This window comes from Coregonus clupeaformis, unplaced genomic scaffold (assembly GCF_020615455.1).
Source record: "Coregonus clupeaformis isolate EN_2021a unplaced genomic scaffold, ASM2061545v1 scaf0253, whole genome shotgun sequence".
NCBI lineage: Eukaryota > Metazoa > Chordata > Actinopteri > Salmoniformes > Salmonidae > Coregonus > Coregonus clupeaformis.
Window position 1 is genome coordinate 379,324 of NW_025533708.1, and position 104,682 is coordinate 484,005.

Below are 104,682 nucleotides of genomic sequence, written 5' to 3' on the forward strand. Positions count from 1 at the left end.
ACTACAATCCACCCTTTGGTTTTGGTAGTCACTGCCAACAAACACAAATGTTAGCATTTTCAGACAAAACATGTTACTTCTACTACTTTCAGCATACTACTACAACAGTGTGACTGTTTTGGAATAAATGTTCAGTATATTTCCTTTAACATCCTCTGTGTTGTGTGCTTATTGTTTAACCATTGATATGTTCTAGGTCATTTTGAGACCTTAAGGAGCATCAGGTACTGCTGGAATGTCTGCCAATGGCATGTCCATCTTTTTGTGAGAAATTACACTGGTCACTCAAAACATTTATAAAGTACTAATAAAGCATGATGAGTCTTCACTTTAGATTAGGAACTGCAAAAATACTTTACTAATGATTTGTAAATGGTTTATAAGGACATTTATTAAACATCTTATGAATAATCTTAAAAAGTTATTTAGAAATGTGAGAATACCTAGATTGCTAAATTTAACAAGTGTGGGAGTAATGACTAGTAAATTGTGAGCAAACTGTAAATGCCTTATAAATGGTTTATTACTGAACGTTATTATTAAGTTTTACACATAATTGCATATTCTTACATTTTACCATCAACTATTAAAATACACCATTGAGTGAGACTTGGACGTTATCCGTTATCTTGCAGTATTGTACATTTCAACTTTACCACAAAGGCGTTGTGTCCCAATTGAGCCACTAGAGGGTAATGTTAAACAACATATAGAATGATCCATGACGTCCTCAATATGTACTTTTAGAATAATTACATACTATTTATAATTACATTTCATAGAATAACCACAGACTTTGGTATTTGGAATATACAACCCTAAATGACTACAATGTATTTTATAAAACAAGCTTATGCCTTCATATGCCTTCTCCAAGTCATCCCATTCCAATCCATCCAAATCATTCTGTATCACCACCAGATGTATCTATGATGACAACACTGAGATGAGTAATGTCAGTGTATTGTTACATGAACGAAGCAATTACAAAAAAAAAAGATTAACATAACTATTTCAAACTAGGGAATAAAAACATAGGAACTATGAACGTCTTAACTTCAGAGTTAAAATATGTTTAGCTGTTACTTTGAACCATGGATAAAAGAAAGCATAAATTATTGGATTAATTAAGGAATTAACAAGTGGCAGAAAGCTGATGATAAATGATGATAGATTATCAATTAAAAGAAAAAATAAATACAAATGAAATGGAATCCAACAAATGAGATAGTTGAAAACAACAATAGCTAGAGTTTTTGCTGCTTTTCTCTCAGACTTATTTGCCTGTACAGTTTTAACACCAGACACACTGGCAGCCTCTTTTGAAAATACCTTTCTGGCCTGTGATCTGGCCACCACAAATATTTTCAAATAAAGTGTTATAATAATAGAGCATGGGACAACCATTGTAATTACAAAGTCAATTATATTACCCCAGACTGACCCTTCTACAGTAAAACATTCTTTCAAACACCTACTGGGTACCTGTACATTTACAAAGATTTTTGCAATAGCAGCATCGTATATGATACAACAACACCAGGTAATGGATATACAATACATCATTCTTGTTATTGTTATTTTAGAGTGGTACAATAAGGGATCACACACAGCAACATAACGGTCAATAGATATCAAGACCAAATTGCCCAGAGATAATGAAACGCATAAACAAGTGATGTAGAAATAAAACACACAGAAATATTTCCCAAAATCCCAGCATGGTTCCATTATTGCTACAGTCGTTACTGGTATCACAATCAGTCCCACCAGGAGATCTGACACAGCCAGAGAGAGGATGAGCAGGTTGGTTGGAGTGTGGAGATGCTTGAAGTGAGAGATGGAGATGATCACCAGTATGTTCAGAAATACTGTAACTGCTGAAATCAATGAGAAGAAGATGTACAGTGTTATGTAGATAGATGTCGATAGCAAAGCCTTTCTGCAAGAAGAGTTTCTGTCTTGAAAACAGTATTGAACATCTTCATGTGTCTCCATTTGTAATAAAGGGTCGAAATGCTGAGGTCCTGCTCCTGCTTGATCCTGTGTGTGACCCAGTCAGGTCTGCCTTCTGACAAACTCTGAGCTCTGCCTCTCTATTTATCCCTGAATGACTGACAGACACTCCCCTCCCCGGAGTCTCTCTGCACACACACACACACACACACACACACACACACACACACACACACACACACACACACACACACACACACACACACACACACACACACAAAAGCGAGCACAGAAATGAACAAACGGTGTGATAAACAAATCATTTGTGAAAGCATGATGTAATGTATGACAGGATTGGATGTTGCTATGGCCACCTAGTTTGTCCATTCTTACTGATAGTTAGACATGAGAGAAAATGTACATTTTCTCAACTGAGCATGTTAATGGAGAAAATATAGTATGGTTGATGTTTTGGGCACTCAAAGGCTATTTTACATGGGAAACAGGATAACTGTTCAAGACTAACTGTTTTGGGTGATGTCAGTGCTCAGTTTGGACCATAATCCACAACCTCAGGAGACATGACAGCACACCACATGTCAGCTAGTCAGTGTGGAGGAAAGCTGACAGTAAGGAAGTTGATGAGAGGGTATAACTTCATGGTGTACCCGCTTATAGCACATGCAATCAAAATGAATTGTGCCATTCCATAGGAACATCCCGTAGACTTGTAAAAATGTCCATCTGAACTGAATTATGAACCATACTTCTTATAGTTGAGGGAGACTTTGTCTCAGTTACATCATGGGGACAAATACTATTTGTCAGACATCAGAACAACCACACTATATTCTGACCCAATCACCCCTTGATGTTTTATTTTCAATTTCTTGTGGGTTTTCTGATTTTTCTCTGATAAAAGTGACTATGAAATGTGATTTCCAGTTCAGTTCAGTTGTATCGATCAATGATCTCAAAAGCACCTTAAGTAATTAGGGACAATTCAAAATGTACTGGGAATATTTTCACATGACCCTCAATCAATCAATCAATCAATCAATTTTATTTTATATAGCCCTTCATACATCAGCTGATATCTCGAAGTGCTGTACAGAAACCCAGCCTAAAACCCCAAACAGCTAGTGATGCAGGTGTAGAAGCACGGTGGCTCCCCTTGTACTGTAAAAAGAAAGTACACACCCTCCCCCCTCATAGAATTACCTCTAAATAATGCTTGCGACCATAAATAATAACATTGTTTAAAAACGTGGATATCGACTTTGCCACTTCGGCATGCTTTTGTGGCACAGTCGATGCCACGCAGGGCTACGGGCCATGAGAAACAAGATTCTCTGGTCTGATGAAACCAAGATTGAACTCTTTGGCCTGAATGCGAAGCATCACGTCTGGAGGAAAACTGGCACCATCCCTACGGTGAAACATGGTGGTGGCAGCATCATGCTGTGGGGATGTTGATCAGCGGCAGGCACTAGGAGACTATTCAGGATCGAGGGAAAGATGAACAGAGCAAAGTACAGAGTGATGAAAACCTGTTTTAGAGCTCTCAGGACCTAAGACTGGGGCGAAGGTTCACCTTCCAACAGGACAACGACCCTAAGCACACAGCCAACGACAACGCAGGAGTGGCTTCTGGACAAGTCTCTGAGTTGCCCAGCCAGAGCCTCGACTTGAACCTGATCGAACATCTCTGGAGAGACCTGAAAATAGCTGTGCAGCGACGCTCCCCATCAAACCTGACAGCGCTTGAGAGGATCTGCAGAGAAGAATGGGAGAAACTTCCAAAATAAAGGTGTGCCAAGCTTGTAGCGTCATATCCAAGAATACTCAAGGCTGTAATTGCTGCCAAATGTGCTTTAACAAAGTACTGAGTAAAGCGTCTGAATACTTATGTAAATGTGATATTTCCGGGGAATTTTTTATACATTTGCTAACATTTCTAAAAACCTGTTTTTGCTTTGTCATTATGGGGTATTGTGTGTAGATTGATGAGGAAATGGTTTTATTTAAACCATTTTAGAGTAACGCTGTAACGTAACAAAATGTGGAAAAAGTCAAGGGGTCTGAATATTTTCAGAATGCACTCAGTAAAAAGTATGGTGGAATAAGAATAAGGTATATCTATTTTGTATAAAAATATACTTATTTTGGTGAAAACTATGATTTCATTGTTGACAAGACACTACATTTGTGATGAGTGTGATAGAAGGAGGCAGGCGCAGGAGGGTATTCACCAGTCATCAGTTTATTCCGTCTTACACAAATAGCGCTGGATAGCGACAAGCGAAACAGGCACAGGGGAAAATCTACCCTGGAAATACAAGGTAACGGTAGCTCCAACAATAACAGGCACAGGGGAAATATCTACCCCGGCAATAATAAGGTACGAGTAGCTCTACCGAGCTACAATACTCTCACAAATAAACAATTACCCACAAAGACAAGGGGGGCAGAGGGAACACTTATACACAGACTAATGAGGGGATAAGAACCAGGTGTGTGTGATTGACAAGACAAGACAAATGGAATGATGAATAATGGAGCGGCAGTGGCTAGTAAGCCAGTGACGATGAACGCCGAAGCCTGCCCGAACAAGGAGGGGAGGTAGCCTCGGCGGAAGTCGTGACAGTACCCTCCCCTTGACGTGCAGCTCCAGCAGCGCGCAGACCCCGGCCTCGGGGACGGACAGGAGGTCGTGGAGCAGGGCGAGCCGGATGGCGACGGTGGAAATCCCGCAACAGGGAGAGATCGAGGATATCCCTCACTGGGACCCAGCACCATTCCTCCGGACCGTACCCCTCCCACTCCACAAGGTACTGAAGGCCCCCCACCCGACACCTCGAATCCAGGATGGAACAGACAGAGTACGACGGGGCCCCCTCGATGTCCAGAGGAGGTGGAGGAACCACCCGCACCTCAGACTCCTGGAGCGGACCAACCACCACCGGCCTGAGGAGAGACACATGAAACGAGGGGTTAATACGGTAATCAGGGGGAAGTAATAACCTATAAGTGACGTCGTTGATTCTCCTCAGGACTTTGAACGGCCCCACAAACCGCGGGCTCAGCTTCCGACAGGGCAGGTGGAGGGGCAGATTCTGGGTCGAGAGCCAGACCCGATCCCCCGGTACGAAGACCGGGGCCTCACTGCGGTGACGGTCAGCGTTGGCCTTCTGACGACGTATGGTGCGCTGGAGGTGAACGTGGGCAGCGTCCCATGTCTCCTCCACGCGCCGAAACCAGTCATCCACCTCAGGAGCCTCGGTCTGGCTCTGGTGCCACGGTGCCAGAAACGGTTGGTAACCTAAAACACATTGGAATGGCGTTAGGTTAGTAGAGGAGTGGCGGAGAGAGTTCTGGGCATATTCTGCCCAAGGCAAGAACACCGACCACTCCCTCGGCCGGTCCTGGCAGTAGGACCGCAGGAACCTACCCACATCCTGATTTACCCGTTCCACCTGCCCTCAGGGTGGAACCCAGAGGTCAGGCTGACCGAGACCCCCAGACGTTCCATGATGCCTTCCAAACCTTGGACATGAACTGGGGACCTCGGTCGGACACTATATCCTCTGGCACCCGTTATGCCGGAAGACGTGAGTAAACAGGGCCTCCGCAGTCTGCAGGGCCGTGGGGAGACCGGGCAGAGGAAGGAGGCGGCAGGACTTGGAAAAGCGGTCCACCACGACCAGGATGGTGGTGTTTCCTTGGGAGAGGGGAAGATCAGTCAAGAAATCAACACTAAGGTGAGACCATGGTCGTTGTGGAACTGGTAAAGGTTGTAACTTACCCGCTGGGAGGTGTCTAGGTGCGTTACTCTGGCCGCACACCGAGCAGGAGGAGACGTACACCCTCATGTCCTTAGCCAAGGTAAGCCACCAGTACTTTCCGATCAGGCAGCGCATTGATACCTGTGTGACCAGAGGAGGGTGACTTGTGTGCCCAGAAGATCAGACGATCACGGATAAGAGCAGGCACGTACCGCATTCCAGCTGGACACTGAGGTGGAGATGGATCTGTGCATAATGTCTGCGCTATATCCGCGTCCATCGCCCATACTACCGGCGCCACAATGCAGGAGGCCGGGAGTATGGAAGTGTTGTCTCTGGGCCTCTCCTCTGTGTCATACAGCCGGGACAGTGCGTCTGCCTTCACGTTCTTCATACCCGGAATGTATGACAGTGTAAAATCAAACCGGGTGAAGAATAGGGCCCACCTGGCCTGGCGAGGATTCAGCCTCCTCGCTGCCCGGATGTACTCCAGGTTACGGTGGTCCGTCCAGACGAGGAAAGGGTGTTTCGCATCTTCGAGCCAATGCCTCCACACGGTCAAAGCTCGGACAACAGCCAACAGCTCCCGATCACCAACGTCGTAGTTCTGCACCGCTGGGCTGAGCTTCTTAGAGAAGAAGGCACAGGGGCGGAGCTTGGGTGGCATGCCCGAGCGTTGATATTGGACAGTGCCTATCCCTACCTCGGACGCATCCACCTCTACGAATGGTAGTGATGGATCGGGGTGGGCCAGTACCGGGGCTGAGGTAAACAGACCCCGCAGTTTGCTGAAGGCCAGGTCAGCCTCAGCAGACCAGCGGAGCCGGGACGGCCCACCCTTCAACAGGGATGTAATGGGAGCTGCGACCTTGCCAAAGCCCCGGATAAACCTCCGATAGTAGTTGGCGAAGCCAAGGAAGCGTTGACTAACCTTAACCGTGGTTGGAGTCGGCCAATTACGCACAGCTGAAATGCCATCTCCCTCCATCTCCACACCTGAGGTGGTAATGCGGTATCCGTGAAAGGAGACGGACTGCTGGCAAAACATACACTTCTCTGCCTTGGCATAAAGGTCATTTTCCATTAGTTGGGCCAGCACTTTGTGAACCAGGGACAAATGTTCGGCGCACGTAGCAGAATACACCAGGATGTCATCGATGTAGAACACCACACCGCGACCAAGCATGTCCCGAAACACCTCGTTCACAAAGGACTGGAAGATGGATGGAGCATTCATCAAACCGTAGGGCATCACCAGGTATTCATAATGCTGTCTTCCACTCATCCCCCTCCCAAACACGCACCAGGTTGTATGCAAGATGGCGTAGCAGTGCGGTCGTGTTTTCTGTCGTGTCCTCGTGTAAATAGCCAGTTTTGTAGTTATTTGTCTATTTTGTATATATTTCTAAATTTTACTTTTTTACTTTTCATTCTTAAACTAAATATACTTTCCTGCAACCCGCCTCACCCAACGTGGAAAGGATTATATTATTTATTTATAACTTTCATCAAGAACCTTAAACTGAAACTAGTCTAGCTGCAACCGAATGGATGTGGTAGACCGAATGGCCAGAGCATATCGGATTTTCTGCCGGAATCACTGGACCTCTAACACCGGATCATCGCAACTAGCTAGCTGCAACCGAATGGCTGTTGTAGCCAGCTAGCTAGCTACTTGCTATTAGCCGCCGTTAGTGGTCTAAACCATTGTCCGTGGCCTGCACTACCCACCAGCCAGCTCTAGCTCTAGCCTGGACAATTTGTAGGCCAGTCTGCACAGCGTGCAATCGACCCAGAGCATATCGGATCATCGCAACTAGCTAGAGAAAACCGAATGGCTGTTGTCGTTGGCTAATTACAGCTGCCCCTTAGCAAGCACCAGTTAGCCTTGAGCTAGCCTCGAGCCAGGCCCATCTCCCGGCTATCTACCTCTCTGTCAACCGGACGGGACCTCCTAGTGTTGACACGGAGCCCTGCCGATCCAACACGACTGGTCTGCCCACGAAATCGTCTGATGTGGTTTCAACAGGCTTCCCGTTACGACGTCGACCACGAAGAGCCATCTTCTAGCCCCGGCCTGCCAGCACACGCAAGCCGTGCCTCTTGCTCGCCAGTGCTGTAGCAGCCCCCGAACTACCTCCAAACTCTCCTATTGCTGTTCACTGGACCTTCTGATAACTCAGCTATACAGCTGATCAAATCAAATCAAATCAAATTGTGTTGGCCACATGCGCCGAATACAACATGTGCAGACATTACAGTGAAATGCTTACTTACAGCCCTTAACCAACAGTGCATTTATTTTTAACAAAAAAGTAAAAATAAAACAACAACAAAAAAAGTGTTGAGAAAAAAAGAGCAGAAGTAAAATAAAATAACAGTAGGGAGGCTATATATACAGGGGGAACTGCTGGACTGTTACTTTATACAGTACCGCATCCTGTTTATGTTTAGCCTCAGCCCAAACTTTGTCGCCATTACCAGCTGTTGTCTTAGCTCTCTCGAATAACACCTGTGATTGCTTTATGCCTCTCTCCCATGTCAATATGCCTTGCTTATTGCTGTTTTGGTTATTTCTTATTGTACTATTTCACTGTAGAGCCCCCAGTCTAGCTCAACCTGCCTTAGATAGCTCCTTTGTCCCATCACAATACACGCGGAGACCGACTCAATCGGTGCCTCCAGTGATGCTATCTCTTTCATCGTTACCCAACGCTTAGGTTTAACTCCACTGTACTCATATCCTTCCATATCCTTGTCTGTACATAATGCATTGAATCTATTCTACAACGCCCGGAAATCTGCCTCTTTTATTCTCTGTACCCAACGCACTAGAAGACCAGTTTTTAAAGCCTTTAGCCGTATCCGAATTCTACTCCTCCTTTGTTCCTCTGGTGATGTAGAGGTTAACCCAGGCCCTGTAGCCCCCAGTATCACTCCTACTCCCCAGGCGTTATCATTTGTTGACTTCTGTAACCTTAAAAGCCTTGGTTTCTTGCACGTTAACATCAGAAGCCTCCTTTCCGTCTAGATAGAACTGCCAAAGGGGGTGGGGTTGCAATCTACTGTAGAGATAGCCTGCAGAGTTCTATCATACTATCCATGTCTGTGCCCAAACAGTTTGAGCTTCTACTTCTAAAAATCGACCTTTCCAGAAATAAGTCTCTCACTGTTGCCGCTTGTTACAGACCCCCCTCAGCCCCCAGCTGTGCCCTGGACACCATATGTGAACTGATTGCCCCCCATCTATCGTCAGAGTTCGTACTACTTGGTGACCTAAACTGGGATATGCTTAACACCCCGGCCAACCTACAATCTAAACTAGATGCCCTCAATCTCACACAAATTATCAAGGAACCTACCAGGTACAACCCTTAATCTGTAAACATGGGCACCCTCATAGATATCATCCTGACAAATGTATCCTCTACATACACCTCCGCTGTCTTCAACCAGGATCTCAGCGATCACTGTCTTATTGCCTGCATCCGTAATGGGTCCGCGGTCAAACGACCACCCCTCATCACTGTCAAACGCTCCCTAAAACACTTTAACGAGCAGGCCTTTCTAATTGACCTGACCCGGGGATCCTGGATGGATATTGACCTCATTCCGTCAGTAGTGGATGCCTGGTTGTTCTTTAAAAGTGCTTTCCTCTCAATCTTAAAAAATAATGCCCCATTCAAAAAAATTCAGAACTAAGAACATATAGCATCTGGTTTTCCTCGGACTTGACTGCCCTTGACCAGCACAAAAACATCCTGTGGCATACTGCATTAGCATCGAACAGCCCCCGCGATATGCACGTTTTCAGGGAAGTCAGGAGCCAATATACACAATCAGTTAGGAAAGCAAAGGCTAGCTTTTTCAAACAGAAATGTGCATCCTGTAGCACTACATCCAAAAAGGTTTGGGACACTGTAAAGTCCATAGAGAATAAGAGCACCTCCTCCCAACTGCCCACTGCACTGAGGCTAGGAAACACTGTCACCATCAAGAATTTCAACAAGCATTTTGCTACGGCTGGCCATGCTTTCCACCTGGCTACCACTACCCCTGGCCACCAGCTCTGCACCCTCTGCTGCAACCACCGCACTCTTATTGGCAGACTAAATAGCCTTGGTTTCTCAAATGACTGCCTTGCCTGGTTCACCAACTACTTCTCAGATAGAGTTCAATGTGTCAAATCGGAGGGCCTCTTGTCTGGACCTCTGGCAGTCTCTATGGGGGTGCCACAGGGTTCAATTCTCTGGCCGACTCTATTCTCTGTGTATATCAATGATGTCGCTATTGCTGCTGGTGATGCTCGGATCCACCTCTATGCGCACGACACCATTTTGTATACATCTGGCCCTTCATTGGACACTGTGTTAACAAACCTCCAAACGAGCTTCAACGCCATACAACACTTCTTCCGTAGCCTCCAACTGCTCTTAAACACTAGTAAAACTAAATGCATGCTCTTCAACCGAACGCTGCTTGCACCCGCCCACCCGACTAGAATCACTACTCTCGGCGGGTCTGACCTAGAGTATGTAGACAACTACAAATACCTAGGTGTCTGGTTAGACTGTAAACTCTCCTTCCAGACTCACATTAAGCATCTCCAATAAAAAGTTAGATCTAGAATCGGCTTCCTATTTCGCAACAAAGCCTCCTTCACTCATGCTGCCAAACATGCTCTCGTAAAACGGACTATCCTACCGATCCTTGACTTCGGCGATGTCATTTACAAATTAGCCTCCAACACTCTACTCTGAATATTTGATGTAGTCTATCACAGTGCCATCCGTTTTGTCACCAAAGCCCCATATACTACTCACCATTGTGACCTGTACGCTCTTGTTGGCTGGCCCTCACTACATATTCGTTGCCAAACCCACTGACTCCAGGTCATCTATAAATCACTGCTAGGCAAATCCCGCCTCATCTTAGCTCACTGGTAACCATAGCAACACCCACCCAGAGTCTGCGCTCCAGCAGGTATATCTCACTGGTCATCCCCAAAGCAAACCTCTCCTTTGGCCGCCATTCCTTCCAGTTCTCTGCTGCCAATGACTGGAAGGAACTGCAAAAATCCGTAGCCTCTTATCTCCCTCACTAACTTTAAGCATCAGTTGTCAGAGCAGCTTACCGATCACTGCACCTGTACACAGCCTTTCTGAAATTAGCCCACCCAACTACCTCTTCCCCATATCGTTATTTATTTTGCTAATTTGCACCCCAGTATCCCTATTTGCACATCATCTTTTGCACATCTATCATTAAAGTATTAATATGAAATTGTAACTATTTTGCACTATGGCCTATTAATCATGGCTACCCGGACTATTTGCACTTCCCCCCATCCCATCCTTTTACGCTGCTGCTACTCTGTTAATTATTTATGCATAGTCACTTTAACTCTACCCACATGTACATATTACTTCAACTACCTCAACTAGCCGGTGCCCCCGCATATTGACTCTGCACCGGTACCCCCCTGTATATATAGCCTCCCTACTGTTATTTTATTTTACTTCTGCTCTTTTTTTCTCAACACTTTTTTTGTTGCTGTTTTATTTTTACTTTTTTGTTAATAATAAATGCACTGTTGGTTAAGGGCTGTAAGTAAGCATTTCACTGTAATGTCTGCACCTGTTGTATTCGGCGCATGTGGTCAATACAATTTGATTTGATTTGATTTGATATTGCTTTGAATGGTCATCCAACTCGTAATTACAACTCGGGAACTCTGGCCTATTTCTAGAGCCCCGACTTTCCGACCTGAAGATCACTGACGTCATGATTTGACCTCAGTATTTTTCCAAGTTCCCAGTTTTCATTAAAGCACCATTAGGTTCATTGTTTAGCTAGCTAACTAGCTACATGTCTAAACAAAAGATTCCACTTCGCCAGATGATTACATGACCCATCAAGTTAGCCAGGTGTGTCTGGGGGTGATTACGGTCATCTATTGTATTTCATGAACATGACCCATCCACTTAGCTAGATGTGGCTGGGGGGTGGTTAGATCATTTATTTCGCATAACCCATCAATTTAGACAAGTGTGTCTAGGTAAGAATCATCTAATAATTATATAATATTTAAACAATATTTATCTGGACACATTCTATTTTTGATTTTGCTACTATGCAAATATGCAAGTAACCATTTCACTGTACCGTTTACACCTTCTGTATCCTGTGCATGTGACAAATAAACTTTTTTTTTTGAGAGACGGTAATGTGAAGAAAAAAGTGAGCTACACCAAAGTCAGATTAGGATATAGGCCAAAGACTAGATTAAGTGTATTTTTGCCACTACTTTCACCACTTTTAGTCTTGAAATCTTTGGTTGCTTACTACCCTACCTTACTCTGTTTAGCACATGGCCTCACGTGAATTGTTAAAGAGATGGGTAGGGCTTAATTAAGAGGGTGTGAAAGATGCTGGGTGTAGACAAAGAAGAGCTCTCCAGTAGGTGTACAAAAACATTCAAGGGCCATTTTCTCAAAAGTGGGGTTACAAGTTTATCAACCTTTAAAGCAGAATTACTTTCCCATTGTTTCTCAACTGCAGTGCATGACATCCCATTTTTTTACTCACTACCTTTATCCAATGTAAAAAAGACTATTTCAAATTTTACTACATAGGACCGAATCGAGCCGGTAGGTCACATTTGTAAATGTTAGTAAGCTAGCTAGTTATTCAAACATTTATAAACCACTTTTATAGTATGTAATAATTATTCATCTGCATTGCTTATGGTTTGGGGTTTTAGGCTGGGTATCTGTATAGCACTTTGTGACATCTGCTGATGTAAAAAAGGCTTTACAAATAAATTTGATTGATTGATTAATTCATAAGATCATAAGATGTTTAATAAATATCCTTATAAACCATTTACTAATCATTTGTAAAGTAGTTTTGCAGACCCTAATCTAAAGTGAGGACTATTCATACTTTCTTAATACTTAAATATAAATGTTTTGAGTGACCAGTGTAATTTCGCACAAAAAGATGGACATGCTATTGGTAGACATTCCAGCAGTACCTGATGCTCCTTAAGGTCTCAAAATGACCTAGAACATATTCATAGTTAAACAACAAGCATACAACACAGAGGATGTTAAAGGAAATATACTGAACGTTTTATTCCAAAACAGTCACACTGTTGTAGTGTATTTACATTTATATTTTAGTCATTTAGCAGAGTGACTTAAAGTTAGTGAGTTATTATTATATTATTATATATTATATTATTATATATAACATGATTATTATTATATATATATTTTTTTTTTTTCATACTGGCCCCCCGTGGGAATCGAACCCACAACCCTAGCGTTGCAAACGCAGTGCTCTACATCCCTGATCCCCTAGTGTGATGTGTAACTTCAGACTCTCTATACTGAGTAAAGTAATGTTTTTAGTCCGAAAATGCTAATGTTAACGTTTCTTGGCAGTACTTTTCTACCAAAAACTAAAGTGTGGATTGCTGTCACTCGTTGGAGCAGTCCATAGACTGCTTACGAAATAAGGAAACAATTATCTGAATAGATCATTTTGCTTTACTATCTGTCAGAAGGCGTGGATGTGGTGTAGGAATCAATCGCAGGACACAGAGGCTTAGTCCAAAAGTCTTTAGTCAAGACAAAATGACACGGCTACAAAACAGAGCCGGAGGCACGAGAAAATTACGCACACTGCGTAAACGAGCTAAATGCACCAAACGCGCACAACAAGTGCGGACTCTCTATAAACAAAACAAATAGAGAAAAATGCACTGACTGCTCCAGCTGACAATAGAACAACTACACACAAACACATGACAGAAACAACGAGAACTTAAAGGACACATAATCAACACTAAACGAGAACAGGTGTACCAAACAGACCAAACCAAACAAACATCGAAAACAAAGAATGGTGGCAGCTAGTACTCCGGAGACGACGACCGCCGAAGCCTGCCCGAACAAGGAGAAGGAGCAGCCTCGGCCAAAACCGTGACAGTACCCCCTTGACGCCAGCGGCTCCAGCCGTGCGCCGACCCGGCCTCGGGGACGACCAGGAGGATGCGGAGCAGGGGAGCGTGGGATGACCACGATGGAACTCAGTCAGAAGAGACGGGTCTAAGATGTCTCTCCTCGGCACCCAGCACCGCTCCTCCGAACCGTACCCCCTCCCACTCCACAAGATATTGGAGACCCCATCCGATGTCTCAAATCCAGGATGGACCGAACTGTGTACGCCGGAGCCCCTCAATGTCCAGCGGGGCGGAGGAGTCTCTCCTATCTCACAGTCCTGGAGTGGACCAGCTACCACCGGCCTGAGGAGAGACACATGGAACGAGGGGTTAATATTCTTATAATCAATAGGTAGTTGTAACCTGTAACACACCTCGTTCAACCTCCTCAGGACTTTAAAAGGCCCCACAAACCGCCGACCCAGCTTCCCGGCAGGGCAGGCGGAGGGGCAGGTTTCTGGTCGAGAGCCAGACTCGATCTCCCGGTGCGTACACCGGTCCCTCAATGCGGTGGGAGATCGGCGCTCGCCTTGTGTCGACGGATGGCCCGCTGCAGATGGACGTGTGCAGCGTTCCACGTCTCCTCCGAGCGCCGCACCCACTCATCCACCGCAGGGGCCTCGATCTGGCTCTGATGCCAAGGTGCCAGAGCCGGTTGGTACCCTTATACACATTGGAAAGGAGTTAGTTTGGTGGAGGAGTGGCGAAGAGAGTTCTGTGCCATCTTGGCCCAGGGAACATACCTCGCCCACTCCTCCGGCCGGCCCTGGCAATACGACCTCAGAAACCTACCCACATCCTGGTTTACCCGTTCGACCTGCCCATTGCTCTCCGGGTGGTACCCCGAGGTAAGGCTCACCGAGACCCCCAAGCGCTCCATAAACGCTCTCCAGACTCGAGAGGTAAACTGGGGGGCCTCGATCAGACACTATATCCTCGGGTACCCCGTAATGCCGGAAGACGTGAGTGAATAGAGCCTCAGCGGTCTGTAGGGCAGTAGGGAGACCCGGCATGGGAAGGAGACGACAGGCCTTCGAGAACTGATCCACAACGACCAGGATGGTGGTATTCCCCTGGGAGGGGGGAAGGTCTGTAACAAAATCCACCGAGAGGTGAGACCAGGGTCGTTGTGGAACGGGCAGGGGTTGTAACTTACCCCGGGGCAGGTGTCTGGATGCCTTACACTGGGCACACACCGAGCAGGAGGAAACATAAACCCTCACATCCCTGGCTAACGTTGGCCACCAGTATTTAGTGCTAAGGCAGTGCACTGTCCGGCCAATACCTGGATTTCCAGAGGAGGGTGATGTTTGAGCCCAATAAATAAGTCGATCCCGAACCTTGAACGGAACGTACGTCCGACCCACAGGACACTGGGGAGGACTAGGATCGGTACGCAACGCCCGCTCGATTTCGGAATCGACTTCCCACACCACCGGTGCCACCAGACAAGACTGCGGTAGTATGGGTGTGGGCTCAACGGACCTCTCCTCCGTGTCATACCGCCGGGACAGGGCGTCTGCCTTACCGTTCTGGGACCCAGGGATGTACGTGATCTTAAATACGAACCGGGCCAGAAACATGTTCCACCGAGCCTGGCGAGGGTTCAGTCTCCTAGCTGCCCGGATGTACTCAGGTTCCGGTGGTCAGTCAAAATGAGGAAAGGGTGTTGAGCCCCCTCAAGCCAATGCCTCCACACCTTTAGGGCCTGTACCACGGCTAGCAGCTCCCTGTCCCCCTACGTCATAATTTCGCTCCGCCGGGCTGAGCTTTTTAGAATAAACAGCACAGGGACGGAGTTTGGGTGGCGTGCCAGACCGTTGCAGAGCACGGCCCCTATACCGGCCTCAGACGATCCACCTCGACCTGGAATGGTAGCGCGGGATCCGGATGCGCCAGCACCGGAGCCGAAGTAAACAGGTCCTTCGGTCTCCCCAAAAGCCCTATCAGCCTCAGCAGACCACTGCAAGCGCACCGGACCCCCTTAAGAAGGGACGTTATGGGAGCTGCCACCTGTCCAAAACCCCGGATAAACCTCCTGTAGTAATTCGCAAAGCCCAAGAACCGCTGCACCTCTTTAACGGTGGTTGGGGTTTGCCAATCACACGGCAGACACACGGTCAACCTCCATCTTCACCCCTGATGCAGACAACTGATAACCCAAAAAGGAGACAGACTCCTGGAAAAACAGACATTTCTCTGCCTTGACATATAGGTCATGCTCAACAACCTCCTCAACACTCGGCGCACCAGGGCTACATGCTCGGCTCGGGTAGAAGAGTACACCAGAATGTCGTCAATGTACACGACCACTCCTTGCCCCTGCATATCCCGGAAGATCTCATCTACGAAGGATTGGAAGACTGAAGGAGCATTCATTAACCCGTATGGCATGACGAGATACTCGTACTGACCCGAGGTGGTACTAAATGCTGTCTTCCATTCGTCTCCCTCCCTAATGCGCACCAAGTTGAAGGCGCTCCTGAGGTCCAACTTTGTGAAGAACCGCGCTCCGTGTAATGACTCCGTCATAGTCGCAATCAGAGGGAGTGGATAACTGTATTTCACAGTAATCTGATTGAGACTGCGGTAATCAATACACGGGCGCAAACCCCCATCTTTTTTCTTCACAAAAAATAAGCTTGAGGACGCAGGGGAAGTGGAGGGCTGTATGTATCCCTGTCTCAGAGACTCGGCTATATAAGTCTCCATAGCTCTCCTCTCCTCTTGAGACAAAGGATACACATGGCTCCGCGGAAGCGCAGCTCCTACCCGGAGGTCTATCGCACAATCCCCCTGTCTATGTGGTGGCAATTGCGTCGCCCTCGCCTTGCTAAACACAAGTGCTAAATCCTAATACTCGGGGGGAACGTGCATTGCGGGCACTTGGTTTGGACTCTCCACCGAGGTCGCCCCCACGGAAACACCCAGACATCGCCCCACACACTGGGCAGACCACTCCTTAAGAGCCCTCTGTTGCCACGAAATAGAGGGATTATGGGTCATCAACCAGGGAAGCCCCAGCACCACCGGATACGCAGGAGAGTCGATAAGATATAGCTGAATAGTCTCCTCATGACCCTCCTGCGTCCCCATCCTAAGTGGCGCTGTGACCTCCCTAATCAACCCCGATCCCAACGGACGGCTATCTAGAGCATGTACAGGGAAAGGATTGTTGACAGGAAGGAGAGGAATCCCTAACTCTACACAAAATTTCCGATCGACAAAATTCCCGGCTGCGCCAGAATCTACTAGCGCCTTATGCTGGGAACGAGGTGCAACCTGTGGAGAACAAACAGGTATGGTTAGGTGCACAACAGAGAGCTCTGGGTAAGTGGGAAGGACTCCCCAGTGCGTGGCCTGCCGTCTCGTCCCCTTGGAGACCCCCCCCTAGCACCTAGCAGCAGTGTGTCCTCCACGGCCACAGTTGGTACAGGGGGTGGCCCCCTTCAGACTCCTTCTCCTCTCCTCTCTTGCCCAGCACCCCCGAGCTCCATAGGACTCGGCTCGGAGGTGCTGGAGGGTTGAATGGACGACCCCCACTCAGGACGTCTGCGGGTAGCCAGCAGGGTGTCGAGACAAATGGCCATGTCCACCAACTGGTCAAACGTAAGGGTGGTGTCCCTGCAAGCCAACTCACGACGGACGTCCTCCCGTAGGCTGCATCGGAAGTGGTCTATGAGGGCCCGCTCATTCCACCCTGCATCTGCCGCTAGAGTCCGGAACTCCAGTGCAAACTCCTGGGCGCTAGAATAGACGCTCTCCTGCCGCTTTCCCCTCAGGTGGATGGTCGAACACAACCCTGAAGCGACGGGAGAACTCCGCATAGGTGATCGTCGCGGCGTCTATCCTCCTCCATTCGGGCGTTGGCCCATTCCAACGCCTTGCCGGTGAGACAGGAGATGAGGGCGAAACGCTCTCGTGTCCCAAGGGCGCCGGGTGTGCGGTGGCTAGGTAGAGTTCTACTTGTAGGAGAAAACCCTGACACCCGGCAGCGGTGCCATCATACGCCCTCGGGAGCGAGAGCCGAATCCCACTGGGTTCCGGAGCTTGGACGAACGGACTGACCGGTGATGGTGGTAAGGTAGGTGGAGGCGCGGGTACCCAACTGGTCTCCAGTCGATGCAGGGTATTCATCACTCCCTGCAGAGCGGTTGTGATTTGGGCTATCCTGTCATTCTGTCCGCGGACGCGCTCCTCCCATGACTCGGTCGCTGCTGCTGCTCCTGCTGATTCCATGAAAGGTGTGTAGTTCTGTCAGAAGGCGTGGATGTGGTGTAGGAATCAATCGCAGGACACAGAGGCTTAGTCCAAAAGTCTTTAGTCAAGACAAAATGACACGGCTACAAAACAGAGCCGGAGGCACGAGAAAATTACGCACACTGCGTAAACGAGCTAAATGCACCAAACGCGCACAACAAGTGAGGACTCTCTATAAACAAAACAAATAGAAAAAATGCACTGACTGCTCCAGCTGACAATAGAACAACTACACACAAACACATGACAGAAACAACGAGAACTTAAAGGACACATAATCAACACTAAACGAGAACAGGTGTACCAAACAGACCAAACCAAACAAACATCGAAAACAAAGAACGGTGGCAGCTAGTACTCCAGAGACGACGACCGGCGAAGCCTGCCCGAACAAGGAGAAGGAGCAGCCTCGGCCGAAACCGTGACACTATCCCATTACGTTTCAAGAGTTACTACCTTTAAAACCACGCACCGGTGCGTCAATTAAAGTTACATAACAAAAAAATCCCCATCAATCCTTCAGTTTAAGCTAGAGATATCTGTTCAATCCACCACTTCCGCCAGTGTCGCACTTCCGCATCTACGGTGTAAGGTTGCAGAGCTAAAGCGAGTTTGTCAGACCATGAGACATCCCGAAAACCGGTCTTCTCACGGAAACGTCTGTAGCGTTCGAACCATTTGGGCTACAAACTAATGTGACCCCACAAGACGGCGGTTCATAAGAACAAGGTCAAGCAGCAGACATTGGGGACAACAAAGCTACAGACCGGCAGAGGGCGAAAACGACTCTCTACTGACCGGGATGACCGCCAACTCATTCGAATGTCACTCAACAACTGTAGGATGACATCAAGTGACCTACAAAAAGAATGGCAAATGGCAGCTGGTGTGAAGTGCACAGCGAGGACGGTTCAAAACAGGCTCCATGGGGCAGGGCTGAAGTCGTGCAAAGCAAGAAAAAAGCCCTTCATCAATGAGAAGCAAAGAAGAGCCAGGTAGAGGTTTGCAAAAGACCATTAGGATTGGACCGTAGAGGACTGGAGTAAGGTTATCTTCTCTGATTAGTCAAATTTTCAGCTTTGCCCAACACCTGGTCGTCTAATGGTTAGACGGAGACCTGGAGAGGCCTACAAGCCACAGTGTCTCGCACCCACTGTGAAATTTGGTGGAGGATCGGTGATGATCTGGGGGTCCTTCAGCAATGCTGGAATCGGGCAGATTTGTCTTTGTGAAGGACGCATTAATCAACATTTACATTTTAGTCATTTACCAGACGCTCTTATCCAGTGCGACTTACAGTTAGTGAGGGCATACATTATTATTTTATTTTTTAAATATTTGTTTTTGTTTTTTCATACCCCTCGTGGGAATCGAACCCACAACCCTGGCGTTGCAAACGCCATGCTCTACCAACTGAGCTACATCCCTGCCGGCCATTCCCTCCCCTACCCAAGACGACGCTGGGCCAATTGTGCGCCACCCCATGGGGTCTCCCGGTCGTGGCCAGTTACGACAGAGCCTGGATTCGAACCAGGATCTCTAGTGGCACAGGTACCACTGCGATGCAGTGCCTTAGATCACTGCGCCACTCGGGAGGCAGCCACGTACAAGGTTGTCCTGGAAGAAAACTTGCTTCCTTTTGCTCTGACATTGTTCCCCAACTCTGAGTATTTGTTTTTCCAGCAGGACAATACGCCATGCCACACATCCAGGTCAATCAAGGTGTGGATGGAGGACCACCAGATCAAGACCCTGTCATGGCCAGTCCAATCTCCAGACCTGAACCCCATTGAAAACTTCTGTAATGTGATCAAGAGGAAGATGGATGGTCACAAGCCATCAAACAAAGCCGAGCTGCTTGATTTTTTGTGCCAGGAGTGGCATTAAGTCACCCAACATCAATGTGAAAGACTGGTGGAGAGCATGCCAAGACGCATGAAAGCTGTGATTGAAAATCAGGGTTATTCCACCAAATATTGATTTCTCAACTCTTCCTTAGTTAAAACATTGGTATTGTGTTGTTTAAAAATGAACATTAACTTATGTTCTTTGCATTATTCGAGGTCTGACAAGTCTGCATCTTTTTTGTTATTTTGACCAGTTGTCATTTTCTGCAAATAAATGCTCTAAATGACAATATTTTTATTTGGAATTTGGGAGAAATGTTGTCAGTAGTTTATAGAATAAAACAAAAATGTTAATTTCACCTAAACACATCCCTATAAATAGTAAAACCAGAGAAACGTATATTTTTGCAGTGGTCTCTTAATTTTTTCCAGAGCTGTATATACAGTTCCAGTCAACATATTGGACACACCTACTCATTAATACAGGACACACTTCAAAACCTTGTTTCTTTATCTTTAAAAAATGGTCAGATTATAACCCTCCCTGCCCCTTACCCACTGTCACCCCGAACGTCTTAGACTCCAGATAATTTATTTTAAGGCAGAGTAAAAAGTGCGGCACAGCGAAGCAAAGTGTGAAAATAGTCCATAGGTTATATATGTCAACCTGAATTTCAGTAGTAATGAAGGAATAGAAATCCACAGGAGAAAAACTGGTCGGTTCATCAGATGGTGTGTAGGCTACATCTCCCTGTTTTATGATTAGTTTGTGTTTGCAAGGTTGACAAAATTAGCAAAACATTTACATTACTGTAAGAAAATTGAATTAGCACAATTTAAAAAATACCCATACAAATATGTCTGTTTAAGCGAGAGATATCTGTTTTTCTTGCATGGGCTGCATCCCAATCCACCACATCCGCCGATATCGGCATCTGCCAAAAATTGGTCTGTAGCATCCGAACGGTCTCATGAACACAAATATGTCAGTGATTTTGCTCTACGACCCCCACAAGCATCACTGGACTTCTGTCTGTAATGTCCGAACAGTTTGGGCTACACACTAATATGACCCCCCTGTGGAAAGGTGAGTATGTTTTGCTCTAGGACGCCCACAAGCCTCACAAGCCACACCTGAAGGTAGCCCGGTACCAGCTTAAAACATTTATGGAAGTATATATGGAAGTAGTTTAGTGCCCCAAAAAAAAGGGGTGAAATATGTGTAAAAGAAATACAATCGTAATTATATCTCACAGATATAGGAAAGCCTTTTTACTATGTGTTTAACCATGTACTAATCTGTTATTCAATGTGTTTCTATGGGCTAATAGCAGTAAGACCAAATTCAATGTTTTTATAAATGTTTTTGATACCTAAAGGGGTCCTAAAATTCTAAATCAAAGATAAATTATCCTTGGTATGACGATCTTAAAACAATTCCATGTGGAGCGGAGAAGTTGAGCCTCATGCTTCCACGCTCTTAGTTGTTGCAGATATTGACCCACTATGCTGTTTACTTTCTGCATCTACGTCAAATTGCTGAGTCTACCTTTAAGGAGCATCAGGTACTGCTGGAATGTCTACCAATGGAATGTCTGTCTTTTTGTGAGAAATTACACTGGTCACTCAAAACATTTATAAAGTAGTAAGAAAGTATTTGGGACTGCAAAAATATTTTACTAATGATTTGTAATTGGTTTATAAGTACCTATATTAAAGATATACTATTAAAGATGCACTCCGCCATTTCCCGGTTGCAAATATTCTGATAGTTCCCATAATTTCAGTTTATGTGACAAAACAAGTAAGTTAAGTGTAGAGAATCATTGTACCATCTAAACCACTGTGAAACACATGTTCCATATCAGAAAATATTGTATTTTCGGCTGTTTGAAGCTGGTTTACCAAACCAAAAGTAAAAGACTCAAAAACTAAACTTAAGAACGGGAAGCATAGACATATGCACATAGAACAAATCTAACGCTTCTTAGACTTGCTTCCAATGAGAATGACAGAGCTATAAGTCACATTTCTATGTGAATTTGGTTGGGTCGCCAAGAAAGTTACTTATTGCAGCTTTAAAAAACGTATTAATTATCTTATGAATCATTATTAAATACTTTAAAAGTTGTTTATAAATTTGTGAATAACTAGCTTATTAAAATGTACAAATGTTGGAGTAATTATATAGAAATGATGAATAAACTATTTACTAATCCATTATAAATGCTTTATTACAAGGTGCAATTATAAAGTCTTACCCAATCTCTATATTCATTCAGACTCAACAGCATCTGAGAGCTGCTCTGGCATGACCCCTGACCTGGCAGCACTCTGACATTAATGTAGTGAGAGTAGTGGTAGTGTTCATACCCAGTACGTTGAGGTTGAAGTGTCTGCTGCGGTCTCCTGTGCTGCTGTGTTTCCATCGTTCAGCCAGGTGATAGCAGGAGGAGGGATGCCAGAGGCCTCACAGGTTAGAGACACAGGGTTGTTCACCACCACACTCACATTTTCTGGGACCTGGTTCTGACCACAGATCCTGGGGGAGACTGGAGGGACAAAACACACATATACAAACACATCACGTACAGAATGTGGACCCAAATGGCAGATAAACATGAAGGCATGAAGACATCATACTATACAACTCGGGGAAAAAACAAAGTCGAATCATGATGACGTCAGTGATCCCAGTTGTCTTGAACTCACTGAAGTCAGATTTCCCAGTTCCGAGTTAACAGGTGTTTTGAGCGCGGCAGAAATCCTTCTGGATTGACAACATGGCCAATGCTGAATGTATCATTTTAAGCTTGGAAAGGAGACCCTTAAACTCAGACTTGGGACCACACCCCCACTCCACTGAATAACAGGCTAGTGATTGCTTTGCAATGCTTGCAGTTAGCCTTTGATTCCTTCCAAACCACTCATAGTTGAATTTGCGATTTCCAACTTGTTGTGTAATGTTTATGTCCAATGGCCAATGAGCACCGATGCGTTTTATCAATCATTTCTCTTCATATGACAAGGATTGAAAAGGATTTGCCAGTAGATTGTCAGCTTGATTCAAGATGATGACTGCTTGTCTAGCTAGCTAGCTTGCTAGCTAAGATTTCGAAAGTATGATGTTGACATGATCAGTCCAATCAAAGCTACGGTAGATATGAAGTGATTTTATCTGTGGCCAATGACCTTGAACACTTCTAATATAAATCTATGGCAACACCCCAGGAGGCTTGAACTGCCTAGCTCTCCCTGTAGATTCTGCAATGACGTAGTGTCTCAATCAGTGACAGAACACTGAGCCAATCACGCCGCAACTAGAGAAAATGACCAACGCCTACGCTCTGTGCTTTCGCTGGCTGCCCCTCCACCACAGAAACACTGAGCTAGGCTGAAACATCTGCATTTTGGAGCTTTCTTACTCAAGAGACCATGTTTGTATGCGGCTTTATTAATGCAAGTTTTTTTTTTTACATTGTTTGGAAACTGATATGTAACACAAATTAATGCCAAAATAACATGTAAAACAGGCCAATTATTTAATCTGTAGTTTTTTATTTATTTATTTTTAGCTAAACAGGTAGGGCTCAAAACAGGTGGGGCTCCCCACCTGCCCTGAATGACGGGTCGCCACTGACTGTATGACAGAGTCCATGGACAGCCACATCATATTTAGCTTATGTTGATTGTGTCACGGATCCCCCCTGTACTGCTGCTCATTCCGTTCACCAGCTCCGGAGGTCTACGTCACCGGCCTTCTAGGCGTCACTGACATGGATCATTACCACCAACCCCGGACTGCCTGGTTCCCATTCCCCCTGATTAGTTTGTGTATATATATGTGCCCTCTGTTCCCCATTGTCCTTGACGATTAATGTCCGATGTCCGTTGGTCTCGTGAGTACCATGTATTGTGCTCTGGTTATTATGGGTCTTGTCTCGTTTATTTGTTTGGAGGTTTACACCTAACTCTTTTGTTTGGGTTACATCCCAGTGTTATATATATATGTTTTTGTTTTGGGCTTCATACCCGTTGTTTTTCATGACGTACCTTGTGTTGGGTGGAGTAATTAAAAGCCCTACGTATTCCTGCGCCTGTCTTCAAATCATTATACAACGTGACAGATTGGACTAAATTGTTTTTGGTATATTTCAGTTGTCAATGTATTAGACTAAGCATAGGTGATTTGATGATGTGAAATGTTAAAGTTGAAATGGTGCTGGAATAGTGGAGGCAGCTCCTGTTTTCGTTGAGACTTGCAGTAACTCTCCGTGGTTCTACACTGAACAAAAATATAAACTCAACATGTAAAGTGTTGGTCCCATGTTTCATGAGCTGAAATTAGAAATCCTAGAAATCTTACTACGCACAAAAAGCTTATTTCTCTCAAATTTTGTGCACACATTCCTTTACATCCCTGTTAGTGAGCATTTCTCCTTCGCAAAGATAATCCATCCACCTGACAAGTGTGGCATATCAAGAAGCTGATTAAACAGCATGATCATTACACAGGTGCACGTTGTGCTAGGGACAATAAAATACCACTTTAAAATGTGCTGTTTTGTCACACAATGCCACACAGATGTCTGATATTTTGAGGGAGCGTGGAATTGGCATGCTGACTGCAGAAATGTCCACTAGAGCTGTTGCCAGAGAATTTAATGTTAATTTTTCTACCATAAGCTGCCTACATCGTTGTTTTAGAGAATTTGGCAGTACGTCCAACCGGCCTCACAACTGCAGACCACATTTATCCATGTCAGCCCAGGACCTCCACATCTGGCTTCTTCACCTGCGGGATCGTCTAAGGGGGGATGGGGGGTGGGGTGGTGCTGATGAGTATTTCTGTCTGTAATATACCGCTTTTGTGGAGAAAAACTCATTCTGATTGGCTGTGCCTGGCTCCCCAGTGGGTGGGCCTATGCCCTCCCAGGCCCACCCATGGCTGCACCACTGCCCATTCATGTAAAATCCATAGACTAGGGCCTAATGAATTTATTTAAATTGACTTATTTCCTTATATGAACTGTAACTCAGTAAAACCTTTGAAATTGTTGCATGTTGCGTTTATATTTCTGTTCAGTATGAATCAATAGTTGTTTAGTAGTCCGAAAATGTCGGAAACATTAACTTGCTTGACAATACTGTAGGTCATAACTCCGGAGCCAGAGCAGTCCGCTCCACCGGGGTCTAGTCCAGATCCGGTCAGCGGCTCCAGTCCGGAGCCTGTGCAGTCCGCTCCACCGGTGCCCGGTCCAGCTCCGGTCAGCGGCTCCACTCCGGAGCCAGAGCAGTCCGCTCCACCGGTGCCTAGTCCAGCTCCGGTCAGCGGCTCCACTCCGGAGCCAGAGCAGTCCGCTCCACCGGTGCCTAGTCAGCTCGGTCAGCGGCTCCACTCGGAGCCAGAGCAGTCCGCTCCACCGGTGCCTAGTCCAGCTCCGGTCAGCGGCTCCAGTCCGTAGCCTGTGCAGTCCGCTCCAGCGGTGCCCGGTCCAGCTCCGGTCCGCGGCTCCAGTCCAGACCCAGACATCAGCCCCTCTCCAGGTTCGTTGTCTCCACACCAGGGTCCAGACAGGGCTTGGTACTTCGTGGGAGGAAGGAGAGGGAAGCAGCGCACCGAGGTCCAGACCAGACCAGGGGTGCAACAGGGAGGTGGAGAGTAAGTGGTCGTCACGCCTGAGCTGGATCCGCCTCGAGGCGGAATGCCCACCCGGCCCCTACCCTGTTATGTTTATATTGTGCGGTCGGAGTCTGCACCTTTGGGGAGGTACTGTCACGCCTGACTCAGAGGACGCTTGTATGTTGAGTCAGGGTGTGTATTTTCCATGTTGTACAGTCTAGTGTGTATATTCTATGTTGTGTAGTTCTATGTTTTATATCTAGTATGGGTATTTCTATGTTGGCCGGTGTGGTTCCCAATCAGAGGCAGCTGTCGCTCGTTGTCTCTGATTGGGGACCATACTTAGGCAGCCTATTGGCACGATTGAGCTGTGGGATCTTGTTCCATGTAAGATATGTTGTTTGTGTCTACCTTGGACTTCACGTTTCGTTTAATGTTTTGTCAAGTGTTTATTAAGTTTAAATAAACATGTATGCATATCACTCTGCGCCTTGGTCTGACCCGTCTATGAACGAACGTGACACAGGCAGAAATCTGTCCGGTATGACCTAGCACTGTGATAAAGTCGCTCTCACTACACTGGAAGTTAATAGGAATACTACTTTAAGATCGCGACAATGTCTCATACATATCAGATTTCAATATTGGCCGATGTCATAACTCGGGAGGATGTCTTCTCTCGAATGAGCCATTGATCATATTTTAGTGATATTCCTACCTCGAGAAATTTGTAATTTAACGGAGGGTCTAGCACATTTTTCCTATCAGTCTGCCTCTTTAGTCCAGGGTGCATTGCATGGTGCTGTTGCCAGAGATATTATAGAAAGGAGATAGGAATCCAATGAATGAAGGAACGTATACCGCCCCACCCAGCCGACTGTCAACCAATCGCGTTCACATTGTCTTGCTGCGTCATGCGGTTGCTGAGCTAATCGTCACTTAACCCTTTCTCTGTATGTCGAGAAATGTGCCTATTCTCCTCAAAAGTACGTAATGTCACGATTCCAAAGCTACACGATATTACAGATAGCGAGGTCATTAAAGATTTGTAATGTTGTACTTCCTGTTGACGAAATACTTGCTAATGTTGGGTTTTTAAGATAGCGCACAATAGACTCCCATTCACTCCATGAAGGAGGGCGCTCCTTGTCCCAGAATCACCCAGAATGCACCGCGCAGCCCATTGACATTATATGGACAACGTTTCCCATCTCCTCACAAGTATATCTGCGTTGTGAATGTTAGACTCCAGTCTCTGAGGCACATCGATCTGCAGGTTGAACATGGTGAAATTGTAGACTCCTAAATTGATAGTGCAGTTTGCTTAGGCGATTTTAAAGCGAACTAGCTACTTTACATGCTATTGATATGTTTGTACAGGCAAATAAATCTGTACAGGCAAATACGTCTGAGAGAAAAGCAGCAAAAACTCTAGCTATTGTTGTTTTCACCTATCTAAGTTGTTGGATTTCTGTTTTCTTTTTTTCTTTATCAAATTTAGATTCATCATCACTTTTCATCAGCTTTCTGCCACTTGTTAATTCTTTTATCAATCCAATAATTTATGCTTTCTTTTATCCATGGTTCAAAGTAACAGCTAAACATATTTTAACTCTGAAGTTAAGGTTGTATAGTTCCTATGTTTTTATTCCCTAGTTTGACATAGTTATGTTGTACTGTTTTGTTGTAATTGCTTCTTTCATGTAACAATACACTGACATTACTCATCTCAGTGTTGTCATCATAGATACATGTGGTGTTGATACAGAATGATTTGGATGGATCGGAATGGAATGACTTGGAGAAGGCATAAGAAGGCATAAGCTTGTTTTATAAAAAGACATTGTAGTCATTTAGGGTTGTATATTCCAAATACTAAAGTCTGTGGTTGTTCCATGTTATTTAATGATAAAAAATAAGTATTTTAAATTGTACATTTTGAGTACGTCATGGATCATTCTGTATGTTGTTTAACATTTCCCTCTAGTGACTCAATTGGGACACAACGTCTTCAACAAGTGAAGTGAAGTTGAAATGTACAATAATGCATGATATCAGATAACTTCCAGGTCTAACTCAATGGTGTATTGTAGTAGTTCATGGTAAAATGTAAGAATATGTAATTATGGATAAAACTTTAACATTCAGTAATAAACTATTTGTAAGGCATTTACAGTTTGCTCACCATTTATTAAATCATAACTGACAGATTTGTTAAATGTTAGTCAGCTAGGTAATTTCACATTCATAAATAACTACTATATGCATTAATGATTCATAGTGTCAGATTGCTGCCAGGTCAGGGGTCATGCCAGAGCAGCTCTCAGATGCTGTTGAGTCAGAATGAATATAGAAATATGGTACCACTTTATAATAACACCTTGTAATAAAGAATATGTAATAGATTAAGAAATAGTTTATTTATTCATTTATAATTACTCCCACATTTGTGTTACTAAGCTAGTTGTTCACACATTTATAATAACTTTTATAGTATGTAATACTAAGATGTTTAATAAATGTCCTTGTAACCCATTTACCAATCATTGGTAATGTTGTGTTGCAGTCCCTAAAGCGAGGACTATTCATCCTTAATAAACGTTGAGTGACCAGTGTAATTTTCTCACAAAAAGATGGACATGCCATTGGTAGACATTCCAGCAGTACCTGATGCTCCTTAAGGTCTCAAAATGACCTAGAACATATCAATGGTTAAACAATAAGCACACAACACAGAGGATGTTAAAGGAAATATATGAACATTTTATTCCAAAACAGTCACACTGTTGTAGTAGTATGCTGAAAGTAGTAGAAGTAACATGTTTTGTCTGAAAATGCTAACATTCGTGTTTGTTGGCAGTGAGTGTGGATTGTAGTCACTCATTAGAGCAGTTCATTAAATACATTATGTTTAAAGGGTTACTCCCTTCAATACACCACAAGTGAAGTTGTCCAAATACTTATGACTTCTTCAAATGGGGGGACTAGATACATAAGGTGTTCTAATTTATGTATGAATATAACCTCAAATAAAAGGTGGCATTCTATAATGTCGCCTCATATTAAACATTTGATGTCAAATCCAAAAATGATTTGTACATGGTACAGGCTCTAAAGAAGTTAACTCAGCCATCTACACAGCCGTCGGCAACACAGCCAAGGAGTACAAAACTAAACTTAATAATTGGAAACATGGTAATAGCTTACATAGAACAGATCTACCGCTTCTTAGACCTGCTTTCAATGAGAATGACAGCTCTATAACTCATATTTCTATGTGAATTTGGACGGGTCACCCAAAAAGTTACATATTGAAGCTTTAAATATTTTCTTCATCATTTATCATTACACACACATAGGTTTTAGTTAGTTATTCACACATTTATAAACAACTTTTGTAGTGTTCATACCCAGTATGTTGAGGTTGAAGTGTCAGCTGCGGTCTCCTGCGCTGTTGTGTTTTATCATTAATGCATATGGTAGTTATATATCAATGTGAAAATACCTAGCTTACTAACATTTAACAAATGTGGGAGTAATGATTAATAAATGGTGAGCAAACTGTAAATGCCTTACAAATGGTTTATTACTGAACACTATAAAGTGTTACCCATGATTGCATATTCTTGCATTTTACTTACACAATAGACCATTGAGATAGACTTGGACGTTATCTGATATCATGCATTATTGTACATTTCAACTTTACCACACTTGATGAAGGCATTGTGTCCCAATTGAGCCACTAGAGGGAGATGTTAAACAACATATAGAATGAATCTTGACGTCCTCGGAATGTACTATTAGAATACTTACTTTTTATCATTAAATAACATGGAACAACCACAGACTTTGGTATTTGGAATTTACAACCCTAAATGACTACAATGTCTTTTATAAAACAAGCTTATGCCCTCTTATGCCTTCTCCAAGTCATTCCATTCCAATCCATCCAAATCATTCTGCATCAACACCACATATATCTATGATGACAACACTGAGATGAATAATGTCAGTGTATTGTTACATGAAAGAAGCAATTACAACAAATGTATTACAAAACATATCAAACCTATGTGTGTCATATTTAGGAATAAAAACATAGGAACTATGAACGTCTTAACTTCTGAGTTAAAATAAGTTTAGCTGTTACTTTGAACCATGGATAAAAGAAAGCATAAATTATTGGATTAATTAAGGAATTAGCAAGTGGCAGACAGCTGATGATAAATGATACAAATTGGTCAATTAAAAATAAAAGTGCATAAAAATAAAATGGAATCCAACAACTTAAATAGGTGAAAACAACAATAGCTAGAGTTTTTGCTGCTTTTCTCTCTGACTTATTTGCCTGTACAGTTTTAACACCAGACACACTGGCAGCCTCTTTTGAAAATACCTTTCTGGCCTGTGATCTGGCCACCACAAATATTTTCAAATAAAGTGTTATAATAATAGAGCACGGGAAAAACATTGTAATTACAAAGTCAATTCTATTACCCCAGACTGACCCTTCTACAGTAAAACATTATTTCAAACACCTGCTGGGTACCTGTACATTTATAAAGATTTTTGCAATAGCAGCATTGTATATGATATAAAAACACCAGGTAATGGATATACAACACATCATTCTTGTTATTGTTATTTTAGAGTGGTACAATAAGGGATCACACACAGCAACATAACGGTCAATAGATATCAAGACCAAACTGCCCACAGATAAAGAAGAACACAAAAAACTGATATAGAAATAAAACCCACAGAAATATTCCCCAAAATCCCAGCATGGTTCCATTAATGCTACAGTCGTTACTGGTATCACAATCAGTCCCACCAGGAGATCTGCCACAGCCAGAGAGAGGATGAGCAGGTTGGTTGGAGTGTGGAGCTGCTTGAAGTGAGAGATGGAGATGATCACCAGTATGTTCAAAAATACTGTGACTGCTGAAATCAATGAGAAGAAGATGTACAGTGTTATGTAGATAGATGTCGATAGCGAAGACTTTCTGCAAGAAGAGTTTCTGTCTTGAAAACAGTATTGAACATCTTCCTGTGTCTCCATTTGTAATAAAGGGTCCAAATGCTGAGGTCCTGCTCCTGCTTGGTCCTGTGTGTGACCCTGTCAGGTCAGCCTTCTGACAAACTCTGAGCTCTGCCTCTCTATTTATCCCTGAATGACTGACACACACTCCCCTCCCCAGCGTCTCTCTGCACACACACACACACACACACACACACACACACACACACACACACACACACACACACACACACACACACACACACACACACACACACAAGTGAGCACAGAAATGAACAAATAATTTGTGAAAGCATGATGTAATGTAAAACAAGATTGTATGTTGCTATGGCCACCTAGCCTGTCATTCATTCTTACTGATACAGTGGGGAAAAAAAGTATTTAGTCAGCCAACAATTGTGCAAGTTCTCCCACTTAAAAAGATTAGAGAGGCCTGTAATTTTGATTTGTATAACAGTTTTCTGGTTACTACATGATTCCAAATGTTTTCTTCCATAGTTTAGATGTCTTCACTATTATACTACAATGTAGAAATTAGTAAAAATAAAGAAAACCCTTGAATGAGTAGGTGTTCTAAAACATTTGACTGGTAGTATTTATGGGGCGGCAGGTAGCTTAGTGGTTAAGAGCATTGTGCCAGTAACCGAAAGGTCACTGGTTCTAATCCCCAAGCCGACCAGGTGAAAAATCTGTCGATGTGCCCTTGCACTTAACCCTAATTGCTCCTTTAAGTCGCTCTGGATAGGAGTGTCTACTAAGTGACTAAAATGTCAACAAACAAAAAAATCTATATATACAGTGGGGAAAAAAAGTATTTAGTCAGCTGCCAATTGTGCAAGTTCTCCCACTTGAAAAGATGAGAGAGGCCTGTAATTTCCATCATGGGTACACGTCAACTATGACAGACAAAATTAGAAGAAAAAAATCCAGAAATTCACATTGTATGATTTTATTTGCAAATTATGGTGGAAAATAAGTATTTGGTCAATAACAAAAGTTTCTCAATACTTTGTTATATACCCTTTGTTGGCAATGACACAGGTCAAACGTTTTCTGTAAGTCTTCACAAGGTTTTCACACACTGTTGCTGGTATTTTGGCCCATTCCTCCATGCAGATCTCCTCTAAAGCAGTGATGTTTTGGGGCTGTCGCTGGGCAACACGGACTTTCAACTCCCTCCAAAGATTGTCTATGGGGTTGAGATCTGGAGACTGGCTAGGCCACTCCAGGACCTTGAAATGCTTCTTACGAAGCCACTCCTTTGTTGCCCGGGCGGTGTGTTTGGGATCATTGTCATGCTGAAAGACCCAGCCACATTTCATCTTCAATGCCCTTGCTGATGGAAGGAGGTTTTCACTCAAAATCTCACGATACATGGCCCCATTCATTCTTTCCTTTACACGGATCAGTCGTCCTGGTCCCTTTGCAGAAAAACAGCCCCAAAGCATGATGTTTCCACCCCCATGCTTCAAAAAGTTCTATTTTGGTTTCATCTGACCATATGACATTCTCCCAATCCTCTTCTGGATCATCCAAATGCACTCTAGCAAACTTCAGACGGGCCTGGACATGTACTGGCTTAAGCAGGGGGACACGTCTGGCACTGCAGGATTTGAGTCCCTGGCGGCGTAGTGTGTTACTGATGGTAGGCTTTGTTACTTTGGTCCCAGCTCTCTGCAGGTCATTCACTAGGTCCCCCGTGTGGTTCTGGGATTTTTGCTCACCGTTCTTGTGATCATTTTGACCCCACAGGGTGAGATCTTGCGTGGAGCCCCAGATCGAGGGAGATTATCAGTGGTCTTGTATGTCTTCCATTTCCTAATAATTGCTCCCACAGTTGATTTCTTCAAACCAAGCTGCTTACCTATTGCAGATTCAGTCTTCCCAGCCTGGTGCAGGTCTACACTTTTGTTTCTGGTGTCCTTTGACAGCTCTTTGGTCTTGGCCATAGTGGAGTTTGACTGTTTGAGGTTGTGGACAGGTGTCTTTTATACTGATAACAAGTTCAAACAGGTGCCATTAATACAGGTAACGAGTGGAGGACAGAGGAGCCTCTTAAAGAAGAAGTTACAGGTCTGTGAGAGCCAGAAATCTTGCTTGTTTGTAGGTGACCAAATACTTATTTTCCACCATAATTTGCAAATAAATTCATAAAAAATCCTACAATGTGATTTTCTGGATTTTTTTCCCCTCAATTTGTCTGTCATAGTTGACGTGTACCTAGGATGAAAATTACAGGCCTCTCTCATCTTTTTAAGTGGGAGAACTTGCACAATTGGTGGCTGACTAAATACTTTTTTCCCCCACTGTAGTTAGACATCAGAGAAAAGGTACATTTTCTCAACTGAGCATTTAAATGGAGAAAATATAGTATGGTTTATGTTTTGGTCACTCAAAGGCTATTTTACATGGGAAACAGGATAACTGTTCAAGACTAACTGTTTTGGGTGATGTCAGTGCTCAGATTGGACCATAATCCACAACCTCAGGAGACATAGCCTCGGAAGCCGAGACTCCAAACAGAGGTTGTGTTTCTGATAAATGTTCTGACTTGCAACAAGCTAGTTATCATAAGACTACAAAACTAACGGTGAGTGTAAGCAGCCAGCCAGCACCTCCCCTTCAAACCCCATCCTTAAACTCCTCCATCCTTCCAGTCGAGAGAAGCAGAAACAAGATTTGGAAGGAAGGCCTTGAGAAACTACAGGACAGATCACAGCATATGTCATTTGGACAGTGCATAAGAAAATTGAAAGTCAGGCAGTTGATGAGATAAGTATTTAGGGACAATTCAAAAATATTCTGGGAATATTTTCACATGACCCTCCCCTTGTACTGTAAAAAAGAAAGTACACACCCTTCCCCCTCATAGAATTAACTCTAAATAATGCTTATGACTATAAATAATAACTGTGTTTAAAAACGTGGGTATCGACTTTGCCACGTCGGCATGCTTTTGTGGCACAGTCGATGCCACGCAGGGCTACAGGCCAGAAGGTTGAGGGCTCGCCGACCACCACAGTCGATGCCACGCAGGGCTACGGGCCAGAAGGTTGAGGGCTCGCCGACCACCACAGTCGATGCCACGCAGGGCTACGGTCCAGAAGGTTGAGGGCTCGCCGACCACCACGGATGAGCTCAATCTCCCTGCATGTTTCATTAGACCTACAATACGATCAGAGCCGGCTGCAGACAATGATCAGCTAGGGGGATATCAGATTTCCAACATTTACATTTACATTTACATCATTTAGCAGATGCTCTTATCCAGAGCGACTTACAAATTAGTGCATTCAACTTATGATAGCCAGTGGGACGATGACCTTATTTTCTTTCTTTTTTTAAAAATTTTTTATGGGGGGTGGGGGAAGAAGGATTACTAAGAGCCTTCTAATGCTTCGAAGTCTTGAGTTTTGAAAGGATCATACAGCACTAATCATTTTGTGTTTTCTTACGGATTGTTCCACTGCTTGGCATAAGTCTTGTTTCTCCAAAACAACGGATATACAAAGGGTGGATTCAAGTGTAAGTTTCCATCTAGAAATGTTGGGCCACTTGTAAAATACCAACTAATGCAACATTGTGGCTATACAATTCCATTGGTTCTATGTTTCTGCTAATATATGGCTTCAATTGTCTTGCCACTAATACCAGGAATCCAGTGGAGAAGAAACCTGTACATCTGATGAGGAGTACGTGCTAGACTACACTAATGATATTGAAGACTCAGAAAATGTGATTTTTTAAAGATCTGAATTTTGAATTTCTGATGAAGTTCAGGAATCAGATGAAGGTCAAGAAGACACAATACAAACAAAATAGTCTACAATTCAAGTAGACTGTGAACCGTCGCAATCCCAGGCCTACCTAAATACAGAATCTTCACTGTCGAAAGAAAACAAGCACAACTTCTGTTTTGTTTTGCGACAAGCCACAGCAAAAAATCACAAGGCATTTCAAAAAGCATGAAAAAAGACAACTCAGAAATAGAAATAGACCCCTCCAGGTTCGAAGACAGCTTGAACAACTTCGGAATAAAGGAAAGTTTCTTCACAACAATAAAGTTCTCAACGGTGGAACATGGGCCCTAAAGGTGAAAAGACTATTAAAGAAAGGGGAAACAGGAAAATATTAATATTTCCCTCATTGCAAAAAGCATGGTTGTCTGCTTGGAGCTATGGAGGCATATGAAAAGATGTATCACCAAATCAGATGGTCCATTAGGTGAGGAGCCATTTTGGAGGCAAAGAGCTTTGGCCATGGCTGATTTGGCTCATCTCCCAAAAGAGACACCTGAAGGACTTGTCAAGATGTTCATCACAATGAGACCTTGGAGTATGCAAAGTTCTCATTCAAGAGGCTTGGATACGATAAGACACAGCACCAATATATTTCACAAAAAATCTGGGAACTTGGGGTGGTTGTTGGTCACCTTGAGAAAGTCAATGTCACTCATCACTGTATTAGAATCCATCAAGCCAGACAATTTTTATGAAGTTATTGAAGCTGTCAAAGAAACTGGTAAGTTCAACGAAAGTGAAAATACCTATGGATTTCCTACACTTGTTGTGAAGTTAGGCAGTTCCCTAAAAGACGAGGCAGAAATGTTGGAATGTCTGGCAATAATGGCTGATGATAATGAGTTGATAAAGAATGCCAAGGGCTTTGTGAAGCTCTATACTAAGGCATGGTCTGGAAGTGTCTCACATGCTGCACGTTGCACAATCAGTGATGCCAAGCACAATAAACCAACAGCATTAGCCAAAAGAGAAGATGTGAACCTCCATGGGATCGGTATCCCGTCTACAGGACGGTTGAGCTAACGTGCGCTAATGTGATTATTATGACTGTTGTAAGTAACAGCAAACTTTCCAGGACATAGACATGTTTTATATGTGCAGAAAGCTTAAAGTCTTGTTAATCTAACAAAACTCTCCAATTTACAGTAGCTATTACAGTGAAAGAGTACCATGCTATTGTTTGAGGAGAGTGCACAACAACAACAAAAACTTATCATGGCAAATGCTTTGATACATTCACCTCTGAAGGTAAATATTGTACATACATTCAGTAATCTTGCTCTGATTTGTAATCCTAAGGGTCCCAGAGATAAAATGTAGTATATTTTTGTTTGATAAAATCAGTTTGAACCCCTGCTGTCTCTGGCTCCACACCCACCCCACCCGGCCATCTAGATGTGTGAAAGTTAGTGTATAAGCTAATGATCCATCATGTATGACATTCTTGGGAGTGTGTAAACTTACATTTTGAATTACCATATCATTTTTGTATGTTCTCTATAGTTATGTACTTGAAAATGTAAAGTGCCTTGCAAAAGCATTCATCCCCCTTCGTGTTTTTCCAATTTTGTTGAATTACAATCTGTAATTTAAATTGATTTTTTATTTGGATGTCATGTAATGGACATACACAAAACAGTTCAAATTGGTGAAGTCAAATGAAAAAAATCAATAAAGAAAAAGTGGTGTGTATTCACCCCCTTTTCTCTGAAGCCCCTAAATAAGTTCTGGTGCAACCAATTACCTTCAGAAGTCAAATAATTAGTTAAATAAAGTCCACCTGTGTGCAATCTAAGTGTCACATGATCTGTCACATGATCTCAGTATATATACACCTGTTCTGAATGGCCCCAGAGTCTGCAACACCACTAAGCAAGGGGCACCACCAAGCAAGCGGCACCATGAAGACCAAGGAGCTCTCCAAACAGGTCAGGGACAAGTTGTTGAGAAGTACAGATCAGGGTTGGGTTATAAAAAAATATCCGAAACTTTGAACATCCCACGGAGCATTATTTAAAAATTGAAAGAATATGGCAGCACAACAAACCTGCCAAGAGAGGGCCGCCCACCAAAACTCACGGACCAGGCAAGGAGGGCATTAATTAGAGAGGCAACAAAGGGACCAAAGATAACCCTGAAGGAGCTGCAAAGCTCCACAGCGGAGATGGGAGTATCTGTCCATAAGACCACTTTAAGCTGTACACTCCACAGAGCTGGGCTTTACGGAAGAATGGCCATAAAAAAAGCCATTGCTTTAATAAAAAAAAAGCTAACACGTTTGGTGTTTGCCAAAGGGCATGTGGGAGACTCCCCAAACATATGGAAGATGGTACTCTGGTCAGATGGGACTAAAATTGGGCTTTTTGGCCATCAAGGAAAACGCTATGTCTGGCGCAAACCCAACAACTCTCATCACCCTGAGAACACCATCCCCACAGTGAAGCATGGTGGTGGCCGCATCATGCTGTGGGGATGTTTCTCATCGGCAGGGACGGGGAAACTGGTCAGAATTGAAGGAATGATGGATGGTGCTAAATACATGGAAATTCTTGAAGGAAACCTATTTCAGCCTTCCAGAGATTTGAGACTGGGACGGAGGTTCACCTTCGAGCAGGATTGTTTTGATCACGCGGACTGGGATATGTTCCGGGTAGCTTCTGAAAATAATTGAGACGAATACACTGAAACAGGGACTGAGTTTATCAGGAAGTGAATAGGTGATGTTGTGCCCACTGTGACTATTAAAACCTACCGTAACCAGAAACCGTGGATAGACGGCAGCATTCGCGCAAATCTAAAAGCGCGAACCACCGCATTCAACCATGGCAAGATGACTGGGAATATGGCAGAATACAAAACAGTGTAGCTACTCACTCCGCAAGGCAATTAAACTGGCAAAACATCAGTATAGAGACAAAGTGGAGTCGCAATTCAACGGCTCAGACACGAGACATATGTGGCAGGGTCTACAGACAATCACGGACTACAAAAGGAAAACCAGCCGACACCGACGTCTCGCTTCCAGACAAGCGAAACACCTTCTTCGCCGCTTTGAGGATAACACAGTGCCACTGACGAGGCCCACTACCAAGGACTGTGGCCTCTCCTTCTCCATGACCGACGTGATTAAGACATTTAAGCATGTTAACCCCCGCAGGGCTGCCGGCCCAGACGGCATCCCTAGCCGCGTCCTCAGAGCATGCATATTAATTATAATCTCTTCCTTTCCCAGTGTGCTGTTCCCACATTCTTCAAGATGGCCACCATTGTTCCTGTACCCAAGAAAGCAAAGGTAACTGAACTAAATGACTCGCCCTGTAGCACTCACCTCTGTCATCATGAAGTGCTTTGAGAGACTAGTCAAGTATCATATCACCTCTACCTTACCTGTCACCCTAGACCCACTTCAATTTGCTTACCGCCCAAATAGATCCACAGACGATGCAATCGCCATCACACTGCACACTGCCCTATCCCATCTGGACAAGAGGAATACCTATGTAAGAATGCTGTTCATTGATTATAGCTCAGCATGCAACAACATAGTACCCTCCAAGCTCATCATTAAGCTCGAGGCCCTGGGTCTGAACCCCGCCCTGTGCAACTGATTCCTGGACTTCCTGACGGGCCACCCCCAGGTGGTGAAGGTAGGAAACAACATCTCCACTTCGCTGATCCTCAACACTGGGGCCCCACAAGGGTGCGTGCTCAGCCCCCTCCTGTACTCCCTGTTCACCCATGACTGCGTGACAAGCACGCTCCAACTCAATCATCAAGTTTGCTGACGACACAACAGTAGTAGGCTTGATTACCAACAATGATGAGACCGCCTACAGGGAGGAGGTGAGGGCTCTGGGAGTGTAGTTCCAGGAAGATAACCTCTCACTCAACGTCAACAAAACAAAGGAGATGATCGTGGACTTCAGGAAACAGCAGAGGGTGCACCCACCCTATCCACATTAAAGGGACTGCAGGGGAGAAGTTGGAAAGCTTCAAGTTCCTTGGCGTACACATCACAGACAAACTGAAATGGTGCACCCACGCAGACAGTGTGGTGAAGAAGGCGCAACAGAGCCTCTTCAACCTCAGGAGGCTGAAGAAATTCGGCTTAACACCTAAAACCCTCACAAACTTTTACAGATGCACAATTGAGAGCATCCTGTTGGGCTGTATCACCGCCTGGTACGGCAACTGCACCGCCCACAACCGCAGGGCTCTCCAGAGGGTGGTGCGGTCTGCCGAACGCATTAGCTGGGGTAAACTACCCGCCCTCCAAGACACATACAACACCCGATGTCACAGGAAGGCCAAAAAGATCATCAAGGACCTCAACCACCCTAGCCACTGCCTGTTCACCCCGCTATCATCCAGAAGGCGAGGTCAGTACAGGTGCATCAAAGCTGGGACCGAGAGAATGAAAAACAGCTTCTATCTCAAGGCCATCAGACTCTCATAGCCATCACTAGCACATTAGAGGCGGCTGCTGCCTATTGAAATCACTGGCCACTTTAAGAAATGGAACACTAGTCACTTTAATAATGTTTACATATCTTGCACTACTCATCTCATATGTATATACTGTATCTTAGTCCATGCCGCTCTGTCATTGGTTGTCCATATATGTATATATTCTTAAATTCCATTCCTTACTAGTTTTGTGTGTATTGGGTATATGTTGTGAAATTGTTAGATATTAATGCACTGTCGGAGCTAGAAGCACAAGCATTTCGCTACACCCGCTATAACATCTGCTAAACACATGTATGTGACAGATAACATTTGATTTGATTTGACAATGACCCTAAGCATACTGCTAAAGCAACACTTGAGTGGTTTAAGGGGAAACATTTAAATGTCTTGGGATGGCCTAGTCAAAGCCCAGACCTCAATCCAATTGAGAATGTGTGGTATGACTTTAAGATTGCTGTGCACCAGCGGAACCCAACCAACTTGAAGGAGCTGGAGCAGTTTTGCCTTGAAGAATGGGCAAAAATCCCAGTGGCTAGACGTGCCAATCTTATAGAGACATACCCCAAGAGACTTACATTTTACATTTACATTTTAGTCATTTAGCAGACGCTCTTATCCAGAGCGACTTACAGTTAGTGAGTGCATACATATTTTTTTTTAATGTTCATACCCCCCGTGGGAATCGAACCCACAACCCTGGCGTTGCAAACGCCATGCTCTACATCCCTTGCAGCTGTAATTGCTGCAAAACATGGCTCTACAAAGTATTGACTTTGGGGGGGGTGAATAGTTATGCTACCTGAAGTTTTCAGTTTTTTTGTCTTATTTCTTGTTTGTTTCACAAGATAAAATATTTTGCATCTTCAAAGTGGTAGGCATGTTGTGTAAATCAAATGATACAAACCCCCCAAAAATCCATTTAAATTCCATGTTGTAAGGCAACAAAATGGGAAAAATGCCAAGGGGGGTGAATACTTTCGCAAGCCACTGTAAGTGGATGGGTCATGTTCATGAAATACAATAGATGACCATAATCACCCCCAGACACACCTGGCTACCTTAAAGGGTCATGTAATCATCTGGCGAAGTGGAATCTTTTGTTTAGACATGTAGCTAGTTAGCTAGCTAAACAATGAACCTAATGGTGCTTTCAAGACAACTGAGAACTTGGAAAATACTGAGGTCAAATCATGACGTCAGTGATCTTCAGGTCGGAAAGTTGGGGCTCTAGAAATAGGCCCGAGTTCCCGAGTTGTAATTACAAGTTGGATGACCGTTCAAATTGATTTTTGTCGAGTGTTGAGTGTTGTTGTTTTATGAGTTCCCCGTTTTCTTGAACACACTGAAGTCGGCGATTTCATAGTTCCGAGTTCCCAGTTGTTTTGAATGCGGCAATAATCCCAACCCATACTACTAGCAATACAAACTGATTGTCATAGCTAGCCACCATGCATGACTCTGCAGGAAGCTAAAGCTAACCAACTAGCAATGCAATTGGCTTTCTGAGATACAAACAATATTACTACACAGATCATACATGTAACGTTAGCTAGTGAGCCAGCCAGCTAACATTAGCTAGCTAGCTAACAGTATGCTTTAACTTGCAATGGAAATGACTTTCTGACAAAATTAGAAATGTATAATAACTGAAAATGTAACTAGCTAGACTCTCTTACCCGCATACATGGATGAACCCTTCTCCCTCTCTGTCACGGATGCCATGGTTGCCCTTAGTTTGAAGATGTAATCCAGAGACAGGTGTTTTATACAACAGCCTTCTGAGTGTTCTCTTTTCGACTCCCTCTGCATTTATGCAATCAAACGCCAGAATTTTCTCCATCTCCTTAGATATCAAACTCTGCTTCCACCGGGAATTCCACTGATTTCTAAACTCGGTCAACTTCTTACTTGACAACAACAATCTTGATCGTCGTTTCAGAAGACTCTACAATGTCTGGTTCAATGAAAATGTTTTGACCTAAATAAGGGATTTCCTCAACGTCTGATTCATTTTCAGAGTCAGAGAGAGTCAGCATGGCATGATCGTCCTCCAGAAAGTGGAGAGCATTAGCAACACTTTTGCAGTTCTTCAAGATATCTGTTAAAAAAGCCGCTGTCGAAAGGATTACCTACTCATACTGAGCAGCTCATGTTATAGACAGAAGCATGCTACATGTCAGACCAATCTCTCAGCATGTCCAGCCCATCCTTTATCTCTGCCAATCATGGCTAGCGGGAAGTTCCTGTCTTTTTCCTTGGCTAAACAAACTAGGCTCGTAATTTAACCATTTAATTCGTATTTACAGATGGCATACACATTTGTTATTATGGCACATGAAAGTTCACATGTTCCTAAAGGCGTTTCTGCCAAAAAACGCATTTCGATAAAAAATCTCCTGTGAAGTAGTGACTTGCGACATACGCCTAGTTTCCTGAAACAAGTCACAAATGTGGGAGCAATGATTAATAAGTGATACATAAACGATTTACTAACCAATTATAAATGCTTTATTACAATGTGTTATTATCAAGTGCTCCCAGTTAGGGTTACACTATGAAGGTTGTAACATCTCAAAAAGCTAATTAATGGCTACTTTGAGTTCACAGCTTGGGAAGGCCTTATCAGATGCCTGATTCAAGTCGTGAAATCAGTGCTTCATTTGTGAAAGAAGCATTTAGCATGTAAGATGTGTCTATATTGATCCTGGATCATATTATATCTGTGCTGATCCTTGATCATTATTTAGTTGTGTTAACACTGGATCATATTAAATCTGTGTTGATCCTAGATCATATTATGTATGTGTTGATCCTGGATTGTCATATAACAGTGTTGATCCTGGATTGTTGTTTAGATGTATTAATCCTGGATCATGCCCCATGAAATCAGGATGTTCCACTCAGAGAGGCCATATAAAAAACTGTATTTGTAAAATGATTTGTTATTTGTCAAAAACACTAAAGAGAGGGGTGTAGCATTGAGACTTTAGTGAGGTTAGGGGGAGGTGTAGTCTGAAAACCTACTTCTTCATGAGTGTCTTGATTAATGCCATTTCATTATTCCAGAGCCTTGCATACAGGTGATAACAGGACCCTCTGATGTGAGAAACTTTAAACAAGTCAAACTAGCATCATTAAAGAGTTGTTCACTTACCCAGTAGAGACACTATAGTCCCAGTGACATCAGTCACAAAGCACAGGTTGAGTTTTGCTGATGTAATATGCTTTTTGAGAATCATGTGTGTGTGTGTGTGTGTGTGTGTGTGTGTGTGTGTGTGTGTGTGTGTGTGTGTGTGTGTTTGTGTGACTGACTGACTGTGTGTGTGTGTGTGTTTGTGTGACTGACTGACTGTGTGTGTGTGTGTGTGTGTGTGTGTGTGTGTGTGTTTGTGTGACTGACTGTGTGTGTGTGTGTGTGTGTGTGTGTGTGTGTGTGTGTGTGTGTGTGTGTGTGTGTGTGTGTGTGTGTGTGTGTGTGTGTGTGTGTTGTTTGACACCTTTAATTGGTAGAGTGATGTATGTGTCGTTATTACAGAGCCTTGCATGTTAGTGCTAACAGGTCCCTCTGGAATCTGAGAGAACAACAAACCAGACAAAAAATATGATTGGGTCAGAATACTGCAAGGTGATGTCTGGCAAATATGTTTCCCAATGATGTAACTGTCTCCCTCAACTTGAATAATTGTTTCATAATTCAGTTCAGATGGACATTTTTACAAGTCTATGTAATGTTCCTATGGAATGCCATTAGTGCATCCACCATAAAGATTTGCCATCTTATCAACTGCCTGACTGTCAATTTTCTCATGCACTGGCCAAATGACATATGCCGTGATCTGTCCTGTAGTTTATCAAGGCCTTCCTTCCAAATCTAATTTCATTGTCTTGAGTATTGGAAGTCTAAAGAACTTCAGTATGAGATTTAGCATTTGAATCGCAGGGCTGGCATCTAACGCTCACCGTTAGTTTTGTATCTAATGATCGGAGCTCCATCTATGCAAAATATTTGATGGGTTTGATAAGTGGCAACCTGTCACTAGTTCCCAGAACCTTTATAGAAACTTATGAAAGGGTTCTTTAAAGCACCATAAAGGTTTCAATTATCTCTTTAACTGTCTCTTCTAGAAAAACATGTAGAAACAGTTATTTCATCTTAAATTCCTATTACTAACAACTCAAATAGGAATTTCCAATAGTGTTTTTCTTTAACTTGCTGTTTACTCTACCTGGCAGTTGAGAAGTCAAGAGGGTCATATCAGCGATACCATATTAGAATGGCAATTTGCATAGCATTTTTACTCATCTCAACAATATTACAAAAATTACTTTAGGTCTGCTTCAATGGCTTTTATACTGTATGCAGGTAAGCATTGTTAAATGAGGACTGATGTCACATTTTAATAAATGACGTTAATTGCATATGTATGTATTAAATGAATGCGTATTCAGGTGGTGTTGGTTTTCTTAAATTTCAATTAATCCAGGTCCTTCCACAATGTTTCCCACATGTTCAGACTACATGTTGAGATAATGTATGACAAAGTGCAGTTTTTATTACTATTATAGGCATTATTTTATAGGCGACCTTAAGTCTGAATATTGATTAATTAATCCCATGGGTCATGAAATGTTGTTAAACCAATGTATGTTGCCTAATGTAGTGTTTTGTCAACAATGAAATCATGGTTTTCACCAAAAGAAGTATTATTTTAAAAAAAATAGATGTACCCTATTGTTATTCCACCGTACTTTTTACTGAGTGCATTCTGAAAATATTCAGACCCATTGACTTTTTCACATTTTGTTACGTTACAGCCTTTTGGTTTAAATAAAACAATATCCTCATCAATCTACACACAATACCCCATAATGACAAAGCAAAAACTGGTTTTTAGAAATGTTAGCAAATGTATTTTTTTTTATACCAGGAAATAATCTATTTACATGGGCCTCCTGTAGCTCAGTTGGTAGAGCATGGCGCTTGCAACGCCAAGGTTGTGGGTTCGACTCCCACGGGGGGCCAGTATGAAAAATGTATGCACTCACTAACTGTAAGTCGCTCTGGATAAGAGCGTCTGCTAAATTACTAAAATGTAAATGTAAAAATATTCAGACCCTTTACTCAGTACTTTGTTAAAGCACATTTGGCAGCGATTACAGCCTCAAGTCTTCTTGGGTGTGACGCTACAAGCTTGACACACCTGTATTTGGGAAGTTTCTCCCATTCTTCTCTGCAGATCCTCTCAAGCGCTGTCAGGTTGGATGGGGAGCGTCGCTGCACAGCTATTTTCAGGTCTCTCAAGAGATGTTCGATCAGGTTCAAGTCCGGACTCTGCCTAGGCTACTCAGAGACTTGTCCCGAAGCCACTCCTGCGTTGTCTTGGCTGTGTGCTTAGGGTCGTTGTCCTGTTGGATGGTGAACCTTCACCCCAGTCTGAGGTCCTGAGAGCTCTGGAGCAGATGTTCATCAAGGATCTCTCTGTACTTTGCTCTGTTCATCTTTCCCTCAATCCTGAATAGTCTCCTAGTGCCTGCCACTGAAAAACATCCCCACAGCATGATGCTGCCACCACCATGTTTCACCGTAGGGATGGTGCCAGGTTTCCTCCAGACGTGACGCTTCGCATTCAGGCCAAAGAGTTCAATCTTGGTTTCATCAGACCAGAGAATCTTGTTTCTCATGGTCTGAGAGTCCTTTAGGTGCCTTTTGGCAAACTCCAAGCGGGCTGTCATGTGCCTTTTACTGAGGAGTGGCTTCCGTCTGGCCACTCTACCATAAAGGCCTGATTGGTGGAGTGCTGCAGAGATGGTTGTCCTTCTGGAAGGATCTTCCATCTCCACAGAGGAATTCTTGTGCTCTGTCAGAGTGACCATCACCTTCCTGACCAAGGTCCTTCTCCCCCGATTGCTGAGTTTGGCCGGGCGGCCAGCTCTCGGAAGAGTCTTGGTGGTTCCACTGTGTTCTTGGGGACCTTTCCAAATCATGTCCAATCAATTGAATTTACCACAGGTGGACTCCAATCAAGTTGTAGAAACATCTCAAGGATGATCAATGGAAACAGGATGCACCTGAGCTCAATTTCGAGTCTCATAGCAAAGTGTCTGAATACTTATCTAAATAAGGTTCTTGTTTTTTTTATCTGCCAAAATTTGCAAAAAACTGTTTTCGCTTTGTCATTATGGGGTATTGTTTGTAGACTGATGAGGAAAAACATTTCTTTAATCCATTTGAGAATAAGGCTGTAACGTACCAAAATTTGGAAAAAGTCAACGGGTCTGAATAATTTCCCAATGCACTGTATCAACCGCCTGGTTAAGCACATTTTTACGAAATTCTTGCTTTTGAACCTTTTTACATTGAAACTTTTGTATTTACATATTCCTACTATTCAAGGTCTCTACTGACAGGAATGGTGCTATATTAATCCCTCACTAATTGATTTCCGGACTTTTGTACAACAACTTTGGTGACTGATTTTGAGTTTTCTTACAGCCCTCTGAATGGGCAAAGTTAGAGTGCCACAACACTGAACTGCAGCAACCCAAAATCATACAAATTATGTTAATTGATGCAGGAGGGCTGGGGGAGTTGACCAATCAGGTTCAAGTGATGGTTTTTTTCATATCCACTTCTAAATCTATTGTCAAAACATGCCCTATCAGCTGGTTGAGAACAGGGTTCACTACATATTCGTCGCCAAACCCACTGGCTCCAGGTCATCTATAAATCACTTCTAGGCAAATCCCCGCCTTATCTTAGATCATTGGTCACCATAGCAACACCCACCCGTAGTATGCGTTCCAGCAGGTATATCTCACTGGTCATCCCCAAAGCCAACACCTCATTTGGTCGCCATTCCTTCCAGTTCTCTGCTGCAAATGACTGGAACGAACTGCAATAATCTCTGAAGCTGGAGACACTTATCTCCCTCACTAACTTTAAGCATCAGTTGTCAGAGCAGCTTACAGATCACTGCACCTGTACACAGCCCATCTGTAATTAGCCCACCCAACTACCTCATCCCCATATTGTTATTTACATTGTTATTTCTTTTTGCTCATTTGCACCCCAGTATCTCTATTTACACATCATCTTATGCACATCTATCACTTCAGTTTTAATACTAAATTGTAATTATTTTGCACTATGGCCTATTTATTGCCTTACCTCCATAACTTACTACATTTGCACACACTGTAGATATATTTTCTATTGTGTTATTGACTGAATGTTTTGTTTATTCCATATGTAACTCTGTGTTGTTGTTGTTTTTATCGCACTGCTTTGCTTTATCTTGGCCAGGTCGCAGTTGTAAATGAGAACTTGTTCTCAACTGGCTTACCTGGTTAAATAAAGGTGAAATAATAGAAAAGAAAAAGAAAAAGGGTAGAACCTTCAAAAATGGTTCCATATTGCACCATAAAGGGATCCGCTATGGTTACAAGAGAAAGAACCCTTATCTGGCACCATGTAGAACCATTTGTTTTTAGTGTGCATGTACACACTTCAGCTGATCACATACTACTGTATCTCTTCTACATCTGAAGAGACAGCTGGAAATGCAGGTATGGGCAACTTCAGAATAGCTGCCCTGTCTGTTTTCTGGAACTCAGCTGTCAGGATCAAGGGAAAGATGAACGGAGCAAAGTACAGAGCGATCCTTGATGAAAACGTGCTCCAGAGCGCTCAGGACCTCAGACTGGGGCGAATATTCACCTACCAACAGGATAACGAACCTAAGCACACAGCCAAGACAACGCAGGAGTGGCTTTGGGACAAGTCTCTGAATGTCCTTGAGTGGCCCAGCCAGACCCCAGACTTGAACCCGATCTAACATCTCTGGAGAGCGAAAATAGCTGTGCAGCGATTCTCCCTATCCAACCTGACAGAGCTTGAGAGGATCTGCAGAGAAGAATGGGAGAAACTCCCCAAATACAGGTGTGCCAAGCTTGTAGCGTCATACCCAAGAAGACTCGAGGCTGTAATCGCTGCCAATGGAGCGTCAACAAAGTACTGAGTAAAGAGTCTGAATACTTATGTAAATTTAATATTTCTATTTCTATATTTTTATACATGTAAAAAATTCATAAAATCCTGTTTTTGCTTTGTCATTATGGGGTATTGTGTGTAGATTGATGAGGGGGAAAAAACAATTTAATCAATTTTAAAATAAGGCTGTAACGTAACAAAATGTGAAAAAAGTCAAGGGGTCTGAATACTTTCCGAATGCACTGTATATTCTTGCAATTCTACACATTTTGCCATGGGAAGTAAAGAAAATGTTGCAGTTTTAAAGCAAGTTTCCTGCAATTCTACTCATTTTGCCATGGGGCTGAGAATATTTTTTTGCAGTTTTACAGCTAATTTCCTGCAATTCTACTAATTTTGTCTTAGGGTGAAGAGAAATGTTTGCAGTTTTGAATATGATATCTGAGTTAGAGTGCCTAACAAAATCAATGGGGTACCCCTGTTGGTAAATTGACCATGATTACTACAACTAATAACAGGACCCTCGATGTGAGAAACTTAAACAAGTCAAACTAATATCATTGAAGAGTTGTTCACTTACACAGTAGAGACAATATAGTCCCAGTAACAGGTTGAGTTTTGCTGATGTAATATGCTCTTTAGCAATCATGCAGAGGTGAAATCATATTTTTTTGGTCTGTCATTTAACAGACGCTCTTATCCAGAGCGACTTACAAGAACAATTAGGGTTAAGTGCCTTGCTCCAGGGTACGTTAACAGATTTTTCACATAGTTGGCTCGTGGACTCGAACCAGCAACCTTTCGATTATTGGCCCAACATTTTAACCGCTAGACTACCTGCCGCCAGTTTTTGAGAATTGTGTTTGTTTTGATTAATATTGTTGTATTTATTGTATGTTCATGTTCACAGGGCTTCCTTGCAAATGAGACCCTGGTCTCAATGGTGACCCACCCTGTAGAAATAAAAGTAAAACAAAAAAAACATCTAAATGTAGTAGATGTATTTGAGTGTGTGGTTGACACCTTTCATTGGTAGAGTGATATAAGTGTCATTATGACAGAGCCCTGCATGTTTCCAATATGTGAATATGTTAATGTGTGACTTGTGTACTAACGTTCCAGTTTTCCGTACGTCATGTAATATATTGGGTTGTGTTTGTGTATTTCTATGCTGCCGTCTCTAAATGAATTTCCATGTAAATGGACAATAAAGTATATGGTATCGTAGCGCAAACAGGACCCTCTGGAATCTGAGAGAACAGCATCTAACTAGATTTATCAAAATAAAAATCTAATCAAATGTTTGACAACCTTGATGAAGCTGAGAAATAATGACTGTATCGAAAGAAGAGGAGGGTGCTCAACCAACGTGAGTCGAGGTGCAAAAAATGTAATCATCATTGCAAAGGAAAAGGCACAACACTTCCTCGCCATTAAAAATGATTTGTTTTATTTAAGCAAGGTTAAAAGATAAACGTTTCAGCCTTCAATGGCCTTCATCAGAATAATCACACAAAGGGAATGGACAAGTTCACACAGGGTACGGGGAACACAATTAGACAGAGAGAAAACTCTCTTCAGCTGGTGGTGCTAATGAGAGAGGGTGTGGTGGACTATACAGGTTGGTCCTCAGGGTGATGAGTGAGAAAGTTACAGAGGGTCAAAGATCATACCTCCCCAAAACTGCTAACCTCCCCTATTATTGGTAATGGTGAGAGGTTACATGGGGCATTACTCTCAAGGTAGCAGGCTGGCTGAAAAACATCAAGGGGGATGACTGGGTCAGAATACTGTAGGGTGATGTCTGCCAAATATTATGTGTCCCCTACAATGTGACTGGCTCCATCAACCTGAATAATTACTTCATAATTCAGTTTAGATGGACATTTTTACAAGTCTATGTAATGTTCCTATGGAATGCCATTAGTGCATCCACCTTAAAGATATGCCATCTCATCAACTGCCTGACTATCAATTTTCTTATGCACTGTCCAAATGACATATGCTGTGATCTGTCCTGTAGTTTCTCAAGGCCTTCCTTCCAAATCTTGTTTCGTTCTCTCGACTGGAAGGATGGAGGAGTTTAAGGATGGGGTTTGAAGGGGAGGGCTGGCTGGCTGCTTACACTCACCATTTGTTTTGTGTCTTATGATAGCTAGCTTGTTGCAAGTCAGAATATTTATCAGAAACACAACCTCTGTTTGGAGTCTCGGCTTCCGAGGCTATGTCTCCTGAGGTTGTGGATTATGGTCCAATCTGAGCACTGACATCACTCAAAACAGTTAGTCTTGAACAGTTATCCTGTTTCCCATGTAAAATAGCTTTTGAGTGACCAAATCATCACCCATACTATATGTTCCCCATTTAAATCCTCAGTTGATAAAATTTATATTTTTCTCTGATGTCTAACTATCAGTAAGAGTGAAGGACAGGCTAGGTGGCCATAGCAACATACAATCTTGTGATACATTGCATCATGTTTTGACAAATATTTTTTTTATCCAACCTTTTGTTCATTTGTGGGCTTGTGTGTGTGTGTGTGTGTGTGTGTGTGTGTGTGTGTGTGTGTGTGTGTGTGTGTGTGTGTGTGTGCAGAGAGTCTAAGGGGAGGGGAGTGTCTGTCAGTCATTCAGGGATAAATTGAGAGGCAGAGCTCAGAGTTTGTCAGAAGGCTAACCTGACAGGGTCACACACAGGACCAAGCAGGAGCAGGACCTCAGCATTTTGACCCTTTATTACAAATGGAGACACATGAAGATGTTCAATACTGTTTTCAAGACAGAAACTCTTCTTGCAGAAAGGCTTTGCTATCGACATCTATCTACATAACACTGTACATCTTCTTCTCATTGATTTCAGCAGTTACAGTATTTTTTAACATACTGGTGATCATCTCCATCTCTCACTTCAAGCAGCTCCACACTCCAACCAACCTGCTCATCCTCTCTCTGGCTGTGGCAGATCTCCTGGTGGGACTGATTGTGATACCAGTAACGACTGTAGCAATAATGGAACCATGCTGGGGTTTTGGGGAATATTTCTGTGGGTTTTATTTCTGCATCACTTGTTTGTGTTCTTCTTTATCTCTGGGCAATTTGGTCTTGATATCTATTGACCGTTATGTTGCTGTGTGTGATCCCTTAATGTACCACTCTAAAATAACAATAACAAGAATGATTTTTTGTATATCCATTACCTGGTGTTGTTGTATCATATACGATGCTGCTATTGTAATAATCTCTTTGAATGTACAGTTACCCAGCAGGTGTTTGAAAGAATATTTTACTGTTGAAGGGTCAGTCTTGGGCAATATAATTGACTTTGTAATTACAATGGTTGCCCGTGCTCTATTATTATAACACTTTATTGTAATATATTTGTGGTGGCCAGATCACAGGCCAGAAAGGTACTTTCAAAAGAGGCTGCCAGTGTGTCTGGTGTTAAAACTGTACAGGCAAATAAGTCAGAGAGAAAAGCAGCAAAAACTCTAGCTATTGTTGTTTTCACCTATCTAAGTTGTTGGATTCCATTTCATTTGTATTTATTTTTTATTTTAATTTACAATGTATCATCATTTATCATCAGCTTTTTGCCACTTGTAAATTCCTTAATTAATCCAATAATTTATGCTTTCTTTTATCCATGGTTCAAAGTAACAGCTAAACATATTTTAACTCTGAAGTTAAGACGTTCATAGTTCCTATGTTTTTATTCCTAAATATGACACACATAGGTTTGATATGTTGTGTAATACATTTGTTGTAATTGCTTCTTTCATGTAACAATACACTGACATTATTCATCTCAGTGTTGTCATCATAGATACATGTGGTGTTGTTGCAGAATGATTTGGATGGATTGGAATGGAATGACTTGGAGAATGCATAAGAAGACATAAGCTTGTTTTATAAAAGACGTTATAGTCATTTAGGGTTGTATATTCCAAATACCAAAGTCTGTGGTTGTTCCATGTTATTTAATTATAAAAAGTAAGTATTCTAATAGTACATTCTGAGGACGTCAAGATTCATTCTATATGTTGTTTAACATCACCCTCTAGTGGCTCAATTGGGACACAATGCCTTCATCAAGTGTGGTAAAGTTTAAATGTACAATAATGCATGATATCAGATAACGTCCAAGTCTATCTCAATGGTGTATTGTGTAAGTAGTTGAGGGTAAAATGCAAGAATATGCAATCATGGTTAACACTTTATAGTGTTCAGTAATAAACCATTTGTAAGGCATTTACAGTTTGCTCACCATTTATTAATCATTACTCCCACATTTGTTAAATGTTAGTAAGCTAGGTATTTTCACATTTATAAATAACTACTATATGCATTAATGATGAAACACAACAGCGCAGGTGACCGCAGCAGACACTTCAACCTCAACATACTGGGTATGAACACTACAAAACTTGTTTATAAATGTGTGAATTACTAACTAAAACAAATGTGTGTGTAATGATAAATTATGAAGAAAATATGTACTTTTTAAAGCTGCAATATATAACTTTTTGCGTGACCCGTCCAAATTCACATAGAAATATGAGTAATAGAGCTGTCATTCTCATTGAAAGCAGGTCTAAGAAGCGGTAGATCTGTTCTATGTAAGCTATTACTATGTTTCCCATTATTAAGTTTAGTTTTGTACTCCTTGGCTGTGTTGCTGACGGCTGTGTAGATGGCTGAGTTAACTTCTTTAGAGCCTGTACCATGTACAAATCATTTTTGGATTTGACATCAAAAGTTTAATATGAGGCGACATTATAGAATGCCACCTTTTATTTGAGGTTATTTTCATACATAAATTAGAACACCTTATGTATCTAGTCCCCCCATTTGAAGAAGCCATAAGAATTTGGACAACTTCACTTGTAGTGTATTAAAGGGAGTAACCCTTTAAACATAATGTTCAGTTAAATTATGTATTTAGATATTGGTTCCCTTACACTGTAAGCAGTTTATGAACTGCTCTAATGATAATCTTCTGACGATGCACAGCGCGCTGGAGGTGAACGTGGGTAGCGTCCCACGTCTCCTCTGCACTCCTCTGCACTCCTCTGCACGCCGAAACCAGTCATCCACCGCAGGAACCTCGGTCTGGCTCTGGTGCCACGGTTCCAGAACCGGTTGGTAGCCTAAAACACATTGGAATGGTGTTAGGTTAGTAGAGGAGTGGCGGAGAGAGTTCTGGGCATATTCTGCCCAAGGCAAGAACACCGACCACTCCCCCGGCCAGTCCTGGCAGTAGGACCGCAGGAACCTAAACACATCCTGATTTACCCGTTCCACCTGCCCATTTGACTCGGGGTGGAACCCAGAGGTCAGGTTGACTGAGACCCCCAGACGTTCCATGAACGCCTTCCAAACCTTGGACGTGAACTGGGGACCTCGGTCAGACACTATATCCTCTGACACCCCGTAGCGCCGGAAGACGTGAGTAAACAGGGCCTCCGTAGTCTGCAGGGCCGTGGGAAGACCGGGCAGAGGAAGGAGGCGGCAGGACTTGGAGAAGCGGTCCACAACGACCAGGATGGTGGTGTTACCTTGGGAGAGGGGAAGATCAGTCAAAAAATCAATACTAAGGTGAGACCATGGTCGTTGTGGAACTGGTAACGGTTGTAGCTTTCCCGCCTAGGTGCCTTACTCTGGGCGCACACCGAGCAGGAGGAGACGTACACCCTCACATCCTTAGCCAAGGTAGGCCACCAGTACTTTCCGATCAAGCAGCACACTGTACGACCGATACCTGTGTGACCAGAGGAGGGTGACGTGTGTGCCCAGAAGATCAGATGATCACGGATAAGAGCAGGCACGTACCAAAGCCCAGTTGGACACTGCGGTGGAGATGGATCTGTGCGTAATGCCTGCTCTATATCCGCGTCCATCGCCCATACTACCGGCGCCACAATGCAGGAGGCCGGGAGTATGGGGGTGTTGTCTCTGGGCATCTCCTCTGTGTCATACAGCCGGGACAGTGCGTCTGCCTTCACGTTCTTCGTACCCGGAATGTATGACTGTGTAAAATCAAACCGGTTGAAGAATATGGGCCACCTGGCCTGGCGAAGATTCAGCCTCCTCGCTGCCCAGATGTACTCCAGGTTACGGTGGTCCGTCCAGACGAGGAAAGGGTGTTTCGCCCATTCGAGCCAATGCCTCCACACGGTCAAGCCTCGGACAACAGGCAACAGCTCCCGATCACCAACGTCGTAGTTCTGCTCCTTAGAGAAGAAGGTACAGGGGCGGAGCTTGGGTGGCGTGCCCGAGCGTTGGGACAGGACAACGCCTATCCCTACCTCGGATGCATCCACCTCCACTACGAACGGTAGTGATGGATCGGGGTGGGCCAGTACCGGAGCTGAGGTGAACAGGCCCCGCAGTTTCCTGAAGGCCAGGTTAGCCTCAGCAGACCAGCGTGACGGCCAACCCTTCAACAGGGATGTAATGGGAGCTGCAACCTTGCCAAAGCCCCAGATAAACCTCCGATAGTAGCTGGCAAAGCCAAGGAAACGCTGCACCTCCTTAACCGTGGTTGGAGTCGGCCAATTATGCACGGCTGAAATGCAATCTCCCTCCATCTCCACACCTGAGGTGGTAATGCGGTATCCGAGGAAGGAGAAGGACTGCTAGTGTCGTATCGGGAGAATGCTGGCAATTATTGCTGTCAACAAAGAGTCCGCTTAGGCTGCACCGTGTTTTAGAGGCTTTTATTCAATATCACGAGGTTACAGCATAAGTTACAGACCCGCGTTGTCTGGAGGAGCATCGTCCCAACTTAATCTGAATGCTTCTGACTCCTTCTTCGTTTAGGTCCTACTTATAAACAATGCAAGAAGACAGGGGCTCCCTCTTCTGGCCAATCACCAGTCTCACCAGTCTACAACACACTTCCTGTCTGTTGTATGTGACGTTACACTAAAACATTCCCTTTTGATACTAACATAAACAACATTCCATTTCTTCATGAAAAACATTTAACAAAGACATAATCTTCATATACCACATTCCCCCCTTCGAGACGAACTAAAAGTCTCGAAAACAAACAGAATAGGATTATGACAAGTAACAATTTATCTTATTGAGTATCTTTAACATTAAACCAAAAAAAACATTCTCCTCTAGAGTGTAAATACCTTTCTATGAAATATGAACAACTGTTTATGAAGTGTGAATACATTACTATGAAATATGAACAAATCTTTATGGAGTGTGAAAGCGAAAAACTGTCCGGCAGCCATCTTTCCAAATCCATCCATCAATCAAGACAGTAAAATTCTCTCACGGTCCCTCTGCCCCAGGCAACCACCTTCGGTACTCCAGATAAACTCATAAACCATGTAAATGCATTTGAAACTATGATGCAATTAAATACACATGTAAGCCCCTGCAAACAAAATCCTATCCAAAAAACATCCACTCTAAGGCTGGTCAACCCATTGGACCCTATCGTGGATCTCTCCCTGCCTAGACTTCCCTGTCCCTAAACATTCACGAAATAAACAAAAACATCTAAGATCCCCACATGTATCCAATAACATCAAATATCATTCTACAAAAACTAATACCTAAGAATATGACACAAATTATGTATTTACACATGCAAATATGTCTATATTTCATTGCAGACACTGGAATGTAGTCCACTACACTTCATCTCCTCCGTAGTCTCCTCTTCCAATGGATTTGTTGATGATGGAATCGGCCTCTTTCCACACCCTCCTTGTTTCATCTCCTCCAGTCATTGTCGTTTCATATTGTCCCTTCATATTCTCCTTGTTTGAGTCACATGTTCCCCCAAATGCTTCTGGAAGAAAAGAAAAGAAACGACCAAACAGTATCTTTTGCAAAACAACCCTTTCAAATTAAACATCAATATCCACTAAGAATATAAAAATGATATATAAATGATGTATGAATCACATTAACCTATTCCCCCCTTTGATTCATAAATCATACTACAAATCACACTAATATTGAAAAAAAAAAAAAAAAAAAAATCATCAACTCATAAAAAATGATATTTATCCATTCAGTTCTACTTGTCCATCTTCCTCCAGATCAGGAACAGTCAACAACGGCATCTGAGTGTTGTCTCCAGGCATCACTCTCCAACCTATCTCAATATCATAGCTTTCTCAAAGGTCAGTAACAAATTACAAACATCACACAGTGTTATCAAAGCTGCCATTAAATGTAACCCATCACTGCCCCTACTGGCCTAATTGATCTTGCAACCAAGTCTTCTCAGATCTCCCAAACGCATCCCTTATATTCTTCAATGCATATATAACACTCGTGATATTATCGGAACTATCTGGACTCAAAGTATACCTAATATTATCAATATGATCTTCCCAAATGTTACACCATACCATGGAAAAAGTCCCCCCTTCTCCCTTAGATTTATCCTTCAATGATAGGCTTGAAAACTATGACATGTCCCTTTTCATCCTATTTCCAAACCTAAATCCTTAGTGACATTGTCAGTCAAAAGCTAATCTTTTAACCATCAAAGTCCTGCTCTTCTTACTAACTGGAACATAAAAAGTAACATTATATTTCTCATTACTACCCTTAAGGTCATGCTTACCCAAAGTTATCATATACTCATCACAATCTGATATTCCCATAAACATACCCTTTACATCATATGTTTTATTAGAACAACAACAACTTTTAGCCCTCACTAGTTTCACCTCCAAATGCATCAGGGTTCACTGTTACCTGATTTTCCTTACCGTCTACAAATTCCCATAGGGTAATTCATTTAACCAAGAATACCTAAACCTAGGCTTAAACAAATGTTCTGACAACGACATTATTTTATCTGTTACTGATTGTTGTTGCTGATACAGTCATGACAAAGCATAAGACTGACCCATACCTGATAGAGGTCGAGCGACCGTCTCTAACATGTTTGGTGCTGGAATTCTCAACAGACATGGACCCTCAAGATTCCTCACTGATCTTACAGAATGAGTTAATCTATCTCTAATTTCCACAACAGAAGAACGAGCGGTACTGATCAGATACCTCTCCCTGTCTGTCATCAAAATCAAAGACCTCATCCTGCAGCTCCATGATGAATCTATATTCTCTATTTCAGATGAATCTATATTGTTTCTATTACTATCTGCTCTCCTATTTTAACCCTATTCGTACTATCATTGACAGCACTCTCTATCCGTACCATAAACTCCTGAGTCCCTCTTGCTACCTCCTTTAATTTCAGAAAAGTTGTTGTCGGTGTCATACTTCCTACATTTGCTATTGCCATCGTATCATTAATCCCTTCCCAAAGTTACCATTAACGTAGTTGATGAATTAACACCCTTAATTCCTTCTAGTGGGAAAGCTACCAATATCCTATGTGTATTATTCACTGTTGGAGTGACTACTGTAATCTACTCCTCCTGAACTCCCTCGGTGACTATGGAAGCTGAACAAATTTTAATGCTTGCACTAGATAATTACACATATATTCTCCCTGATCTTTATCTGTAACATTACGCAAAATAATACCTCCTTTGACTAGGTGCACCAGCTTCTACTTCTGGTCCTGATAACAATACTTCTTCTCCCTAATTATCTCTCTATGTGGGAGGAACGTCCCCATCCTAACCCTAATAAGTATTTTAGTCTAAAATTGGTGCTGGAGCTCTTGGTTCCCTTATAATCAAATGCGATATATTTATGACTTTAATAACTATCAATGTTGAACTCTTTACTTGTACTTCCATCTATCACCACTAGTGTCACTTTTTACCACTCTCAGTCCTACCTCTAAACTTTCAAACTTTTGATTATAACAAAATACACCTATAATTACCTTGATCTCCCTGCTGGGAACTGTAAATATAGATACTCAATCACCCTCAATCTTCTCTTATCATTCAGCAACGCATACTTTCTCAATGCATCTGCTCCTAACAGATCTAAACTCCTACCATATCTTCCCACTAACCTCTAGAATGTCTTTCATCACTGTTCTCTCTCTGTCTTACTACTAACTTTGAAACTTAGCTTACTGTCTTAGAGTTCCTTCAACCTAGTTCTCCTAACTTATTTTAATCTAATCTTTTGTCCTAACCTTTAAAAACCTCTACTTCCACTGATTTATTCACAAAATCCCTTTACCACCACTTTTTAGAATACGTGATTGGGAAAGTCCCCACCTGCTTCTGACTTCTTCACACAGACTTGGCAAAACGACTAAACACCTCTTAGCCTAGCCTGAAATCTCTTGGTGTAAGAATGTAACCCAGAATAACAGTCACCCCTTTTAAGTTTATTTTTCAAACAGATTGTCTAATAGGCAGTCTAATAGATTATCATCCTTCCTATGATATTATCTTTTTAAGCAAATGATTCCCAAAAACCCTACTCTTTAAAATATTCTACCAGACAGTCGTCGTCTAGAGTACATCTTATTGTATAGTTGAATTTACACCATGCATCTCTTCCCACAATGCAACAGGTATATTGTTCTAATATTAGTATGTCTATTTTAATTTCTCTTTGATTTTTATAGCCTAGCTCAATTGGTTCCCTAAGAGTACTTAACTGTTTTACTACCTCAAATCCCTATCCTTATTAGTTAATTTTACATAGTGAGATGTTTAACCTCTTTAGGCTGAACACAGATAAGTTTTTCCACTATTCACCATCACTTCTAATGGTCGGTTTGTTTTTACTTCAATTGTTGGATATTTTTGTTCTTCTCCCTAATCGGTGTCATCAGCTGACACCCCCCTTCGTATCTTCTAGGCACTAACAGGTGATCTTCACTTGCTCCTTTATCTTCCTCTGTTGTTTCCTCCTGGCGCATCTCCATCACCAGGTAAAGTGACCAACCTGTCCATATTTCTAACAGTCTTCTGAAAGTTGCTGGAAGTGTAGCTGAAATCTTCCTCCTCCTTCTAAGCCTTCTCGTCCTCTTCCTCTCCAATTCTGTATCTGTCCAGAAATTGGCTGTGGATATGAAACACCTGGTACTCCCCTTGGCTGGTACAATTGCATTTGATATTGTTCAGTTGAAGCTGTAACAGTGATTGTTGATTTGGTTCACTCTGATTCTTCATAACCAACGCTTCTTTTCTCCTTCTTCTCCACCAGTTGTAAGTTGTATTTGATTGAATTTTCTGAGAGTTTATTCGTCCTGTTCTTTCTCGTTGTTGACATATCAGGATTCTTCTCCTCCAATTCTTGAGTTCTTCATCCAGTCGTGTTACTTCTTCTAAATTATTCGCTTTATCCAGGCATGATAAGCATCGGTCTATATCTCTATTTCTTCTTTGCTCTTGTATCCTTCAACTTCCATCAGAGATCAAATCTCTAGTATCCTTCTTCTTTCCTCTCTTGCCAACTTCCTTCTGATCACAGAGTGACCTCTTTTCAATCACTCTCATCTTCATCATCCTCATCTCCTTCAAGTTCCATCCTCCTTAACCTCCCTCTTTTCTTCCAGACATCTCATTTTCTTCCTTCTGGAGTTTTGGATTCATCTTCATTGTCTTTTCTGCTTGTCGTCTCTCTATTATTTGTTCATCTTATCTCTGATGCAATAATCACCCTGCTGGAGGATCACTGGAAGCTGAGGATAACCATCCCTAAGCTCTACTTTTTAACCTTATCTCTATAGCTTTGTTTATCTTATCGCTGGAATATTTTATCAATTTTTGTTTGAGAATGAAGGGCAACTTTTGTTTCACTTGCCGGATAACCTCGCAATACTTTAGTCAAAGGATTACTACTATTTCAACCGGTGTAATCACTTTCATAGTCCTGATATCTTTTGGCCCATTGTAACAACCCTTTTATATTCCTTTATTATGAACTATCTTATTTTAGACTATATAGCCTATATAGCCTATGGCTTCCCCCCTCTAATTATTAATATAACCAAAGAACTCCAAAAAAATTGGATTTTTTATAAATCCAATCAACCAAAATATGAATATGAAAAAATTCAATCAATTCCCTTTATCAAAACCATTTCCAATTAAAATAAAAAATCAATTAAAAATCAATTAAAAAATGATTTAAAAATTATGAATAATTAAAATCAATTTTTATTTCTATATGCTATCCTACAATTTATCAATTAGTGGCTATCTTACCACAACCCATCAGGAAAGTAAATGTAAGTTAGTCAACTTCAAAGCAATCCCAAAAACAAAGCCTGTAACCCTAGAACACTACAATTCCCATAAACCCTTGCTCTATAAGCACCTAACTATCTTTATTTTACAGAATAATGTCAGTCCTTGATTCCCAACACAACTCCCATTAACCCCAGTGATGCACATAGCCTCCAAAATGCAATTTTTAATGTATTTGCCAAGCCTATGCGAAATTGTCATTACATCACATATTTTGTGAACTAGCCTGATATTTGATCATCTCCTTCTGTCGCGTCACGTGATGTCACGTCAGCACTTCCTGTATCTCCTCTCTCTCTCCTCTCGTCTCGTCTCGTTCCCTGTTCCTCTCATACTTCAAAAAAACATAGAAACAGACAAGATTTCAGCAGTTTATGCAATACTGAGTTATTTCAACCATCAATATTCGTCCGTTCTACATTCGCTTTAAGACTTAATTCAGGACTAATTATCGATCGCTCAAAAACATTTTATTTAATTTTAATCGTCTTTTAATTATTTAATTCAATTTATCATACTCCGTTACCATATATCTAATTTATAAATTCAATAGGTCACAAAACAAGTTTCATCTTTAACCAACCGCCGATGTAACAACTAGAAGATTTGTGTTAAAATCTCTCCTCTTTGTCTGTCTATTTCTCCCCCTGCAGGGTAACCCCAGATGGGACCTATGACCCTTACCCATAATGCCGTGTTTGTAGTTTTAGCACATAACCGCATGTCGTAGTTTTAGCGCCGTAAAATCATGCGCATGCGCACATCCATTTTAACCCCATGCTTACCACACCATAGAACGATAGCATTACGCTACAGCTTCACTATTTTATACCTTATAATTACACATAACACATAACAGAGCTCACATTTGCATAGAACTTTGAATTCCACATACACACAAACAAGTTTAAGAGGCTTATCCCATCGCAACGGCCCTCTAAGGACACATTAGCATGTAGCACGCAACACAATTAGCATTTAGCCTTAGCCTTTAGCATTAGCCGCTATGTCCAAGGTGGCATGAACCACACTCCAGCATTTAGCATTAACATTAGCCTTAGCCTTTAGCTAACTGCGGCCTACCACACACATAAGCATCCTGCACTGCCCTTATTCACTTGACATATTTCCCTACCATTTTGTGCTACCGTGGCTAAAATGACCATTACACCGAGAAATTAAACCCAATCAAACCCCCCGTCGGACGAGAGTCGAGTCATAATCACAATCAGATAAATCCCATCAAACCGAGTTTTCTGTAAAACCCACCGAACGCACATTCTATCGTGCACGCGGATTTATCGGCCCATTATCTAAAATGGCCCCCCGGGGGTCTTTAATCGGTACAGCGCCCTAATGAATGCGCATATCTGCCTTAATTGTACACCTGCCAATACTTAATTCCTACCGTTTTATGCTCTAAAATTCCAATTATCTGCCGTTTCCAATGGAATAACATTTTAGGCAGCCTCCTAGTCGACAGCAATAACGCCACGAGGCACATATGGTACACCCCTCCAGTGTACACACGCAGTACCCAAACCAAGCTGTGAGGAACACTCACCCCTGTCTGGTCATGACTTCAGACCGGAGTTAGCCTGGCGGCTACGAATGAGCAAAGGAGAGATGCAGACCAGCCCCACGTTGGGCGCCATTTGTCGTATCGGGAGAATGCTGGCAATTATTGCTGTCAACAAAGAGTCCGCTTAGGCTGCACCGTGTTTTAGAGGCTTTTATTCAATATCACGAGGTTACAGCATAAGTTACAGACCCGCGTTGTCTGGAGGAGCATCGTCCCAACTTAATCTGAATGCTTCTGACTCCTTCTTCGTTTAGGTCCTACTTATAAACAATGCAAGAAGACGGGGGCTCCCTCTTCTGGCCAATCACCAGTCTCAACAGTCTACAACACACTTCCTGTCTGTTGTATGTGACGTTACACTAAAACATTCCCTTTTGATACTAACATAAACAACATTCCATTTCTTCATGAAAAACATTTAACAAAGACATAATCTTCATATACCACACTAGAAAAACATACACTTCTCTGCCTTGGCATAAAGGTAATTTTTCAACAGTCGGGCCAGCACTTTGCGAACTAGGGACACTTGCTCGGCGCGAGTAGCGGAATACACCAAGATGTCTTCGATGTAGACCACCACACCGCGACCAAGCATGTCCCGAAACACCTCGTTCACAAAGGACTGGAAGACGGATGGAGCATTCTTTAAACTATAGGGCATCACCAGGTATTCATAATGCCCCGTGGTTGTGCTGAATGCTGTCTTCCACTCATCCCCCTCCCGAACACGCACCAGGTTGTATGCACTCCTGAGATCTAGTGTATTGCTAGTAGTATGGGTTGGGATTATTGCCGCATTGAAAACAATTGGGAACTCGGAACTTGGAACTCTGAAATCTCCGACTTCCGACTTCAGTGTGTTCAAGACAACTGGGAACTTGTAAAAAAACGAGCTCCGACAGGGAAAAATCGCTTTGAACGGTCATCCAACTCGTAATTACAACTCGGGAACTCAGCCTATTTCTAGAGCCCCAACTTTCCGACCTGAAGATCACTGACGTCATGATTTGACCTCAATTTTTTTCCAAGTTCCCAGTTGTCTTGAAAGCACCATTAGGTTCATTGTTTAGCTAGCTAACTAGCTACATGTCTAAACGAAAGATTCCATTTGCCGGATGATTACATGACCCATCAAGTTAGCCAGGTGTGTCTGGGGGTGATTACGGTCATCTATTGTATTTCATGAACATGACCCATCCACTTAGCTAGATGTGGCTGGGGGGTGGTTATAGCATTTATTTCGCATGACCCATCAATTTAGACAAGTGTGTCTAGGTAAGAATAATCTAATAATATATAATATTTATACAATATTTAACTGGACACTTTCTATTTTTTATAATGCTACTATGCAAATATGCAAGTAACCATTTCACTGTACCGTTTACACCTTCTGTATCATGTGCATGTGACAAATAAACATTGATTTTATTTGAGAGACGGTAATGTGAAGAACAACGTGACCTAAAGCAAAGTCAGAATAGGATATATGCCAAGGACTAGATAAAGTGTATTTTTGCTACTACTTTCACCACTTTTAGTCTTGAAATCTTTGGTTGCTTACTACCCTACCTTACTCTGTTTAGCACATGGCCTCACGTGAATCCTTAAAGAGATGGGTAGGGCTTAATTAAGAGGGTGTGAAAGACGCTGGGTGTTGACAAAGAAGAGCTCTCCAGTAGGTGTACCAAAACATTCAAGAGCCATTTTCTCAAAAGTGGGGTTACAAGTTTATCAACTTTCAAAGCAGAATTACTTTCCCATTGTTCCTCAACTGCAGTGCATGACTTCCCATTTTTTAGCTCTCTACTTTTATCCAATGTAAATAAACACTATTTCAAATGTTGCTACATACAGTTGCTTGCCAAAGTATTCACTCCCCTTGAAATTTTTCATATTTTGTTGCCTTACAACCTGGAATTAAAATTGATTTTTGGGGGGTTTGTATAATTTCATTCACCCAACATGCCTACCACTTTGAAGATGCAAAATATTTTTTATAGTGAAACAAACAAGAAATTTGACAATAAAACAGAAAACCTGAGCGTGCATAACTATTCACCCCCCCACCCCAAAGTCAATACTTTGTAGAACCACCTGTTGCAGCAATTACAGCTGCAAGTCTCTTGGGGTATGTCTCTTAAAGCTTGGCACATCTAGCCACTGGGATTTTTGCCCATTCTTCAAGGCAAAACTGCTCCAGCTCCGTCAAGTTGGATGGGTTCCGCTGGTGTACAGCAATCTTTAAGTCATACCACAGATTCTCAATTAGATTGAGGTCTGGGCTTTGACTAGGCCATTCCAAGACATTTCAATGTTTCCCCTTAAACCACTCGAGTGTTGCTTTAGCAGTATGCTTAGGGTCATTGTCCTGCTGGAAGGTGAACCTCCGTCCCAGTCTCAGATTTCTGGAAGACTGAAACAGGTTTCCCTCAATAATTTCCCTGTATTTAGCGCCATCCATCATTCCTTCAATTCTGACCAGTTTCCCAGTCCCTGCCAATGAAAAACATCCCCACAGCATGATGCTGCCACCACCATGCTTCACTGTGGGGATGGTGTTCTCGGGGTGATGAGAGTTGTTGGGTTTGCGCCAGACATAGCGTTTTCCTTGATGGCCAAAAAGCTCAATTATTGTCTGATCTGACCAGAGTACCTTCTTCCATATGTTTGGGGAGTCTCCCACATGCCTTTTGGCGAACACCAAACATGTTTGCTTATTTATTTTTTAAGCAATGGCTTTTTTCTGGCAATTCTTACATAAAGCCCAGCTCTGTGGAGTGTACAGCTTAAAGTGGTCCTATGGACAGATACGCCAATCTCTGCTGTGGAGCTTTGCAGCTCCTTCAGGGATATCTTTGGTCTCTTTGTTGCCTCTCTGATTAATGCCCTCCTTGCCTGGTCCATGAGTTTTGGTGGGCGGCCCTCTCTTGGCAGGTTTGTTGTGGTGCCATATTCTTTCCATTTTTCAATAATGCTCCGTGGGATGTTCAAAGTTTCGGATATTTTTTAAATAACCCAACCCTGATCTGTACTTCTCCACAACTTTGTCCCTGACCTGTTTGGAGAGCTCCTTGGTCTTCATGGTGCCGCTTGCTTGGTGGTGCCCCTTGCTTAGTGGTGTTGCAGACTCTGGGGCCTTTCAGAACAGGTGTATATATACTGAGATCATGTGACAGATCATGTGACACTTAGATTGCACACAGGTGGACTTTATTTAACTAATTATGTGACTTCTGAAGGTAATTGGTTGCACCAGATCTTAGTTATGGGCTTCAGAGCAAAGGGGGTGAATACATATGCACACACCACTTTTCCATTATTGACTTTTTAGAATTTTTTGAAATATTTTGTGTATGTCCATGAAATCCAAACAAAAATCCATTTAAATTACAGGTTGTAATGCAACAAAATAGGAAAAACGCCAAGGGGGATGAAAACATTTGCAAGGCACTGTAGGACCGAATCGAGCCAGTCGGTCACATTTGTAAATGTTAGTAAGCTAGCTAGTTATTCACACATTTATAAACAACTTTTATAGTATGTAATAATTATTCATCTGCATTGCTTGCTGTTTGGGGTTTTAGGCTGGGTTTCTGTATAGCATTTTGTGACATCTGTTGATGTAAAAAGGGTTTTATAAATACATTTGATTGATTGATTGATTCATAAGATCAATCATAAGATATTTAATAAATGTCCTGATAAACCATTTACTAATCATTTGTAAAGTAGTTTTGCAGATCCTAATCTAAAGTGAGGACTATTCATACTTTCTTAATACTTAAATATATACATGTTTGAAATTTGAAATTTTGAATTTGAAATAATGTTTTATTGTAGAAAGGTCAGTCTGGGGTAATATAATTGACCTTGTAATTACAATGGTTTGTCACGATCGTCGAAAGGAGTGGACCAATGCGCAGCGTGGAATGCGAACAACTTTTATTTATTAAGTACACCACGAACAAAAACAATAAAACGATACGTGAAGTCCTTGGGTACTTACACAAACCAACACAGAACAAGATCCCACAATACACTGTGCCAAACAGGGTGCCTAAGTATGGGTCCCAATCAGAGACAACAAGCAACAGCTGATTCTCGTTGCCTCTGATTGAGAACCACCCCGGCCAACATAGATACACATGAACTAGATCCTAACATAGAAACACAAACACATAGAATCTACACACCCTGGCTCAACATATAAGAGTCCCAGAGCCAGGGCGTGACAGTACCCCCCGCCCAAAGGCGCGGACTGCGACCGCGCCAAACATAAACCGAACAGGGGAGGGCCGGGTGGGCATTGCTCCTCGGAGGCGGATCCGGCTCCGGGCGTGACCACCACCCTCTAATAACCCCCCCGTAGTGCCCCTGGTCTGGTCTGGCCCCGCTGGCTGGAGCTGGACTGGACATCGGTGGAGTGGATTGCTTAGGCTCCGGTGTGGAGCAGCTGACCGGTACCTGACCAGGCACCGGTGAACCGGGCACGGGCTGTGCCGGACTGACGACAAGCACCCCTGGCTTGGTGCGGGGAGCAGGAACGGGCCGGACCGGGCTGACGATGCGCACCACAGGCTTGGTGCGGGGAGCAGGAACAGGCCGGGCCGGGCTGGCGACGCGCACCATTGGCTTGGTGCGGGGAGCAGGAACAGGCCGGGCCGGGCTGGCGACGCACCATAGGCTTGGTGCGGGGAGCAGGAACAGGCCGGGCCGGGCTGGCGACGCGCACCATTGGCTTGGTGCGGGGAGCAGGAACAGGCCGGGCCAGGCTGGCGACGCGCACCCCTGCTTGGTGCGGGGAGCAGGTACGGGCCGGGCCGGGCTGGCGACGCGCACCATAGGCTTGGTGCGGGGAGCAGGAACAGGCCGGGCCGGGCTGGCGACGCGCACCATTGGCTTGGTGCGGGGAGCAGGAACAGGCCGGGCCGGGCTGGCGACGCGCACCATAGGCTTGGTGCGGGGAGCAGGAACAGGCCAGGCCGGGCTGGCGACGCGCACCATTGGCTTGGTGCGGGGAGCAGGAACAGGCCGGGCCGGGCTGGCGACGCGCACCATTGGCTTGGTGCGGGGAGCAGGAACAGGCCGGGCCGGGCTGGCGACGCGCACCATTGGTCTGGTGCGAGGGGCAGGAACAGGCCGGGCCGGGCTGATGACGCGCACCCCTGGCTTGGTGCGGGGAGCAGGTACGGGCCGGGCCGGGCTGGCGACGCGCACCATAGGCTTGGTGCGGGGAGCAGGAACAGGCCGGGCTGGGCTGGCGACGCGCACCATTGGCTTGGTGTGGGGAGCAGGAACAGGCCGGGCTGGCGACGCGCACCATAGGCTTGGTGCGGGGATTAGGAACAGGCCGGGCCGGGCTGGCGACGCGCACCCCTGGCTTGGTGCGGGGAGCAGGTACGGGCCAGGCCGGGGTGGCGACGCACACCATAGGCTTGGTGCGGGGAACAGGAACAGGCCGGGCCGGGCTGGCGACGCGCACCATTGGCTTGGTGCGGGGAGCAGGAACAGGCCAGGCCGGGCTGGCAACGCGCACCATAGGCTTGGTGCGGGGATTAGGAACAGGCCGGGCCGGGCTGGCGACGCGCACCCCTGGCTTGGTGCGGGGAGCAGGTACGGGCCCGGCCGGGCTGGCGACGCACACCATAGGCTTGGTGCGGGGAGCAGGAACAGGCCGGGCTGGGCTGGCGACGCGCACCATTGGCTTGGTGCGGGGAGCAGGAACAGGCCGGGCCGGGCTGGCGACGCGCACCATTGGCTTGGTGCGGGGAGCAGACACAGGCCGGGCGGGCTGGCGACGCCGCACCCTGCTTGGTGCGGGGAGCAGGTACGGGCCGGGCGGGCTGGCGACGCGCACCATAGGCTTGGTGCGGGAGCAGGAACAGGCCGGGCCGGGCTGGCGACGCGCACCATTGGCGTGGCGCGGGAGCAGGAACAGGCCGGGCCGGGCTGGCGACGCGCACCATAGGCTTGGTGCGGGGAGCAGGAACAGGCCAGGCCGGGCTGGCGACGCGCACCATTGGCTTGGTGCGGGGAGCAGGAACAGGCCGGGCCGGGCTGGCGACGCGCACCATGGGCTTGGTGCGGGGAGCAGGAACAGGCCGGGCCGGGCTGGCGACGCGCACCATTGGTCTGGTGCGAGGGGCAGGAACAGGCCGGGCCGGGCTGGCGACGCGCACTCCTGGCTTGGTGCGGGGAGCAGGTACGGGCCAGGCCGGGGTGGCGACGCACACCATAGGCTTGGTGCGGGGAGCAGGAACAGGACGGGCCGGGCTGGCGACGCGCACCATTGGCTTGGTGCGGGGATTAGGAACAGGCCAGGCCGGGCTGGCGACGCGTACAATAGGCTTGGTGCGGGGAGCAGGAACAGGCCGGGCCGGGCTGGCGACGCGCACCATTGGCTTGGTGCGGGGAGCAGGAACAGCCGGGCCGGGCTGGCGACGCGCACCATTGGCTTGGTGCGGGGAGCAGGAACAGGCCGGGCCTGGCTGGCGACGCGCACCATAGGCTTGGTGCGGGGAGTAGGAACAGGCCGGGCCGGGCTGGCGACGCGCACCATTGGCTTGGTGCGAGGGGCAGGAACAGGCCGGGCCAGGCTGGCGACGCGCACCATTGGCCTGGTGCGAGGGGCAGGAACAGGCCGGGCCGGGCTGGCGATGCGCACCATTGGCTTGGTGCGAGGGGCAGGAACAGGCCAGGCCGGGCTGGCGGCCAGCGCACCATAGGCTTGGTGCGGGAGTAGGAACAGGCCAGGCCGGGCTGGCGACGCGCACCATTGACTTGGTGCGAGGGGCAGGAACAGGCCGGGCCAGGCTGGCGACGCACACCATTGGCCTGGTGCGAGGGGCAGGAACAGGCCGGGCCGGGCTGGCGACGCGCACCATTGGCTTGGTGCGAGGGGCAGGAACAGGCCAGGCCGGGCTGGCGACGCGCACCATTGGCCTGGTGCGAGGGGCAGGAACAGGCCGGGCCGGGCTGGCGACGCGCACCATTGGCTTGGTGCGAGAGGCAGGAACAGGCCGGGCCGGGCTGGCGACGCGCACCATTGGCTTGGTGCGAGGGGCAGGAACAGGCCGGGCCAGGCTGGCGACGCGCACCATTGGCCTGGTGTGAGGGGCAGGAACAGGCCAGGCCGGGCTGGCGACGCGCACCATTGGCTTGGTGCGAGGGGCAGGAACAGGCCGGGTCGGGCTGGCGACGCGCACCATAGGCTTGGTGCAAGGAGCAGGAACAGGCCGGACCGGGCTGGCGACGCGCATCACAGGCTTGGTGCGAGGGACAGGAACAGGCCGGACCGGACTGGCAACACACTTCAGTACCTCTCGCCGTGCCTCTTCACTTTCCCTCCCTCTAATCACCAATGGCTCCCGTAACCCGGTGGCCTTCTCTCCTCATCCACAAACTCGCCCCTTATCTGCCTCCAGCAGCCCCGTCGTCCATGCCATGTGCCCCCCCCTAAAAATGTATTGGGGTTGCCTCTCGCCTGTCCGACGACAACACTGTTGGCGCCGTACCTCCTCTCTCGCCAAGGCTTTAACCTTTGCCCATGGTCCTCTGCCCTCGAACATGTCCTCCCAGGACCACCATTTGCCCACCTGGGCCATTGCCAACTTCTCCATCTCCTTACCCGTTGTTAGCTCCGAAACACGCTGCTTGGTCCAGTATTGGTGGGATCTTCTGTCACGATCGTCGAAAGGAGTGGACCAATGGGCAGCGTGGAATGCGAACATCTATTATTTATTAAGTACACCACGAACAAAAACAATAAAACGATACGTGAAGTCCTTGGGTACATACACAAACCAACACGGAACAAGATCCCACAATACACTGTGCCAAACAGGCTGCCTAAGTATGGGTCCCAATCAGAGACAACAAGCAACAGCTGATGCCTCTGATTGAGAACCACCCCGGCCAACATAGATACACATGAACTAGATCCTAACATAGAAACACAAACACATAGAATCTACACACCCTGGCTCAACATATAAGAGTCCCAGAGCCAGGGCGTGACATGGTTGTCCCGTGCTCTATTATTATAACACTTTATTGTAAAATATTTGTGGTGGCCAGATCACAGGCCAGAAAGGTATTTTCAAAAGAGGCTGCCAGTGTGTCTGGTGTTAAAACTGTACAGGCAAATAAGTCTGAGAGAAAAGCAGCAAAAACTCTAGCTATTTTTGTTTTCACCTTTCTAGGTTGTAGGATTTCTTTTTTCTTTAGCAAATTTAGATTTTATCTATCCAATAATTGATGCTTTATTTTACCCATGTTCAAAGTAACAGCTAAACATATTTTAACTCTGAAGTTAAGGCATGTATATTTCCTATGTTTTTATTCCCTAGTTTGACATAGTTATGTTATACTGTTTTGTTGTAATTGCTTCTTTCATGTAACTATACACTGACATTATTCATCTCAGTGTTGTCATCATAGATACATGTGGTGTTGATACAGAATGATTTGGATGGATTGGAATGGAATGACTTGGAGAAGGCATAAGAAGGCATAAGCTTGTTTTATAAAAGACATTGTAGTCAATTAGGGTTGTATATTCCAAATACCAAATTGATTTTTAATAAAGTATAGTAAATATTTTCCACATCAGTCATGGATCATTCTGTATGTTGTTTAACATTACCCTCTAGTGGCTCAATTGGGACACAACGTCTTCAACAAGTGCAGTAAAGTTGAAATGCACAATAATGTATGATATCAGATAACTTCCAGGTCTAACTCAATGGTGTATTGTAGTAGTTCATGGTAAAATGTAAGAATATGCAATTATGGATAAAACATTAACGTTCAGTAATAAACAATTTGTAAGGCATTTACAGTTTGCTCACCATTTATTCATCATAACTGACAGATTTGTTAAATGTTAGTCAGCTAGGTATTTTCACATTTATAAATAACTACTATATGCATTAATGATTCATAGTGTCAGATTGCTGCCAGGTCAGGGGTCATGCCAGAGCAGCTCTCAGATGCTGTTGAGTCTGAATGAATATAGAAATATGGTACCACTTTATAGTAACACCTTGTAATAAAGAATATTTAATGGATTAAGAAATAGTTTATTCATTTATTCATAATTACTCCCACATTTTTGTTAGTAAGCAAGTTGTTCACACATTTATAAATAACTTTTATAGTATGTAATAAGATCCTTCATAAGATGTTTGATACATTTCCTTGTAACCCATTTACCAATCATTGGTAAAGTTGTGTTGCAGTCCCTAAAGCGAGGACTATTCATCCTTAATAAATGTTGAGTGACCAGTGTAATTTCTCACAAAAAGATGGACATGCCATTGGTAGACATTCCAGCAGTACCTGATGCTCCTTAAGGTCTCAAAATGACCTAGAACATATCAATGGTTAAACAATAAGCACACAACACAGAGGATGTTAAAGGAAATATACTGAACATTTTATTCCAAAACAGTCACACTGTTGTAGTAGTGTGCTGAAAGTAGTAGAAGTAACATGTTTTGTCTGAAAATGCTAACATGTGTGTTTGTTGGCAGTGACTACCAAAACCAAAGTGTGGATTGTAGTCACTCATTAGATTAGTTCATAAACTGCTTACAGGGTAAGGGAACCAATATCTAAATACATAATTTAACTAAACATTATGTTTAAAGGGTTACTCCCTTTAATACACTACAAGTGAAGTTGTCCAAATTCTTATGACTTCTTCAAATGGGGGGACTAGATACATAAGGTGTTCTAATTTACATATGAAAATACCCTCAAATAAAAGGTGGCATTCTATAATGTCGCCTCATATTAAACTTTTGATGTCAAATCCCAAAATGATTTGTACATGGTACAGGCTCTAAAGAAGTTAACTCAGCCATCTACACAGCCGTCGGCAACGCAGCCAAGGAGTACAAAACTAAACTTAATAATGGGAAACATAGTAATAGCTTACATAGAACAGATCTACCGCTTCTTAGACCTGCTTTCAATGAGAATGACAGCTCTATAACTCATATTTCTATGTGAATTTGGACGGGTCACGCAAAAAGTTACATATTGAAGCTTTAAATAGTAAATATTTTCTTCATAATTTATCATTAAACACACATTTATTTATAGTAAGCTTGTTATTCACACATTTATAAACAAGTTTTGTAGTGTTCATACCCAGTATGTTGAGGTTGAAGTGTTTGCTGCGGTCTCCTGCGCTGTTGTGTTTAATAATTCATGCATATAGTAGTTATTTATAAATGTGAAAATACCTAGCTTACTAACATTTAACAAATGTGGGAGTAATGATTAATACATGGTGAGCAAACTGTAAATGCCTTACAAATGGTTTATTACTGAACACTATAAAGTGTTAACCATGATTGCATATTCTTGCATTTTACCCTCAACTACTTACACAATACACCATTGAGATAGACTTGGACGTTATCTGATATCATGCATTATTGTGCATTTCAACTTTACCACACTTGATGAAGGCATTGTGTCCCAATTGAGCCACTAGAGGGTAATGTTAAACAACATATAGAATGAATCTTGACGTCCTCGGAATGTACTATTAGAATACTTACTTTTTATCATTAAATGACATGGAACAACCACAGACTTTGGTATTTGGAATTTAAAACCCTAAATGACTACAATGTCTTTTATAAAACAAGCTTATGCCTTCTTATGCCTTCTCCAAGTCATTCCATTCCAATCCATCCAAATCATTCTGCAACAACACCACATGTATCTATGATGACAACACTGAGATGAATAATGTCAGTGTATTGTTACATGAAAGAAGCAATTACAACAAATGTATTACAAAACATATCAAACCTATGTGTGTCATATTTAGGAATAAAAACATAGGAACTATGAACATCTTAATTTCAAAGTTAAAATATGTTTAGCTGTTACTTTGAACCATGGATAAAAAAAAGCATAAATTATTGGATTAATTAAGGAATTAACAAGTGGCAGACAGCTGATGATAAATAATGATAAATTGTCAATGAAAAAAAAAAGAAAATAAAAATAAAATGGAATCCAACAACTTAGATAGGTGAAAACAACAATAGCTAGAGTTTTTGCTGCTTTTCTCTCTGACTTATTTGCCTGTACAGTTTTAACACCAGACACACTGGCAGCCTCTTTTGAAAATACCTTTCTGGCCTGTGATCTGGCCACCACAAATATTTTCAAATAAAGTGTTATAATAATAGAGCACGGGACAAACATTGTAATTACAAAGTCAATTCTATTACCCAAGACTGACCCTTCTACAGTAAAACATTCTTTCAAACACCTACTGGGTACCTGTACATTTAGAAATATTTTTGCAATAGCAGCATCGTATATGATACAACAACACCAGGTAATGGATATACAACACATCATTCTTGTTATTGTTATTTTAGAGTGGTACAATAAGGGATCACACACAGCAACATAACGGTCAATAGATATCAAGATCAAACTGCCCACAGATAAAGAAGAACACAAACAAGTGATGCAGAAATAAAACCCACAGAAATATTCCCCAAAATCCCAGCATGGTTCCATTAATGCTACAGTCGTTAATGGTATCACAATCAGTCCCACCAGGAGATCTGCCACAGCCAGAGAGAGGATGAGCAGGTTGGTTGGAGTGTGGAGCTGCTTGAAGTGAGAGATGGAGATGATCACCAGTATGTTCAAAAATACTGTAACTGCTGAAATCAATGAGAAGAAGATGTACAGAGTTATGTAGATAGATGTCGATAGCAAAGCCTTTCCGCAAGAAGAGTTTCTGTCTTGAAAACAGTATTGAACATCTTCATGTGTCTCCATTTGTAATAAAGGGTCCAAATGCTGAGGTCCTGCTTGATCCTGTGTGTGACCCTGTCAGGTCAGCCTTCTGACAAACTCTGAGCTCTGCCTCTCTATTTATCTCTGAATGACTGACACACACTCCCCTCCCCAGTGTCTCTCTGCACACTCACACGCGCACACACGCGCACACACACACACACACACACACACACACACACACACACACACACACACACACACACACACACACACACACACACACACACACACACACACACACACACAAACACACAAGCCCACAAATGAACAAAAGGTTGGATAAACAAATTATTTGTCAAAACATGATGTAATGTATTACAAGTTTGTATGTTGCTATGGCCACCTAGCCTGTCCTTCACTCTTACTGATAGTTAGACATCAGAGAAAAAGGTATGTTTTATCAACTGAGGATTTAAATGGGGAAAATATAGTATGGGTGATGATTTGGTCACCCAAAGGCTATTTTACATGGGAAATAGGATAACTGTTCAAGACTAACTGTTTTGATTATGTCAGTGCTCAGATTGGACCATAATCCACAACCTCAGGAGACATAGCCTCAGAAGCTGAGACTCCAAACAGAGGTTGTGTTTCTGATAAATGTTCTGACTTGCAACAAGCTAGCTATCATAAGACACAAAACTAACGGTGAGTGTAAGCAGCCAGCCAGCCCTCCCCTCCAAACCCCATCCTTAAACTCCTCCATCCTTCCAGTCGAGAGAACGAAACAAGATTTGGAAGGAAGGCCTTGAGAAACTACAGGACAGATCACAGCATATGTCATTTGGACAGTGCATAAGAAAATTGATAGTCAGGCAGTTGATGAGATGGCATATCTTTAAGGTGGATGCACTAATGGCATTCCATAGGAACATTACATAGACTTGTAAAAATGTCCATCTAAACTGAATTATGAAGTAATTATTCAGGTTGATGGAGCCAGTCACATTGTAGGGGACACATAATATTTGGCAGATTTCACCCTACAGTATTCTGACCCAGTCATCCCCCTTGATGTTTTTCAGCCAGCCTGCTACCTTGAGAGTAATGCCCCATGTAACCTCTCACCATTACCAATAATAGGGGAGGTTAGCAGTTTTGGGGATGTATGATCTTTGACCCTCTGTAACTTTCTCACTCATCACCCTGAGGACCAACCTGTATAGTCTACCACACCCTCTCTCATTAGCACCACCAGCTGAAGAGAGTTTTCTCTCTGTCTAATTGTGTTCCCCGTACCCTGTGTGAACTTGTCCATTCCCTTTGTGTGATTATTCTGATGAAGGCCATTGAAGGCTGAAACATTTATCTTTTAACCTTGCTTGAATAAAACAAATCATTTTTAATGGCGAGGAAGTGTTGTGCCTTTTCCTTTGCAATGATGATAAAAAATTTTGCACCTCGACTCACGTTGGTTGAGCAACCTCCTCTTCTTTCGATACAGTAATTATTTCTCAGCTTCATCAAGGTTGTCAATCATTTGATTAGATTTTTATTTTGATAAATCTAGTTAGATGCTGTTCTCTCAGTTTCCAGAGGGTCCTGTTTGAGCTACGTTACCATATACTTTATTGTCCATTTAGAGACGTCAGCATAGAAATACACAAACACAACCCAATATATTACATGACGTACAGAAAACTGGAACGTTAGTACACAAGTCACACATTAACATATTCACATATTCAAAACATGCAGGGCTCTGTCATAATGACACTTATATCACTCTACCAAAGAAAGGTGTCAACCACACACCCAAATACATCTACTACATTTAGATATATATATATTTTTTACATTTATTTCTACAGGGTGGGTCACCATTGAGACCAGCGTCTCATTTGCAAGGAAGCCCTGTGAACATGAACATACAATAAATACAACAATATTAATCAAAACAAACACAATTCTCAAACACCGGCGACAGGTAACCTAGCGGTTAAGATGTTGGGCCAATAATCGAAAGGTTGCTGGTTCGAATCCACGAGCCAACTAGGTGAAAAATCTGTTAATGTGCCCTGGAGCAAGGCACTTAACCCTAGTTGCTCTGGATAAGAGCGTCTGTTAAATGACAGACCAAAAAAATATGATTCCACCTCTGCATGATTCCTAAAGAGCATATTACATCAGCAAAACTCAATCTGTCACTGGGACTATATTGTCTCTACTGTGTAAGTGAACAACTCTTCAATGATGTTACTTTGACTTGTTTTAAAGTTTCTCACACCAGAGGGTCCTGTTATCACCTATATGCAAGTCTCTGGAATAATGAAATCTACCAATGAAAGGTGTTGGAGAAACACAAATGCTTTACTCCAGGGCCCCAATAAGGCCACAATACAGCATAAACTTTGGAAGTGAACCAGAGTACACCTCTAGTGTCTTTGTGTGCATGAACATGAGTACAACTTCCATTAGGCCTCTGCCTGAGTACAACCCTCACCCCTAAACAAGTCCACCCTGCACAGATCAAGAATCCCACCCCTGAATCATGACTCTGTCACAGGTGGGATCTGAACCCTGGTATCCTGAGTGGAAAACCAACATCTTAACCAATTGGCCAAGAAGGAAGTATCTCTTGGACTGAGGGTGACACTGATTTTGAAGTATCAGGCAGGGCTACCTCATCACGAGAGCATGAGTCTGACTGTTGTGGCATTAATCAAGATGCTCATGAATAAGTAGGTTTTCAGACCAAACCTCCCCCTAACCTCACTCAAGTCTCAATCCTAAACCCCTCTCTATAGCGTTTTTGACAAATAACAAGACATTTTCACAAGTACAGAACTGAAATGTCATTTTTTTATATATAGCCTCTCTTAGTTTGGCCCTCCTGTAGCTCAGTTGGTAGAGCATGGCGCTTGCAACGCAAGGGTTGTGGGTTCGATTCCCACGGGGGCCAGTATGAAAAATTTATGCACTCACTAATTGGAAGTCGCTCTGGATAAGAGCATCTGCTAAATGACTAAAATGTAAAAAAAAAAAATTAGTTGGCACATCCTGATTTCATGGGGCATGATCCAGGATCGACACATATATAATATGATCCAGAATGAATCAATATAGACATATCTTACATACCAAAAGATTCAACAGCATCTGAGAGAGCTGCTCTGGTGTGACCTCTGACCTGTCAGCAGTGATGTACTGAGAGCAGTGGCAGTGAGAGTAGTGGTAGTGTTCATACCCAGTACGTTGAGGTTGAAGTGTCTGCTGCGGTCTCCTGTGCTGCTGTGTTTCCATCGTTCAGCCAGGTGATAGCAGGAGGAGGGATGCCAGAGGCCTTACAGGTTAGAGACACAGGGTTGTTCACCACCACACTCACATTTTCTGGGACCTGGTTCTGACCACAGATCCTGGGGGAGACTGGAGGACAAAACACATACGTATATTAACACACATATACAAACACATCACGTACAGAATGTGGACCCAAATGGCAGATAAACATGAAGGCATGAAGACATCATACTATAGATAAGATTAGCAGGTGTAGGTGATTTGAAGTTTTACTTTCTGACATATACTCCATTTCATAGAGGATAGCCCCTCCCACTCTCTATGTTATGTTATGGTACGTTGGTGAGTCTCACCATGTATGCTGATGTCGTGCTTGCTGTTGGCCTGTCCCGCCACATTCACAGCCACACGTGTAGAGTCCTGTGTCCAACACCTTGGCATCCTTTATCTGTAGCAGACGCCCCTTGTTCAGCACTTGAGCCCCACACTGGCCTGTGATTAGTCGACCGTCCTTCAACCATGTGACCGCTGGGCGGATGTGTTTTGCATGTCTGTTGTCAAATTTCTAAGATAGTGGACTTTCAAGAAGCAAAGTGTCACCGGCCACATCATCATGTACATGCGTTTTGCATCATATAAAATGTGGTAGCTGACACTTTGATTCATGTTTTCCAGTGAAATTATCCTTTAAAGCTGGAAACCATAGCGGTGAAACTGCCACCTCCGTTTGCGATATTACAACAACAAAGTTACTTCAAACAAGGAAGATCGTTGTTTTCCCCTCAGACATCAATGAGCAGTATGTACTATGCATTTTCTTTTGCCACGATGCAAGATGCTCCTCAGTGGTGCTGTTTCACCTTATGCGGATCTCAGCATAAAAAAATATATATATATTATTTCATTATATGATTAGGAACTCAGTCAGGGTCTCAACTTGATGTTGAGAGTTAGAAGAGTAGAATACACAAGGTAAAATTTCGAAATTTCGTTGTGCATCAGCAGTTTTGCCCTTGTTATGTCAGTTAACATTTTTTTGATTTGTAAATTAGTATAGCCAGCTATCTAAACTTGTAGTAATCATGGTCAAATTACCAACCGGGGGAACCCCAAGCCCTTAACCATCAATGCAGTTTTCAGAAAATAGAGTTGAGAAAATATTTACTAAATTAACTTAAGTAGAAAAAAAAGAAAAGTTTACAAAAAAGTAACCAATATGTTGAGGTTAAAGTGTCTGCTGCAGTCTCCTGCGCTGTTGTGTTGAATAATTAATGCATATGCTGTAGTAGTTATTTATAAATGTGAGCATACCTACAGCTTACTAACATTTAACAAATGTGGGCATAATTATTAATAAATGGTGAGCAAACTGTAAATGCCTTACAAATGTTTTATTAATAAACATTATTATAAAGTGTAACACATAATTGCATATTCATACATTTGACCATCAACTACTTACTACAATACACCATTGAGTTATACTTGGATGTTATCTGATATCATGCAGTATTGCATATTTCATATTAACTGCACTTGTTGAAGGTGTTGTGTCTTATTTCAGCCACTAGAGGGTGATGTTAAACAAGATATACACTGAGTGTACACAACATTACTTAGACTGACAAGGTGAATCAAGGTGAAAATTATATAATCCCTTATTGATGTCACCTGTTAAATCCACTTCAATCAGTGTAGATGAAGGTAGGGAGACAGGTTAATTAAGGATTTTTAAGCCTTGAGACAATTGAGACATAGATTGTGTATGTGTGCCATTCAAAGGGTGAATGGGTAAGACAAAGTAGTTAAGTGCCTTTGAAAGGGGTATGGTAGTTGGTGCCAGGGGGATTGATTTGAGTGTGTCAAGAACTGCAACGGTGCTGGGTTTTTCATGCTCAACAGTTTCCCGTGTGTATCAAGAATGGTTCACAACCCACAGGACATCCAGCCAACTTGACACAACTGTGGGAAGAATTGAAGTCAACATGGGCCAGCATCGCTGTGGAATGCTTTCGACACCTTGTACAGTCCATGCCCCGACGAATTGAGGCTGTTCTGATGGTGAAAGGGGGTGCAATTCAATATTGAGAACTTGCTCCTAATGTTTTGTACACTCAGTGCATAATGATATATTACATCCTCAAAATGAATACTTACATACTATTAATCGTTAAAAAACATGGAACAACCACAGACGTTGGTATTTGGAATATACAAACCAAAATTACTACTATGTATTTTATAAAACAAGCTTATGCCTTCTTATGCCTTCTCCAAGTCATTCCAATCCATCCAAATAATTCTGCATCAACACCACATGTAACTATGATGACAACACTGAGATGAGTAATGTCAGTGTATTGTTACATGAAACAAGCAATTACAACAAAACAGTATAACATAACTATGTCAAACTAGGGAATAAAAACGTAGGAACTATACATGCCTTAACTTCAGAGTTAAAATACGTTTAGCTGTTATTTTGAACCATGCATAAAAGAAAGCATAAATGATTGGATTAATTAAGGAATTAACAAGTGGCAGAAAGCCGATGATCAATGATAAACTGTCACACACACACACAAAAAGATTTATAAACAAAAATGGAATCCAACAAATGAGATAGTTGAAAACAACAATAGCTAGAGTTTTTGCTGCTTTCCTCTCAGACTTATTTGCCTGTACAGTTTTAACACCAGACACACTGGCAGCCTCTTTTGAAAATACCTTTCTGGCCTGTGATCTGGCCACCATAAATATTTTCAAATAAAGTGTTATAATAATAGAGCACGGGACAATCATTGAAAATACAAGACCAATGATTTTAACCCAATTTAATTCTTCTACAGTAAAACATTCTTTCAAACACCTACTGGGTACCTGTACATTTACAAAGATCTTTATAACAAATCAAATCAAATCAAATCAAATTTTATTGGTCACGTGCGCCGAATACAACAGGTGCAGACATTGCAGTGAAATGCTTACTTACAGCCCTTAACCAACAGTGCATTTATTTTAAACAAAAAAAGTAAGAATAAACAACAACAAAAAAAGTTTTGAGAAAAAGAGCAGAAGTAAAATAAAGTGACAGTAGGGAGGCTATATATACAGTAAAATAAAGTGACAGTAGGGAGGCTATATATACAGGGGGGTACCGTTGCAGAGTCAATGTGCGGGGGCACCGGCTAGTTGAGGTAGTTGAGGTAATATGTACATGTGGGTAGAGTTAAAGTGACTATGCATAAATACTTAACAGAGTAGCAGCAGCGTAAAAAGGATGGGGTGGGGGGCAGTGCAAATAGTCTGGGTAGCCATGATTAGCTGTTCAGGAGTCTTATGGCTTGGGGGTAGAAGCTGTTGAGAAGTCTTTTGGACCTAGACTTGGCACTCCGGTACCGCTTGCCGTGCGGTAGCAGAGAGAACAGTCTATGACTAGGGTGGCTGGAGTCTTTGACAATTTTGAGGGCCTTCCTCTGACACCGCCTGGTATAGAGGTCCTGGATGGCAGGGAGCTTTGCCCCAGTGATGTACTGGGCCGTACGCACTACCCTCTGTAGTGCCTTGCGGTCAGAGGCCAAGCAGTTGCCATACCAGGCGGTGATGCAACCAGTCAGGATGCTCTCGATGGTGGAGCTGTAGAATTTTTTGAGGATCTGAGGACCCATGCCAAACCTTTTTAGTCTCCTGAGGGGGAATAGGCTTTGTCGTGCCCTCTTCACGACTGTCTTGGTGTGTTTGGACCATGATAGTTCGTTGGTGATGTGGACACCAAGGAACTTGAAGCTCTCAGCCTGTTCCACTACAGCCCCGTCGATGAGAATGGGGGGCGTGCTCAGTCCTCTTTTTTTCCTGTAGTCCACAATCATCTCCTTTGTCTTGGTCACGTTGAGGGAGAGGTTGTTGTCCTGGCACCACACGGCCAGATCTCTGACCTCCTCCCTATAGGCTGTCTCATCGTTGTCGGTGATCAGGCCTACCACTGTTGTGTCGTCGGCAAACTTAATGATGGTGTTGGAGTCGTGCCTGGCCATGCAGTCATGGGTGAACAGAGAGTACAGGAGGGGGACTGAGCACGCACCCCTGAGGGGCCCCCGTGTTGAGGATCAGTGTGGCAGATGTGTTGTTACCTACCCTTACCACCTGGGGGCGGCCCGTCAGGAAGTCCAGGATCCAGTTGCAGAGGGAGGTGTTTAGTCCCAGGATCCTTAGCTTAGTGATGAGCTTAGAGGGCACTATGGTGTTGAATGCTGAGCTGTAGTCAATGAATAGCATTCTCACGTAGGTGTTCCTCTTGTCCAGGTGGGAAAGGGCAGTGTGGAGTGCAATAGAGATTGCATCATCTGTGGATCTGTTGGGGCGGTATGCAAATTGGAGTGGGTCTAGGGTTTCTGGGATTATGCTGTTGATGTGAGCCATGACCAGTCTTTCAAAGCACTTCATGGCTACAGACGTCAGTGCTATGGGTCGGTAGTCATTTAGGCAGGTTATCTTAGAGTTCTTGGGCACGGGGACTATGGTGGTCTGCTTGAAACATGTTGGTATTACAGACTCAGTCAGGGACATGTTGAAAATGTCAGTGAAGACACTTGCCAGTTGGTCAGCACATGCTCTGAGTACACGTCCTGGTAATCCGTCTGGCCCTGCGGCCTTGTGAATGTTGACCTGCTTAAAAGTCTTACTCACATCGGCCACGGAGAGCGTGATCACACAGTCATCCGGAACAGCTGGTGCTCTCATGCATGCCTCAGTGTTACTTGCCTCGAAGCGAGCATAGAAGTGGTTTAGCTCGTCTGGTAGGCTTGTGTCACTGGGCAGCTCGCGGCTGTGCTTCCCTTTGTAGTCTGTAATAGTTTTCAAGCCCTGCCACATCCGACGAGCATCAGAGCCAGTGTAGTATGATTCAATCTTAGACCTGTATTGACTCTTTGCCTGTTTGATGGTTCGTCTGAGGTCATAGCGGGATTTCTTATAAGCGTCCGGGTTAGAGTCCCGTTCCTTGAAAGCGGCAGCTCTACCCCTTTAGCTCAGTGCGGATGTTTCCTGTAATCCATGGCTTCTGGTTGGGGTATGTACGTACGGTCACTGTGGGGACGACATCATCGATGCACTTATTGATGAAGCCAGTGACTGATGTGGTGTACTCCTCAATGCTGTCTGAAGAATCCCGGAACATGTTCCAGTCTGTGCTAGCAAAACAGTCCTGTAGCTTAGCATCTGCGTCATCTGACCACTTTTTTATTAACCGAATCACTGGTGCTTCCTGCTTCAGTTTTTGCTTATAAGCAGGAATCAGGAGGATAGAGTTATGGTCAGATTTGCCAAATGGAGGGCGAGGGAGAGCTTTGTATGTGTCTCTGTGTGTGGAGTAAAGGTGGTCTAGAGTTTTTTTACCTCTGGTTGCACATTTAACATGCTGGTAGAAATTAGGTAGAACGGATTTAAGTTTCCCTGCATTAAAGTCCCCGGCCACTAGGAGTGCTGCATCTGGATGAGCGTTTTCCTGTTGATTAATGGCCTTGTACAACTCATTCAGTGCAATCTTAATGCCAGCATTGGTTTGTGGTGGTAAATAGACAGCTATGAAAAATATAGATGAAAACTCTCTTGGTAAATAGTGTGGTCTACAGCTTATCATAAGATACTCTACCTCAGGCGAGCAAAACCTCGAGACTTCCTTAGTATTTGATTTTGTGCACCAGCTGTTGTTTACAAATATACAGAGACCGCCGCCCCTTGTCTTACCGGAGTTAGCCGTTCTGTCCTGCCGATGTAGCGTGTAGCCTGCTAGCTGGATGTTATCATTGTTGTCGTTCAGCCACGACTCCGTGAAACATAAGATATTACAGTTTTTAATGTCCCGTTGGTAGGATAACCGTAATCTTAAATCGTCCATTTTATTCTCAAAAGCTTGAACGTTGGCTAATAGGATTGATGGGAGAGGCAGTTTACTCGCTCGCCGTCGGATCCATACAAGGCACCCGGATCTGCGTCCACGGTATCTCCGTCTCTTCCTCACGCGAATGACGGGGATCTGGGCCTTGTCGGGTGTCTGTAGGATATCCTGCGCGACCGCCTCGTTGAAGAAAAAGTATTCGTCCAATGCGAGGTGAGTAAACGCTGTCCTGATATCCAGAAGCTCTTTTTGGTTATAAGAGACGATGGCAGAAACATTATGTACAAAATAAATTACAAATAACGCGGAAAAACACACATAATAGTACAATTGGTTAGAGGGCTGTAAAACGGCAGCCATCTTCTCCGGCGCTGTTTACTAATTAATAACAGCAGCATCGTATATGATACAACAACACCAGGTAATGGATATACAACACATCATTCTTGTTATTGTTATTTTAGAGTGGTACAATAAGGGATCACACACAGCAACATAACGATCAACAGATATCAAGACCAAATTGCCCAGAGATAAAGAAGAACACAAACAAGTGATGCAGAAATAAAACCCACAGAAATATTCCCCAAAATCCCAGCATGGTTCCATTAATGCTACAGTCGTTAATGGTATCACAATCAGTCCCACCAGGAAATCTGCCACAGCCAGAGAGAGGATGAGCAGGTTGGTTGGAGTGTGGAGCTGATTGAAGTGAGAGATGGAGATGATCACCAGTATGTTCAAAAATACTGTAACTGCTGAAATCAATGAGAAGAAGATGTACAGTGTTATGTAGATAGATGTCGATAGCGAAGACTTTCTGCAAGAAGAGTTTCTGTCTTGAAAACAGTATTGAACATCTTCATGTGTCTCCATTTGTAATAAAGGGTCCAAATGCTGAGGTCCTGCTCCTGCTTGATCCTGTGTGTGACCCTGTCAGGTCAGCCTTCTGACAAACTCTGAGCTCTGCCTCTCTATTTATCACTGAATGACTGACACACACTCCCCTCCCCAGCGTCTCTCTGCACACACACACACACAAACACACACACACACACACACACACACACACACACACACACACACACACACACACACACACACACACACACACACTCACACACACACACACAAGTGCGCACAGAAATGAACAAACGGTGAGATAAACAAATAATTTGTGAAAGCATGATGTAATGTAAAACAAGATTGTATGTTGCTATGGCCATCTAGCCTGTCCTTCATTCTTACTGATAGTTAGACATCAGAGAAAAGGTAAATTTTCTCAACTGAGCATTTTAATGGAGAAAATATAGTATGGTTGATGTTTTGGTCACTCAAAGGCTAGTTTACATGGGAAACAGGATAACTGTGTAAGACTAAGTGTTTTGGGTGATGTCAGTGCTCAGTTTGGACCATAATCCACAACCTCAGGAGACATGACAGCACACCACATGTCAGCTAGTCAGTGTGGACGAAAGCTGACAGTAAGGAAGTTGATGAGAGGGTATAACTTCATGGTGTACCCGCTTATAGCACATGCAATCAAAATGAATTGTGCCATTCCATAGGAACATCCCGTAGACTTGTAAAAATGTCCATCTGAACTGAATTATGAACCATACTTCTTATAGTTGAGGGAGACTTTGTCTCAGTTAAATCATGGGGACAAATACTATTTGTCAGACATAAGAACAACCACACTGTATTCTGACCCAATCACCCCTGATGTATTTATTCCATTTCTGGTGTTTTCTTGTTTAATCTGAAAAAAAAAAAAAGTGACTACGAAATGCGATTTCCAGTTCAGTTGAGTTGTATCGATCAATGATCTCAAAAGCACTTTAAGTAATTAGGGACAGTTCAAAATGTACTGGGAATATTTTCACATGACCCTCCCCTTGTACTGTAAAAAGAAAGTACACACCCTCCCCCCTCATAGAATTACCTCTAAATAATGCTTACGACCATGAATAGTAACTGTGTTTAAAAACGTGGATATCGACTTTGCCACGTCGGCATGCTTTTGTGGCACAGTCGATGCCACGCAGGGCTACGGGCCAGAAGGTTGAGGGCTCGCCGACCACCACGGATGAGCTCAATCTCCCTGCATGTTTCATTAGACCTACAATACGATCAGAGCCGGCTGCAGACAATGATCAGCTAGGGGATATCAGATTTCCAACATTTACATTTACATTTACATCATTTAGCAGACGCTCTTATCCAGAGCGACTTACAAATTGGTGCATTCAACTTATGATAGCCAGTGGGACAATCACCTTCTTTTTCTTATGGGGGGTGGGGGAAGAAGGATTACTAAGAGCCTTCTAATGCTTTGAAGTCTTGAGTTTTGAAAGGATCATACAGCACTAATCATTTTGTGTTTTCTTACGGATTGTTCCACTGTTTGGCATAAGTCTTGTTCCTCCAAAACAACGGATATACAGAGGGTGGATTCAAGTGTAAGTTTCCATCTAGAAATGTTGGGCCACTTGTAAACAACAAATGCAACATTGTGGCTATACAATTCCATTAGTTCTATGTTTCTGGTAATATATGAATTCAATTGTCTTGCCACTAATACCAGGAATCCAGTGGAGAAGAAACCTGTACATCTGATGAGGAGTACGTGCTAGACTCCACTAATGATATTGAAGACTCAGAAAATGTTATTTTTTTAAGTTCTGAATTTTTAAGTTCTGATGAAGTTCAGGAATCAGATAAAGGTCAAGAAGACACCATACAAACAAAAGAGTCTACAATTCAAGTAGACTGTGAACCATCGCAATCCCAGGCCTACCTAAATACAGAATCTTCACCATCGAAAGAAAACAAGCACAACTTCTGTTTTGTTTGTGACAAGCCACAGCAAAAAATCGCAAGGCATTTCAAAAAGCATGAAAAAGACAACTCAGAAATAGAAATAGACCCCTCCAGGGTCAAAGACAAGAAAGCTTGAACAACTACGGAATAGAGGAAACTTTCTTCACAACAATAAAGTTCTCAACGGTGGAACATGGGCCCTAAAGGTGAAAAGACTATCAAAGAAAGGGGAAACAGGAAAATATTAATATTTCCCTCATTGCAAAAGCATGGTTGTCTGCTTGGAGCTATGGAGGCATATGAAAAGATGTATCACCAAATCAGATGGTCCATTAGGTGAGGAGCCATTTTGGAGGCAAAGAGCTTTGGCCATGGCTGATGTGGCTCATCTCCCAAAAGATACACCTGAAGGACTTGTCAAGATGTTCATTACAATGAGACCTTGGAGTATGCAAAGTTCTCATTCAAGAGGCTTGGATACGATAAGACACAGCACCAATATATTACACAAAACATCTGGGAACTTGGGGGGTTGTTGGTCACCTTGAGAAAGTCAATGTCACTCATCACTGTAGCAGAAGCCATCAAGCCAGACAATTTTTATGAAGTTATTCGAGCTGTCAAAGAAACTGCCAAGTTCAACAAAAGTGGAAATATCTACGAATTTCCTACACTTGTTGTGAAGTTAGGCAGTTCCCTTAAAGACGAGGCAGAAATGTTTGAATGTCTGGCAATAATGGCTGATGATAATGAGTTGATAAAGAATGCCAAGGGCTTTGTGAAGCTCTATACTAAGGCATGGTCTGGAAATGTCTCACATGTCACACGTTGCACAATCAGTGATGCCAAGCACAATAAACCAACAGCATTAGCCAACAGAGAAGATGTGAACCTCCATGGGATCGGTATCCCATATACGGGACGGTTGAGCTAACATGCGCTAATGTAATTAGCATGACTGTTGTAAGTAACAGCACACTTTCCAGGACATAGACATGTCCTATATGAGCAGAAAGTTTACATTCTTGTTAATCTAACTGTACTGTCCAATTTACAGTAGCTATTACAGTTTGAGGAGAGAGCACAACATCAAAAAACTTATCACGGCGACTGGTTTGATACGTTCACCTCTGAAGGTAAATAATGTAATTCAGTAATCTTCCTCTGATTTGTCATCCTAAGGGTCCCAGAGATCAAATTTAGCATAGTTTTGATTGATAAAATCAATTTTTATATTCAAATGTAGGAACTGGGTTCTACAGTTTGAACCCCTACTGTCTGTGGCTCCACACCCACCTCGCCCGGCCATCTAGATGTGTGAAAGTTAGTGTATAAGCTAATGATCCATCATGTATGACATTCCTGGGAGTGTGTAAACTTACATTTTGTATTACCATATCATTGTTGTATATTCTCTGTAGTTATGTACTTGAAAATGTACAGTGCCTTGAAAAAGTATTCACCCCCCTTGGCGTTTTTCCTATTTTGTTGCATTATAACCTGTAATTTAAATTGATTTTTATTTTGATTTCATGTAATGGACATACACAAAATAGTCCAAATTGGTTAAGTGAAATGAAAAAAAAACGTGTTTAAAAAAAATTATAATAATCAACAACGGAAAAGTGGTGCGTGCATATGTATTCACCCCCTTTGCTATGAAGCCCCTAAATAAGATCTGGTGCAATTAGCAAACCAGAAGTCACATAATTAGTTAAATAAAGTCCACCTGTGTGCAATCTAAGTGTCACATGATCTGTCACATGATCTCAGTATATATATACACCAGTTCTAAAAAGGCCCCAGCGTCTGTAACCCCACTAAACAAGGGGCACTACCAAGCAAGCTGCACCGTGAAGACCAAGGAGCTCTCCAAACAGGTCAGGGACAAAGTTGTGGAGAAGTACAGATCAGGGTTGGGTTATAAAAAAATATCTGAAACTTTGAACATCCCACGGAGCACCATTAAATCCATTATAAAAAAATTGAAAGAATATGGCACCACAACAAACCTCAAAGAGCGGGCCGCCCACCAAAACTCATGGCCCAGGCAAGGAGGGCATTCATCAGAGAGGCAACAACGAGTCCAAAAAGATAACCCTGAAGGAGCTGCAAAGCTCCACAGCGGAGATTGGCGTATCTGTCCATAGGACCACTTTAAGCTGTACACTCCACAGAGCTGGGATTTATGGAAGAGGGCCAGAAAAATGCCATTGCTTAAAGAAAAAAATAAGCAAACACGTTTGGTGTTCGCCAAAAGGCATGTGGGAGACTCCCAAAACATATGGAAGAAGGTACTCTGGTCACCTTTCATCACCCCGAGAACACCATCCCCACAGTGAAGCATGGTGGTGGCAGCATCATGCTGTGGGGATGCTTGAGGAAAACCTGTTTCAGTCTTCCAGAGATTTGAGACTGGGACGGAGGTTCACCTTCGAGCAGGACAATGACCCTAAGCATACTGCTAAAGCAAAACTTGAGTGGTTTAAGGGGAAACATTTAAATGTCTTGGAATGGCCTAGTCAAGGCCCAGACCTCAATCCAATTGGGAATGTGTGGTATGACTTAAAGATTGCTGTACACCAGCGGAACCCATCCAACTTGAAGGAGCTGGAGCAGTTTTGCATTGAAGAATGGGCAGAAATCCCAGTGGCTAGATGTGCCAAGCTTATAGAGACATGCCCCAAGAGACTTACAGCTGTAATTGCTACAAAAGGTTGCTCTACAAAGTATTGACTTTGGGGGGTTGGATAGTTATACACGCTCAAGTTTTCTGTTTTTTTGTCTTATTTCTTGTTTGTTTCACACAGAAAAAATATTTTGCATCTTCAAAGTGGTAGGCATGTTGTGTAAATCAAATGATACAAACCCCCCAAAAAATCCATTTTAATTCCAGGTTGTAAGGCAACAAAATAGGAAAAATGCCAAGAGTGGTGAATACTTTCACAAGTCACTGTAAGTGGATGGGTCATGTTCATGAAATAGATTACCGTAATCACCCCCAGACACACCTGGCTAACTTGATGGGTCATGTAATCATCTGGCAAAGTGTAATCTTTTGTTTAGACATGTAGCTAGTTAGCTAGCTAAACAAAGGACCTAATGGTACTTTCAAGACAACTGGGAACTTGGACGTCAGTGATCTTCAGGTCGGAAAGAGTTCCCGAGATGTAATTACGAGTTGGATGACCGTTCAAAGCGATTTTTCCCTGTCGGAACTCGTTTTTTATGACTTCCCAGTTGTCTTGAACACACTGAAGTCGGAGATTTCAGAGTTTCCAGTTCCCAGTTGTTTTGAATGCGTCAATAATCCCAACCCATACTACTAGCAATACAAACTGATTGTCATAGCTAGCCACCATGCATGACTCTGTAGGTAGCTAAAGCTAACCAACTAGGTTCAATGTTAGCTACTACACAAACTGAGCAGCTCATGTTATAGACAGAAGCATGCTAAATGCAGACCAATCTCTCAGCATGTCCAGCCCATCCATTATCCCTGTCAATCATGGCTAGCGGGAAGGTTCCTCTCTTTTTCCGTAGCTAAACAAACTAGGCCCGTAATTTAACAATTTAATGCGTATTTACAGATGGCAAACACATTTGTTATTATGGCATATGAAAGTTCACATGTTCCCAAAGGCATTTCTGCCAAAAAACGCATTTTGATAAAAAAATACATGTTTACGTTCAAATGGCTCTGTGAAGTAGTGACTTGCGACATACGCCTAGTTTCCTGAAACAAGTCACAAATGTGGGAGCAATGATTAATAAGTGATACATAAACGATTTACTAACCAATTATAAATGCTTTATTACAATGTGTTATTATCAAGTGCTACCAGTTAGGGTTACACTATGAAGGTTGTAACATTTCAAAAAGCTAATTAATGGCTACTTTGAGTTCACAGCTTGGGAAGGCCTTATCAGATGCCTGATTAAAGTCGTGAAATCAGTGCTTCATTTGTGAAACAAGCATTTAGCATGTAAGATGTGTCTATATTGATCCTGGATCATATTATATCTGTGCTGATCCTTGATCATTATTTAGTTGTGTTAACACTGGATCATTTTAAATCTGTGCTGATCCTTGATCAAATCAAATCAAATCAAATTTTATTTGCCAGATGCGCCGAATAGAACAGGTGCAGACATTACAGTGAAATGCTTGCTTACAGCACTTAACCAACAGTGCATTTATTTTGAACAAAAAAGTTTTAAAAAATATAAAAAATAAAAAAAGTATTGAGAAAAAAAGAGCAGAAGTAAAATAAAATAACAGTAGGGAGGCTATATATACAGGGGGGTACCGGTGCAGAGTCAATGTGCGGGGGCACCGGCTAGTTGAGGTAGTTGAAGTAATATGTACATGTGGGCAGAGTTAAAGTGACTATGCATAAATAATTAACAGAGTAGCAGCAGCGTAAAAGGATGGGGTTGGGGGGCAGTGCAAATAGTCCGGGTAGCCATGATTAGCTGTTCAGTAGTCTTATGGCTTGGGGGTAGAAGCTGTTGAGAAGTATTTTGGACCTAGACTTGGCACTCCGGTACCGCTTGCCGTGCGGTAGCAGAGAGAACAGTCTATGACTAGGGTGGCTGGAGTCTTTGACAATTTTGAGGACCTTCCTCTGACACCGCCTGGTATAGAGGTCCTGGATGGCAGGAAGCTTGGCCCCAGTGATGTACTGGGCCGTACGCACTACCCTCTGTAGTGCCTTGCGATTGGAGGCCAAGCAGTTGCCATACCAGGCGGTGATGCAACCAGTCAGGATGCTCTCGATGGTGCAGCTGTAGAATTTTTTGAGGATCTGAGGACCCATGCCAAATCTTTTCAGTCTCCTGAGGGGGAATAGGCTTTGTCATGCCCTCTTCACGACTGTCTTGGTGTGTTTGGACCATGATAGTTCGTTGGTGTTGTGGACACTAAGGAACTTGAAGCTCTCAACCTGTTCAACTACAGCCCCGTCGATGAGAATGGGGGCGTGCTCATTCCTCTTTTTTGATCGTTATTTAGTTGTGTTAACACTGGATCATATTATATCTGTGCTGATCCTTGATCATTATTTAGTTGTGTTAACACTGGATCATATTATATCTGTGCTGATCCTTGATCATTATTTAGTTGTGTTAACAGGTTTTAATGCCTGTGCCATTAAACCCCTACAACTTATCCAGAACGCTGCAGCCCGTCTGGTGTTCAACCTTCCCAAGTTCTCTCATGTCACCCCGCTCCTCCGCACACTCCACTGGCTTCCAGTTGAGGCTTGCATCTACTACAAGACCATGGTGCTTGCCTACGAAGCTGTGAGGGGAACGGCACCTCCTTACCTTCAGGCTCTGATCAGACCCTACACCCAAACGAGGGCATTACGTTCATCCACCTCTGGCCTGCTAGCTCCCTTACCTCTACGGAAGCACAGTTCCCGCTCAGCCCAGTCAAAGCTTTCGCTGCTCTGGCACCCCAATGGTGGAACAAGCTCCCCCACGACGCCAGGACAGCGGAGTCACTGAACACCTTCCCGAGACACTTGAAACCCTACCTCTTTAAGGAATACCTGGAATAGTATAAAGTAATCCTTCTTCCCCCACCCCCCATAAACAAAAAAAGAAAAAAAAAGTGGTTGTCCCACTGGCTATCATAAGTTGAATGCACCAATTTGTAAGTCGCTCTGGATAAGAGTGTCTGCTAAATGATGTAAATGTAAATGTTAACACTGGATCGTCATATATCTGTGTTCATCCTAGATCATATTACAACTGTGTTGATTCTGGATTGTCATATAACAGTGTTGATCCTGGATTGTTGTTTAGATGTATTAATCCTGGATCATGCCCCATGAAATCAGGATGTTCCACTGAGTCCATATAAAAAATGGTATTTGTAGAATTGTCTGTTATTTGTCTAAAACACTATAGAGAGTGTTTTAGCATAGAGACTTGAGTGAGGTAAGGGGGAGGTGTAGTCTGAAAACCTACTTCTTCATGAGTGTCTTGATTAATGCCACAACCCCCCACCCCCCTCCCTCCCCCACCACCACCCCCATCTGCTAAAGGACTAAAATGTATAATGTGTAACAGAGGTGAGTCAGACTCATGCTCACGTGATGAGGTAGCCCTGCCTGGTGCTTCAAAATCAGTGTCACCCTCGGTCCAAGAGATACTTCCCTCTTGGCCAATTGGTTCAGATGTTTGTTTTCCACTCAGGATACCAGGGTTCAGATCCCACCTGTGACAGAGTCATGATTCAGAGGTGGGATTCTTGACCTATGCAGGGTGGACTTGTTTAGGGGTGAGGGTTGTACTCAGGCAGAGGCCTAATGGAAGTTGTACTCATGTTCATGCACACAAAAGACACTAGAGGTGTACACAGGTTCACTTCCAATGTTTATGTTGTATTGTGGCCTTATTGGGGCCCTGGAGTAAAGCATTTGTGTGTCTCCAACACCTTTAATTGGTAGATTTCATTATTCCAGAGCCTTGCATACAGGTGATAACAGGACCCTCTGGTGTGAGAAACTTTAAACAAGTCAAACTAACATCATTAAAGAGTTGTTCACTTACCCAGTAGAGACAATATAGTCCCAGTGACATCAGTCACAAAGCACAGGTTGAGTTTTGCTGATGTAATATGCTTTTTGAGAAATGTGTGTGTGTGTGTGTGTCTGTGTGTGTGTGTGTGTGTGTGTGTGTGTGTTTGTGTGACTGACTGACTGACTGTGTGTGTGTGTGTGTGTGTGTTGTTTGACTGACTGTGTGTGTGTTTGTGTGTGTGTGTGTGTGTGTGTGTGTGTGTGTGTGTGTGTGTGTGTGTGTGTGTGTGTGTGTGTGTGTGTGTGTTTGTGTGACTGACTGACTGACTGTGTGTGTGTGTGTGTGTGTTGTTTGACTGACTGTGTGTGTGTGTGTGTGTGTGTGTGTGTGTGTGTGTGTGTGTGTGTGTGTGTGTGTGTGTGTGTGTGTTGTTTGACACCTTTAATTGGTAGAGTGATGTATGTGTCGTTATTACAGAGCCTTGCATGTTAGTGCTAACAGGTCCCTCTGGAATCTGAGAGAACAACAAACCAGACAAAAAATATGATTGGATCAGAATACTGCAGGGTGATGTCTGACAAATATGGGTCCCAATGATGTAACTGTCTCCCTCAACTTGAATAATTATTTCATAATTCAGTTCAGATGGACATTTTTACAAGTCCATGGAATGTTCCTATGGAATGCCATTAGTGCATCCACCATAAAGATATGCCATCTTATCAACTGCCTGACTGTCAATTCTCTTATGCACTGGCCAAATGACATATGCCGTGATCTGTCCTGTAGTTTATCAAGGCCTTCCTTCCAAATCTAATTTCATTGTCTTGAGTATTGGAAGTCTAAAGAACTTCAGTATAAGATTTTGCATTTGAATCGCAGGGCTGGCATCTAACGCTCACCGGTAGTTTTGTATCTTATGATAACTAGCTTATTGCTGAAAATTTTTCAGAAACACAACCTCTGTTTGGAGCTCCATCTATGCAAAATATTTGATGGGTTTGATAAGTGGCAACCTGTCACTAGTTCCCAGAACCTTTATAGAAACTTAGGAAAGGGTTCTTTAAAGCACCATAAAGGTTTCAATTAGAACCTTACGATCATGGTTCTTTATCTCTTTAACTGTCTCTTCTAGAAAAACATGTAGAAACAATTATTTCATCTTAAATTCCTGTTACTAACAACTCAAACAGGAATTTCCAATAGTGTTTTTCTTTAACTTGCTGTTTATTCTACCTGGCAGTTGAGAAGTCAAGAGGGTCATACCAGCGATACCATATTAGAATGGCAATTTGCATAGAATTTTTACTCATCTCAACAATATTGCAAAAATTACTTTAGGTCTGCTTCAATGGCTTTTATACTGTATGCAGGTAAGCATTGTTAAATGAGGACTGATGTCACATTTTAATAATAGACGTTAATTGCATATGTATGTATGAAATGAATGTGTTTTCAGGTGGTGTTGGTTTTCTTAAATTTCAATTAATCCAGGTCCTTCCACAATGTTTCCCACATGTTCAGACTACATGTTGAGATAATATATGACAAAGTGCAGTTTTTATTACTATTATAGGCATTATTTTATAGGCGACCTTAAGTCTGAATATTGATTAATTAATCCCATGGGTCATGAAATGTTGTTAAACCAATGTATGTTGCCTAATGTAGTGTCTTGTCAACAATGAAATCATAGTTTTCACCAAAGTAAGTATTATTTTATAAAAAATAGATGTACCCAATTCTTTTTCCACCATACTTTTTTACTGAGTGCATTCTAAAAATATTCAGACCCCTTGACTTTTTCACATTTTGTTACGTTACAGCCTATTGGTTTAAAAAAAAAAAAAATCCTCATCAATCTACACACAATACCCCATAATGACAAAGCAAAAACAGGTTTTTAGCAATGTTAGTGTAACGATCCCGGCAGTCTGAGTCGGGTCCTGTCTGTGGACTAGTTTTTCTGCTCGTGATCTCCAGTTTCCCGAGGGTTCTGGAACGCTCCGGGGAGCTCTCTTGAGTTCCGCACCTGCATCCCATCAGCAATCTGCACACCTGGTCCTGATCATCACCCTTCTTAGGCTCTGGCCTAACATCCATTCCCTGCCGGATCGTTAGCCATGAACAGTAGGTTTACCAGAGTATCAGTCTTAGAGCTTCTAGCATTAGTTTTGTTGTTTTGCACCTTGTTGGTTTGTTGTTTACTTACCTCCGTTTTGTTCCATCTGCAGTCACTCGTCCGGAACCTTCATCCAACCTCTGCCTGGTGGTCGGCGGCTGCCGAGCCATGATTGGATCAACCACTGCACCCCCACCAACTAATCAACGCCGCCCGCTCTGTTCCCTGGATTATTCAGCATCACTCTTGACTTTGTAAATAAACACTCACCTTCGTTTCAACTTACCTTGTCCTGGTCTGCTTCTGGGTTCTGGCTTTGTAACTCGTGACAGTTAGCAAATCCCACGGGGGGCCAGTATGAAAAATGTATGCACTCAATAACTGTAAGTCGCTCTAGATAAGAGCGTCTGCTAAATGACTAAAATGTAAATTTAAAAATATTCAGACTCTTTACTCAGTACTTTGTTAAAGCACATTTGGCAGCGATTACAGCCTCAAGTCTTCTTGGGTGTGACACACCTGTATTTGGGAAGTTTCTCCCATTCTTCTCTGCAGATCCTCTCAAGTGCTGTCAGGTTGGATGGGGAGCGTCGCTGCACAGCTATTTTCAGGTCTCTCCAGAGATGTTCGATCAGGTTCAAGTCAGGGCTCTGCCTGGGCTACTCATAGACTTGTCCTGAAGCCACTCCTGCATTGTCTTGGCTGTGTGATTAGGGTCGTTGTCCTGTTGGAAGGTGAACCTTTACCCCAGTCTGAGGTCCTGAGAGCTCTTGAGCAGGTTTTCATCTCTCTGTACTTTGCTCTGTTCAACTTTCCCTCAATCCTGAATAGTCTGCTAGTGCCTGCCACTGAAAAACATCCCCACACATGATGATGCCACCACCATGTTTTACCGTAGGGATGGTGCCAGGTTTCCTCCAGATGTGCCTCTTCGCATTCAGGCCAAAGAGTTCAATTTTGGTTTCATCAGACCAGAGAATCTTGTTTCTCATGGTCTGAGAGTCCTTTAGGTGCCTTTTACTGAGGAGTGGCTTCCGTCTGGCCACTCTACCATAAAGGCCTGATTGGTGGAGTGCTGCAGAGATGGTTGTCCTTCTGGAAGGTTCTTCCATCTCCACAGGGAATTATGGTGCTCTGTGACCATCACCTCCCTGACCAAGGCAAATCTCCCCCGATTGCTGAGTTTGGCCGGGCGGCCAGCTCTAGGAAGAGTCTTGGTGGTTCCACTGTGTTCTTGGGGACCTTTCCAAATCATGTTCAATCAATTGAAATTACCACAGGTGGACACCAATCAAGTTGTAGAAACATCTCAAGGATGATCAATGGAAAAAGGATGCACCTGAGCTCAATTTCGAGTCTAATAGCAAAGTGTCTGAATACTTATCTAAATAAGGTTCTTGTTTTTTTCTCTGCCAAAATTTGCAAAAAAACTGTTTTCGCTTTGTCATTATGGGGTATTGTTTGTAGACTGATGAGGAAAAACATTTATTTAATCCATTTGAGAATAAGGCTGTAACCTAACAAAATGTGGAAAAAGTCAACGGGTCTGAATAATTTCCCAAAGCACTGTATCAACCGCCTGGTTAAGCACATTTTTACGAAATTCTTGCTTTTGAACCTTTTTACATTGAAACTTTTGTATTTACATATTCCTAATATTCAAGGACTCTACTGACAGGAATAGTGCTATATTAATCCCTCACTAATTGAATTCCTGACTTTTGTACAACAACTTTGGTGACTGATTTTGAGTTTTCTTCCAGCCCTCTGAATGGGCAAAGTTAGAGTGCCACAACACTGATCTGCAGCAACCCAAAATCATACATATTATGTTAATTGGGCAGGAGGGCTGGGGGAGTTGACCAATCAGGTTCAAGTGCTGTTTTTTTTCATATCCACTTCTAAATCTATTGTCAAAACATGCCCTACAAGCTGGTTGAGAACAGGGTTCACTACATTTTCTTCGCCAAACCCACTGGCTCCAGGTCAAAAAAATATTTTAAAAAATTCCATATTCAAAAATGGTTCCATATAGCACCAAAAAGGGATCCGCTATGGTTACAAGACAAAGACCCCTTATCTGGCACCCTGTAGAACCATTTGTTTTTAGTGTGCATATACACACTTCAGCTGATCACATACTACAGTATCTCTTCTACATCTGAAGAGACAGCTGGAAATGCAGGTATGGGCAACTTCAGAATAGCTGCCCTGTCTGATTTCTGGAACTCAGCTGTCAGGATCAAGGGAAAGATGAACGGAGCAAAGTACAGAGCGATCCTTGATGAAAACCTGCTCCAGAGCGCTCAGGACCTCAGACTGGGGCGAATATTCACCTACCAACAGGATAACGAACCTAAGCACACAGCCAAGACAACGCAGGAGTGGCTTTGGGACAAGTCTCTGAATGTCCTTGAGTGGCCCAGCCAGACCCCAGACTTGAACCCGATCTAACATCTCTGGAGAGACTTGAAAATAGCTGTGCAGCGATTCTCCCTATCCAACCTGACAGAGCTTGAGAGGATCTGCAGAGAAGAATGGGAGAAACTCCCCAAATACAGGTGTGCCAAGCTTGTAGCGTCATACCCAAGAAGACTCGAGGCTGTAATCGCTGCCAAAGGAGCTTCAACAAAGTACTGAGTAAAGAGTCTGAATACTGATGGAAATGTGATATTTCTATTTCTATATTTTCATAAATTTATTTTTTTTTATAAAATCCTGTTTTTGCTTTGTCATTATGGGGTATTGTGTGTAGATTGATGAGGGGGGGAAAACAATTTAATCAATTTTAAAATAAGGCTGTAACGTAACTAAATGTGAAAAAAGTCAAGGGGTCTGAATACTTTCCGAATGCACTGTAAATTCTTGCAATTCTACACATTTTGCCATGGGAAGTAAAGAAAATGTTGCAGTTTTAAAGCAAGTTTCCTGCAATTCTACTCATTTTGCCATGGGGCTGAGAATATTTCTTTGCAGTTTTACAGCTAATTTCCTGCAATTCTACTAATTTTGTCTTAGGGTGAAGAGAAATGTTTGCAGTTTTGAATATGATATCTGAGTTAGAGTGCCTAACAAAATCAATGGGGTACCCCTGTTGGTAAATTGACCTTGATTACTACAACTAATAACAGGACCCTCGATGTGAGAAACTTAAACAAGTCGAACTAATATCATTGAAGAGTTGTTCACTTACACAGTAGAGACAATATAGTCCCAGTAACAGGTTGAGTTTTGCTGATGTAATATGCTCTTTAGCAATCATGCAGAGGTGAAATCATATTTTTTTGGTCTGTCATTTAACAGACGCTCTTATCCAGAGCGACTTACAAGAACAATTAGGGTTAAGTGCCTTGCTCCAGGGCACGTTAACAGATTTTTCACATAGTTGGCTCGTGGACTCGAACCAGCAACCTTTCGATTATTGGCCCAACATTTTAACCGCTAGGCTACCTGCTGCCAGTTTTTGAGAATTGTGTTTGTTTTGATTAATATTGTTGTATTTATTGTATGTTCATGTTCACAGGGCTTCCTTGCAAATGAGACCCTGGTCTCAATGGTGACCCACCCTGTAGAAATAAAAGTACAAAATATATATATATATATATATATATATATATAAATGTAGTAGATGTATTTGAGTGTGTGGTTGACACCTTTCATTGGTAGAGTGATATAAGTGTCATTATGACAGAGCCCTGCATGTTTCCAATATGTGAATATGTTAATGTGTGACTTGTGTACAAACGTTCCAGTTTTCCGTACGTCGTGTAATATATTGGGTTGTGTTTGTGTATTTCTATGCTGATGTCTCCAAATGAGTTTCCATGTAAATGGACAATAAAGTATATGGTATCGTAGCGCAAACAGGACCCTCTGGAATCTGACAGAACAGTGTCTAACTAGATTTATTAAAATAAAAATCTAATCAAATGATTGACAACCTTGATGAAGCTGAGAAATAATGACTGTATCGAAAGAAGAGGAGGGTGCTCAACCAACGTGAGTCGAGGTGCAAAAAATGTAATCATCATTGCAAAGGAAAAGGCACAACACTTCCTCGCCATTAAAAATGATTTGTTTTATTTAAGCAAGGTTAAGAGGTAAACGTTTCAGCCTTCAATGGCCTTCATCAGAATAATCACACAAAGGTAATGGACAAGTTCACACAGGGTACGGGGAACACAATTAGACAGAGAGAAAACTCTCTTCAGCTGGTGGTGCTAATGAGAGAGGGTGTGGTAGACTATACAGGTTGGTCCTCAGGGTGATGAGTGAGAAAGTTACAGAGGGTCAAAGATCATACCTCCCCAAAACTGCTAACCTCCCCTATTATTGGTAATGGTGAGAGGTTACATGGGGCATTACTCTCAAGGTAGCAGGCTGGCTGAAAAACATCAAGGGGATGACTGGGTCAGAATACTGTAGGGTGATGTCTGCCAAATATTATGTGTCCCCACAATGTGACTGTCTCCATCAACCTGAATAATTACTTCATAATTCAGTTTAGATGGACATTTTTACAAGTCTATGTAATGTTCCTATGGAATGCCATTAGTGCATCCACCTTAAAGATATGCCATCTCATTAACTGCCTGACTATCAATTTTCTTATGCACTGTCCAAATGACATATGCTGTGATCTGTCCTGTAGTTTCTCAAGGCCTTCCTTCCAAATCTTGTTTCGTTCTCTCGACTGGAAGGATGGAGGAGTTTAAGGATGGGGTTTGGAGGGGAGGGCTGGCTGGCTGCTTACACTCACCGTTAGTTTTGTGTCTTATGATAGCTAGCTTGTTGCAAGTCAGAACATTTATCAGAAACGCAACCTCTGTTTGGAGTCTCGGCTTCCGAGGCTATGTCTCCTGAGGTTGTGGATTATGGTCCAATCTGAGCACTGACATCAATCAAAACAGTTAGTCTTGAACATTTATCCTATTTCCCATGTAAAATAGCCTTTGGGTGACCAAATCATCACCCATACTATATTTTCCCCATTTAAATCCTCAGTTGATAAAACGTACCTTTTTCTCTCATCTCTAACTATCAGTAAGAGTGAAGGACAGGCTAGGTGGCCATAGCAACATACAAACTTGTAATACATTACATAATGTTTTGACAAATAATTTGTTTATCCAACCTTTTGTTCATTTGTGGGCTTGTGTGTGTGTGTGTGTGTGTGTGTGTGTGTGTGTGTGTGTGTGTGTGTGTGTGTGTGTGTGTGTGTGTGTGTGTGTGTGTGTGTGTGTGTGTGTGTGTGTGTGTGTGTGTGTGTGCAGAGAGTCTAAGGGGAGGGGAGTGTCTGTCAGTCATTCAGGGATAAATAGAGAGGCATAGCTCAGAGTTTGTCAGAAGGCTGACCTGACAGGGTCACACACAGGACCAAGCAGGAGCAGGACCTCAGCATTTTGATCCTTTATTACAAATGGAGACACAGGAAGATGTTCAATACTGTTTTCAAGACAGAAACTCTTCTTGCAGAAAGGCTTTGCTATCGACATCTATCTACATAACACTGTACATCTTCTTCTCATTGTTTTCAGCAGTTACAGTATTTTTGAACATACTGGTGATCATCTCCATCTCTCACTTCAAGCAGCTCCACACTCCAACCAACCTGCTCATCCTCTCTCTGTCTGTGTCAGATCTCCTGGTGGGACTGATTGTGATACCAGTAACGACTGTAGCATTAATGGAACCATGCTGGGATTTTGGGGAATATTTCTGTGGGTTTTATTTCTATATCAGTTGTTTATGTGCTTCTTTATCTCTGGGCAATTTGGTCTTGATATCTATTGACCGTTATGTTGCTGTGTGTGATCCCTTAATGTACCACTCTAAAATAACAATAACAAGAATTATGTATTGTATATCTATTAACTGGTGTTGTTGCATCATATACGATGCTGCTATTGTCAAAATATTTGTAAATGTACAGGTACCCAGTAGGTGTTTGAATGAATGTTTATTTGTTGAAGTATTTATGTGGAGTTTTATCCTTGACTTTGTAATTACAATGGTTGTCCCGTGCTCTATTATTATAACACTTTATTGTAAAATATTTGTGGTGGCCAGATCACAGGCCAAAAAGGTATTTTCAAAAGAGGCTGCCAGTGTGTCTGGTGTTAAAACTGTACAGGCAAATAAGTCAGAGAGAAAAGCAGCAAAAACTCTAGCTATTGTTGTTTTCAGCTTTCTAAGTTGTTGGATTCCATTTTATTTGTATATATTTTTTATTTTCATTGACCATTTATCATCATTTATCATCAGCTTTCTGCCACTTTTTAATTCCTTAATTAATCCAATAATTTATGCTTTATTTTATCCATGGTTCAAAGTGACAGCTAAACATATTTTAACTCTGAAGTTACGATGTTCATAGTTCCTATGTTTTTATTCCTAAATATGACACACATAGGTTTGATATGTTTTGTAATACATTTGTTGTAATTGTTTGTTCATGTAACAATACACTGACATTATTCATCTCAGTGTTGTCATCATAGATACATGTGGTGTTGTTGCAGAATGATTTGGATGGATTGGAATGGGATGACTTGGAGAAGGCATATGAAGGCATAAACTTGTTTTATAAAAGACATTGTAGTCATTTAGGGTTGTATATTCCAAATACCAAAGTCTGTGGTTGTTCCATGTTATTTAATGATAGAAAGTAAGTATTCTAATAGTACATTCCGAGGACGTCAAGATTCATTCTATATGTTGTTTAACATCTCCCTCTAGTGGCTAAATTGGGACACAACGCCTTCATCAAGTGTGGTAGAGTTGAAATGTACAATAATGCATGATACAAGATAACGTCCAAGTCTATGTCAATGGTGTATTGTGTAAGTAGTTGAGGGTAAAATGCAAGAATATGCAATCATGGGTAACACTTTATAGTGTTCAGTAATAAACCATTTGTAAGGCATTTACAGTTTGCTCACCATGAATTAATCATTACTCCCACATTTGTTAAATGTTAGTAAGCTAGGTATTTTCACATTTATAAATAATTACTATATAAATTAATTATTAAACACAACAGCGCAGGAGACCGCAGCAAACACTTCAACCTCAACATACTGGGTATGAACACTACAAAAGTTGTTTATAAATGTGTGAATAACAAGCTTACTATATATAAATGTGTGTTTAATGATAAATTATGAAGAAAATATTTACTATTTAAAGCTTCAATATGTAACTTTTTGGGTGACCTGTCCAAATTCACATAGAAATATGAGTTATAGAGCTGTCATTCTCATTGAAAGCAGGTCTAAGAAGTGGTAGATCTGTTCTATGTAAGCTATTACTATGTTTCCCATTATTAAGTTTAGTTTTGTACTCCTTGGCTGCGTTGCCGATGGCTGTGTAGATGGCTGAGTTAACTTCTTTAGAGCCTGTACCATGTACAAATCATTTTTGGATTTGACATCAAAAGTTTAATATGAGGCGACATTATAGAATGCCACCTTTTATTTGAGGTTATTTTCATACATAAATTAGAACACCTTATGTATCTAGTCCCCCCATTTGAAGAAGTCATAAGAATTTGGACAACTTCACTTGTAGTGTATTAAAGGGAGTAACCCTTTAAACATAATGTTCAGTTAAATGATGTATTTAGATATTGGTTCCCTTACCCTGCAAGCAGTCTATGAACTGCTCTAATGAGTGACTACAATCCACCCTTTGGTTTAAGTAGTCACTGCCAACAAACACAAATGTTAGCATTTTCAGACAGAACATGTTACTTCTTTCAGCACACTACTTCAACAGTGTGACTGTTTTGGAATAAAATGTTCATATATTTCCTTAACATCCTCTGTGTTGTGTGCTTATTGTTTAACCATTGATATGTTCTAGGTCATTTTGAGACCTTAAGGAGCATCAGGTAATGCTGGAATGTCTACCAATGGCATGTCCATCTTTTTGTGAGAAATTACACTGGTCACTCAACGTTTATTAAGGATGAATAGACCTCGCTTTAGGGACTTCAACACAACTTTACCAATGATTGGTAAATGGTTTACAAGGACATTTATTAAACATCTTACGAGTGATATTATTACATACTATAAAAGTTATTTATAAATGTGTGAACAACTAGCTTAGTAACACAAATGTGGGAGTAATTATGAATAAATTAATAAACTATTTCTCAATCCATTAAATATTCTTTATTACAAGGTGTTATTATAAAGTGGTACCCAATTTCTATATTCATTCAGACTCAACAGCATCTGAGAGCTGCTCTGGCATGACCCCTGACCTGGCAGCAATCTGACACTATGAATCATTAAAGCATTTAGTAGTTATTTATAAATGTGAAAATACCTAGCTGACTAACATTTAACAAATCTGTCAGTAATGATTAATAAATGGTGAGCAAACTGTAAATGCCTTACAAATGGTTTATTACTGAACATTAAAGTTTTATCCATAATTGCATATTCTTACATTTCACCATGAACTACTACAATACACCATTGAGTTAGACCTGGAAGTTATCTGATATCACGCATTATTGTGCATTTCAACTTTACTGCACTTGTTGAAGACGTTGTGTCCCAATTGAGCCACTAGAAGGTGATGTTAAACAACATATAGAATGATCCATGACGTCCTCAAAATGTACTTTTAGAATACGTACTTTTTATCATTAAATAATATGAAACAACCACAGACTTTGGTATTTGGAATATACAACCCTAAATGACTACAATGTCTTTTATAAAACAAGCTTATGCCTTCTTATGCCTTCTCCAAGTCATTCCATTCCAATCCATCCAAATCATTCTGCATCAACACCACATGTACAGTGGGGGAAAAAAGTATTTAGTCAGCCACCAATTGTGCAAGTTCTCCCACTTAAAAAGATGAGAGAGGCCTGTAATTTTCATCATAGGTACACGTCAACTATGACAGACAAAATGAGATTTTTTTTTCCAGAAAATCACATTGTAGTATTTTTAATGAATTTATTTGCAAATTATGGTGGAAAATAAGTATTTGGTCAATAACAAAAGTTTCTCAATACTTTGTTATATACCCTTTGTTGGCAATGACACAGGTCAAACGTTTTCTGTAAGTCTTTCACAAGGTTTTCACACACTGTTGCTGGTATTTTGGCCCATTCCTCCATGCAGATCTCCTCTAGAGCAGTGATGTTTTGGGGCTGTCGCTGGGCAACACGGACTTTCAACTCCCTCCAAAGATTTTCTATGGGGTTGAGATCTGGAGACTGGCTAGGCCACTCCAGGACCGAAATGCTTCTTACGAGCCACTCCTTCGTTGCCGGGCGGTGTGTTTGGGATCATTGTCATGCTGAAAGACCCAGCCACGTTTCATCTTCAATGCCCTTGCTGATGGAAGGAGGTTTTCACTAAAATCTCACGATACATGGCCCCATTCATTCTTTCCTTTACGGATCAGTCGTCCTGGTCCCTTTGCAGAAAAACAGCCCCAAAGCATGATGTTTCCACCCCCATGCTTCACAGTAGGTATGGTGTTCTTTGGATGCAACTCAGCATTCTTTGTCCTCCAAACACGACGAGTTGAGTTTTACCATAAAGTTCTATTTTGGTTTCATCTGACCATATGACATTCTCCCAATCCTCTTCTGGATCATCCAAATGCACTCTAGCAGACTTCAGACGGGCCTGGACATGTACTGGCTTAAGCAGGGGGACACGTCTGGCACTGCAGGATTTGAGTCCCTGGCGGCGTAGTGTGTTACTGATGGTAGGCTTTGTTACTTTGGTCCCAGCTCTCTGCAGGTCATTCACTAGGTCCCCCCGTGTGGTTCTGGGATTTTTGCTCATTGTTCTTGTGATCATTTTGACCCACGGGGTGAGATCTTGGTGGAGACCCAGATCGAGGGAGATTATCAGTGGTCTTGTATGTCTTCCATTTCCTAACAATTGCTCCCACAGTTGATTTCTTCAAACCAAGCTGCATACCGATTGCAGATTCAGTCTTCCCAGCCTGGTGCAGGTCTACAATTTTGTTTGACATAGTTATGTTATACTGTTTTGTTGTTGTAATTGCTTCTTTCATGTAACAATACACTGACATTACTCATCTCAGTGTTGTCATCATAGATACAGTGGGGAAAAAAAGTATTTAGTCAGACACCAATTGTGCAAGTTCTCCCACTTAAAAAGATGAGAGAGGCCTGTAATTTTCATCATAGGTACACGTCAACTATGACAGACAAATTGAGAATAAAAATCCAGAAAATCACATTGTAGGATTTTTTATGAATTTATTTGCAAATTATGGTGGAAAATAAGTATTTGGTCACCTACAAACAAGCAAGATTTCTGGCTCTCACAGACCTGTAACTTCTTCTTTAAGAGGCTCCTCTGTCCTCCACTCGTTACCTGTATTAATGGCACCTGTTTGAACTTGTTATCAGTATAAAAGACACCTGTCCACAACCTCAAACAGTCACACTCCAAACTCCACTATGGCCAAGACCAAAGAGCTGTCAAAGGACACCAGAAACAAAATTGTAGACCTGCACCAGGCTGGGAAGACTGAATCTGCAATAGGTAAGCAGCTTGGTTTGAAGAAATCAACTGTGGGAGCAATTATTAGGAAATGGAAGACACACAAGACCACTGATAATCTCCCCTCGATCTGGGGCTCCACGCAAGATCTCACCCCGTGGGGTCAAAATGATCACAAGAACGGTGAGCAAAAATCCCAGAACCACACTAGTGAATGACCTGCAGAGAGCTGGGACCAAAGTAACAAAGCCACCATCAGTAACACACTACGCCGCCAGGGACTCAAATTCTGCAGTGCAAGACTTGTCCCCTGCTTAAGCCAGTACATGTCCAGGCCCATCTGAAGTTTGCTAGAGTGCATTTGGATGATCCAGAAGAGGATTGGGAGAATGTCATATGGTCAGATGAAACCAAAATAGAACTTTTTGGTAAAAAACTCAACTCGTCGTGTTTGGAGGACAAAGAATGCTGAGTTGCATCCAAAGAACACCATACCTACTGTGAAGCATGGGGTGGAAACATCATGCTTTGGGGCTGTTTTTTCTGCAAAGGGACCAGGACGACTGATCCGTGTAAAGGAAAGAATGAATGGGGCCATGTATCGTGAGATTTTGAGTGAAAACCTCCTTCCATCAGCAAGGGCATTGAAGATGAAACGTGGCTGGGTCTTTCAGCATGACAATGATCCCAAACACACCGCCCGGGCAACGAAGGAGTGGCTTCGTAAGAAGCATTTCAAGGTCCTGGAGTGGCCTAGCCAGTCTCCAGATCTCAACCCCATAGAAAATTTTTGGAGGGAGTTGAAAGTCCGTGTTGCCCAGCTACAGCCCCAAAACATCACTGCTCTAGAGGAGATCTGCATGGAGGAATGGGCCAAAATACCAGCAACAGTGTGTGAAAACCTTGTGAAGACTTACAGAAAACGTTTGACCTGTGTCATTGCTAACAAAGGGTATATAACAAAGTATTGAGAAACTTTTGTTATTGACCAAATACTTATTTTCCACCATAATTTGCAAATAAATTCATTAAAAATCATACAATGTGATTTTCTGGATTTTCTTTTCTCATTTTGTCTGTCATAGTTGACGTGTACCTATGATGAAAATTACAGGCCCCTCTCATCTTTTTAAGTGGGAGAACTTGCACAATTGGTGGCTGACTAAATACTTTTTTTT

At 42.8% G+C, this 104,682-nt stretch overlaps 6 protein-coding genes across 6 annotated transcripts; 2 read left to right on the forward strand and 4 right to left on the reverse strand.

Moving 5' to 3' along the window:
- Positions 1-530: 530 nt before the first annotated feature.
- On the reverse strand, positions 531-29,093 carry LOC121554902 (trace amine-associated receptor 13c-like). Its single transcript, XM_041868617.2, has 3 exons — positions 29,090-29,093; positions 22,230-22,408; positions 531-2,043 (listed from the first exon to the last, which is right to left on the reverse strand). The coding sequence occupies exons 1-3, from the start codon at positions 29,091-29,093 to the stop codon at positions 1,042-1,044; spliced, it is 1,185 nt and encodes a 394-aa protein (XP_041724551.2). The 3' UTR covers positions 531-1,041.
- Positions 29,094-30,007: 914 nt separating this feature from the next.
- On the reverse strand, positions 30,008-30,600 carry LOC123484275 (trace amine-associated receptor 6-like). The gene has a single exon (XM_045214412.1). The coding sequence runs from the start codon at positions 30,542-30,544 to the stop codon at positions 30,008-30,010; it is 537 nt and encodes a 178-aa protein (XP_045070347.1). The 5' UTR covers positions 30,545-30,600.
- Positions 30,601-46,353: 15,753 nt separating this feature from the next.
- On the forward strand, positions 46,354-59,642 carry LOC123484276 (trace amine-associated receptor 6-like). Its single transcript, XM_045214413.1, has 3 exons — positions 46,354-46,359; positions 49,480-49,982; positions 59,606-59,642. The coding sequence occupies exons 1-3, from the start codon at positions 46,354-46,356 to the stop codon at positions 59,640-59,642; spliced, it is 546 nt and encodes a 181-aa protein (XP_045070348.1).
- Positions 59,643-71,403: 11,761 nt separating this feature from the next.
- On the reverse strand, positions 71,404-76,062 carry LOC121560169 (trace amine-associated receptor 13c-like). The gene is made up of 3 exons (XM_045214414.1): positions 75,975-76,062; positions 75,569-75,747; positions 71,404-72,399 (listed from the first exon to the last, which is right to left on the reverse strand). The coding sequence occupies exons 1-3, from the start codon at positions 76,060-76,062 to the stop codon at positions 71,404-71,406; spliced, it is 1,263 nt and encodes a 420-aa protein (XP_045070349.1).
- Positions 76,063-81,895: 5,833 nt separating this feature from the next.
- Positions 81,896-90,581, reverse strand: LOC123481210 (trace amine-associated receptor 6-like). The gene is made up of 2 exons (XM_045214415.1): positions 90,567-90,581; positions 81,896-82,438 (listed from the first exon to the last, which is right to left on the reverse strand). The coding sequence occupies exons 1-2, from the start codon at positions 90,579-90,581 to the stop codon at positions 81,896-81,898; spliced, it is 558 nt and encodes a 185-aa protein (XP_045070350.1).
- Positions 90,582-95,172: 4,591 nt separating this feature from the next.
- Positions 95,173-99,209, forward strand: LOC121554895 (trace amine-associated receptor 6-like; the record flags this gene model as incomplete). Its single annotated transcript, XM_045214416.1, has 3 exons — positions 95,173-95,178; positions 98,356-98,925; positions 99,127-99,209. Coding segments are annotated over exons 1-3 (659 nt in total), but the record flags the coding sequence as incomplete, so codon positions are not given.
- Between the last annotated feature and the right edge of the window lie 5,473 nt (positions 99,210-104,682).

Coding starts and splice junctions, on each gene's coding strand:
- LOC121554902 (XM_041868617.2), bottom strand. Junction 2,044..22,229: donor CTTCAACCTCAACGTACTGG/GTATGAACACTA, acceptor GGTCACACACAG/GATCAAGCAGGAGCAGGACC.
- LOC123484275 (XM_045214412.1), bottom strand. CDS start 30,544: ATGGAGACACAGGAAGATGTTCAATACTGTTTTCAAGACAGAAACTCT.
- LOC123484276 (XM_045214413.1), top strand. Junction 49,983..59,605: donor TTTTGTATATCCATTACCTG/GTGTTGTTGTAT, acceptor CTCCCCCTGCAG/GGTAACCCCAGATGGGACCT.
- LOC121560169 (XM_045214414.1), bottom strand. CDS start 76,062: ATGCCAAGGTGTTGGACACAGGACTCTACACGTGTGGCTGTGAATGTG. Junction 75,748..75,974: donor GCACGACATCAGCATACATG/GTGAGACTCACC, acceptor TTTGTCCTCCAG/TCTCCCCCAGGATCTGTGGT. Junction 72,400..75,568: donor CTTCAACCTCAACGTACTGG/GTATGAACACTA, acceptor GGTCACACACAG/GATCAAGCAGGACCTCAGCA.